Here is a 129,953-nt window from a genome sequence, read left to right as displayed (position 1 = left end):
AAAAAAAAAAAAAAAAAAAAACCAAAGCCCTGCTTAGCCAGACTGAGAGAGAGCTGTTCCGCTGAAATTTATTTCTGAAACATGCAAGGGTTGGAATATCTTCCAAGCCCGGGGCTCTGCCAGCCAGATTCAGCCATCACTCTGAATTCAAGCGAGCTAGAAGGAGGTGGGGGATGGCAAAGTGCAGGCTGATGGAAAACAACTCTTGCTTAAGAATCCAGACCAGAAGAGGAGGCATCTGCCTCAGTTCCTCTCTGTTCCCTCCCTCCATGTTCGCTGTCCTCCCATCTGGGCCTGGCGATTTGCTAGTATTTCGTCGTTACGGTAATAAGATTTGCTATTAAAAATAATACACTTTCAATTCCTCACTTTCGGTGTGAGCCTCAGTATTTGCAGTGGCATCAAAACAAAAGGAGATCTAATGCAAATGTATTGCATAGTTTTCAGTGAAGCTCAACCTTGGCCCACGGTACAGAAATGCATGATAAACGGCTCCTGCTTTGCCGGCTCTAAAAGTCAACTGGAAGCTGTTCCAGGCTCAGGATGAACACAGTGTGTTGAACAGAGAGGAGCAGGAGGAAGGGAAGGAAGAGGAGGAGGGGAGAAAGGTCCTCGTTAACTTTATATTAAAGTCACTTGAGATGAAAGGTGCCTGCTGGTTGATACCCTCTGGTTAGTTCTAATGGCAATGAGATTGCAGTCCACTTAGTATTTTGTAAAAACGGATTTGGCTTTGAAGCCTGGTTTAGCCACTTACTATGAGATGTTAGGCCAGTCAAGGCCTCTGAGCCTCCTTTTCCTCACTATGAGCTGGAGTTGCCCAGAGTGGCTGCCTGGAGGTATGCTCTGAGGATCTGATGAGAAAAATCCTGGAAGGAATTTACCGGGGGCTTGACACGTGGTGAGTGCCAGTCTCAACCCTGGTCCTCATGCATGCTGGCTTCAGGGAGTGATCACGGGAGGTGTGTGTGTGAAGGGGATGTTTATTGTGATAAAATATATATAACATAACCTTTACCGTTTCACCGCTTATAGGCGTACAATTCAGTGGCAATTAAGTACATGAACAAGGTTGTACAACCACAGTCCATCTCCAGAAGTTCTTCCCAAACAGAAACAACTCCGGCCCCGTTAAACAATAACGCTCACCTGGGGAGTTTCCAAATAAGGTCTGGGCCCCACCCCAGACCCACTGAAGCAGGGCCTCTGGGGGGAGGCCAGATTTTTTAAAAATCTGCAGCAGTATTTTTAAAAACTCATACCCACGATGTTGATCATTTTTTTTTAAAGAAATGTTATTTTTTAAAGATTTTATTTATTTATTTGACAGACAGAGATCACAAGTAGACAGTGAGGCAGGCAGAGAGAGGGGAGGAAGCAGGCTCCCGACCGAGCAGAGAGCCCGATGTGGGGCTTGATCCCAGGACCGTGGGATCCGAAGGCAGAGGCTTTAACCCACTGAGCCACCCAGGTGCCCCCACAATGTTGATCATTAAACAAAGAAGGTCCTACTCAGGTAGGTTTCCAGGTCCTCAACTTTTTTGGCCACCTCGACTCCCGGAACGTACTAAGAAGGCAGAGGATGAAGGGGATCGATCCTATAGTCATCAAATCTGGGACCAGGACATGGCTGCCAACACCCCCAGATCCTCCGGCCTGAACCCTAGGCTCCTTTGGCATGTCCTTTTCAGTTTTCCTAAAAAGAGTTTATTGCTGTTGTTCTCTGATCACAGAGGCAACATTTGCACTGGAGAGAAAAATCAGAATATATAGGTAAGCAAAAAAGAAAAACAGTTTCCACTTTAAAAACATTCTTCTTGCACTTCCTGATTCCTTTAGCCCATTGAGCCCTTTCTGCCAGTTGGCTGCCATTGCCCATATGTCTTGAGGTTAGATTTATTTTATTTTATTTTTTTTTTGGTAAGAGTTATATATTTGAGAGAGAGAGAGAAAGCACAACCAGGGGAAGAGGGCATAGGAGAGGGGAAGCAGGACTTCATCCCAGGACCCCGAGATCATGACCTGCACAGAAACCAAGAGTTGGACGCTTAACTGACTGAGCCACCCAGGCACCGCATAGACTTGATTCTAGTTAAGAAAGCCCTATGTAACTTTAAGCCTATGTTCACTATTTCTTGGAATGATTTTTGTAGAACTGAAGGGTTTCTTCCCCACTTCATTGAAGTCATCCACTACACCTTACTTTCCTGTCTTTAATATTTAGTTTCTGGGGGAAGGAAATTCAGTTCAGCAACGTGAATGTGGTGTCTGCATACCTACATGGGGAAAGGCACTGTCAACTTGAATCATATTATTATTTACCTGTTTTAACAAAGTTTGATTTGCTGAGATGTTTTTTATAAGGAATTTACTTTCTTGCAAAGGGCAGGTAAAAATCAGTAATGACCACAGATACTCAAGGAGTTTTGAGAACTGTGGGGGTACCTCCACTCAGTAGTGGTCGGATGTTGGGGAAGGTTGTTGTCTTTCAGGAAAACCAAAGCTCTGACTCCTCTTCTTGTGATGCAGGCTGAGGAAATGGAAGCAGAGCTGTACCTGGGCCTCAAAATACCTCCCCATACTTCCTATCCACAGAAGAGTTATTTGAGCCCACAAACTTCTGTTTTAAAATATGGCATCTCTCTATACATGAATAATGAAGTAGAAGAAAGAGAAATTAAGAAAACAATCCCATTTACAATTGCACCAAAATAGTTAGATACCTAGGAATAAACCTAACAAAGGAGGTAAAAGACTTGTACTCTGAAAACTATGAAACACAGATGAAAGAAATAGAAGACACAAATGAGTGGAAAGATACTCCATATGCTCACAGAGCAGAAAAACAATGTCCTCACTAACCAAAGCATTCTACACATTTAGTGCAATCTCTATCAAAATGCCAACAGCATTTTACACAGAACTAGCACAAATTACTAAAATCTGTATGGAACCACAAAGGACCTTGGATAGCCAAAGCAATTTTGAAAAAGAAGAACCAAAGTGGAGGTATCACAATCCCAGAGTTCAAGATATACTACAAAGCTATGTAATGAAAACGGTATGGTACTGGCACAAAACTAGATACAAAGATCAGTAGAACAGAACCCAGAAATAAACCCACAATTATATGGTCAATTAAACAATGCAAAAAGACAGTCTCTTCAACAAATGGTATTGGGAAAACTAGACAGCCATATGCAAAAGAATGAAACTGGGCAAAATAAATTCAAAAGGGATTAAAGACCTAAAACCATAAAAATCATAGAAGAGAACACAGGCAGTAGTCTTTCTGACACTTGGCTGTAGCAATATTTTTCTCGATATGTCTCCTGAGGCAAAGGAAGCAAAAGCAAAAATAAACTATTGGGACTACATCAAAATAAAAAGCTTCTGCACAGCAAAGGAAACAATCAACAAAACTAAAAGATAGCCTACTGAATGGGAGATGATGTTAACAAATGATGTATCCAACAAGGGATAGTATCCAAGATATATAAAGATCTGAACACCAGAAAAAAAAATCCAATTTAAAAATGGACAGAAGAAATGAACATTTTTCCAAAGAAGACAGCCAGATGGACAACAGACACATGAAAAGATGCTCATCACTCATCATCACAGAAATACAAACCAAAACTATAAGGAAATATCACCTCACACCTGTCAGAAAGGCTAAAATGTACAATACAAGAAATAGGGGTACATGGGTGGCCCAGTTGGTTAAGTGTCTGACTCTTGACTTTAGCTCAGGTTTTTCAGGGTGGTGAGATTGAGCCCAAACTTAGCAGGGAGTCTGCTCCGGATTCTTTCTCTCCCTTTCCATCTGCCCCTCCACCTCTCTGCTCTCTCTCTAAAAATAAATCAATAAATCCTAAACCCCCCTCACCCCCACACAAGAAACAAGAAGTGTTGGTGAGGATGTGGAGAAAAAGGAACACTTGTGCATTGTTGTAGGGATGCAAACTGGTGCAGCCACTGTGGAAGACAGTATGAAGTTTCCTCAAAAAATTAAAATTTGAGGGTGCCTGGGTGGCTCAGTGGGTTAAGCCACTGCCTTCGGCTCAGGTCATGATCTCAGGGTCCTGGGATCGAGTCCCGCATCGGGCTCTCTGCTCAGCGGGGAGCCTGCTTCCTTCTCTCTCTCTCTCTGCCTGCCTCTCAGTGTACTTGTAATTTCTCTCTGTCAAATAAATAAATAAAATCTTAAAAAAAAATTAAAATTTGAATTACCATGTGATCCAGTAATTCCACTGCTGGGTATTTACCTGAAAAAAACCCCTGAAAACACTAATTTGAAAAAATGTATGCACTCCTATGTTTATTGTAGCATTATTTACAATAGCCAGGATATGGAAGCAGCACAAGTGTCTGTTGATATAGAAATGGACAAAGAAGATGTGATTGATATATATATATATACACCTTATTATTCAGTCGTTAAAAAGAACGAACTCTTGCCATTTGCAACAACATGGATGGAGCTAGAGAGTATAGTGCTAAGCAAAATAAGTCAGTCTGAAAAAAATGAATTCATTCATTCATTCTTAAATTCCCGTAAGAAACAAAACCTATGAGGGCACCTGGATGGCTCAGTTGGTTGAGCATCCAGCTGTTAGTTTCAGCTCAGGTCATGACCTTGGGATCCTGGGATTGAGTCCCACGACAGGCTTTGTGCTCAGAGTAGAGTCTGCTTGTCCCTCTCCCCCCCCCCCCCCCCCCACTCCACCACTCCTCCGCTCTCTCTCTCTCTCTCTCAAATGAATGAATAAAAATCTAAAAAAAAAAAAAGAAGAAAGAAACAAAACGTATGAACGAAATAAAAAGGGACAAACCAAAAAACAGACTCTTAACTATAAGGAATAAACTGAGGGTTACCAAAGAGATGGGGATTAAAGAGTACACTTACCATGATGAACACAAGGTGATGTACAGAGTTGTGCACCTGAAACTAATCTAACACTGTATGTTAACTACAATGAAATTCTTTTAAAAAGCACCCCCCCCACGTAATGATCTCACAGGATCCTCACTTCAAACTCTTTGATATCAAACATCTCTTTCTAACACCAGCCTAACTATGGGGTTCCAACATGGCTGCAAGCACTGTGGGGGTCTCTCCCCAACAGCAGCCTTGAAGAAACTGAAAGCTGCTTTGGAACACGTGCCTGCAAAGAGGCCAGCAAAGACTACATCAGCTTCCATTTCCTTGCCTGCAAAATGGCGTGATATGAGAGGGCCAATGTGAAGATTTAAGGGAATTTGTATTTCTAAAGCCCTTTGCATGGCAATGGGCACATAGCAGACACAGAAAAGCAAGTACCTGTTACTATTGATATCATCAACATCATTGTCATCATCTCCTATGCCATCTCATTTGGCATAAGTGTGGTGGGTTACTGATGCTCAGTTTTGACTTATTTCTCCCCAGAAAAAGAGATAAATATGATAAATAAATAAATAAAAAAAAACTGACTAACTAACTAAAGAAAGAAAGAAATAAGATCTTTTGACAGAGCCCCCATGCATGCCCCAGTGTGGGGGAGTGGTAGAGGGAAAGGGAGAAGCAGACTCCCTGCTGAGCAGGGAACCCAACAAGTGTCTGGATCCCAGGACCTCAGAATCCTGACCTAAGCTGAAGGCAGATGCCTGACTGAGTCACCCAGGCGCCCCATCTTCAGTTTCTTGATACTATGGTTTTATGTATAAAAGCTTTTAATTTTTTTTAAGATTTTATTTATTTGACAGAGAGAGAGAGTATAAGCAGGGAGAATGAGCAGCAGGGAGAGGGAGAAGCAGGGTCCCACTGAGCTGAGAGCTTGGTGTGGGGCTGGATCCCAGGACCCTGAGATCATGACCTGAGCCAAAGGCAGATGTTTAGTTGGCTGACCCACCCAGGTGCTCCACTTTTAATTTTGATAAGGTCCAATTTATTAATTTTTTTCTTTCGTTGGTTGCGCTTTTGGTGTCATATCTAAGAAAGGTTACCAAATCTGAGGTCATGAAGATTTACACACATGTTTTCTTCTTAACATTTTATCATTTTAACTCTTAAATTTGAGTGGTGATCCATTTTGAGTTAAATTTTGCATATGGCGTGAGGTAGGGATTTACCTGTGACTATCCAGTTGTCCCAGCACCATTTGTTAAAAAGACTATTTTTCCTCCATTGAATTGCCTGGACAACCTTATCAAAAATCAATTGACCATAGAAGTATGGGTTTGTTTCTGGAATCTTAGTTCTATTGATTTATATGACATTTATATGCCAATATCATACCTCTTTGGTTTCCGTAGTTTTGTAGTAGGTTTTGAAATTGGGAAGTGTGAGTCTTCCAACTTTGTTTTTTCTTTTGAAGATTGTTTTATCTACTCTGATCCATTGAAATTTAAGGTTGGCTTGTCCATTTCCGTTAAAAAACTTTTGAATTCTGATAAGTATTACATTAAATCTATAGATAAATTTCAACAGTATTAAATTGTCCAATCCATGAACACAGACATATTTCCATTTATTTAGGTCTTCTTTAATTTCTTTCAACAATATTTTGTGCTTCTTGGTTAAATTTATTCCTAAATATTTCTGTCTCTTTGATTCTATTATAGATGAATTTTGTTCTTAATTTCATTTTCATATTAGTCATTGCTAGTGTACAGAAATGAAATCAATTTTTTTATATTGCTCTTGTATCCTTTTTCTTTGTTGAACTAATCTATTCAGACTAATAGTTTTATTCATATGTATTTTTAGGATAGTTTTTCTGTAAATGAAGATAATTTTATTTCTTCCTTTCTGATTTGGGTGTCTTTTATTGTTTTGTTTTTTTTTAATGCTCTTATCTTTGAAAGATAAGTATTGAAATATATATAGAAAAAAATGATATCTGGGATTTACTTCAGAATAATACAGAGGAGGGATACAAGAAAATAAAAAAGATGTGCCATGTTTTAAAGCTGGGTGATGAATATGTAGGGGTTCATCATATTAATCTCTTTATTTTTTTTTTTTAATTTATTTGACTGAGAGAGAGATCACAAGTAGGCAGAGAGGCAGGCAGAGAGAAGGGGAAGAAGGCTCCCTTGGCAGGGAGCCCAATAGGGCTCAATCCCAGGACCCTGAGACCATGACCTGAGCCAAAGGCAGAGGCTTAACCCACTGAGCCACCCAGCACCCCAATCTCCTTATTTTTGTAAATACTTAGAAATTTCCATAATAAAAAACAAAACGTGCCTGGAGTCATCACTTTGGATGGACTTTTGGACTCCAAATGTCTGGGTAAAGAGTGAACTTTTTTAATAATCTCCCCAGACGATACCTATAGGCAATATTGTTTGAGGGTTTCCATCCCAGTCTGTGAATTAAAAGTGAACAGAGCTTTCTTTATTCTGGCTCAGGATCCCCTTCAGGTTTTCACCATCTTGGTGCTTTGCCAAACTCAGGTCTGTGTTCGAGGAGCCATGATGAAAGATGCCTCTTTACTTTCACAAAACCCTGTGATTTGGCGGTGTCATTTATGTTGACTTAGTGAATACTTCAGTTGCTTGAAAATGTTAAGTTTCGTTAAATTGTCACTCAATTAGGCCACCTCCATAGAAAAGGGGGGAGGGCTGTGAGGCCATGCATACATAGTTGAACCCAGTTTTTAAATTAATACTCCACTTGTTTCCATCTTTCATCTTATCACGATCAAGTACCACAAGCTTAAGAATAAACTGCCTTCAAACCAAATGTCAGCCAACTGTGTAGCATCAAACAAACCATTTTTTTTGTTTTTTTTTTTACATGAGAATAACTAAGCAATTCAATCGAAATAGATTGTTTTATCTTAAAATTCAGTAAGAAAAAGATCTAATTCTGCCTTCTAGATTTTGAAGGTGAAATCATAGCTCTCTGAGCCTCATTTTTGGGTACTATTTAAAAGTTATGGACACCCTGCACAGCGGGGAACCTGCTTCTCCTTCTGACCTTTCCCCTCTCATGCGCTCTCATTCTCTCTTCCTCTCAAATAAATACATAAAAATAAAATCTTAAAAAAGAATCTCAAAAACAAAACTATGTTTCCAAGTCCACATACCTGTGTTTAGACCACACAGGCTGCCCCCCAGAGCTGCCCCTTCTGTACCTTGTTTGTTGCTTTCCTTAGGTGCACTCATCTGAACTTCAGACTCCAACTGAGCTCTGAATTTTGGTTTGATACCCTCTGAGTACTCAAGCCCTTGCTTTGTTAGTATATTACTTTGAACTTTTTACCTCTCTGTTGCGGCATAAAAACATGCCGTCATTATTTCTCTTGTACGTGGGTCTCTCTCCATCAGTCCTTTCTGGTCCTTCTCTTCTCAGTTCTTGGCACAGCAGTGCTCCATGGATGCTATTGGCTGATATCCAGTTCTATCCAACCTTACTAAATAGCACACCTACAGAAACTAAACATTACGCTATTATGGGATGCTGGGCACTTAGAAGAATATTGTAACATGCGCTGCCCAGATTTATGTTTAGCATTTAGCAGCGGAGCAATGAAGGCAACTGCAAATATGAAATTCATCTGCAGCTGAGCAGAGAAGTACTTGTTTTGCACACAAATGAAACTCCATACATGCATGTTTGTCAGTTGTGCTTTTTTGTAGAACTTACATGTAATGATTGCATCTTAAATTAACGTCCAGCACTGCCAGGGAATTTTCAGGGCTGAGCCCCTTGTACTGATGTTTGTCCTCGTTCAGCCCATTTGCTGCTTGAGATAATGCCCAGTAGATAGGAGAACGGTTTCCTGGAAGTGTAAGAGCAAATTCCTCTGAGCATTCCTCATGGTGTCAGGAATTGCTTCTCTTGAGGAAGGAATTGAAATCATTTGACCGTCTCTCTTTACGCATAGTCTCAATTTCCTGACATTCATCGTTCTCCAGTGACACATTCTGCTGGGCGTGTGAACTGCCCGAACAGGGTGTGGCCTCACAGAACATGCTGTGGTGAGTAGACTGCCTGACCTCCTGTTTCCAGCTGACGTGGGGCCCATGTTTGTGTGCATGTGTGAATGCGCATGTGTTAACAAAAGATAGGGTTTGACTTGGATCAATTCAAATAACTTTGTGATGAACATAAAAACAAACCTTCAAAAAAAGGTGGAGTCGCAACAGAGGATTATAGGCTATCAACGTGTTCAAAGTCATCTTCTTTTTATTTCCAGTCTAACCTGTAAATCCTATGTTTCTTCTCTTTGTCTAACAGCACCAGAGGAAAACTTGGGTTATCCCCGAATCAGAACCCCGAGTTTCAGAGATCCACCATAACACATAGCTCTCTTCTTGCCAAACAAAATACTTGTCAGGTCTTAAAATGGCTTAGAATTAATTCCACAGCTGGCAGTTATGATATTCGACTTGTGGCGTTCCTTCCTAAGGTTAGGGAAATTCCATTCAAAGTCCCCAAATTCTTTGGGTTTTTTTTTCCCCCAGCATGTACAGCATGTGGAGTTTAATATAGATAAATAGTTTTATAAAAAAAATTCAGTATCTACAGGATGTTGGTCACAACTGTGCCTTACTTCAAAATCATCATAAATGCCTTATTTAGGTTTTCTGTTCATGATTTCTAAGAAAGCACAGCTATGGGCTATAATTGGTAGCATATGGCGCTATTACTTTCTGTAGAAATACATTTCCCTCCCTGAATTTGATGTTAATAATTCATCAGGCTGAAAACTCACCGAAAGATTGTTGGCTTTATCCTCCCTTCTAGGATGCTCTTTTCACTCTTTTGAGATTTGGTAAGGTCCAGCTCTTCAAAATTTTTCCTGGGATAAAAAGTTTCTTTATTCCACAACCACCTATCATATGCCAGAGGCTTCACATACATTGTGTTATTTGCTCTTATGATACCGTGAGACAGATACGGATTCCTGCTTTATAAATGAAGAAACCAAGGCTCTCAAAAGTTTTGATGAAATTGGTCAAGATCTCACAACTAACCATATATGTTGGCTCCAAAGACTGGCTCTTCCCAGCACACTCAGCTGGGAATCCAGGATCAGGAAAGGTTTTGTGGAGGAGGTGGCAGGATGGGAGCTCTTTTAAATCAGGGTGATGGAAGCTTTGAGAGCAACGAGTGGGGAAAAAATACTAAAGATCAAAGCCAAGTGGAAAATAAATAGGAATGCAACATACACATGGCATTTCTGGGCACCTGAAATCACACCATTGAAAGTAGTTACTTTCAATTGTTCTGTCACATTTATGGATCACCTCCTAGGTGCCAGCCTTGTCCTAGGGTGCTGAGGATGAGCTAAGACTAAGAGAATCCACCATCATGGAGTTGACAGCAGGGTAAGGTTTCTCCTTCTTTTCCCCCTTCACTTAGTAATTCATTCATACCTTTCTTTTCTAGGAACTTCTGAAGTGCATCCAGGAGACAAGACGCAGAGAGAAGGCTGGGAGCAGTTTCTGGCTGGTGGAGCATCCCTGGGGCAGCAGAATTGCCCCTGGGCATCAGTTCCCGCAGAGTGTCTGTCTGTGTCCAGCCTGGGTCCCATCTCAGATGGGTGGGAAGTGCTACCGGGAAGGCAGAGGTACAGGGAGGCTGTTGGGAATAACCCACTTACTCTGAATGGCATCCTGGTAAACCTGTCTGGGCCTTTGTTCAGAGTCTTGTGGCCTTGGTCCACACTTCCAGCCTTCTTCACACACCTGCACCTGCCTGCATCTTTGTCTCCCCTACGAAAGGAGAACTCTTCATAGGCGAAGACGGGCTTCGTCTTCTCTCCCTTGGCTTCACGCAGGCCAGGGTGCAAGAAGGCTGAGTCAGGTTTGAGGGCGGGAGAGGTAGGCCTGGGGAACAAAGGAGGTCAGAGGGGATGGGGAAAGGAGCGCCAAGTCTCAATGCTGAAGGCCTTCGGGAGAGAAAGAAGGTGGGGTGCATGTGGTGTTGGTTACAGCCGGAGGTAGACAGGCAAGTCTGGAATTTAACAGATGTGAGGCTCCTCCTTTCTCCCTGTAAGCCGAACTGGACTTTACGCATCAACCTCATAAGTCAAGTGGGAGTTGTGAACAGTAAGTTAGCCTAAACTTGGTTTCGGACGTGTCCTGTTTCACCAGCCTTGTGTACTCACAAAAACTGACTTTGCCAACTTGTGTGTAAGCCATGCGTCTCCCCAAAGGCCCCGGTGTTCTTTATTTCTTACAGGGGTCCCAACACAGGGTTATTTTACTTACCTGGTTGGTCTGTAGGGGCTTTTGCATATCCTGAGCTCTATGGCAATATCTGGGGGAGGCACCCAAAAAGCAGCAGCTGCCGAATTCCCCTCTTTGTCAACCTCTATGTAACACAATGCCAAGTTTTGTCGATTTTGCCCCCATACCCCTCCAATTTTTCCTTGCCCTCTGCTGTGGCTCTGCGGTGACGGTTGGCAATCTTTCCCTGTAATAAGGCAGATGGCAAATATTTAGGCTTTACGGGCCATATGGTATCTGTCACAACTACTCAGCTCTAGTGTGGGGCAAAAGCAGCTATAGATAATACATAAATGAACGAGTTTAATGAATAAATTACTCGTAAATGAATGAGTGGTAGAGTTCCAATAAAGCTTTATTCACGGACACTGAACTACAGATTCACAAAATAGTCACGAATCATGAAATATTGTTATTTTTCTGACTTTTCCCCCCTATTTAAAGATATAAACACCATTCTTAGCTCAGGGGTCACTTAAAACAGGTAGTGGCCTAGACTTGGCCCATGGGCCATAGTTTGCTGACTCTTTTGTTATGGATTGAGTTGTGTCCTAACCCCCAGTACCTCTGGGATGTGACCTTATTCCAAGATAAAGTCTTTGTACTGGTAATCAAGTTGAAGTGAGGTGGTCAGGTTGGGCCCTAATCCAGTACGATTATATGTCTTTATAAAAAAGGGAAAATTGGGGGCACCTGGGTGGCTCAGTGGGTTAAGCCTCTGCCTTCAGCTCAGGTCATGATCTCAGAGTCCTGGGATCGAGCCCCGCATTGGGTGCTTTGCTAGGCAGGGAGTCTGCTTCCCTTCCTCTCTCTGCCTGCCTCTCTGCCAATTTGTGATCTCTGTCTGTCAAGTTAATAAATAAAATCTTTATGAAAAAGGGGGGAGATTTGAACACATACAGCAGAAGAACACGGGAGGACACAAGGAGAAAATGACTACCAGCAAGCCAAGGAACACCTGACTACAGAGGCTTGTAGGGGGGACTGGAGCAGATTCTCCCTCCTAGCCCTGGCTGGGAACCGGCTCTGCTAACATCTTGATCTCAGATTTCTACCCTCCCCGGCCTCGAGACAATACATTCCTGTAGTGTAAGGCGTCCCCCGCCCAGTTTGTGGTACTTTGTTAGGCAGCCTCAGAAAACCCCTATTGCCCTGCTCTGAGGAAGAGACCTCATCTCTCACGTGTGAGGCCGGTGACTGCTTAAGCTCCTTCCCGACCAGCCCCACAATCTGCTCTCTCCATTGTGACCAGAGTGATCTTTTCACAATCATGTGAGTCCTCCGCTTAGACCTTCTCAGTGACTGCCCATTGCTCCAAGGTGGATAAAGTCCCACATCCTTACCTTTCCCAGAAGTCTGGCCCTGCCTGCCCTCCAACCCCCACTTGTGCCCTTCTGCCACAGACACTTCCCATGACTGTGGCGTGAAGACTGCCTTCCTGGGCCCCTTCCTCCATAAAAATGAAAATTTTGTTTGTGACTGTGTATAAAGGCAAATATAATTGATAATTGATATGATATTCATATTTTTCTTTTGATCTTAAAAGATGTTAAAATTAAAACATTTTCGTGGGCCTGATAGGGAGGTTGCCCTGGCGGTTCCATCTGCCTCTTCGTGAGGGGGGACAGGAGAAGGACTTAGGTCACCAACATCTGCTTTAGCCCCTCCAAGTACACTTTGTGGCCCCTAAATCACTCCTATCAGTATCACCAAGATGGGGTTTGTTTACTGAAAAGAATAGGGTCCTTCCAGCAAGAGTAGACTGGCTACAATCTTCATAGGGCACTAGTTAGCACAGAACTCCCCTCCCTCCCTTTATGGAGATTATCAAGTCCCCAGGCCTGGGAAACTGCTCGCCCCCATCCCTACGGTTTGTCTGGTTACCTTCCACTCATTCTTCAAGCCTCCGATGTCATTCTTTCAGGAAGGGCAGCCCTGACTACCTCCTGTGCCCAGCAAGTTAGAGGAATCTGATGATATGACACTTAATACTGTTTCTTATCACACGTTTGTTTTTATGATGATGGATTTATAGCCACCTCCTTCTCCTCAGTCTGGTAATTTCTATGATGAGAGGGTCCTGTCTGAGTTTGCTCACCACCATTATGATCTCAATGCCTCACTGTGCCTGGAATTCAATATACATGTGATAAATGAATGAATGACAAAGTATTTCTAATTCTTGAAATTCCACCTAAAGAGATTCAGTCCTTTGAAACTTAAAGGCTTTACGTCTCCTGGGTTCCCTTTAAAATGCAAATATTTAGTGGTTATTTGTTAGGGAGGAAATGCAGCATCAGAATGGGCTCAGACATGGCAGCTACACTTGGGACCAGCACTATCTGGGGGACATGGTGATAGAGCATTGGTTACTGTCCATGAGGACTTCAAAGAATCTCCTCCCTTACTTTTGACCTCCTTTTTAGGATCCACTAATAAAAAGGACTGGTGGCTCAATCGGTTGTGCAGTTCAGAGTCTGCCTTCAGCTCAGGTCATAATCCTGGGATCCTGGGACCTAGCCAGCCCAGTGTTGGGCTCCCTGCTTAGCGAGAGCCTGCTTCTCCCTCTCACACTGCTCCAGCTTGTGCTCTCTCTCTCTCTCCCTCCCTCTCTGTCGAATAAATAAATAAAATCTTAACAAAAAAAAAAAAAAACAAAAAAAAAGGACTTGGGCTCAGGCAGTATTTCTAGTGCATTTAGTAACTAAAACTTACCTGTAGAGGAAAAATGAGAAATCTGCCAAGAATAATTCTACACTAATAGAATGGGCAACCACAATCCCACAGCCTTGTCCGTCCGAGAGCACCCATGTTTCTTGATTATTTTCCTGCTGGGAGCTCAGCCCCTTCCTCTTCACCTGCTTTGTCTCCTGAGTGTGCTTTCTCTCAGCTTCTGCTCTAGTTGTACCGCTTGGCTTCTGTTTTCCTGTCACTTCTTCCCCGTCCTAGTCAGATTTTATCTAAAATTCCTCTAGATTTCAGTATCTAACTATGTTCAGTATTTGAGTAGTTGCGTGTTTGCTACAGAGATCTTCAACGCATATTCATTTTGAAAAATATGTAGTATACTATCTGCTAAATAAAGGCATTCTGGGGGCTTAAAAGCTAGCGAGATCCTGGCCAAAACAAAATCCGTCATTTTGATCTCTCAATGTAAAATTAATCTCTTAGTTCAGCTCTGAGCTGTCATTTTTTTAGTGTGGCTTCCACTGTCCAGAAAAATATTTACCTTTTGACTACTTAGGTGTCTGGTTCTGGGATCTATTAAATTCATGAGCCTATTGTCAAGGGAGCAATCATCTCTAATATCTGAATCTTGCTTTTTGCTTTTATAGTGATTATTTGGACACTGTAGCTTCGTATCTTGGGATTTGTAGTAGTTTATAAATGTTCTGTCTGCTTTGCTATTATCATTATGGTGTTCGTTTGGTATAGATGGGCATGAACATGTCCTTTAATCTGGGGGAATTATTTTTAAACACATTTTTCTCTTTCTAAGTATAATTTATATTCACTATTGTATTCTTCCCTCTCTCATAATTCCATCCTGGAAAAGAAACTTTAAAATGTAGACTTAGTCCTTCATAAGTAAAGAAAATCCTGTTCGGTGTGAATACAACTGATTATCATCAGCAATATTAAAAAAAATTATACCTTGCTTGTCAGCAGCCATTTACAGGTAAACATGTCTCTTTATCCACTCTTACTTTTTATCAGTTCCCTGAAGTTCCAAGGTCTGCATCGGAGGAAAGGCATGAAATATAACAAATTGAAATTAATTATGGGAATAATATTTTCTGTTAACAGTCAATATTCAAATGGTTTGGGGCTACCAATGATAGTAAAGGAATGGCTTCAAATTTCAAAGTTAAGATAATTATATTTGCAATGAATCTTGGAACACTGACAAAATAAAGTTAAATTTAGAAAAAGTGATTATATCTAACATGAGGGAAAAAACAAGAGGAAGGGTACAGTATGGTTATTTTAAGTCTGCCATCTTTATAGGGATTTCCATTTGTTCCTTTATTTTGTAAAAACGAAACAAAGGAAAACAAAAACAATTTTTGAGAGGCTTCTAGGTACTAGGGCAAGGGGTTAAATACTGTGGTGGCTGCTATGTGCACCTTAATCCTGAATACTCACTCCCCTCAGGGAATTAGAAGTCTAACAGGAGAATTAGGAGAAGTCTGCAAATAACCAGGATACCAGACCATTTCTCATTAGGAGAAAAGTCCCCCACAGTGCTGCTGGGTATTCAAAAGAAAGGAAAGTGGTTATCTGTGACTAAGACCCTCAAGGACAGCTTCTTGGAGACAGTGAATTGGAAAGTGCCTAGGGAAGGAGAAACCCTATGAAGGAAGGTGGAGCAGCTTCCTTTTTCTTCCACAACAAATTCCACAAACTTAGTGGCTTAAAGCAACAAAAATGTCTTCTTTTACACTTCCGGAGGCCAGAAGTCCAACATGGAGCTCAATGGCTAACACCAAGATGTCGTCAGGGCTGAGTTCTTTCCTAGATATTCTAGGAGAGGGAGTCTATTTGCTGTTCATTTGGGTTGTTAGCAGAATTCCGTTTCCTGTGATTGTAGGACTGAGGTTCCTGGGTTTTTTGCTGGCTATAAATTGAGGGCTTTACAAAGTTTCTAGAGGCCACTGCATTCCTTGGATTATGGCCCTTCCTCTATCTCCAAAGCCAATTGCAGGTCAAATTCCTCCATATTGTAGCATCTAAACTTCCCTTCTGTTCTCTTCCACTTTTTTTTTAAAAAAATTATTTATTTATTTGACAGACAGAGATCACAAGTAGGCAGAGAAGCAGGCAAAGGGGTGAGGGGGAAGCAGGCTCCCCACTGAGCGGGGAGCCTGATGCAGGACTTGATCCTGGGACTCCAGTATCATGACCTGAGCCAAAGGCAATCACTTAACCAACTGAGCCACCCAGGCATCCCTCAATGTCTGTAACTTTAATCACATCTGCAATATCCCTTCTGCCATGTGGAGTAACATTCATGGGCCCCAGACATTAAGACATGGCTATTTTGGTGGGGAGGCAGCATTCTGCTACCTACCATATGGGAGTAGGATTTCAACCAGGAGAGAAAGTGGGGAGCAGATAGCCAAGCCTGGCAAGGCATGAGCAGGATATGGAGACAGATTCCAAGCAGGAAACAGCCATTTAGTGTGCATGGAAGTCTAGGGTACATGCACACAGAGTCAAAGACTGTAGAAGAAGCCCGGAAATACATTTTTTCCGCTTCATCATGGAAGGTTTGTCAACTATTGAAGTGTCTGGGCTTTGTTCGGTAGGCAGTGGGGAGCTCCTGGAGGTTTTTGAGTAGGCTGCACATTAGAAAAACTAATGTGGCTTCAGGTTATGAAGAATGGATGGGAAAAAGAAGAATCTGAAAGGAGGGGAGCCCATTTAGGGAACCATATTGGTCTAAAGGTGAAAGGGAATGGTCTTAGGGTCTCCCATCCCATTCTTCACCTGTGTTGCAGACCTACAAGGTGGTAAGGTAACAAATATGTGCTTCTACAAATCATTAATTTTGTGGTAATTTATTACAGTGGCAGAATTCTCCCATTTAAAACAAGTTCTCCCTTTGAGCCCGCATTGTCCTCCAGCCACTTTGGTATCCTTGTTTCTTTGTCACCTTTTCATCACACATGTTTCCCACCTAATGTCTCCTCTCCTCAACCTCCCAAGAGAGAGCTCTATGCTAAGGTTCCAATGACTGCCAGGTCTTTAAAGCCAACCAATGTTTTTCAGTTCTCATTTTACCTGACTTTTTAGGAGTATGCATCTTTGTTGATCCCTCCTTCCCTGAAACACTCTTCCCTTTGTTTCTATAAAATCACATTGACTTCCAGCTCTCCGGCAGCTTGTTGGTTTCCTGTGCAGGCTCAGCCTGCTCAACTCACCATGGAATGTTGCATTTCCTTAACATTCAAGTCCCCTCCCCCCCTCTCTCTACACTGTCCCTGTGGGCAAATTCCTCAACAACTTCAGCTTTGGTGGCCACCTGCAATATATGCAGGCAACTCACAAGGTTATTTCTTCTGAGCTACACATGGATGTCTACAACTGCCTTCATAACACCTCCATTTACTCCACTCCACCCCAAAAGAGAGCTCCAAAACCAAATGTAGGATCTCAGGGCAATGGATGGCACTATAGTTCACCAGTTTGAGAAGTTAGAAACCTAGGAGCCACTTCCTTCCCCCCGGTCCATACTGCTGATCCCACTGTTATTTCAAAATTTCACCTACTCTTTTCCTCATCCAAAGCTATTATCTTAGCCCAAGCTGTATCACTTCTTTCCTCGACTAGACTTTGCCTCCTTCCTCTCAGCTCCCACTCATCCTTCACTCAGCCCCCAGAGTGACCTTTTGGAAACACATCAGATCATGTCATTCCATCATGTCCCTTTCATGACCTCCCATTGTTCTAAGTATACAGACTAAATTCCTTAAAATGTCACACAAGGCCCCATGTAGCCTGACCCCTGCATACCTCTCTATCCTTACCTGTTATCCCCCTGTTTCTGCATACCAGTAAAATAGTCTCTTCTAGCATTTGAAGTTGTGCCTATGTTCCTTCCCCCACAGGGCCTTTGCACAGGTAGTTCTTTCTGTTAGAACGCTTTTCCTGTCTATCTTGTTAATTTCTTGGCATCTTTTACATTTCAGTAAAGTGCTTCCTGATTTCTTAGACCAGATCACATCCCCTCTTTTTTAAAATCTCATGGACAGTTTGTGTCTCCTTTATAGTACTAGCCACAGTCCAAAATTTCTATGTTTATAGCATTACCTCATTATTATAATGCTATAAGCTCCGTGAGAATGCCTGTGTTCAGGATTTTGTCCCTGGTGGCTAGCACATCTGGATGCCCAATGTGTTGAACAAATTAGATACTGCTGAAGACAGTGACAAGAGTAGCAAATTGTAAATGTACGATAAATATTTGAGTGAATATATGTGTTCTATTTTAGACCACTTTGACTTTGAAAGGTTGTCAAACTACACATGTGAAAATGTCTAGGATTGGCTGGGAGTGTGGAAATGAATATGTGGGACTTTCAAATGCACATTATAACTTTCTTACCCATGAACACACCCCAAATTCCCATGTATGCAAAATATCAGGGAGAAAAGGTAGGCAAACTCAAGCTCGTATTTTTCTTTGAGGTCACCTTTCAGTGTAGGCAAAAACATTGTTCTGTTCTTTAGTTGTATGAATGCTAAGCACTGTGATGCTTTCCACCAGAGTGTTGTCCTGGCATCTCCTCTCTCTGCCTGAGCTCAGTTTAACTTTCTCTCACCCCCTGTGGTATCTCCTCAATATTCTTTCAGCTCCTCTCTCCTCCCCAAGTATTAATTTGACAGTACATAAGCACAGAGCGATACCATCTGGTCTTCCCAACTTCTCTGTTTACTTCATGGCCTTATTTCTCTAACATTCTCCCTTTTCTCTCCATTCTATCCATTCTCCGCATGCCTGAAATGCCAGGCTTTTCCATGACTTTGCTGCTGCCCTTCTCCCCTTCCAAGTATCTTTACTCAAACTTTAGTTCTTTCTCTGTCTCTTCCTGAGGGGTATTAGCTCTGGGACATTTTTCAAGTTTCAACCCAAACCAAGAAACTCTTTTTGTTCTGAAGTTGCCAGCTATCAAATACAATCTGCATGACTGCTTCCTGACTTTTACAGATTTCCCTTTGCTCTTTGAAATTTGGCAGCCTGTCTGTCACTGGCCTCCTTCCACTTCTGCATGCGAAATCACCTTATCATCATCTCATCAGGGTTTTTATTATCAAAACCCATTTATCAAGCATCTGACCATAACACACTCGATTGTTTTTTTTTTTCAGATCTGATTAACAAAGCAAAATACATAGTCTTAAAAGCACTGTTTGAGAACAACCAAAACATTTAGTAGTTAATTTTAAAGTTAAATATAGACCATGAAAATATTTCTTTTACAATTACTAATTAAATATTTATTGTCAATATAGATGAGCTCAGATGTTTCCCTTTGAAAATGTTAATTTCGCTGTTGAAATTGATTTTGTGGAGAGGAGAGTTTGAGCCTTAGACTGTTAGCTTTTCCTAAAGCAAGAATTACCAATGTTTACTGCAAGAGGTTAAATTAAAAAATTGAGTGATGCCTGGGTGGCTCAGTCAGTTAAATGTCTGCCTTGGTTTAGATCATGATTCCAGGGTCCTGGGTTTGAGCCCCACATTAGGCTCCTTGTTCAGTGGGGAGTCTGCTTCTCACTCTGTCTGCTGCTCCCCATGTTTGTGCATTCTCTCTCTCTCTCTGACAAGTAAATAAATAAAATCTTTTAAAAAAGAAAAATAAATAAATAAAAATTTTGAATGGAATGTTTTAAAACATATAGGAGCATATAGACCTTTTCAGTGGGCTTTTTTATTTCAGTTACAGACATAGCAACATGCCGTTCATGTCTGTGAATAAAACAGAAATTGCACCCAACTATAAACGTAAGCTGGTGTTGCTGTCATAGTTCACTCAGCATAAAAAGTAAGCTAACGGAAGATGTGGTAAGAAAAGAAAATTTGTCTTAGCAATTCGTCTCTTAATAATGTAATGTGTCAACATAAGAATTCTCTAAATGCATAATGTGATTTTTATCTTGACAGTGTTTCTTTGAGGTCTTCTGGGAACAAATCTTCTTAAACTCTTGAGCAATTCTAACTTATGCAATCACATACTTTATTACTCATCTGAGAAGCAGAGCAGCTATGTGGAGAATGAAGCTGTGCTCCCAGGTTTTGGAGGGCTGGAAAGGCAGGTCTGCAGAGACTGGCCAGGTAGCCACTGTGGAAGTCTTGCTGGGACCCTGAGCCTTCTCCTAAGCATGCCCCAGAGACTTTTACCAAGTTTTCCACGTGGTCCTGTTTTCCAAAATGGTGAAAACAAATAGAAATAAACCAAAATCAGTGAAAATTTTGCTCTCTCATGATTTTAATATTAGAAAACACATGTAAGAATGAAAACTTAATACTGGGGATTTTCTCCTCTGGTATCAGAACTGTTTTCATTATTGTGAAACATAAGAGTTTGTACACTTAAAAATGGTTAAGATGGTAAATTGTAAGTTAGGTGTATTTTTCCAAAATTAAAAAAAAATTGGAAAGAAACCTTGAGGTGGAAACTATTAAATAGGTTCCTATTAAATAAAGGCTCTTTTAAAATTACAAAATATAAAACATTTCTGGTCACTCATCTGCTCTCTAGTAATTTATTCCTCTCTTAAAAACAATAATAATCTACTTATCTCTAAGTCTGACTTTCTACAATATATACCCTTTGGAAAATGTCCAGAAACTGAAGAAGTGAAAGGCCTTTTAACAGTTGAAATAGCCATCACAAAGTTCTAGTTCTTCCTTGAAGAAGCAAGCCCTTTATGAAGAAGTTCTATTAGCTCTTAGTTTACATACGGTTTTGATAAATTAAGTAATCTTTCTTACCCAAGAGCAGATTAAAAGCAAAAAATTAGTAAGGTATGGTATTTTACTAGAGACTGGAATCTTGATAGCAGAGGAGGGGAAAAAAAAAAAAAGAAGTTGACTACCTAACAGAAGCAAAACTAACTGCAAGGAAATCCCGCAAAAAGGCCCCCAAACAAACAAGAAGGTGAGGAGGAATGGGATTTGTTTAATGGGTGAGAGTCTCAGTTTGGGATGATGAAGTTCTGGAGATGGATGGTGGTGATGATTGTGATTGTACTTAATGGCACTGAACTGTACGCTTAAAATTAGTTAAAATGTTTAATTTTATATTTTATTTTATATTTTATCACAATTTCCAAAAAAAAAAAAAAAAAAGGTTAAAAAAAAAGAATTCATCATTGAAACAGAGCCCCCAGCTAATAGAACCAATATTGTTAATCTTTTCTCTGGATTCTTTTTTTTTCTTTTCTTTTCTCTGGAAGTTGCCACAAGTTTGCAGAACCCAAAACTCAGAACAACGAACCAGTAGATCTCTTTGGCGGACCCAGGGTCATTGGTTTCAAGAAAAATGTGGTATTACATTTTGATATTTAAGATATTTAAGTGCATTCAGTATATTCAAATTAGCAGGTAAGAAGTTCTTTATATGTAGTCTTGGGGGAAGAATATGGCTCCCGTTCTTGTGGAGTTTATAATCTAATCAAGGAAACAAAATATACAGGTATAAAACAAATTAAATCAGTGTCGCTCATCTTCTAGTTTTTTAGGGCTTTTAAGACGAGAGCCTACTTTTCAGGCATTAATGTATAAAAAGGATGAGCCATAATGAGGTTTCTTGCACTGTAAGTTTGAGGGACAGTGCAGGAAGTTTGTCCTAGGGCATATTCTTCAGGGGCCTCAGTGAGAGCTCGTAAAACATCCTGGCCTCACAACTGGAGGGGACTGGCCAGGGAGGATCCACAGCTTCTCTCTGCTCTGGCTGATGCTGGAGACACATCTTTGAGTTCCCCTCTTCCTCACTGCACAAAGCCCATTCCTCCTCCCTCAGACAAAGCATAAGGGAGTTATTTAATTTCAGTTTCCTTATTTATAAATGCATTCTAATCATGATTCTTGAGCTCTATGGCTTCAAGCTTTGGAGTCAGATCATTCAAGGTTTGAATCCCAGCTCTTGGATCTTGGGGTTACTGGGGCTATCTGTGTTTTAGGGTCTTTGTCCAGAAAAATGGGGTTAATAACATGGCTGTCTAGAGCATTAAGTGAGAACACACAGATTTAGGGCAACAGCTGGTGTAGAGTAAGGACACAAACACACACATATATATACATACTATGTTAATTAATTTATACATTGTAACGTTGCCACTGCTAGGCTTTGTGCTCAGCTGGACTTGTGTTCTCTCTTTTCTCCTCTTCTCAGCTGGAGAAGTTTGGATGTACTTATTTAGTTGATTATTTAATTAGATATAATTTTTGTTGTTAATTTTACCATTTAAAAGGATTAAGAACTATAAGGCAAAAATCACCCAGAAGGGTGAAATAGATGAAGGGGATTAAGAGTACACTTATCATGATGAGCACTGAGTAATATATATAATTGTTGAATTGCTATATTGTACACCTGAAACTAATGTAACACTGATGCTAACTATACTGGAATTGAAATTAAAAACTTAATTAAAAAATCAAGTACATAGGGACACTTGGGTGGCTCAGTAGGTTAAAGCCTCTGCCTTCAGCTCAGGTCATGATCTCAGGGTTCTGGAATCAAGCCCCACATAGGGCTCTCTGCTCAGCAGGGATCCTGCTTCCACCTCTCTGCCTACTTGTGATCTCTGTCTGTCAAATAAATAAATAAAAATCTTAAAAAAATAATCAAGTACCTATAAAAAATAATAAAGAAATAAAACAAAAAAATCACCCAGAATGACTACATCTAGAAACTACAACTTTTAACATTTGGCTGCATACCTTTCCGGACTTAAAAAAAAAAAAAAAAAAAAGATTTTATTTGTGAGAGAGAGCAGGGGAAAGGGCAGAGAGATAAGCAGACTCCCTGCTGAGTGTGGACCCAGAGGCAGGGCTTGATCCCACGATCCTGAGATCATGACCTGAGCCAAAGTCAGCTGCTTAACCAACTGAGCCACCCAGCTGCGCCCCCCATATGTATACTTTCGGAAAATTCTATATTATGTTATATATTTTTTGTATATATACTTTAAAATATAAACATAGATACTTATTTTATAAAATTGGATACCACTTGCTTTTTTTCGAACACATCTATAACACTGTCAGCTCCAGCAGGGGATAAATCATGTGGTTTTGCTCTCTATGGTATCCCCAGAGCCTGGTTTAGCCCATGGCTCCTGGCAGTGCTCAAAAAATAAAAACAAAACAAAACAAAACAAAACAAAAAACCCTAAGGAATGAATGACTCCATATCAATTAACACATATCCAGAATAATAATAAACACGACCATTACTCATAATATTCTCCTGTATAGGTGTGTCAATTTGTCCAAGCAAGATTTTTAAAAATATTTTATTTATTTATTTGATAGAGAGAGAGCACGCATGTACAAGCAGGAGGAGTGGCAGGCAGAGGAAGAGGGAGAAGCAGGCTCCCTACTGAGCAGAAAGCCCAGTGTGGGACTCATCCCAGGACCCTGGGATCATGACCTGAGCTGAAGGCAGACATTTAGCTAAGACATCCAGGCACCCCTCCAAGCAAGCTTCTTTTTTTTTTTTTTTAATTTTTTTTTTAAAGATTTTATTTATTTATTTGACAGAGAGATCACAAGTAGGCAGAGAGGCTGGCAGAGAGAGGAGGAAGCAGGCTCCCCGCTGAGCAGAGAGCCTGATGTGGGGCATGATCCCGGGACCCTGAGATCATGACCTGAGCTGAAGGCAGAGGCTTAACCCACTGAGCCACCCAGGCTCCCCTCCAAGCAAACTTCTATTTAGAAATGTACTTATTTCCAATTTGTTTCAGATATAGATATTTGAAAATTTTATTATTTTTTAAAGATTTTATATATTTGACAGACAGAGATCACAAATAGGCAGAGAGGCAGGCAGAGAGAGAGAAAGAGAGAGAGAGAAGTAAGCAGGCTCCCTGCTGAGCAGAGAGCCCTATGCGGGGCTCAATCCCAGGACCCTGAGATCATGACCTGAGCCAAAGGCAGAGGCTTTCACCCAGGCGCCCTGATATTTGAAAACTTTAAAAAAGATTTATTTTTTAAAGACACAAAGAATAACACAGCACAAATGATTGAACCTAATCACCCGGAATCAACAAATTTTAAGACTTTGACAGTTTTGCATTACTTTTTTAAATAAAAGAAATAACATATTGGAGGTAAAGTGGAAGTCCTCCTACTCTTCTATTTTCCCTCCTTCCTTCTACATAGGCAAGAGCCATCACGAATTTGGTGCATCTTTTTGCAGTCTCCATGTCTATACTTATAAAAGTATTGTTAGTATAGTTACTGTGGCATTTTATTTATGAATATGATATCATAGTGTAAATATTGTTCTGCAACTGGCTTTTTTTCCACTCTACAATTTGAATTCTATCATCTATCGTATGAAAAGTATAGAACTAGTTCATTCACTTAGCTTTTTCATCACTTGAATATCTATCTTTTATTTTCCTACTATTCCCTATTGCTGGATATTTTAGGTTCTTCTTGATTTTTCACTATTGCAAACAATGCTTTAATGGTCAGTATAATTACAAAATTTTATTAGGAGTTTATACATAATTTTTAAGTCACTAAATTCCTTTTATTTGCAAGATTTCCTTGACAAAAAAAAAAAGTTTTATTTAATTACGTTTACATCTTCGAATACAGCAAGGACAGGACCTTTAAATACATACAAAAAAGTCCCTGCAGTCCTGGGGCTCGGGAGGAGAGAGTAAGGTCAATGTATGAGTGAAAATGGACACAGGTGAGTGCAAGAGGGACTCAATTACAGAACATCCACTGGGGACTTACACTGTGCAAGATGCCTGGGTAGAGCACAGGAGAAGACTGAAAAATGAAATTGAACTCTAACTGCACAGTAATTGGTTTTATTACCAGAGCTCAAAGAGGAGAGAAAACAGGAGGGCGATCTAGGAAGATTCCTTGCCAGAGCTAAGACAGGACTGAAAGCCTGGGTAGGAATTAGAGGAAAGTGGACAGGATGGCAGACAAGGGACTGGGAAGGTTGTTAAAATGTCCAGAGATAATGACCTTCATTACCGTTTCTTTTCACATTAAAATTTAAGAACTTCACAAGAGTTTATTAGTTAAAAAGGAAATCGGACTGGCTTTTAAAACAAATTAGCCCTCAGCATCACCTGCCACAGACTGTAAGCGGTAGGAAGTATGATGTCAGGGAAGTCCAGAAGTAGATTAAGGATTTGGCTTCCAGGTTACTACTGTTTCTACTTAAATCTCTGCACAATCCCTGCATATGCCCTTGTATTGCACTCATAACCCACAAATGCAAATGCAAAACTCAGACTCTCACTTGTTGGTATATATTTCTATCTGGTTCTGCACATCATGAAACATTTCTCATAAAATATCCACAGCACTAGGGTTTGATTAAATTTAAACTAATTTTGGATATACAGTTTAACGTCCTTTACTACTTTATTCCACGGACTAAGCTGTCTGCCCTCTTCTGCCTTTACTTTAAACAGCTGACACCTATTTGATTACTTGGTGGCTCCTTCAGGCCTGTTAATTTACTTTCTTCACCAGGGCCGGTGTGAGATCCTTAAGAAAACAGTAGCTTTAACGACAGAGTTACCAACTTTTATACCAGTGCAGTCCATGGGGCAATAACTGCAGCTGGGGGCGGGTGACAAAGTGGCAAAAAGGTCCGCAACACTCGGCGGGGAGGCCGCGGGCAGGTGGCGGCGGGCGCGGGCGGGCCGCGACCGGGAGGGAGGAAACGGCGGCGGGGCGGAGCGGGCCGGCCGCCGAGCAGCCAGGGCCGCAGGCGCCCCGCCCGGGCTGGTATGCGGCCGAGAGTGACGCGGGAGGCGGGGTCACGTGACGCCCGTGGAATGCCAACAATGTAGCGAATGTCCCACTTGGGTCTGCGCGCTGGAACCTCGGCGTGAGCGCCCCGGGAAGATGGAGCAGCCGCCGCCCGCGCCGCCGCCGCCCGGGGCTCCCCCGTACCCGTGGGGCCAGCAGCAGCTCCAGCCACTGGCGCCCGGTCCCCCGGCGCGCGAGGCCCGGGAGCCACGGACGAGGACGCCCCGGAGGGTGTAGACCGCGCCCCAGGAGGTGAAGGGGCAGGGGCGGGGGGCGTGTGGCCAGGGGCCAAGGCAGGGCGGCTGGAAGTTTCCGAGGGCCGGCGGGGCCCCGGGGGCTCCCCGCGCCCACCCTCGGGCCCCTGCGGGCCGCGGCTCCGGGAGGGGCGCCCGACACGGCGGGGCGGCCCGGCAGAGGGGCGGGGAGCGGGGCGGCCGAGGAAGTTTGTCCCGAGCGGAGCCCTGCGCCCTGCCCCCACGGCCCCCGCCCGGCCCGGGCCGGGAGCCGCCTCCGCTGGCGGCGCGTCGTCGCGGGCCGTCCGGAGTCCGCCGAGCCGGGGAAGTTGAGAGCGAGAGCCCGGCCGCCGGGGCTCCGCCGCTTTGTTGTGCGTCGGGCAGCCGCGGCCGGGCTTCTGGCGGGGTTGGAGCGGCCCGGCCGGGGACGGCGAGAGGGGCGTCCCGGGAGGCCGTCCGCTCCAGGGGCACCCAGCCTCCACGGGCTTTTACCCCGAGACCCGGCCGGGCGACGTGCCGGCTGGGGGCCAGCAGCGTCCGGATCCAGCGCCCGCGGCGCCGCCGTCCACCGAGGCCGTACGGTCGTCCGCCACGGGCCGTGCCGCCGTCCCCCCCCACAGGCCGCGGCGTCGTGCCCCCGCTGCTCTTGCGGTCGTCCGCCCCGCCCGCCCCCCACGGGCAGTGCAGCCAACGGAGACCCCGGCGTTGCCAGGCCGGCGCTCGTTCCTAGCCCTCCAAGTTTGCCTCCCGGTCCTCGCGGGTCGCAGCCCGAGCTTCAGGGACACTTTCGCGGCCGTGAGAGCGGCGGCCGTTGCATAACACGCCTTTCCTGCGCCCTAATTTAGCCGACTTTCTGGAGCATGTCTTTTCTGATGCAACCTCACGTGCAGTTAGTTCCCTTGCCGGACTCCGGAGATGCGAATTCTGAGTTAATTCGCGTCTTGCCGATCATCTCTCCGCAAGCCTGCCTTCGGAACTTCGGGGAGAGCATCTCCCTCAGGGTGAAGTCTGGCTCCGGGGTTGGGCGGGAGTGCAAGCCTGGAGCCAGCCTATCGTTTGTTGATTCCCCGGTGCCCCAGGGGAAGGCGGGGAGGGTAGACCCCTAGAAGAAGGTGAAACTCACCTGAAGAGGGGGGGGGGGCGGGTGTCCTAGGCTGCTGCCTGGACGTTCTGAGCCCTTCGAATGAGAAACTATTTTTTTGTTGTTGTTGCAATCATAGTCGTGAAAGTTTATTTGTAGATTATGACAAAATCTTAAGAACTTTTACATTTTCACACGTATGTAGGATATAAGTGAGCGTGCTCTTAATAGTAATCTAGACTTAAAAATTGTTTAACGGTACTCTTAAACTAGAGGCTATACATTTGGCAGATGAAGATTCAGTGGCCAAACAGATCTCTTCCCAAAGTATTCGGCACATACGTTACATTTTTAAAGGAAAGTTGGCCCACATTTTACCAAGAAACTTAAGCTTACTGAAATTTGAACGGAAAGTCACAAAACGTGTGTTGTCTTTATACAGGTGTTCTGTTTAAATAAGAAGGTGAGGAGCCTTCCTTTAATAATGGAGAAAGCAGTTCGTGGCTTATTTTTAGGAAATTTGTACTAAGTAGATCTTGCTCTATATGGTTAGTTGAATCTCAGCATAAATCCCTCCATGATGGATCACCGTTTTTGAGTGCTTAATCAGGAGACTAAGCTGCCTTGTATCTTACTTTTTCCTTTAGCAGCTGTAGTAATAAGGTAGTAACAGAACAATCTTCCAAAATAAGAATGCAGAGACTGTTTAAAAAAAGTCTGTTTTAAATTACAATTAACGAGATGCTATGTTATTCAGTCTCTTATAAAATTTGGTCTCATTATCTAGGTATATAGAACATGTTTAATGAGTACACCAGCATTCCTTTGAAATAAAAATTGCCGAACATTTAATAAATCTCAAAATGTAAAGCTATTTAAAATGTATCTAAACAGAAGACCTCATGCAAAAGTATTAAGGGGAATTACTAAAATCATGGAATTTTAGAACTGCAAAGATTCAACTAGCCTCTCTGTCTAGTTGGAAATAGTTTTGACCTGAGTGTAAATTGGGACTGTACATATTTCTTTCCTTAGCAAATCACATGGTTGATGGGAGGGACTTTCCTTTGGTGGGAGGGGAATGTTTTTACAATAAGATGCCTTGTTATTTTAAATGCTGCGTTGTAAATAGCCAGCCCTAGGCTTCTAAATCCCACTGTGTGTTGGGGGGAGTTGGGGGGCAGGTGTTGAAGCTGATAAATTCACCATAAACACATAGGAAGGATTTGGGAAAGCTTTTGGAGGGGGAGGGTGTTCTGCTTTGCAGTAGGTAAACCAGACCAACACAGTTTTTGAAAAGCTGCTTTTATATTTTATTTCCTCATTATAATGTGAAACTCCTAAACAATATTCCCTACTGACTTTTAATTTTTTTATTTTTATTTATTTATTTTTAACGGCTCTGATTCTTTTTTTTTTTTTAAGATTTTATTTATTTGACAGAGATCACAAGTAGGCAGAGAGGCAGGCACAGAGAGAGGGGGAAGCAGGCTTCCCGCTGAGCTGATGAGGGGCTCCATCCCAGGACCCTGAGATCATGACCTGAGCGGAAGGCAGAGGTTTTAACCCACTGAGCCACCCAGGCGCCCCCCACTCCCCACCCCCACTGACTTTTAAAAAATGACTTGGAGAAATACAGAAGATAACTCAGTGCCTTTACTTTGTCTTAACTGTAAATCTGCTTTAAAAGGGAGCACAATATCCTGGTCAGCAGAATGAAGGGGTTGGGCTTGATAATCCCAAAAATGACTGACTTCTAGCTCAAAAAATTCTCTGAATCTCATTCTTTTTCTTCTTCTTCTTCTTTTTTTTTTTTTTTTTTTTTACAAAAGCCTATTGTTTAGTAATTCCTCTGGACAGAACTGGGCCTCGTGGCACAAGTTCGGAGGTCACCGTTCCCATTATGTGTTATGTGGATGCTGCTGTATGAGCCAGGGCTTTATTACACAGCACCTGTGAATGGCTCCTGGTGTTTGAAGGGAGCCCTCCTTGGGCCACCAGTTTCACTAAGTCAGCTGTTCTCTCAGTATTTTTTTTTATTTATTTATTTATTTATTTATTTATTTATTTTTAAAGATTTTATTTATTAATTTGACAGAGAGAAATCACAAGTAGACAGAGAGGCAGCCAGAGAGAGAGAGAGGGAAGCAGGCTCTCTGCCGAGCCGAGAGCCCGATGCGGGACTCGATCCCAGGACTCTGAGATCATCACCTGAGCCGAAGGCAGCGGCTTAACCCACTGAGCCACCCAGGCGCGCCTCTCTCAGTATTTTTAAAGCTAATGCTATTTGATCTATAGTTTCATTTCTGAAGTGTTAGTCAAACAAAGTAGTGTTGGAAATAAGGATAGTGGTTGTGATACTAAAATTAGGACAAATTTAACATTACTTAATGTTTACCGTTTACTATATGAAAACCTTATGTCGCTTACCATCTAGACCATGTCAACTTAATTGTGACAAACGGTTTCTTAAGTTAATTAAATAGTTTTTGCCTATGTACTAATCTTTAATATTCATAGGAATTTCTTGGAGGACAAGTGGAAAAAAATCTCATATTTTGTAGCTGTGCTTTATAGTTATTGTTAACTAATCTTTGCTCTTTTGTGGCACAGCATAGATCCTCTAACCTGTAAATTAGTAAGGATGGTAAAGATCTTATGAAGGTGAGCTGGCTCTTGACTGGGGTAGATCTCTGGAATATTGGCTTCCTTGCCTCCAAGCAGTTTTCCTGATCAGGAATGCTAAGAACCAGTGGGTTTCATTTCTAATTAATGTCATCCTACCTCAGAAGTCTCACTCTTGTGTTTTCATTAAATGTACCCAGACAATACCTGCCCCCTCCCCAAAATTATCTGCCTATTCATTTTTCTCTTCTATGTTTGAGCCTTTTCACAGGAAGTTCCAGACTCTAAGAATAGCTTCACACTTCCTTCATCAAATCATAGCCTTTTGCCTTTCTAGTTTTGCTGAAACAATCCTTTCTCTAGTAGATTTTCTCTAGAATCTACATGTACTGGAATTCTTTGGACAGTCACATTATTACCTCTGTCCATAGCAGGGACTTTCAGATGGGATGCGTGTTCTGACTCCCTCACTGGTCTGTGTCTGAAATTTGGAGGGAGAGGAAGCAACGCTTTCTTAAAGACTGAAAACCCACACTGGGGTATGGAGTTGAAGATAAGGAGACCCATCCCATACAGTTGCTTGCTGTTAGGAATGCTGCAAATAATGGGTAATAAATCTATCTATAACCTGATCGTTCTGTGTGGTAATCTTGAGGGCGAACTTCTGTGGCTTCATTTTTTTATGCCATTGTTCATAATGCATTCATATATATCCCACAGATATCAGGTATAGAGCTAATAGAGAACGTGATGGTTTGTTTTTCCTCTAGATTGTAAATTTATTTAGAGATGAGACCCTGTTCTTCCTGGGTGAGACCTCATAATATCCAGCAAAGTATTTGCTAGTATTTGCTTCCAAACCCACTGCAGCCTTGTGATTGCACTATTTATTGGAGAGTTTTCCTGGATCCCCAGAGGAATGTAAGCATTGATTTCCTCAAAGACCCTCATTATGAGGAGGGAGCCCCTGTCGTGGTTCCTGGCCTGGACGGTACTGAAGAGGTCCCTCAGCATGGTAGTTTGTGTTTCTGACATTCAGCGTCTGGCTGGAAGTCTGACCTGTCTGCCTGACTTAGTTTCAACTTTGCTAGTTAATTATAGTAAGGATATGATTTAAATAATAACTGGAATTTTAGTTCCAAGAAATACAGTTTTTAAAAATGCCAGTATTTGTCATTAGTGTGGGTCTCAGGAGACATGGGTTTGGTTGATTCTGTGGTTGGGGCTTGATGTGTTTAGCATCCAGTGTGGGTTCATGAAGCACTAACAGAAATTAGAATGAAAGTTTGTGAACATCTGATAGCACCTTCTAGGATTGGAATTGGGTTTGAGAGGGCCAAATTAAGGGATGCTTCAAGTACTGCTCTCACATTTTTACATGAGCTACCTATTCTAAGCAGTCGTTTCAGTTCCAGGTTTGAAAATGAGGTGTTTCTGTTTTGTGAGTTGTATTATAGTTTAAAAATTCTGCTGTCTTATGGTTTCTCTTTTAAAGTATATTTTAATTGATTGATGATGCCAAATGAATTTCCAAAATTAGACTTACTTTGCTTGATACTCTCTTTTTTTAAAAATCCACAATCATGAGGCCTTAGGGTCATATTTAGAAAATTTTTGATGAAAGAACTTATTAAAATGATATAATGGTGTGTCAGAGTACCTCATTTCCAGCTGCAATCTTTGGTGAGTATTCTCATGAAAAATTCTTTCTTAAGTTCATAATTTGGCCATGAAACCAACTGTCTTCAAACTAAAACCTAAAATACAACATCTCAAGCTGAGAAAATATCTTACATTCTTTGTGAGACTGAAGGAAAGTTTCATGCTTTCTAGATTGTTCAGGCAGGAACACAGTTTGCCCAGAGGTGCTATTTTACGCATTCGCTAACAGACACGGGGCAATGCCTGTGGTGGTCCTAGGACCAGCACTTTCTGTTCAGTGAGGGCGGGAGACGAGAAGAACATGAGACGAGTGGGTGGTGACCTCCCACTCCCACCCCACGAAGGAGCTTCCCCAGCAGTGTGTTAATGGGGTGTCACAGAATCATTCTTTCGATTTCTCTGTATGTTTGAAAATTTTTAGAATAAATTGTTGAGGGGGAAGCAGAACGAAAAGAAGCTGAGCCAAATTCTGTTTAAGGGCTCATCCACCTGGTATTTCTTGGCTTCTGCGTCAATTCAGATATCAACACAGAAATGTCTGGTCTCACCTGTGCCGGCTGGCTTTATAGCTGGAATGTTTGTGGGACACATGAGTGCTTAAAACTCCCAAGAATCTCTGGACCGCTGCTCTTGGGAAGCTGCTGCCTGGTGTGTTTTGGCCTCCTGGCTGTTGGGTGGCACATGCGTGGGAGGGCGTATGTGGCACCTGACAGGTTAGACTGCACTCTGTGCAGGGACTTTGCCCTCCTGCCAGCACCCTGTCCCAAGGTTCGGTCTCTGCACGTGTCACTATGTGTAGCAAGGGAACCAATGTTCAAATACCAGTTAGCTAAATGTGAATAGTTAGACGATTTTCCCCCATTTTTGTGTGAGTGTTAAATATACATAGTATTTATCATTTTAACCATTCATAAGTGTATAATTCAGCTGCCGTCATCGCCGTATCGCCGTAATCTATACTCAGAGCTTTTTTATCATCCGAAAAAAACCTGTCCATACTAAATAGCTCCCCAGTCCCCTGGCCCGTGGTCGTCTCCATTCTACTTTGTCTCTCTCGAGTTGCATATTCTAGGCCCCTCATGGAAGCAGAATTGTGCAGTATTTGTCCCTCTATGTGGCTTACTTGACTTAGCATAACATTTTCAAGGTCCATCCATGTTGTAGCCTGTGTCAAAGTTCCATTCCTTTTTCTGACTGAATAATCTACTGTGTTACGCAACTCTGTATAACAGTTACGTGTGAACATTACTGGGGAGCATTTCAGGTGGGCCCACATCTTACACTTCAGAGAAAGAGCACTGCTGTTTTGGAGTGCCTTCCGTGTGCTCAGCCTTGTGCCAGGCACTCTTCTCTCCCATCTTTAGCCCACTGGCAGGGTTTATCACCGGGGTTAGGATGGAGGGGACAGACCCAGAGTACTAGGTGACTTCATGTGTTCATTCAAGGCCCATTCTTGGGCCTTTGTGCAGGTCTGATAGGCACGCTCTTGCCCCATAGACCCTGCAGTTGAAGTGGCTCAAGATGGAAGCAGGCACATCAGTCATTTGTTATACACTGTGACAGGGCTGTTAGGGGACATCAGGGTTTCTGAGGTTGGGTGGGCAGGGAGGTCCTTCTGCAGGGGGAGGTTTTCAGCTGAGAATTGTAAGAGGTATAAGTGAACCAGACTGGGAGTGGTATTTGTTCCTAGCAGAGAGAATAGTCGTGCTAAGTTTCAGAGGTAAGGAAGAATTTGTTGCTGTTAACTTGCCCTAGGTCATCCAGGTTGAACCTGATGCTGGCTGGTTGGGGAGGAGTCAGCTTCTTGAAGCTCAGGTCCTGCTCAGAATTGGCCAACTCAGGCCCCGCTGCAGCCACATGTTTGAAACATTAAGTCTAATCACTTAAGTTTTTTCTCTCTTCATGCTTTCTTTTTTTAAAAAGGAAGATACTTTAACTTTTCAGGCATTGCTATCAAGTAGTCATTTAAAGAGGAGTTATTCACCTACATTTCTACGTTCAGTTTGGTTCCTTTTCCACTAAACCAATCTGGACTTTGCCCTGGTCTTGTCTCTTGACTTGATTAAAAGCTGTTTTTTGGGGGCGCCTGGGTGGCTCAGTGGGTTAAGCCACTGCCTTTGGCTCAGGTCATGATCCCAGGGTCCTGGGATCGAGTCCCGCATCCGGCTCTCTGCTCAGCAGGGAGCAGGGAGCCTGCTTCCTCCTCTCTCTCTCTCTCTGCCTGCCTCTCTGCCTACTTGTGATCTCTCTGTCAAATAAATAATTCTTTAAAAAAAAAAAAGCTGTTTTTTGTCTAACTGATTCTGAGTCCTGAATTTCTTAGTAATTCTGATAGTTGGGCAGTGTGTTGTGCATTACTGCTGAGAGTGATCTCACATGCAGTTTTACCTGTGATCTTCAGAGCAGCCCTGTCAAGTAGACAGAGAAAGGCTTGTTACCCAGCAGGAAATTGAAGCTCTGAGAGATGAAGTGCTTGCCCAGATAACATGGAGCTAAGTGCCAGAGCTGGGGGTGGAAGCCAGGCCTCTCACCTCCAGCTGCTTTTTCCTTTGCAGTGAAACAGCCATCTTTTGAATCCGTCTCCCCCAAACCTGTCCTCGCCTCCTGTTAAGTGCCCTTCTCCATCTCCACCAAGGCTTCTTTCTTGATGCTCATAGTCCAAGTGGTTGTCCTGGCCCAGAGAATGGTACTACCATTGGCTCTGGTTCCTAAACCAGAAACTTGGCCTCCCCCCGCCTTTTAAAAAAATATTTTATTTATTTGACAAAGAGAGAGAGAGAGATCACAAGTAGGCAGAGGCAGGCAGAGAGACAGAGAGGGGGAAGCAGGCTCCCTGCCGAGCAAAGAGCCTGTTGTGGGGCTCGATCCCAGGACGCTGGGATCATGACCTGAGCCGAAGGCAGAGGCTTTAACCCACTGAGCCACCCAGAGGCCCCTTGGCCTCCCTTTTCAAACCAGTCCTCTAGTGAACACCATTGACCCTTATGTGTTCTACTTCTTAAGCTGTTGAATCACCCACTTCTTTCTGTTTTCCAGCTACTATTCTATTTCGGATTCCCGTAATTCTTTGGGTAGACTTTTATTGTCACGTTATCTGAGTAATTGATCTTCTTGTCTGTCTCCCATCTTAAGCTGTGAACTTTTTAAAGTCAGAGGCTGGTCATTATTTTCTACTTCTCTAAGACTTAGTAACAAGGCCACCTTGTATGGGTGTTCGAGCTGTGCACTGTTCAAGGGCCTTACGTGTAAAAGGGTATACTTCACGTCATCCGAATGCTCACTTAAATAGGGCATGAGTAGCCAATGTGGAGACTCTGGGCCACTCACAGAATACCTGTGCAGTAGTAGAGAGTCACCTCTGTGCATAAAGCCACATGGCGTGCATGTTGTACACCCATTCCGAAGAACCCATTCCAAAGAGTACACACGATCACTCCTCTGTTACCTGCCTCAGAGGTCCAGTTCCCACCCTCCTTGTGATTCAGACTTTACCTGCCCCGCTCCCTGGGGGGTGTATGTTGTGTGTGTGTGTGTGTGTGTGTGTGTGCACGCGTGCACACATTGGTGTGATAGATTGTGACAGTGTGATAGATTGTGACATGTGGCATCGGTATGTTTCAGAGTGTGCCAGGCCACTGTCCACAGAGCTCTGGAAAGCTCCCCAGGGCAGGATTGCCTATGTTGTACAATAATATAGTAACAATTTACTTGAGGAAGGAGTACCTTTTTATAGTCCCACAAAGGTACCACATGAACCACTAGGGCTCTGCCAATAACTACACAGCAAGTATTGGTAGAATCAGTGTCTCAGAGCCAACCACTCCCTCCTCAGCCCCTCATAGTTCTGGGGCCGGAGCCATGTGGGCTCCAGCAGCCGTTCAGCAGCAGCACAATTTGCAAAAGCAAATTAGACTGGGAATAACCCAGATGTCCTTCAGTGGCAGAATGGATAAACAAGTACATTCATACAATGGAATATTACTCAGCCTTGAAGAATGGCAAACTCTTGCTACATATCACTGTATGAATAACCAGTGTCGACCAAAATAAGCTAGACATGAAGAGTACACCACGTTATTCCATGGATATAAAGTTCAAAAACCAGTCGGACTAATCCTTGGTGTTAGAAGTAGTGAAGGCAATTCCCCCTGGGGCATTGGTCTGTGGGGGCCCTGGACCTTCTGGATTGTAATGACACACTCCTTGATCTAGATAATATTTACAAGGGTGTGTTCTTTGGAAACATTCATTGATCTTATTATGATTTGTGCACCTTAAGAAATATATGTTCAACTTAAATGAAAACAGCCCTCCCCCTGACCTCCCCAAAAGACCGACTTCTTCCCCAGCTTTCAGCAACTTTGTGTTTTTACGGTAAATTCCAGACAGCTTTCAAGCCTTGACCCACCAGGGCCTCTTTCACCTGTGCCTGGCTCCCCTTCTCTCTGCTGATGTGTCTGGGCAGAAGGGACACCCCCCGCATCTTGGGTTGGGCATTCTCAAAGCTCTCTTTTCTTCAGTGTGGACTGTCTCCTGTGATCCTTGCCCTTCCTTAGCTGAGTGCAAAGCAGCTTTGTAGCTTCTCTTTAGTTTGCTAATATCACTTGACGGTAAAATGAGGCTTCTCTTCTGAGTCATGCCAGTTGGGAGGGATGTGAGCTCTCCACTCACCTACCTAACTGCTCCTTCTTGTGGCTGAGGAGAGCTAGGTAGGTAGAGTGTAGCTAGGCAGAGCTACCTAGCTAGGCGAGTGTTCCGTTTGAGAGCTGGTGGCTCTCACTGATGTCTTTGAGGCTAAACTAAGCCCAGCGTGTCTGGCCAAGGTGTAACTAGCTCCTGAAACCCCCCCGCTTCCCTCCCTGGTACTGCTGCCCCTTACCCAGGCTTTCCTCACGCACCTGGTATGCTGCAGTTGTCCCTTGTGGTCCACCTTCCAGTTGGCTTCCAGACTCCTCTTTAAGGGCACTTTTGGCCATGTCACTCCTTAGCTTAACCGCAGACAATGACTTGCCACCATCTGCAAGGAGTCCAGACAATTAACATGGCCTCGAAGGTCCTGCTGGGACCCTGGATGACACCCACCCTTTCATCCCTCCTCCCTCCCGAACTCTCCTGGAAAAGCGTTTGCCACCCAGACGTACATGTGAGGGGTGGGGCCTGTCCCTCTGCTCCTTTGCATATGCCTTTCCCCTTGGCTGGAATTCTATTGTTCCTACACTTAGATTCAGTTATCTACTTGGGAGCTTTTTCTGTCTTTCTCCTTTATTCTCCCACTTGTTAGATGATTTCCCCCCCTCTTCTCGGGCATCTCTTTTCCTTTGAAGCTTTTATTTGGCTACCTCACCCTCCCCTTGCTGAAGGTTGGATTTTGCTTTTATTTGTACTAGCGGTGCCTGAGACTTAGTAGGCTTCTGATGAATGTTTGCAAGGTGGGTAGGTGGGTAATAGAGGTAGGGTGAGTACATTTTGATGCAAAGAAACTCTCCCTGATGATTTATTGTGAAGGTAGGATGATTTATGTCTTTTGTATTTCACTTTTCAAAAAAAGGGGGGGGGAGACCCTAGAGATTAGAAACAATTTGTGTAAATTCCCACAGGAAAAGATAGAACTCTTCTGCCTGTTCTCAGACATAGCGAGTCACTCAGGATCCTCCATACATGCTTGGCAGCTCCTTGAGAATCTCTGTATTTTTGCTGGAATGGGAATTCATGGTTTTAGAAATTTAGGTATTTCAAAACAGATGCTTAGACCACGAAGTCACTGAAAATGAGTGTGGTTGCAATATGCCCCATTTTACACCAATTAAGCAGAGCTCTGGGCTTCTGGCCCCCTGCCAATACTCTGGTGCAGGCCCCAGGGAAATCTCAGCAGTTCTTGGATCTAATTGTTCACTGTCTGTATAGTCTTAAAACAGTCATTTCGGTGACTTTACTGTGTTAGATGTTGTATATTAAAATAGGGATTTCGGGCACCTGGGTGGCTCTGTGGGTTAAGCCACTGCCTTCGGCTCAGGTCATGATCTCAGGGTCCTGGGATCGAGTCCCGCATCGGGCTTTCTGCTCAGCCGGGAGCCTGCTTCTCTCTCTCTCTCTGCCTGCCTCTCTGTCTACTTGTGATCTCTGTCTGTCAAATAAGCAAATAAAATCTTTAAAAAAAATAAAATAAAATAGGGATTTCATGTTGAAAAATGTATTTAGTCTGCTTCTTTCTAAATAGAATCTTCCCTGTCATTGAGAACAATAGTTTGAACTTTTTAAGACCTTCCATCTTCCCACCTCTAAGAAAAGAATAGTAATTTTAATGTCATTTCTTCAAATTTACAGTCATATATGGTTTGAAATAGATATATATAAGTAAATTCACATAAAGCTTTTAGAGTATGGCACATAGTGGATACTAGACAAATATTAGCAATCATTTTTCCTTCTACATGATGAAGCCTGTGAAGCAGATTTCCATTTTACAGTTCTGAAATTCCTTACTGAAACAGAAAGTCCAGATCATCCCCTTCGCCCTGTGGTTTTAAAAGACTGCTCTTTTTTTAATTGGTTTTTCTTTGTTCATTAAAATACAAAATGCATCTCCTTTACAGTTTGTTCATTGTTCTGTGGGTAAAAAGGAGTGAAATGAGTGAGGGCAGAAGAGGAGAGACAGGGAGAGAGAGGGGCCCCTGGAGCTTCAGGTGTGAGCCCAGAGGCATTGCCACAGGTCTGTGCTTTTGCCACCAGTGGGCATCTGTGCTCTGGTGATGACAGCTAATTACACAAATAATAATAACAAGTAGTAGAAAACATTGTTTACCAAAGAGTTCCAGGTGCTACTGAGCCTGTTCCATGCATGGTCTTACTCCGTTCACCATTGCTCTCTCACTAAATGGTGTCATCTGTTTCACCCAGGGAGGGTGAGGGAAGTTAAAGGACTTGTCCAAGGTCACCCAGTCACCAAATGAGCTAGATCCTGCTTCCAGGAGAGCTGGCTACTAAGGGCAGTATTGTGTTGGGCTCCATTTTGTTTTCTGAATGCAAGAACAACAGAGTAGTCAGTGAATTAGGCCTGGGGTAGGTGTAATTCACTATCAAAAAATGGCTTTGTTGTCCCTGTTTCTACATGTAGAAGTTGTTTCCATGCCAAAGTCGTAGGTGATCTATATGAATAACTTACTGAAACAGCCCCTCGTTAGTATGGTCGTAGTGTACCCTGAGAAAGAAATCACCCACATGCTTTTACCAGTCCCCTTCATGTAAGTATCAGTTTCTACAATAAAGGTATTTAGGTCACAATGCTGATAAGAACTTGACCACTTTGTAAAAAAAAAAACAAGGGAGTAGTTACCTTCAGAATCTCATAACATGTTGTGTTAGAACTGCTTTTAGTTGCAATATTAGGACACCTTTAATATGATAAGTTTTGTGGTATTTTCCAGGAGGTTTGGGAGGGCTTTCTAAGGAATAATTTCTTTCTTTCTTTCTTTTTTTTTAAAAAGATTTTATTTGACAGACAGAGATCACAAGTAGGGCAGAGGCAGGCAAAGGGGTTGTGGGGGGGGGGGCGCGGGTGGAGCAGGCTCCCCTCTGAGCAGAGAGCCTGATGCGGGGCTCCATCCTAGGACCCTGAGATCATGACCTGAGCCGAAGGCAGAGGCTTAACTCACTGAGCCACCCAGCTGCCCCTCTAAGGAATAATTTTTAAAGATACGGAAGGACCACAGGTTTGGGTGGGAGAGTAGGTTAATGAAATCATGGAGATAAGAGACAAAGGTGTGGCTCATGAGTTGAGTGGTTGGTTATTAGGAACAAGCCAGAAATCCAAGACCTCATATAGAAAGTTTAACCCTACACACCCAAGCTGTGAATTTCAAAATGAAATTATATTATAGTAAATTATTTTAAATGAGCTATCAACTTTAATACTACTGTCTGCTCTGGCCTGAGTTAAATATTTCTAAGTCAGTATGAGCTTGTGGAGATTTACTTCATTGCAGATTACATATTACAGGAAGCATCCTGGCACAGCCCTAGATGTCATGTGTGCCAACCAAAGCTGAATACTTTTTTTAAAAAATCATTTCTGAGAGGTGATATGTTCGTTCTTAATCCTTCCAAGTGGAACAAGTGGAATTTTTTCAAGATCGTTGTCCGTTTCTGAAAAGTATTGTTAACAGTATGTGAAAGCCACAAATGACTATGTTCTTTCAATTTTCTTTTTCAGATAGCGATGATCTTCAAAATGAAGACTCTGGAAAATTTTAGGTTCTCTATAGGAACTACAGAAGTTGAAGGAAAGAAGATTTTCAAAAGGAAATTGTTTTGAAAGTATGTTTACAACTAACTGATACTGTTGACAGTTGTTTTTTTTTTTTTTTTAAATAATAAAACACTTTAAGAAAATTGTATTTATGGTAAAAGGAAACTGGACTAACAATGAGGCCAAAGACTTTTCCTGCCACAACTTATTCTGGAAATAGCCGCCAGCGACTGCAGGAGATTCGAGAGGGCTTAAAGCAGCCGTCCAAATCTTCCACTCAGGGGCTGCCTGTGGGACCAAACAGTGATGCTTCCCTGGCCACCAAAGTCGTGGGGGGCAAGGATGCTGCCAGGCAACAGCAGCAGATGAGAGCTACCCCAAAGTTCGGACCTTATCAGAAAGCTTTGAGAGAAATCAGATACTCCCTGTTGCCTTTTGCTAATGAATCCAGCACTTCCTCAGCAGCAGAAGTAAACCGACAGATGCTGCAGGAACTGGTGAACGCGGGATGTGACCAGGTGAGTGTAACCTCCCCAGGCTCCTGCCCTGGCATTTAACAGTAAGTAGTCCAGCTTGCAATGTGCAGGGGAGACAGCCAAGGATCCTGTGCTTGCACTTGAAGGCTCTGAATTGCTTCCGAAGAGAAGTGTTTCTGGGTCAAAACCAGAGGCCCTTCTGGTGTGCCATTGCATTTTTTTCCATCTTCTCCCCAGAATGGTCTTTTTGGCTACTTTTCCTTTACAGTAAAAATCTAGACATTTCTGAATTCTACTGAAATTGTACCATGTGTCTTTTCTGTTTTGTCCTTGTGAAGTTGAGAAGGGCTATCACACTTAGCCCTTTCTTTGTGGTTTATTTGGGCTTATTCTGAGCTGTGATGGGGAAGATAGTGGCTTCATTTGTTTTTAGTTTGTGCATTCGTTTGACTTAGTTAAGGGAAAGGTTGATTAACATGATTTGGCTCTTAGACTCTTTTTTCTTCTATTTTGAAAAACAGTATGTATACTGTTATAGGAGACATAACTATGTTAAGGAAATGATCAAGCAACGTAATCTGACTTCTCAATTGCTTTCAAGATAAGGGACACATTAATGGAGGTGACAATGATAATATATAAATACACAACTTTTCGCTATACATTTGTGATGCTGTGGGGACTCACATAGCCATGTAAAACCCAGGTTGAGGGGTTGGACCATTAAAATGGAACTGGTGTCCAACCACATAAAAATGAATTTAGTAAAATCTAACTGGTAAAAATGTAATTGTCTTACAAAAGGGCTTTGAAAGCTAATGCTGTGTTACCATCTGTCATCTTAAAAGTCTCAGTTGCATGAAAATGGAATTAAGCTAGGTATTTTTGTTCCTTGGAAAATTAGTAAGATTTCATGCTCAAAGCACATCAGGATGGCTTGAGCACTTGTAGTTTCTTAGGAAGAATCTAATTACCTACTCCTGGCCTCACAGTCACAGGAAAAGGCTAACAATACCCTCTTTTATTTTCAAAAGCTATCTCAACCTTCTTGTTGTAGTTGATTACCATAGAATTTAATAGAGAATTTATATTTCTCAGATGATATGTTTGTGAAACTAATCGTGCTATTTTGCAGGGCACTGCCTTGACACTTTGGGATATACTGGGATTAACTTGTGTGAAGCAAGCATTGTTGTGTTGAGAGTTGCTTTTCTAAAGCATAGGATCATGAATAATGTGGTGCAGAGTGTTTTAGCAGTGGAAGCTGACAGCAGAGGCATGACCTTTCTCATTGTGAAAATATGAAGTTAAATACACTGCCAAGTGCTATCCCTTGACAAACAGAACTTGATGGTTTTGAAAGTAGGAAGGAGCAGTCTGGGGGAAATACTAGAGTAAGATTGCAGAGACTTGAAAACCAACAGCAAAGCCTAAAATCTTCTATAAATCACTTGCAAACAAAAGAGGTAATCAGAGCAGGGTGTTCTTTGCAGTTGTGTTTCAGCTGTGATAAAAAGAAACAAGTGAAGCAAATAATCCAAAATACAGGTGGGATCTCATTATAGTGAAATCCATTAGTGATAATTACAGTGCAAGAAATAATGAAGCTGGTGCTGTATCCAAGAGAGTAAAATACAAATACAGTAAAATTAAGGATCATGACACCAGTGAAGTTCCCATCAACATTTAATTTATGTTAATTGATAGTAGGAAGGACTTCATTTGTCATACCTAATGCTCCTGAAGTGATTCAGTCGCTTTGGTGTATAGTGTTACTTTATAAAGCAAAAACCTCTGCCTTCAGCCTGACCCTCCAGTTTGGGTATGTATACAGGGTGCATTTGCTTTCAGAGAATCCTGGTCAGAACGTCATTATGAGAAGAACCTGAATAATTGGAGTGGAAATGATTAATCAATAGTACCTCTAGAGTTGTGTGGGTCTTCAATAAAGCAGATTATCAGATCCAGTATAATAGGTACAGAGTACCTAGTGTTGCAGCTTTTCAGTTTCCTTTGTCTCCTCCTCTATTGCCTTTTAATTTAGCTTCAGTTTTATTTTCTTGTACTTTGTCATTTTTTTTTTAAGATTTTATTTATTTATTTGACAGAGAGAGAGATCACAAGTAGGCAGAGAAGCAGGCAGAGAGTGGAGAAGCAGGCTCCCTGCGGAGCAGAGAGCCTGATGCGGGGCTCAATCCCAGGACCCCGCGATCATGACCTGGGCTGAAGGCAGAGGCTTTAACCCACTGAGCCACAAAGGCACCCCACACTTTGTCATTCTTAACCCTAATATTAATCAGAATAGTAGTAAACTCCATGTTTTCTCAAGGTCTTACCAGTGATACACACTTTTGTATGCCCTATTTTATCCATTGCATATACATGTTTATACATTTTTCCCCACTTTATTTGACTTGAGGCTTACTGAAAATATTTACTTGAATGTTTATGAGTGTTTTCTTTTAAACTTTTTATTAGAATAAAATTTACATAAGAGGGTGCCTGGGCGGGTCAGTTGGTAGAGTGACTGCCTTCGGCTCAGGTCACAATCCTGGAGTCCCAGTATTGAGTCCTGCATCCAGCTCCCTGATCTGCAGGGAGTCTGCTTCTCCCTCTGACTCTCCTCCTCTCTCATGCTCTCTCTCTCTCTCAAATAATAAATAAATCTAAATAAAGTAAAATTTCCATAAGAATAGTATATGATAGGATCCTAAGTGGACAGCTCAGTGAACTTCACCCAGTGAATCACACCCATGTAACTAGGATGGATGGGTGTATTTTTTTTTTTTAAGATTTTATTTATTTATTTGACAGAGATGACAAGTAGGCAGAGAAGGCAGGCAGAGAGAGGAAGGAAGCAGGCTCCCTGCTGAGTAGAGAGCACAAAGTGGGGCTTGATCTCAGGACCCTGGGATCACGACCTAAGCCAAAGGCAGAGGCTTAACCCACTGAGCCACACAGGCTATTTTTTATTATTTTTTAAATTTTTTAAAATTATTTTTTATTTATATTATTTTATTTTTATTTATTTTTTTAAAGATTTTATTGATTTATTTGTCAGAGAGAGAGTTCAGGCAGGCAGAGTAGCAGGCAGAGGCAGAGGGAGAAGCAGGCTCCCCACAGAGCAAGGAGCCTGATACGGGACTCGATCCTAAGATGCTGGGATCATGACCTGAGCTGAAGGCAGTCGCTTAACCGTCTGAGCCACCCAGGCATCCCTTATTATTTTTTAAATTTAAGTAATCTCTATACCCAACGTGGGGCTTGAACTTAACACTCTGAGTTCAGGAGTTGCATGCCCTGCCAACTGAGCCAGCCAGGCACCCCTGGGGTGTGTGTGTATATGTGTGTGTGTGTGTGTGTTAAGATTTACTTATTTATTTTTAGACAGCATGTGCATGAGAGAGAGCACAGAAGGGAGGGGCAAATGTTGAGGGAGAGAATCTCCAGCGGACTCCCCACTGAGCGTGAAGCCAACTCAGGGCTCAGTCTCACAATCATGACCTGAGCTGAAACCAAGAGTATGCCACTCACCTGACTGAGCCAGCCAGGTGCTCCAGCCCCCACCGGGGTATATTTTTAATTACTATATTTTTAATGTAAATTACTATATTTTTAATGGAAAAGTAAAAGACTAAGTATTTTCTGTGTAGTGATATAGTGTGTCAAATGATGCAGTGTCTAAAATATTTTCACATATATTTTACTAAAGACTTAATGAAAATTTCTACAGGAAAAAAAAGGCCAGTGGATTAATAATCCTTATGGAAGGAGCTATTCTTTAAACACAGATTAAAGGACTTGAAAGGATAAGTGTTTTGGTTATGAGTGTCATACTTTTTATCATTTGGATACTCTTCATACTGACATAGGTAATAATTTAAAGTTAGCTTTTACTTTATCTTATAAAACTTAGTTTCACTTTTTCTCTTAGTGGTTTCAAGTGATCATATTACCAGGTTTTCCCTCTTTTTCTTCCTGACAAAGTTTTAAAAACTACTAATTAGGGGTGCATGGGTGGCCTTTTTGGTTAAGTGTTTGTTTTGGTTCAGGTCATAATCTCAGATTCCTGGGGTCAGTTCCTACGTTGGGCTCCCTGCTCAGCAGGGGATCTGCTTCTTTCTTTCCTGCTCTCCCTGCTCTGCTCTCTCTCTCTGCCAAATAAATAAATAAACGTGCTAAAAAAAAACCATTAATTTGATTTTGCGATGACATTGTCTGCTTCTTGAAAGCATATGACTTGAGTCCTCTCACTGAATTGCATTGGTTAACAGGTGTAAGGGTGCTGTTGGGACAGGCTCACCATACTTGGGACTTCTCAGGGTGCAGGGATGGCTGGCTGGCATAGGGGTCTAGAGATGACAAGGGTCCTATTCAGCAGTACCTCCTGTAGTCTTCAGAATAGCTAAGCATTTTATCACTTTGTGCCTCTTAGAGGCCAACTTAGGTGAGAACTGCCTTTCAGATGTGAATACTGAGAAATGTTTTTTGCTTCTCTTGAGGAATTAGCATGTACTGTTTCTCTTTGGACAACCCATATCCTGACCTTCATGAGGCTCCCTCATTGATCTGCTGTGAGAGGTGCCAAATCTGTGGCAGCTTTAAGACTTCTTAGGGCTCTGGCCTGTCATAGCTACATTCTTTCAGTCCTGTATTAGCATAATTTACCTAATCCTGACTTAATCCAATTTTTCCTCACCTTATTGTGAATGTTTAAACGACTTAAATCATTATTGGAGTGAAGGTAGGAAGAAATGTAAACAAACAAATTGATTTATTACACCAAATTTGGCCTAAGGAAAAGCTGATGGTCAGGATGTATATTCAGAGACATGCTTCCTGAGAATAATGGTCAGAACAACAAATAAATTTCAGGTAGTCTGGTTAATGGGAAAGGGAGTGAATTTCTTGGCATTCTCAAATCAAAAAGTACAGAAAAATCAAGTTTCTCAACCCATCTTACAAGTTATTCTTCAATCCAGGTCCTTTTGCCAAAGGAAATAGCACTGCAGAGAGGGGAGGCCTGCTGGGGCCTGTGAATCTCACAGAGGAAGGACAGACCCTGGTGTTGGCAGCAACCTCTTGTGCCAAGTACTGTTCGAATAAGCACTTGCACCCGTAGCCTCATTATTGAAACTACACAGAAAGCATTTGAGATGGATTCCAGCCCTTACCTGAGTATTGCAGAGGAAACTATGGCTTGGGTGGCCAGGCAGGTGACTCAAGCTCTCCTCTGCACGCCCCTTCCCCCAACCCCCAGGTCTTCAGTGAGGGTTAGACCTACTTGTTACACATACTTGAGAGGAAAGACTTCAGTGCTCCCTTAATGGGCCATACAGATCTCTGTCTTTAACTTGCATCGTGTGGGTTGCTGGCCAGTTTCTGTGTTTGCTGATGTACACCCCGTCCTGGTGGGATTTTCTTCTCTGCGAGTTTGTCCTCTCCTTTCCCTCATGTCCTCTCGCTTGCATGGGCAGGTGGCACTTGCTCAGCACTTCCAGTCCCCAGGCCCCCTTGCCACAGGCCCTGCCTGGTCCTTTCCAGGGGTGTCCCACCCACTCCTCCCCTGTGCACCTGTCCCAGATGCATGGCACGGTCTCCTCCTGCTTGCATCTCTGCTTCATTTGTTCAGGGGGCTTCTTCAAACATTATTCTGTTGGCTGGCAGTGTCAGCATCCATCTTCCCCGGCGTGGATTTGGGCACATGTTATGGTTCAACTCCTTCTTTCTTACTGCAGGGTCTTGATTCTTACACCTGGATTTGAACTGTTCCTGTTCAGCCTTCCATTGTTCCGTATGTCTAGGGCACTGGACGCTTGAGGCCAGCCGTGTATGGACAGGTGGTCGTGCTGTCATCACACTTGCCCTGTGGCACTCAGGCCTCCTGGTGCTATGTCCACCGTGTGTCCAGGTGTGTCCTCATGAGCGCAGGGTCCTGGGTGTGGCTCACCTGCTGTGTGCACAGTGGGGATTGCACACCAGCTGTGCGTGCCCCTGGAAAACTTTGCCCAGGCGGTTCCCTGCGCTGGCCAATGTACATGCCATTGCTGATTTATCAGACTTTAGGAGAGAGACAGCACAAAGCCTCTTTGTATGTTTAGCTCAAGCAGTTGGCATCATCAGGAAAGCCCTAGACAGTGACCTAGAGAAATGTTAACCCTGAAGTGCTTTTCCTTTAACCTGGTGCCAGGATCCTGCCTCAGGATTCATTCTCTGGAATACAGGTAGTTTGCTAATGAAAAAAAGTAGAAAAGGTTAGATAACCAGTACATTTCCTCCTCCTCCCTTATTCTGGAAAGGGAACGACTTTTCAGTATTACCGAACACTGGGTATTGCCCTGAAATATTCATAAGAGGAGAAGGAAAAAAGAAACACTTAAGTTTAGGAATGCCAGTAATGTAACAGGAAACTGTATTACAATGGCTTTTGGGTGTAGCAGTTCCTTGTCTACCCCTGCCCCCCCCACCTTTTTTTTTTTTTTTTTAGCTTTTCAAATTAAATCTGGCCTTGCCAAAAGATAAAATGTATACTTTGTTAAAGTAGTATATTTAAAATTAATTTGAAAAGACACAGTCACATCATACCTTTGTGTCATACCCTCCCCCCACCCTGCGCTCCCTTCTAGTTATCAAAGGAATATGTGTTCATTGTGTAAGTTTGCAAAATTTAGAAACATATAAAAAAATAAAAATCGCCTATAATTCTGTCAGCTCAAATGAGACCACTCTGAACTTCTAGGATAAAAGTGGCCAGATTTTTTTCTAATTAAAGGAAATTAAGGAAAGTGAGGAGAGCTGGGCCAGGTAACAGGTAGAAAAGGCAGAATATGGGGTATGATCCCACCTCTTCCTTTATAAAAAAATATATATGTATAATATGGCCCTTCTCACTCTCCTTCTCTAGCATCAAGACCAATCCGTTCTCTTCCAGTGTACCTCTGAGTCCTGGTCCCCCCACCCACCAAGCCTCTGCCTTTGCTCACTGACATTGCCCTTCCTCCTGGCTCTTCTCCTGTGTTCCCTGCATAGAACATTCTGAGTGATCATTCTAAAAAGGAGAAGATCCTGTGATTTCCTTCTGGAAACCTTTCCACTGCACTTGGATGAAGCTCCTGACCTGAAGGCGAGGCCCATCCCGCAGCCTCAGGTGGCACCCCTTTTCCGGCAGTTGGTGCTCTGGCTCTACCTTCTTTACTGCCTTTCCTCTTCTCAGCACTGGCCCTTTCTTGCCTGGATAATGGCTACTCTTCTTGGAAGGCTTGTCTTGCTCTCCTGGATTCAGAAAAGCATTTTCTGACCCCCCTAGTCTAGACCACATGCCTCTGTTTTATTCTCTCTCATAGAAATGTCCTTTCATAGCATTTATCAGAATTTGTTACTAAGTGTTTAGTTGTGTATTTCTTATAATATCCATTTCTCTCTTTAGATTTAGTCCCCATTAGGGCAGTAGCTTTGTTCTGGTTATCGTTCTCTAGTACCTAAAACTTTGCAAATTCTCAAAATTCTCAAAAACATCTGATATATGAATGAAGGGATAAATGTTTTGCTATAAACATTTTCATTTTTAATGCCTATAATGTATTCCATTGTTCAAATAGTAGTTCTTTTTTTTTAGATTGATTTTATTTATTTGACAGAGAGAGATCACAAGCAGGCAGAGAGGCAGGCAGAGGGAGAGAGAGAGAGAGAGAAGCAGGCTCCCCGCTGAGCAGAGAGCCCGATGCGGGACTCGATCCCAGGACCCTGAGATCATGACCTGAGCCGAAGGCAGCGGCTTAACCCACTGAGCCACCCAGGCACCCCCAAATAGCAGTTCTATAACTTATTATACATATAATATGTAACTGGCGTTAAGAGGTAAACTGAAGCACATTTTAAAGTTTATCTGAGCAAAAATGATTCCAAACCAGAAGTGATTAGGAGCAGTCTACTGAAAGTCGCTCAGGGAAAGAATTTCAGAAAGCAGAGGCAGAAGCAAAGCGAGAAAATGATTCCAGTGTCTATACCTTAAGCGGTTACCTTATTTGGGAAAGCCTGGGTAGCTGTTTATGATTGGTTGTCCTTAGGTTTTGATTTTTAGCCTCCAGGCATTACAGACTTAGATTTGGTTTGTGTACATAGGCATTAAATCTTAGAATCACCTCAGTCTGATGGCTTTCTTGTTTAATTAAATACTGCGATGAACATCCCTCTACGTCTTTATAAATATCACTGATTTACTTAGAATAAATTTTAGAAATGGAATTACTAAGACAAACGATAAGAGCATTTTTACGGTTTTAATTCGCCAAGTTTCTTTCGAAAATTTTAAAATTGCCTCTATATTTCCAACCCTGCCAACAATGAATACTGCTGCTATGAAACAACACATCTGTTTGTCAGTTTGGTTGTTTGTTCTGTATTCCTAATTGTGGCAATAAGTATGTGGTAGTAAAAAAGTAGTGATAGTTGTTCAGTTTTAAGTAGCAGGAAACTCATATTTTGAGGGGAGCTCTAAGTGTCTGAGACTGGATCCATTTTCCTCTTAAAATGCAATGCAAATTCTAGTACATCAAGACCAAAATGCATCTTCTGAGGAACGTCTTTTCTCTCCTCCCTGAGTGGTTTACATTTGTGCCTGGTACATCTCTGGGCCAACATAGGATTTTGCAGTCCTAGAGGATTTGCAGGAGAGTCATTGGCAGACAGGTAGGCAAGGCCTGCCCTTTGGGGAGGACAAGCCATAATAGCCCCAGCAGCAGCACTGTCCGGACGTTCAGCTTGCTTTTGTTCCCTAGAATATTTGGTGTGCAGAACAGAGCGCCCTGGCTGGTGTTTAGGAATGATGGGTTACGAGTTGCTGAGGTGTTGGTTCTGGCTGCCCTTAGGAAGCCAGCTCTGGCCTCCTCTTTGAGCAACCTTCTGCCTTAATCCAAACATGCAGTACAACTATTGACATTTTCTGTATGTGCCATAATGTCGAAAATATTGGAGATCACAAATATTGTTTATTTAATACCTATTATTCACACTGAGCAGTTTTCTACCTAAATGATTATTTGCTCTTATATATATGGTTGTGGCCACTCGATGGCTCATGCTAGCCTCATAGGTGATTAATGAACATTTTTAATATATTCTATAGTGTAGTGCTTTCCCCCTTAGAAGTGCTGCATAGGCAGATACTGTAAGTGCTAGAGAAGGTTTTGGAACAATTATTTGTTCCTCCTTTTCTTGCACCCAGTGATTTTCCAACCCGGGATGTGTTGGAAAAATACTGCCACTGAAGCCAGCACCAGTGATTGAATTCATTTGGTGAGGAGTGGGCCCTGGGTACGAGCCCTTCCTAACAGGTCCCGGATGGTGACTGAGGGGCAGCCAGGGACCTCCGCTCTGCTCTGAACTTGATAGAGTCGGCTCTGAGAAATGCCTCTAAGATCTGAGCCTTATGTTTGCCTGCAGTTTCTTTCAGGGCTCCTTATACTGTTTATGTCATTGCCAACCCATTTATGGATGTAAAGAGAAGTGAAATACCCAACAAGGACATTGAGGGGTTTTTTGGTCCTTTATTTATTTTTTAAATTTTATTTGTTTATTTGAGTGAGAGCACACAAGCAGAGGGAGTGGTGGGCAGAGGCAGAAGCAGGCTCCCCGATGAGCAGGGAGCCCAGCGTGAGGCTGATCTCAGGTTTCTGGGATCATGACCTGAGCCAAAAACGGACGCTGAACCAACTGAGCCACCCGGGTGTGCCTACCTTTTATGTCCTTTAACAATAATCTCTTTTAAGCTACTCGTAATACAGTTGTTATAAATTTCAAACTTAACAACAAAAAAGCCACCTCCATTATCATAGTCACTACCCAGCTGCTTCTTATTTTGGCATTAAAATTCAGTTACAGGAAGCTCATGGTTCTCAAGTTTAATGTAAAATGAGTTTATCATGCAATTTTTTTATTATGATTTACTCATCTTGGATTTCTTTATTGTTTTTTAAAAAAAATTTATTTTACTTAAATTCAATTAATTAACATATAGTATAAAGAACCTAGATGTCCATCAACAGATGAATAGATAAAGAAGATGTGGTATATCTACACAATGGAATACTATGCAGCCATCAAAAGAAATGAAATCTTGCCATTTGCAACAACGTGGATGGAACTAGAGGATATTATGCTGAGCGAAATAAGTCAATCAGAGAAAGATAATTATATGATCTCTCTGATATGAGGAATTTGAGAGGCAAGGTGGGGTGTTTGGGGGTAGGAAGGAAAAAATGAAAAAAGATGAGATCGGAGGGAGACAAACCATAAGAGAATCTCACAAAACAAACGTAGGGTTGCCAGGGGGAGGGACGTTGGGAGAGGTTGATTGGGTTATGGACACAGGAGAGGGTATGTGCTATGGTGAGTGCTGTGAAGTGTGTAAGCCTGACAATTCACAGACCTGTATCGCTGGGGCTAATAATATACTATATGTTAATTTAAAAAATTTGTTAACTATATGTTAATTTTAAAAATTAACATATAGTATATATTATTAGCTTCAGAGGTAGAGTTTAGTGATTCATCAGTTGCAGATAACACTCAGTGCTCATCACATCACAGGCTCTCCTAAATGCCCATCACCCAATTACCCCATCCCTCCGCCTACCACTCCTCCAGAACCTTCAGTTTGTTTCCTAGAGTTCAGAGTTTCTTATGGTTTGTCTGCCTCTCTGATTTCATCTTATTTTATCTTTCTCTCCCTTCCCCTGTGATCCTTTGTTTTGTTTCTTAAATTCTGCATGAGTGAAATCATATGATAGTTCTCTTTCTCTGCTTGACTTATTTCACTTAGCGTAATACCTCTAGTACCATCCACATCACTGCAGATGGTAAGATTTCATTTTTTTGATGACTGAGTAATATTCCATTGTGTATGTATACCACATTTTTAAAAAAAGATTTTATTTATTTGAAAGAGAGACACAGCAAGAGAAGGAACACAAACAGGAGAAATACCACATCTTTATCCATTCATCTGCCGATGGACATCTGGGCTCTTTCCGTAGTTTGGCTATTGTGGACATTATTGCTATAAACTTGGTTGTGCATGTGCCCCTTTGAATCACTATGTTTGTATTCCTTGGGTAAATACCTAGTAGTGTAACCGCTGGGTTGTAGGGTAGCTCTCTTTTTACTTTTTGAGAAACCTCCACCAACAGTTTAAGAGGGTTCCCCTTTGTCCACATCCTCACCAACATCTGTTGTTTCCTGACTTGTTAATTTTAGCCGTTCTGACTGGTGTGAGGTGGTATCTCTTTGTGTTTCTTTGTTTTTGTTTTTTTAAGATTTTATTTTATTTTTTATTTGACAGAGAGAGAGAGAGAGAGAGCGTGCACACACAAGCAGGGAGAAGGGCAGAGAGAGAGGGAGAAGCAGGCTCCCCGGTGAGCAGGGAGCCTGATGTGGGACTCAATCCCAGCAGTCTTGGGTTCATGCCCTGAGCTGAAGGCAGGCACTTAACCAACTGAGCCACCCAGGCGCCCCCTCATTGTGGTTTTGATTTGTATTTCCTCTTTCTTGTCTTTAGTCTTTGGAAAGGAAACATTTTTCATAATTGTATTTTTCAAATTTGTGATGTATATATAATTGACTTTCAGTGCAACAATTTCAATTTTTATAAGTGTACTTGCTCTTTTTCCTGGAGTTGTGGAAAACCATAGGAAATTTCTCTTCCCTTTGTACCATTCTCCCATGTCCTCACCCTTACCCCGACCATCTAGCATAGTCCTGAATAAATAGTGAATGCTCAATAGATATCCCCAGCAGTTAGAATCAGATGGACTGTATTCCATTCTGACTGAAGTTGCTCTGAGTATGATTTGGGAATTGAATTAAGGTGCTGGTGACAGATTCCTGGCTACAGAGCTTAGTACGCATAGGTGGCCTAACAAAGGAAGGCTGGAGTTCGGCAGGATGTGGCCTGCATGGCGGTTCTGTAGTGTCATCAAGGCCCTGGGCTCCTCCTCTCTGTCAGTTCTGGCCTCCTTAATAAGAGGCTTCCGTTTCCAGGCGCCCAAGGTGGCACCTCTCTGAGAGTCAACAGTTTGTACAAGAAGCAGGAATATGGCAGCAGAAATGCTTCTCTACCTCACAGGCCCAAATGTAGTCACTTAGTCACCAGAGGTTAAAGCAGAACTGTGTACTTTAGCTGCGCATACGGCTGCCACGATAGAACTGGCCTTCTCTTAGTAAGGAAGACTGGATTTCACGAAGTCAGAAAGTAGATTTCATTAAGGAACCAGAGCATGACCACATGTTGTACTGGCTGTCACCATGGGCTACTAGTCTGCCTTTCTGAGCTTCATGATCCTTCATCTATACCCTGGGGGTAACAATTACTCCTACCCTATGGGTTGTGTTGCAGACCAGAAAGAATGTAAAGTGACCTGTCTTTGACTTTAATCTCTACTTTGGTCATTATATTAAGGCGCACTTTCCCCAGTACCTATTTCTTCTCCTGCAGAGCTTTCACATCTCTGTATCTTTTTAGTGCTAACACCCTGCTCTATACCTGGATTCTTCTAAGTAGTCTCCCTGACCCAGTATTTCTGCCAGTGAACTTTTCCTGAAAGGTGACAGTCAGCCACTCCCTTATATCCACTCCCCTCCTCTTCCTACCATGTGATCTCCACTTACCAAACTTGATTATTTCTCTCATTTCCAGCCCAGCTTGCTTGCCCCAGCTGTGTTTGCCTCTTTACACACCAGCTACTACCAAGCTGTGTGACTTTCTCCCACACTGGCTTTACTCATGCTGTTTACGCTACCTGGAATGCACTCCCCACCAGCCCAGCCATGCTCTGCCCACTCAAGTCCCACTTCTTCCATGATTCATCTTTGTGGCCTTTTCCAGCTATTCGTTCCTGCACATGTGGGGGCTCTCCCTTTCCTGAATTCCCATTTTTTATTGGTACCATCCAGAGTGCTCTGGTAGGTCTATATGGGGTCTTCGGGATTATCTAGGCCACATGGCTCTTTACACAGTTAAATTAACTGAGACCCAGAGAGGTAATGTGGTCAGTTTAAGACTATACAGCAAATGAAGGACAGACCCAGAGGTACAAGCCTCTCAGTTTCACCCATGAAACGTGAAAGAGAAAGAAAGAGAAATAGTCATCACCCTACCATTTATGAAAGTGAGATATTTCCACGTAGTAGAATTGGTCCAGGGGTAATTATTGTTATTTGGCTATTTTTATTTCCTTTATTGTTGCTTTGATTAACTTTTTATTTTGGAAAAAATTTAAAAGTACAATAGCATCTCTCTCTCTCCAGTAATTTTAGAGTAAGCATTTAATTCAAATATAACATCTAGAATTTTTTTTAAAAAGATTTTATTTATTTATTTGACAGAAAGAGAAAGATCACAAGTAGGCAGGGAGGCAGGCAGAGAGAAAGGGGGAAGCAGGCTCCCTGCCAAGCAGAGAGCGTGATGCGGGGCTCGATCCCAGGACCCTGAGATCATGACCCGAGCTGAAGGCAGAGGCTTACTTAACCCACAGAGGCTTACTTAACCCAGGTGCCCCAACATCTAGAATATTTTGAAAACAAATACTAGACATCATTTCATTCATCATTCATATACTCATATATTTAAATGTATCTGCAAAAGACAGAAAAAATAAAAACCACATAGAATAGGAACATAATCACAATACTGTTATCACACATTCAACAGAATAAACATTTTTTTAAAAGATTTTATTTATTTACTTGACAGACAGAGATCACAAGCAGGCAGAGAAGCAGGCAGAGAGAGAGGAGGAAGCAGGGTCCTTGCTGAGCAGAGAGCCCGATGCGGGACTCAATCCCAGGACCCTGGCATCAGGGATGGAAGGCAGAGGGCTTTAATCCACAGAGGCTTTAACCCACTGGGCCATCCAGGTGCCCCAACATTTTAAATTTAATATAATTTTTATGACTACATTGGTTAATATTTTAGAACTGCTTATTAATGAAATTAATATTCCTGAGAAATTACTATGTGAATATCACTTAATCCTCCCAACAAGCCCACAGCAAGATTTTATTATTGTCAACATTTACAGATGAAAAAACTGGATCACAGTTTTTACACAAGGTAAATAATGTGCCTACTAAGTAATGAAACCAGGAATCAAAAATGCAGATCTGGCTGTTCTTGTTTTATATCCTGAATTCTTTTCCCTCAACACTTACATACATAGCATCTCTTCATATCAGTAAAAACATTAAAACAGGGTGCCTGGGTGGCTCAGTGGGTTAAGCTGATGCCTTTGGCTCAGGTCATGATCTCAGGGTCCTGGGATCAAGTCCCGCATCGGGCTCTCTGCTCAGCGGGGAGCCTGCTTCCTCCTCTCTCTCTGCCTACTTCTCTGCTTACTTGTGATTTCTCTCTGTCAAATAAATAAATAAAATCTTTAAGAAAAAAAACATTAAAACATTTACATGCTATCATGGGAGTCTGCCAGAATTTAGCAATTCCTAGGTTTTTATTTTTTTTTTTTAATGTTTTGGTTTTTTTTTTTTTTTTTTAAGATTTTCTATATTTCTGGGTGCCTGGGTGGCTCAGTGGGTTAAAGCCTCTGCTTTCGACTCGGGTCATGATCTCAGGGTCCTGGGATCGATCCCCACATCGGGCTCTCTGCTCGACGGTGAGCCTGCTTCCCATTCCCCTCTCTCTGCCCGCCTCTCTGCCTACTTGTGATCTTTATCTGTCAAATAAATAAATAAAATCTTAAAAAAAAAAAAAGCTTTTATATATTTCTTTGACAGACAGCAAGAGAGGGAACATAATCAGGCTGAGTAAGAGCAGGGAGAAGTAGGCTCCCCACCAAGGTGGGAGCCCAATGCGGGGCTCTATCCCAGGACCCCAGGATCATGACCTGAGCCAAAGGCAGATGCTTAAGAATGGAGCCACCCAAGTGCCCCATTTCCCCTGTTTTTGGACAGTGAAATTGTTTCAAGTTTTTACTATTATAAATGATGCTACAGTGACATGTTTATTTGTAAATTTTAAAAGACATCTCTATGGCTTTCCTTAGGTTAGATTTTTTTAAGTGAAATTACTCCAGGAGCTTTCTTATATAATTGTTTCATGCAAGTTGGTTTTGCCTAGAGGCTGAGTAAATTCAGTAGTAGTAAATGACTGGCAGAACCAGGAGTAAACCCACATGTTTGCAGCCCTTCTTTGAGCGCATGTTGCTTGAGTGTCTATAAGGTGTTATGCACGGAGTTTGCCTATCCCTCTCCTTCTGCCTCCTCCCCACCATGTTTGTACACATTCCCTCTCTCTCTCTCTCTAATAAATGAATAAAATCTTTTTAAAAAAGGAAAGAAAAAAGCACAGAGGAAACAAAGGACCAATTTCAGGAATGAATGGCTACTGCTGTGGGTCCTAAAGACATTAAAAATTGTAAGGGAATATATAACCAATAAATTTATGATCCAATAAATGTGGCTTAGACAAATGGATAGACAAATTTGTTGGAAGACAAAAAACTACCAAAATTAACACAAAGAAATAGAAAAATCTGAATAGCCCAACTTCAATTCATAATTAAAATCCTTCCTACAAAGAGAACTATAGGTTCACATGCTTCACTGGTGCATTCTATCAAACAGTTAAAGAAGTAATAGTGATGCTAGCCAAACTCTTTCACAAAATAAAGGAGTAGGGAGTGGTTCCCAGCTAATCTCATGAGACCAGTGTTGCTCTGGTATCAAGACTTGACGAAGCCATTATAAGAAAACTACAGACCAATATTTCCAGTATCTTTTGTAAATGCTATATAAAGGCAAACATTCTAACCAAAGTATTAGCAAATGCCATTCAGTGAAAATATATTAAGGACAAATGAGATTTATCCTGGACATGCAGGGGTGGTTTAACATTAGAAAATTAATGTAATTCAACATGTCAACAAAGTGAAGAGTAAGGCCATGGGTAAAGCCATCTCCATAGATAGAAAAAAATCCCATCACAGAATCCAACAGCCATTCATAACAAAACTGTGCATAAAAGAGAACTCTTCACATTACTGAAGGACACCTGTATAAAATCTACAGCCAGCATCACATTTAATGGTGAAACTCTTCCTACTTACATTGCCTTTAAGATTGGTAAAAAAGCATGGATGTCTATTTTTCATCTTATATGGAGGTCCTGGGCAGTGCCTTAAGGAGGGTAAAAGAAATAAAAGCACACAGATTGGAAAATAAGTAAAGCTGTCTTTATTTACAATTGACATGATCCTTTTGTAGGAAATCATAAGGAATCTATTTTTAAAGGCTACCAGAACTAATAATTTCCTACATAATAATTTGGCATGGTACAGGACAAGGTTAATATGCAAAAATCAGTAGTTTTCTGTATTTTAGCAATTACCACTGGGAAATTAAAATTTTAAATGTGATTTCATGAGGCCCTTGGGTGGCTCAGTCAGTTAAGTGTCCTGACTCTTGATCTCAGCTCAGACCTCGATCTCAGGGTTGTGAATTCAAACCCCCATGTTGGGCTCCATGCTGGGCATGGAACCTATTTAAGAAAAAAAAAAGTGATTTCATTTATATTAGCATTTAGAAATATGAAATACTTAGGGATAAATTTAACAAAATATATATACAAGACCTGTAAAAAAAACAACACAGAACAATACTGAATGTGTTAAAGAAGATCAGAATAAATGGAGTGATATACCATGTTCATAGATTGAAAGACTTAATTTTGTTAATATGGCAGTTCTCCTCAAACTTATCTGCAGATTCATCACAATTCTGATAAAGCCAGAGCAGGCTTTTTTTTTTTTTTTTTTAATTGAAATTGACAAACTGATTCCAAATTCATATGTTCCGCAAAGAACCTCGAATAACAAAAGCTATATTAAAAAGAACATAGGTAGAATACTTAAACTATGTAATTTCAAGACTCATACTAGTTAAACTTCATAATAGATTCTAGAGCTATATAAGACAGTGTGGTACTGTCACAAGGATAGATCCACAGATGAGTGAAACAGAATTCAGAGTCCAGGGGCACCTGGGTGGCTCAGTTGATTAAGCTTCTGCATTTGGCTCAGGTCATGATCCCAGGGTTCTGGGGTGGAACCCACAGCGGGCTCCCTCTTCAGTGGGGAACCTGCTTCTCCCTGTGTCTCTGCTTGCTGCTCTGCCTACTTGTGCTCCTTCTCTTTCTGTGTCAAAAAAATCTTATTAAAAAATAATAAAGAATTCAGAGTGCAGAAACGAACCCACCTTTTTATAGTCACAAGGATACCAAGGAAAAGAAAAGAAGGAAAGGGTTTTTTTTTTGTTTGTTTGTTTGTTTGTTTTCAGCAAATTGTCCTGGGATAAAAGAATATCCTAGTGGACAAATACTAACACTTTTATACCAGTCACAATAATTAAAATGGATTATAGCCCTAAATACAAACTCTAAAAACTTTTGAAAGAAAACATAGGAGAGAATCTTTACAATCTTAAGAAAAGCAAAGATTTTTTTAGATCTAATATAAAAAGCATGGATCATAAAATAAAAATTGATAAATATGACTTTTCTGAAATTTTTAATTTCAGAATTAACTATAAATCATTATAATTATAAATTAATTATAAATTAAAAATCTATGCTCTTCAGAAGACATCATTGAAACAACAAAAAGTCAACCATGGGATAAGAAAAAATACTTCAAATACATACACTGGACAATAGATTTATTTCTGTAATATGTAAAGAATCCTTACAATTCAGTAATAAAATGACAAGCCCTTAAAAATGGGCAAAGATCAGGGGCACCTGGGTGACTCAGTTGGTTAAGCATCTGCTTTGGGCTCAGGTCATGATCTCAGGGTCCTGGGATCACATCAGGCTCTCTGCTCAGCGGGGAGTCTGCTTCTCCCCCTCCCTCTCCCTCTGTGCTCTCTCTCTCCATCTCGCTCTCTCTCAAATAACTTGAAAAAAAATTTTTTTTTAAAAAAGGGCAAAGATTTAAGCAAACAATTCACAAGAAAATATGCAAGAATGGCTAATAAGCCAATGAAAAATACTGAATATTATTAGAGGGAATATTGCAGGGAAATGCAAATGAAAACCACAATGAGATATCACTACATTAGAAAGGATAAAATTTTAAAGTCTGATAACACCAAGTGTTGATGGAATGTATAGCAGCTAGGATTTTCTTATGCTTCTGGTGGAAATGTAAAAAAGTTTGTTAAGCATATACCAACCATACATCTCAGTCATTCCCTTCATAATTATTTCTCAAAGAGAAATGAAAACCTGTATCTTCAAAAAGACTTGTGCATAAGTGTTCATAGCAGGTTTATTTGCAATAGCCAAAAACTATAAACAGCCCAATGTCCATCAGCAAGTGAATGGATAATAAATCCTGGCATGTCCATACAATGGAATACTATTGCTAAGTACAAAATAGAATCATATAGGATTTTCTTTTTATAATATTTTAGAGAATATAAACTAATTTTAGTGACAGAAAGTAGATAGTAGTTCACTAGGGTCGGAATGGAAGGAGGGAGTGCCAAGAAGGAGCACTCAGAAAATTTTAGGAGTGATGAAAACATTCTGTGTCTTTGTTGTGATGGTGGTTTTACTGTTGCATACATCATGTCACTCGTGGCTGTGCAGCCCCAGAGATGTAGCTTATCACAGTTGAAATATGTGAGTCTATAATAGACACCTGATTTGGAAAACTTTATGAGAAAAAGAGAATGTGAAATATCTCCATCTTTTTTTTTGTTTGTTTAAAGGTTTTATTTATTTATTTATTTGAAAGAGAATGAGAGCGAGCTTGAGGGGGGAAGGTCTGAGGGAGAATCAGACCCCCTGCTGAGCAGGGAGCCCGAAGGGGGACTCAATCCTGGGACTTCAGGATCATGACCTCAACTGAAGGCAGTCAGTCAACAAACTGAGCCACGCAGGCGTCCTGTCTCCATCTTTTTAATATTGGTTACATGCTGAAAAGATTTATTGCACTACAGAACACATGTTAACATTAATTCCACTTTTATCTCTGTTTTCTTAAATGTGGCTGTGAGAAAATTAGAAATAACCATATGTGGATGGGTAGCTAGTCAGTGGCAACAGTGGCGGTGAGGCCATCTTCAGTCACACCATTGCCTGGGGCAGCTCCCTGCACAGTGCTGTTGCTTTGGACATTTCTCTGCCCAGATCACTTGGTTGTAACTGTCTTCACTAAAAGTTCAGCTGACGTAGAAGAGGCAACTGTTACAATTTTGTTGTGATCATTTTATTACATCTAAAATGGTAATCTGTGCTCATTGTAGAAAACTTTGGGCACTGTAGTGAAGAGAACAAAAGCTGTTGAAAACCTTACCTCCGAAAGGCAACTACTGATAAAATTAAAATTTTTAACAATGTATTGATACGAATCGATCCTTTCAGTCTTTCTGGATGTTTGCATTTTACAAAACAAACATGGTTTAAGCCCATGCATGCTCTTTTTCAAATTGATGTTTTATTTTTCACAAGTAAACATTTAACTTTTCTCTGTTAGGGTCTATAAATTTGCTGTGGGAGCACCTCCCTCACAAGATGCCAGGAGGCCTGCTGTCTTTTTCCCCAAGTCCTGTTTTCTTTTAGCCAGTAGCACAAAATGTGTCATTAGTTGAACCTCCCTTCAGTACTTTTGGAATTTTAAGATCTTGTTTCATTGTTGATCCTCAACTTCAGAAGATTCGAGAAGCAAACGTTCCATCAAGAGTGGCAGTTCACTACATAAGATGTACTGGTTGTGCCATGCACATGGATTTTAGATAAATACAGGTTCACACCACAGGCAGGCGGAGGCTGGTCAGTGCGCTTGGCAGCTCAGCTTCCAGTTTGGATATAGCAGAGCTCACGGGCTTGAAGCCTAAGGATTTCTCTCTGTTTTCTTTTTTTAAATTTTATTTATTTATTTGAGAGAGTGAGTGAGAGAGAGAACATGAGCAGGGACAGAAGCAAAGGGGGAAAAAAACAGACTCCATGCTGATCAGGGAGCCTGATGCAGGACCTGATACCAGGACTCTGGGATCATGAACTGAGCCGAAGGCAGAGCCTTACCCCTTTGAGCCACCCAGGCACCCCCAAGGAGCTCTTTCTTTTAGCAGTGGTGTTTTTGTTCTACTGACACACAGTCTTACAGTTAAAAAAAAAAAAAAAATCAGTTTCCACCTTGTAAAGTATGTTCTCATGGAATCTTAACCCCAAGTCCCCAAGCAGCTGCTCATGTGAGACGGGGCCCACTGGCCCTGAGGACTGTGGGCTGTCCTGCCTCGGGCCCTGGTGCCAGGGATTGCAGCACCAGCTAGAGGAGCGGGCTAAGCTGAGCTGTCTTCCCCTCCAGTGACTCCCCACTCTCTCTAAGGGCTGGGATGCTCAAAATATGCTGCTCCTTGGCCTTCTATGTTTGCTCAAGAGGAAGATTAAAATGCCTGGTGAGGGGAATAGAAAGTACCAGCCATTGGCAAAGCACCCAGCTAAAGAATAAAAAGGGGAAACTATTATTTTTTAATTTATGTATGATCAAGGTAATAGATGTGCCCCAGAAAAGGTGATTCTTTCTTATAAAGCCAGGGTATTGTGGCTCCTCCCACCTCCCTGAAGAGTAGTTGGAAAATCCCTTTGTGAATATAATGAAGATCTTTTATTCTCTATCAGAGTGAATAACTCTTTATATCAACTTCAGTTTCTCAAAAACATGTAAATGAAACTCTCCACCTTCATATCTAAATTGATTGTTTCTGTAACATCCCTCATCTCTGACCCCAGCTTGCTTGAATATTCAATTTCTCTGATACAGGTAGTAAACAGGTGTCTGGAGGCACCTGACAAATAAAAAGTTTAATTTTGACTTTGGTCTAGCTCACTTTGTCTCTTCGAACACTTGGAAAGGGGACAAGATTTATTCTGTATGGTTTGAAGTAAGGCAGGTGAGAGCAAGGTCCGTGTGGTATATGCATGATACCAGGAGGAGCTTTCTAACACTGCAGGCTGAAGGTCGGGTGTTAAGGAGGTTAGCTCCACCACCAGTAGGAGAGAAAAGGTAAGGGGTGTGTTGGAGGAAGTCTAGAACCCCAAGGTACATGCATGACCTGGAGTGACAGGTCTCAGCCCTGAGCAGTTAGACTCACTGAGGAGCTCTGGGCACACATGTGAACCTACACTCTCTCTCCCTCTCACACTTTCATTCATGCTCACACACCTGGAACGCCTGGGCACCAACCCCAGAGGTTCTGATTTAATTGGTCTTGGATGGGTTCTGGGCCTTGGTATTTTTAAAAACTCAGCAAGTGTGAGAACCCACTGGGCTAGTCTTCTCAGCTTTCATCTTCCTATTTTCCCTTGGGCTCACTCCCCTTTACCCCAGTCACTTCAGTATCACAAGCAATATTAGCTCTTCTGATTTGGGGATGTACAGATTTTTATTATTTCAGTTTATGGAACTGAGAAGGTGCTGCTTTGTGACATAGCTGGTTTCTGGGGTGCTGTGGAAAGCACCCCTGAGCCCTGTCAGAGGCTATTGCGCAGGAGTGTGCCAGGTGTGCGCATGACCAGAGCAGGTGGTGCCCCCGCGTCAGGGGTTCTGTGACAGTTTTGGTTTTCTGTGTCAGTGCCTTATCACCTCCTAGTAGTAAGTCCCTTCATCATTGCAGAGCCCACACTTAACAAGTATCCTACGTTCCGAATCAGGAAGAAACTTGCCTTTGTTTATCTCCATAAACTGTATTTCTCCAATAAATCTTTACTCTTTCATTGAATTCTAAGTATTTGACATATGCCTGAGGGGATGTCTCAGGTTTTTTAGGCCATTCTGACCTGTGAGGCTGCAGAGCTGCTAAGCAACTAGCTGGTGCTCTCTGTGGAAATGAAATTGAGCCTGAGGAGTAGGAGCGGACCAGCTGGCAACTTTTGCTTCCCCGTGGCAGCTTGAATTGAGACCATATAAAGAGGATCATGGCACCTAACTGAAGGGATGGCATTTTGAGAAGTCTCACATTACTAGAATGAAGAAATGAGTGATCCTTTTGGGGAAAGGTGGGTGGCTGCTGACAGCACCCCAGCATTTTCAGTCAAGTGTCTGTCAGACTGCAGGATGAGATCCTTGAGATCCTTGAGCGGATCAAGCATTTTGTGGTCTATGAATAAGAACGCAGAGAATCACATCACATGTAAATAAGGGTAAGTCATTCTTATGAAATTGTGAGTCACTGTATAAACAAAACAACAATAACACAGTGCTATGTAGAATGTTAACTTTTACTGGATGGGAGACTGAAGGGACAGACTCTGTGCTTTTCAGCAACATCTAGCTGCTGTTCAGGTGCCAAGCACTCTGCTAAGGGTTTTTCTAATGGTCTGTCACCTCCTCCTTCAATGCTTCAGATTCCTTAGAACTCTGAGAGAGAAAGAAGCACTAACAATGAGGATGAATTTATTTCTGGATTTGCCATATTATGTGGAACATGTTTTTTTCCTCATGAGTAATTGGTCCCCTAACTAGCCTTCTGTCTTAGAATAAATGTATGGCCAAGGGTTGGGCATGGTGCTGTCCTTTGTCCTGGTGTCCCTCATTTCAAGGACTTGGATTTAACAGGAAATGAGGGAGGCAGTCTTGGACCCTGTCCACAGTAGTTACTTCAGGTTTTCTATGGGGTTTTATAAGCAAGGTGCTATCTGGCTAATTTCTCAGCTGTCAAATGCACAATCCAGTCACTTAATGTTGGAGTGAAGAAACACTTGTTTTTACTCAAGGTCCAGGAGAGGCTGTGCTTAGTATCTTAGTATTTATGGTAGAGTGCTAATATTTCCTGATTGTAGGATAAGGGCAAAATGTGAAGATATATATATTTGTGTGTGTGTGTGTGTGTGTGTGTGTGGCCATTTTTAAAGGAATGAACTCGTATAAAAAGGGAAACTGCTGATTATAGAAAATACTTTTTTTAAAAAAAGATTTTATTTTTAGGGGGTGCCTGGGTTAAGTATCCACCTTTCACTCAGGTTATGATCCCAAGGTCCTGGGATCCGGTCCCACACAGGGTTTCCTGCTTGGCGGGCCATCTGCTTCTCCCTCTGTTCTTCCTCTTGCTTGTGCTCTCAAAAATAAATAAATAAATAAATAATAATAAAGAAGATTTTTAATTTTAGGTAATCTCCACACCCAACATAGGCTTGAACTCACAACCCTGAGAGTAAGAGTTGCATACTGTACTGACTGAGCCAGCTGGCACCCTGAAAACTAATTCTTGACAGTCCCTTGAATTCTGTTTATAATACCTGCCTAGGAGAATTTTTAAAGTTGGACGTTAATGAAGCCAAAGGTATTTTGCTTGTCTTCTTACAGAAGTTTAAGAATAAGTTTTATTTGGGTTTTAGGTGAATCGATGTGTATAGTATGGATTACTGTGCAGTACTATTAGATGTCTCTAAGTGTAGAAATTGTGCACTAGAGAGTAACATGTTTCATCTCTGCCAGAGGCCAGGTCCTCGCTGTGTCTGAAACACGGGGCTTCTTCCAGGGCAGGATCCTAATGGTTGCAACAAACCAGCACAAAGTGAAACCCTGGCCAACACAAGCAGCAGCTGCACCCTGTCCTGGTCAGTCATCTAGCTGGCTGTCCCTTTATTTCTATGGCTGATCTGGACTTCTGCTGCCATCTGCTGAGTCTGAACCCCTTGGAGTGAGAGAGTTGATAGTGGGAGAAGAGTAGAGAAATGTGTTACCAAACCATTCTTGCCCAAGTGCAGTACAGGCCCTTTCACAGTAATCTAAATATTACTGGACCAAGAGAGCTCTACAGTTTTACCTAGAACACCATGCACCAGAAACTCAAAAGAAAATCCTAATGGTGCTGACTCAGTCCACATTGTGGAGTGCTTGCTGTGTGCCAGGCACTGTGTTAGGACCCCACAGGTGCTACAGCAAACATAATAGACGGGTGGCCCCTCCTGGAGTTTATGACCAGCCAACAAATACATTTTTAATACCTTTTTCCAAACTAAATTGTCCTAAAACAGACAAGATCTTAGAATAGCTTTGATTGCCCAGCTGATTGAAGAATGTTGTGTTATTTGTGAATTTCTGAATTTCTGAGAAAGGAGTGTTCAATGTGGTTGAGGCTCTAAAGTTAAACCATGCAACAAATTTTTTTTTTTTTTTAAGATTTTATTTATTTATTTGACAGACAGAAATCACAAGTAGGCAGAGAGGCAGGCAGAGAGAGAGGAGGAAGCAGACTCCCTGTGGAGCAGAGAGCCCGATGTGGGGCTCGATCCCAGGATCCTGGGATCATGACCTGAGCTGAAGGCAGAGGCGTTAACCCACTGAGCCACCCAGGCGCCCCCAAACTTTTTTTTTTTTTTAAGTGTCATATTCATTCTTTCGTTGGGCCTATGATGTTTATTTTTGTTGCTCAGATTGGACTTTAAGACTAATAGCAGCAGTGCTGCCTGCAGAAACAGATTAGTCAAGTTCAGTGAAATCAGAACTTGTGTTGGCGGATGGGCTGGTGGTGCCTTTCTGACTCGGTGGCTAAGGCATGCATTGCCAGCGAGGGGCGCTGCTTCACCATGCCGTCTCGACGTTTCCATGCTATCTGAAAGAGTTATTGTAGAACCTTCTGGCATACAATTTTTTAATACACATCAAGCATATACTTTTCATCCAAAAATACTTCCTTCATAGCAGTTCCTTAGCAAAGGTTATGCTTTATTCATACTTCAGCATTGAACTAAGCCAAACCGTACAGCAGGGCAAACTGGCTTTTTTGGTTTGTTTAATCTGACTCCGTTATTACTTTCTTTGGCTGGTGTGTTTTAGTTCTGGAATTTGTTTCAGATAGATCATTTGACCTGAGAGGATAGATGGTTGAATTGCTAATTGTCCTCTGTGGTTTGCTCTCATCTTTGAGAGAATTAGTAAGAAGGGAAGCTGCTGGATTCCCTGACGCCATGCCTTCCCATCCAGGGAGTGGGGACTAGCGTCACAGAGCTCATATTGTCCTGTTCTTGTTTTTTAGAATAATTTCCTTTTATCAGTTTTTTTCCCTTAAATTATTTAGCTTTTTAAATCTGCTTCCTTATTTCATTTTAAAACAAGCTATACAAATTTAATGGCAGGATAAGGAAAAGGACATTTAAGAGCACTCCAATATAAATGTGAAAGGCAGACCATTAAAATGGAACTCTGTTCCAGGGCCTTGAAACAAAGGTCAGGACTTTGTATCATTTACAGCCTTCCTGAGTGCAGCTTTTCAAACAACCTTATCTTTACCTTTCTTGCCATGTTAGGTCTTGTCTGCAGAAAGTTCGACTCTTTCCATGCATTTTGGAGTTAACACGCTGATTTTTGCTTTTATAAAGTATGATAATAAGTCTTGGCCCAAGCACATTGTTCACATCCTGAGGGTGAGCATATTACTCAGGCATCAAACCTGGGCACCTGTTCAGGTCCCTCTGGGGCTAACCTCAAGCTTCCATAACTCTAGTGAGTAGTTACTCGTAATCCTGAAAGCCCCGCTTTACCTGTAGCTACAGCTGGTTGGCTTAACTGGCCTAAATGAGCAAGGAATGAGAATTTTTAGGTATAGAAACATACCCTACCACGAGAATGGAACTCACATAAGCAGAGGGCCTTTGTTCTGTCACTGCTGCATCCCCAATACCTATAACAGGGCCCCTTACTGTTTGGTGATTTAATAATGGTTTTGAATGATCTCCTAGCAGTAGTGTGTAATCATCTTCCACAGAGAGTCACTTGCTACACAAAATAGCCATTTTCTCAGAAAAAAATGTAATGCTCTTGAGGAGTTGTACATTTTCTGATTTTTTTGTTTATTGGCTCTCTGCCACTTGTGGGTACTGTGACCTGTTTAAAAACGCCATCCTCCCTGAAATGAGCAGCATCACCTCCAGCCACATCTTCTGCAGCAGCGCCCAGGTGCGCATTTGATGAGTGGTGGGTGGAGAGGATGTGAAGAGGATGTATAGATTGTTTCCACCAGAAGTTGACACTCATTCACCATCTTTTTTTTTTAGGTTTTTTTTTTTGTTTTTTTTTTTTAAGATTTTATTTATCTGAGAGAGAGAGAGAGAGAGAGATCATAAGTAGGCAGAGAGGCAGGCAGAAAGAGATAGGAAGCAGGCTCCGTGCTGAGCAGAGAGCCCAGTGGGGGCTCAATCCCAGGACCCTGAGACTTTGACCTGAGCTGAAGGCAGAGGCTTAACCCACTGAGCCACCCAGGTGCCCCTCACATTCACCATCTTTAAAAGTCCATTTCAGTCTTTGAAGGAAGACAGATATTTCAGAAGAGTAGCCAAAGAAGGGAGAGGAAGTAGGAAGGGTGATGGGTCCTGTTATAAGGTATTTGGCATGCATTTCTGGAAAAATATGCTGCCACCACTACAGGTTAGCCACCAGTAGCCATTAATGTTGGTGTATACTCAGGTTTTTAAAAATTTTGCAAGATCAGGGTCATGTTGTGGGTACTCTTTAATTTGTGTTGACTTTCTGTTGGGAGACGTTCTCAAGTATCTAGTGATTTGGGGCTCTTCATATTTGGGGCAGTGCGCTAAAATGCTGATTGGAAGGACTGTGGGGTGAGGCCTGTTGATGGGGGCTTCACTGTAGGGTGATTGGGTGGAGAGCCGGTCCCACAAATATCAGTTTCTAGAGGCTTGTCTGAGGGGCCCTTGGGTTTTTCCAGGAGAGACCCTTAAGTCTGTGAGATGGCCAGTGGCTCTGGGAGATCTTTTCTCAGGATGGGAGTGTCTCAGTTCAGTGAGTAGGGCTCAATCCCCCCCCACCCCCGCTTTAATCCACTGCTTCCTGTCTGCTCCCTGCTGTGCTACAGGCTGTGATTCGGGTGCTTCTGGTTCAGTGTCTCCTGCACAGCGTGCGAACCCCAGGACTTGGGTTCACTGCAGATGGACCTCCAACAGAGCACCCTCTTTTCCACCCTCTCCTGCCCTGTGGGCTCCCATCACACACTTGGGTGTATGTGGAATCCATGGTTGCCCCTCCGTTTGGTTCTGAACTGAAATCCCTTCACTGTGATTGTTCACATAAGAGCTGTGATGGAAAACTAAGCAGAGTAAGTAGAGTTGTGGCTAATGCTCCAAGTCCTGTATATATTCTTGTTACCCAATTTTTTGGTTTGTTTTTACATAAAAATGTATTATAAACATTTTTCTATGTCATGAAATTTTACTCTCTAGCACTTTATTTTGATTCTTTTGAAGATTTTATTTATTTATTTGACAGAGAGAGAGACAGTAAGAAAGGGAACACAAGCAGGAGGGGTGGGAGAGGGAGAAGCAGGCTTCCCACTGAGCAGGGAGCCCAACATGGGGCTCAGTCCCAGGACCCGGGGATGGTGACCCGAGCTGAAGGCAGACATCTAAAGACTAAGCCACCCAGGGGCCCCTCTAGCACTTTAAAAAAAGTGTTGTATTTCACTAAGTGGGTGATAGACATTAATTTATATGGGAGCACTCCATTCGTTTGTAATTTTTCATCCTATTTGCAACACTCATGTGGATATACTTTTAATCAGCTATATCATTCCTAGACATGATTTGCTGGGCCAGTTGCCAACAGAGAATTTGAACCAATTTGCCAGAGGGATTTTCAGATACTTGCCTGAGAGGAGAAGGGGAGGAGACAGGAACAGGTGCAAAGGAAGTACGAGTTTTTTGACGCTGTGTAAAGGTCTTTGGGGCACTGAATCACAGTGAAACGGTGCTTGTTCCTGCCTCCTGGGACCTTGCAAGGTGGTAAGGTAACCAAGGCATGAAAGAGCTATGCTTTCGCACACTTATTCATTTGTTCATTACTTAACCAAACATTGAACAGTCCCTGTTTGCTAAGCCCAGTGGGTACAAACATGAATATGACTCAGTTTTTGGCCCTGAGAGCATGCAGGATAAGGAGGCAGGATTGTGAAGAAAGGCCGTGGGACAAAGAGAAGCTGGGTCTTGGTTTTATTGTTCAGTATGTTTGGTGATGATTGGTGATGATGTTATCTTCCAAACATTCATAAAAGGAGAATAAGAGAACATTTCTCCACATTTGTTTCCAAGACTTTTTTTTAGGTTTTTATTTTAATTCCATTTAGTCAACATACATTGTGGTATTAGTTTCAGGTGTACAGTATAGCAGTTCAACACGTCCATACATCAGCTGGTGCTCATCATGAACGTGCCCTTCGTAATCCCTATCACCTATTTTACCCACCCCCCACCCACCTCTCTTCTGGTAACCATCAGTCTGTTCTTTATAATTAAGCGTCTGTTGATATGTCCTTCTCCTCTTTGCTTCTTTGTTTTGTTTCTTAAATTCCACATATGAGTTAAATGATACTGTATTTGTCTTTCTCTCACTGATTTCACTTAGTGTTATACATAACCCTCTAACTCCATCCACGTCATTGCAAATGGCAAGGTTTCATTCTTTTTTGTGGCTTAATAATATTCCTCTGTGTGTGTGTGTGTGTGTGTGTGTGTGTGTGTGTGTGTGTGTCTCCTCTTCTTTATCCATTCATCCATTGGTGGACACTTGGGCTGCTTCCATAATTTGGCTATTGTAAATAATGCTGCTGTAAACTTACGGGAGCATGTACCCTTTGAATTAGTTTTTTTGTATTCTTTGAGTAAATAAGCAGTAGTGCAGTTACTGGATCACAGGGTAGTTCTGCTTCTAATTTTTTTTGAGGAACCTCCCTACTGTTTTCCATAGAAGCTGTAGCAATCTGCATTCCCACCAACAATGCACAAGGGTTCCTTTTTCTCCACATCCTTGCCAACACTTGCTGTTTCTTGTGTTGTTGATTTTAGCCACTCTGACAGGTTTGAGGTGGTAGCTCATTGTAGTTTTTTTTTTTAAGATTTTATTTATTTATTTGTCAGAGAGAGAGAGAGTACACATAAGCAGGTTATGTGGCAGGCAGAGGCAGAGAGAGAAGCAGGCTCCCCACTGAGCAAGGACCCCGATGCGGGACTTGATCCCAGGACCCTGGGATCATGACCTGAGCCGAAGGCAGCCACTTAACCAACTGAGCCACCCAGGCATCTCCTCATTGTAGTTTTGATTTGCATTCCCTGAGAATAAGTGATGATGAGCATCTTTTCATGTGTCTGTTGGCTATCTTCTTTGGAGAAATGTCTGTTTATATCTTCTGCCTATTTTCTGATTGGATTATTTGTTTTTTCAATATTGAGTTTTGGAAGTATTTTATATATTTTAGACACCAACCCTTTATCAGATAGGTCACTTGCAAATATCTTCTCCCATTCAATAGTTTGCCTTTTAATTTTTTTGATTGTCCCTTGCTTATGAGATGTATCTAGAAAAATGTTTCAATGGTTGATGTCAGAGACATTATTGCCTGAGCTCTCTTCTAGGATTTTTATGGTTTCAGGTCTCACATTTAGGTCTTTAATCCATTTTGAATTTATGTTTGTGTGTTTCTTACAGAATGTGGTCCAGTTTCATTTTTCTGCATGCATGTAGCTGTCCAGTTTTCCCAACACCTTTGATGAAGAGACTTTTTCCCATTGTATATTCTTTCCTGCTTTGTGGAAGGTTAATTGATCATGTAATTGTGGGCTTATTTCTGAGTTCTGTATTCTATTCCATTGATCTATGTGTCTGTTTCATGCATACAGTACTGTTTTGATGACTACAGCTGTAATATAACTTGGAGTCAGGAATCCTGGTGCTGCTTTAGAGACTGTATTACATACAGTGTGGGGCTTCTCTGGGCTCTTCCAGCCTTGATCGCTCCCCTCCCTCCCCAGCCTCTATCATACTGAGTTCATCTTTTTCCCATGCATCCTATAACCAATCCACAGGACTGTTTTACAAATTTGGGGAAAAAGCTCTGTACAGTATGATTTTGCAACTTACTTTTTTCATGCCCCATGTTTTTGAGATTTATCCTTGTTGACAGAAGAGGCTCTAATTCATTATAATTGCTCAGTTGTATTGCATTGTATAATTACATCATCACTTATCTATCCACTAGCCCATTGATGGACATTCAGATTGTTTCCAGTTTTCTTTTACCAACAGAAATGCAGTGAACATTCTTCTGTATGTCCTCTTGTGAACATGGCAGTTTCCCTAGAGTATATACTTAGAAGTAGGATTTCAGGGTCACAGGATTTGATCATCTTTAACTTTCCTAGATATTGTCAAAGTATTCTCTGTGGTTATACCAATTCCCATTCCTTTCCTTGGTTTATCAGGGCAGGTTTTCCTGTCCTTGCCAATAGCTGGTGGTGTCAGACATTTTAAATATGTCAACCTAAGAGGTGTGAAATAGTTTTTCAAAATGCAATTCCGGGGGGAGGCAAACCATAAGAGACTCTTAACTGTAGAGAACATTTGCTGGAGGGGAAGTTGGTGGAGGGAGGGGGTAACTGGGTGATGTGATGAGCACTGGGTGTTATGTGCAGCTGATGAATCACTAAATTCTACCCCTGAAACTAATAATATACTATGTTAACTAAATTGAATTTAAATTAAAAATGCAATTCTAGGTGCACGTGGGTGGCTCAGTCTCAGATAGCATCTGACTCTTGATTTTGGCTCAGGTCATGATCTCAGAGTTGTGAGACAGATCCCTACATTGGGCTCTCTGCTGGGCGTGTAGTCTGCTTGAGATTTTCTCTCTCTCTCTCTCCCCCTCTCCCTCCCCCGCCTCCACTTGCACGCTCTCTCTCTCTAAAAAAGAAAATGCAGTTCTCTGTTACTAATGACATTGTATTTTTTTTTGACTATTTGAGTTTGAACCGCTGATGACATGAACTTGCAATATGATTACTCATTCCAAGCCTCATCTCCTGATTTTCATAAAACATGAATACTGGTGTTTTAGAGTCATTTTGAAGATTGGAGACCATGTGCACAGTTTCTGACTCTGTTTCTGTCTGTCTCAAGTCTTTCTTCCAACAATACCCACAAGCCTGCCCCCTACACTGAGGAGATATCCCCCCCACCCAACCAAGGGTTGTGGTCTGCAGCAGCAGGAGATAGTAACAGAGGCCCCATTGGAGCTGGAAGGACCTTCCTGAGAGCCCAGCAGGAGTCCCAGGAGGGCCCTTCATGCAGTTGCTGGGCCACAGAGCTTGTGGAGTCAGTCAGGTCTGTTGTGTCAACTGATCTCCCTTCTCTCCCCTTGCACCTTTACAGTCCATTCTCACACCGTGGCCTGAGCAATCCTTCTATTTATTATTTTTAAGATTTTATTTATTTATTAGAGAGGCAGAGAGCACAAGCAGGGAGTATGGCAGGCAGAGGGAGAAGGAGACTCCCTGCTGAGCGAGGAGCCCAGTGTGTAGGACTCGATCCCAGGACCCCGGGATCATGACCTGAGCCAAAGGCAGACACTTAACCCACTGAGCTGCCCAGGTGTCCCCCAAGCAATCCTTTTTTTTTTTTTTTTAAAGATTTATTTATTTGATAGAGATCACAAGTAGGCAGAGGCAAGAAGAGGGGCTGGGGAAGCAGGCTCCCCACTAAGCAGAGAGCCCGATGCGGGGCTCGATCCCAGGACCCTGAGATCATGACCTGAGCCAAAGGCAGAGGCTTAACCCACTTAGCCACCCAGGCAGCTCCTGAGCAATCCTTTTAAAGCCAAAGGCAGATCTTGTGCTCTTGTGTGGCTTCTGGTCTCACTCAGGGTGAAAGCCAAAGTCCTTATCATGGCCTGTGTGTTGAGTTCCCACCCAGTGGTTTGTTGCCCATTTTCATCCTGAAATGAATCTGCAGGATCATGTCCAGCATTCCAAAGCCAGGAAGTAGAGGAGGGATGGAAGAGTGCAGCGCACAGCTGGTGTTGAATCACTTGGATCAGTTAGGTGCATGTGTAATGAGTTTTTGTGTAAAATGGACTGCTTCCTGTGGCCATAGTCAAAGTAGCATCGCAGCCTTGGGAGTCTCAGTGGGATGGGCACTCACGATCCTGGCCTTCCTTGCCTGCTGTGTTCCAGCCACACTGAGCCTGCCTTTTTTTTTTTTTAAGATTTTATTTATTTACTTGACAGACACAGAGAGAAAGGGAACACAGGCAGGGGGAATGGGAGAGGGAGAAGCAGGCTTCCCCTTGAGCAGGGAGCTCAGTGCGGTGCTCGATCCTAGGACACTTGGGATCATGACCTAAGGCAGATGCCTAATGACTAAGCCACCCAGGTGCCCCATCCCCTTTTTCTACAATTAGTCCCTTTCTCCATCTCTCCCTCTCTCATGTACGCATCTGCACCCACATCCACTGCTCTGTATCCTCCGCTGGTGGCTGTCCAGGTTGTTGGGCTGGGCCTGGTCTACCCCTGTTCCCTGAGTAGGAGAGAGCTTTGTGGTACCGTAGCTAACAGCAAAGGCTCTTCAGAGACCTGGGTTCACTCCTTGGTGTTCTAAGAAGTGTCATTGATAATTTCTTCCTTCCTAGGAAAAATTGGGTACTGAGAGACATGTTTGTCATCGGAACTTGGCAGAATATATCCTTGCCCTATTGGGCACAACAAGAATGTAAATGTAGCATTCTATTTAATATTTTTTATTTTAATCTATTAATATATATTTAATATTAAAAATATTAAAATGTTGGGGGACCTTGGTGGCTCATTCGGTTAAGTGTCTGCCTTGGGCTTGGGTCATGATCTCAAGGTCTTGGGATCAACTCCCACAGGGGGCTCCCTGCTCAGCGGGAAGTCTGCTTCTCTCCCTCTGCCCATCCCACCCCCCAGCCTGTGTAGGTGCCGTCTCTCTCTCTCTCTCTCAAATAAATAAAATCTTTTAAAAAATATTAAAATGTTATATACACATTTTTTAAATAATTGAGGTATGATTGATATGTGACATATTAACTTAGGGTATATAACATAATGATTCAATATCTGTATATATTGCAAAACGACTGTCACAATGAATCTAGTTAACATCCATTATCATGCATAGTTACAAAATTTTCTTTTTTGATGAAAACTTTTAGGATCTACTCTCCTAGCAGCTTTCAAATATGCAATACAGTATGTATTATTAAGTAGTCACCATGCTTATGTATTACATGCCCAGGACTTACTTATTTTGTAACTGGAAGTTTATGCCTTTTGACCCCTTTACCCGTTTCACCCATTCCCCACACTTCACCTCTGAAAACTGCCTGTATCTCCTCTGTAGCTATGAGCTTGCTTTGGGGTTTTTTTTAAGATTCTACATATAAGTGAGCTCATACAGTATTTGTCATTCTCTAGCTCCTTTTTTATGGCTGAATAATATTCGTGTGTGTGTGTGTGTGTGTGTGTGTAGATGTAGATATAGATACCACATTTTCTTTATCCATTCATCCATCAGTGGACACTTAAGCTTCCATGTCTTGGCTGTTGTAAATAATGCTGGAACAAACATGGGGATGGAAATATCTTTTCGAGTTAGTATTTTTATTTCCTTTGGATAAATACCCAGAAGTGGAATTGCTGGATCATACAGTATTCTTATTTTTCATTTTTTGAGGTAGCTCCATACTGTTTTCCAAAGTGGCTATATCAGTTTACATTCCCACCAACAGTGCATGAGGGTTCCCTTTTCTCCAGATTATTGCCAAACAGATATATTTTTTTAACATAAAATTTATACCACTATTTGGCAATGTTTGTCACCACTATTTTGGCAATGCAGTGTCTCACTGTCAGCAACATAGAATTAACAAAAAAATTATATCTGTTAGTCATAGCCAAGTTTGAAACAAAATGAGTGGATTTGAAAGCATTGATGGAGGAGTACCTGGCTGGCTTCGTCAGCAGAGCATGCAGTTCTTAATCTCAGCATTATGAGTTAATGCCCCACATTTGGTGTGAAGCCTACTTTAAATAAAAATAAAGCATTGTTGGAAAATGAAGATTGTTACAGAGCTTCCAAGTCTTCAGAGATGTGAATTAAAAGTTGACTGCCCAATATATATTCATCTCAAAGTTATACTGTAACTCTTTCTGAAAAATACATAAAAACTTAATAGTGAATTTCAGTTTTCACTACCATGTTTCATAACTAAGATACTTATACATTTTAATAAATTATACTATAATATGTTACCTGATTATCTTTGAAGAGTTCTTACAAAAGTAGCAGATTACTGTTTTCTTTGACCAGCCTATAGCTTTCTAGATATTCCCATTTACTTGATAACAAAAAAAAAAAATAAGTAACCATAGGGAAGAGAGCTCTGTGTACACTGCATCTAAATACCTGTTCCGCTTGATACTTACGGGCTGACCATCCCCAACAAAGTGAGACAGAGGTAGTACTGAGGGCCCAGAACACACAGAAAAACAAAAACAGTTACTCATTTAAAAAGCAAGGAAAACAAACTTCAAGTTCTGTGACAAAAGCATGGGCTAGTGAAGTAGGTCCATGTGCTGTTTTCAGGTAAGCATCTCATAGACAGGGGCAGAACTTGACAGGCAGCATTTGTCCGGAAGTGAAGAGCAGCCAGTCTTCCCACGTATTTGGTGGACTTAATTTCAAGAGTCAGGATTGGCTTGGAGCCCAGTAGGAGAAATCTGTTTGTCCAGAACTGTGTTTAAGCTGTTCATGCTTCAGCTTCGAGGACTCTGGTTTATCTTTTGGCTGGCTTGATGCCCAGTCCCGGCACAGGCTAGTCCTTCATAAACTCAAGCCCATCATAGTACGTATGCTTTGGTAGCAGACGATTCTTCATAGAGTTGAACCTGTCATCTACTTGCCCTTTTCAAAGGATGTATACAGTGGGTATTGGAGACCAGGGACGGGTACCAGTATCTTTGATAAAAGCATGCACATCTCAGGCACAGTTTTCTTTTGCTCATTAATAACATCCCCATGCCTTGCTTACTGACCACTGGCCCCATCACTGTCTTGCTATGATTTTTCTTCCTCAGGCATCAATGGGTTGAGGCAGACATTGAATCTTTTCCTTTATGGAGACTTTTTTTCCTCTAAAGGTAGAATTCCCATCAAGAGTGTGAATTAAAACTCAAAATTACCTCCTGTCCTAATTCTCCTTACCACTGGGTAATGCTCCTCTAGGAGCCAAAGACAAATGGCAGGTGGCCTTTTGCTTACCTTATCTTTAGTATCTATCTTACCAGTGTCCCTGTTAGACGTCAGTAGAAGTTCAGAGTTAAGTTTACAGTTGGACTCCCAAGCTTTGGCAAGTCCTTCTTCCTGGACTCTTGTCCTGACCTCTGAGCCTGTCTTAAAAGGAAGAGAAAGCCACAGAAGAAAGCCTGAGGTTGGTGCCATCCTGGCCAGCCTGAGCTCTCCCCAACAGAGGGAGCCAAGAAGGCTGGCTTTGGGTCTCTTAGTATCTATTCAATTATCTACTCTGTCAAGGTCAGGTTATGTTCTAAGTTTTCTCTGTATAATCTTGTCCTCTTAGCCAGAAACTTTGTTGATCTGTCTTCTGCCTGAGTTCAGCCCTACCCTCCCATCTGGCATTCTTCAGCTCATTCTTGAAAAGTGTGTGCTCTTAGTGATGATAGGCTTTCTTTTGTGCTGGGAAAACATGGACCTGTACGTACTCAAGAAGTCAAACCCATGGCTGATGGTTACCAGAATTTTCCCTAGAATTCTGTCTTCTGAGGGGCCAACATCATTGCTTCCTGTGGATCACACAATATTTGTGTTGCCAGAGGCTTCTTGCTTCCCTAAGCACTCAGAACACTGGAAGTGATGATCTGCATTTCCTTCAGCAGTAGAGGTTGTTTTAGAGACTTGATAAAAGTGAGGCATAGGATAACTCCGTGTGCATTGTGTGTATGCTTATTTTTTTTGCTGAATTTTACCAGCCACATTTTAGAGTACCTGTTGTCCGTCATAAGAGCAGGGATGTCTTGTGTGTGGGAGAGAAGGGGACAGAGCCGATTCTGGCTTGTGAAGCTCTTGCTCAATCTCTGTTGGGCTTTGGCTCTCACTCTTTGGATCAGGATGCTGCTGGATTATTCCCTGTGCTGCTGGAGCCAAAGGGCTTCCTGCCAGAGCACAGGGATGCCTGCAGATTGGAGACTGGGACTGGGAAGCTCAGTACAGTACTGATTTCCTAAGCCCAGACTGTGGGCTGTGGGCACTTGTAAGTGCATGCCCATGGAACCCAGGAGTTCTCCCTTGCAGACATGACATTGAACAGCATGTGTGCTGTTAAAGATTCATTTGCCCAGGGGCCCCTGGCTGGCTCAGTTGGTAGAGCATGCAACTCTTGATCTCAGCATTGTGAGTTTAAGCTCCATATTAGACATAGAGCTTACTTAAGAAAAAAAAAGATTCATTTTCCTATTCTTTCCTGAAGCACTTTAAAGTGGTTTTGTATATATATTTTTTTTATTACTTTCATTACTAAAAAAATAGTTTATTTTTATCAACAAGAGATTGGGTTTAATTACTGTAACAAGTCATACCCAAGGGTTAGGTACTCCTTTAAGAGAACAAAAACATTTAGAGATAAAATAATAATTTTGTAGTCAAATATTAACCCAACCAAGTATCTATTTGAGGGCCAACAGAGTTGCAAGACTGTGTAGAAAGGCAGTACTACTTACTGCTGAATATGCAGCCAAATTATGATAATGTAAAGTTTTAAGATAAATAGGTAATCATACTTTTTTCCCCAGATTATGTACTGCAGAAAAAGATGAGTCAGTTATCAATTGTCTATTGTTGTGTAACAAACCATCCCGGAACGTTTGGTGGCTGCAAAATCACAGTAATTTATTATTTGTGGTGATCCTCTGGATTGGCTGGCCTCTCCTGGACGGTTCTTCTGCTCCATGTGACATCTGCTGGGGTTCTTTATGACATATTCCACTGGGAGCTCAGCTGGGGGTTTAGCATCCAAGATGGCATCACCCACAAGCCAGAACTGCAGCGGGGCAGGCTGGAACTGCTGGGGCTGGCTGGGTTTCTCTTAAATCACACAGGGAGCCAAAGAGTAAAGATGGAAGCAGCCAGGCCTCTTGAAGGCTAGGCAAGGCGCAGAACGGGCACAGTTTCACTTGTGGTTCATTCCACTGGGGCAAGATCCCAGGCCAGCCATGACTGAAGGGGTGGGGCGATAGACTCCACCTTCCTCTGAGAGCTGCAGCCTGTGTACAAGGGATGGAGGAGTTGGTCCTCATTTTTGGACACAGGCACACATGAGTAGAAAGAGAGGATCTGGACCCCTGAAACCATATGTGTGTATGAAAACTAAGAGGGAATTTTGCTGTACTAAGTTTCCATGGAATGTGCATACCTCTCTTCACCTACCTTGACACTGGCAAAAGTAAAAATCTTTAGCAGTTTAGCAAATATCATGGTATTTTAGAGGGATTACCTTGTGAAATCTTGCTCTCTCATTGGACTCCATTGTGATCTGAATAGTTTATTACCTGCTCACAATGATGATGCTAGATAATACAGGTAGTTGTATTCTAATGGAATGCAGCATGTTCATCAATAAGTACTCTTACTGTGTTACTGTCTTTAACAAAAAGAAATCATGGGTAATTCAATATAAAATCAAATCAGATTCTTTTCTCGTGTTCTAATTAAGCTCTTGTTCACATATAATAATTAATTCGTACGTAGTTAAAGATACATAATGTTTTGTATGTAAGCATTTTTGCATGTGCTTACACTATTGCAAGTTGCATGTGTTGTTCACTACTGCATATTTAGTATTGAGAACAGAGGTAGGTGCTTAGTAAATTTTTGCCAAGTGAAATAATTGTGGCCATAGAAAGTATTTTTATGGCTGTATTAGTATGTTCTGGGCAATACATTAATTATAATTAACATAATCATTCTATCATTGGATATTTAAGCTCCTTCCAACTCCTGTTCCACCTCCTTCTATTTAAGGGGCTGATTTATTATACCTAATTTGGATACCTCTTTGTACAAATTGATTTTTAAAATACTTTTTAAGTATTATTTTAAATAGCCTGAAAGGGACACCTGGCTGGGCTCAGTCAGTAGAGCATGAGACTCTTTATCTGTCAGGACCATGAGTTTAAGCCCAATGTTGGTGGTAGAGATTTCTTTAAAAAAAAAAAAAAAAAAAGCCTTAGAATAAATTTCAAGAAGTAAAATTATTTAATCAGGGTACAAGCAAATTTTATAACTATTAATACTTAATAACAAACATTCATCTTAAAGGAGTATGATAGTTTATATTGCCACCAAAAGTCTGGGACTGTTGAAGAGTTTCAACAACCCATTTGTCTTTATACTGTTTTATTTTATTTCGGTGCTAATAGTGATTATAAAATATTATTTTATTAGTGTTTCTTTGATCATTGGCAAGGTTGAAAATTTTCATGTTTAGTTTTAGGCCAGATTTATTCTTCATTCTCTTATCTACAGGTTACTCTAAAAAGTGGTTTTTTCCCTCCAAAGTACTGGGCCGTTACTATACCTACTCACAGCCACTTGCTGGGTAAATAAGGTGTAGGTCCAGTGGCTTCATCCAGCAAACCTTTCGGAGGCCGCCACGAGCGGTTGAAGTTGCTGTGAGCCACTAATGTGCATTAGTAATTTTCTTTTCTTGCACACACCTTTAAAAGTCAGAGGTTGCTTCTGTTCATCCAAGCCATTTTTGGAGCACACACACAAGGAAGTGCCTACAAGCCCACGTAGAGAGCTCTTCCTTCTGTCTGGGAACTGCGTGCAGGGCAGAGAATGGCAGGAGGCTGGTCTGCTGGGCTGGCTGGTGATTCACATCCAGTCCGCCGAGGCCGGTGTTTCTGATTAAGGCTTGACAGACTGGCGGCAGGATGCACTGAAACACTGTGTTCCATTCTGTTTCCAAAAGAACTCCTGGAAGCATTTGGTTGAGGGAACGCAGGGCGGCGGCAGCCCTTGCGACATGTGTGGGCTATGCACACCGGGAGCAGCTATCTGGGCCGTAGCTTTCCATGCACCCGGGCACCTTTCCTCTCAGGGCTGCTGCTCACCGTGGGTGCCCTTCCCAAATACGCTGCTGTTTGTTTCTTTTCCATCTTGGTGTTCTCTTCAGGAAATCTAGTCTTCTGGATCAGATTCCTTTTTAAGGTGAAAAAGAGGAGTACCACCCAATTACAAAGCTAGCTGTGCTGTCTTCCTTTTCCTGGACAGGCTGAGGAAGTGCCCATTGATTTGGGGATAGAAGGGAGGTGTTTGAGTCCCAGGACAGCAGTGCTCAGGTGGCTGGGGGTCTTGACCAGAGATGGGGTCTTCATCAAGGGATGGCCAGAGATTCTTTTCCTCCATTCTGACTCTGAAATTAAGTTAATAGTGTCTATTGAGGACTGAGACATAGGCCCACATGGACCCAACAAGACCCGAGTTCTACATTTCTCATTTTGCAGCCAAAATTTGTAAGTGGAATGTTAAAATGTTGGGATATGGCTTTGCTGTATTTGAAAAAAATGCTTCCTTACCAGGAAGGACCTCCATAGAAAATTCCTTCCTTCATACATAATAACTCTCCGCTGACTTTCAGTTATCTTAATCCTGCATTGATGCCCATAAAATAATCGAGCCTTATAGAGTGTGTGAACCCAGCTTTTGTCCTCTTATGAGTTATGACTCAAAAACCGTAGGTGCATAACTAGGTTTGCTACAGCTCTGTACTGGAGGACCTGTGAGTGGTGGAGAAAATGTACCCATTTGAGGGTGATCATGTCAGGAGAGCAAAGGCAGGTGGGGCACATCCCTGGCCAGACCACAGCCTTTTCCCCAGGCTGGGTATTGTTGGCATCAAGAGCCCTCACACCTGGAGAAGTAGCACAGCTGATTGCTGGGCCTCCTCGAGCTGTTCGGTGGGCTTCCTGTCGTGTTTGGGCTGCAGGGCCGGCAGGGCAGGCTCTGGGAGCCGTGCAGCAGCTGGCAGGGCTGCTGGGTAGGAAGCTTACTGAGGGGCAGGATCCCGACTAGGCAGAGGGGATTGTTAGGTGAAATGGACCTACAGTGGAGGCTTGGCTGGTCTTGGTGAATGCTTTGAAATTGGGGTGTGGAGCAGCTCAAGTCTGCCAGAACAGACAGCGAGAGGGCAGTTTGGTTCCATGCCCTACACACCAGCCACTTGGCCATTTTGTTAAACTGCCTCACTGCAGTCCCTTTGATAGCAGACAAGATATGGGGAAATCCCATTTTCCAGAATTTATTTTAACAAGAACCAGTTTTAAGTTCTCAACAGTTTATTGATAAAATATAAAAGGAGAAATCTTTTGGGAGAAATACCTAAAGTGTAAGGCTCTTGCCTTCAGAGCATCAAGCATCTTCTACTACTCTAGTCTAGGTAAAGCTGAGAAAAAGTGCTTCTAGATTGGATGTGGGATGTGAAGGCAATCTCAGTCAGGATGCTTCCAAGGTTGGGAGAATGGCACTGTTGTTTACTAAATGGGAGGACTGGAACAGGTGGGTGGGTTTGCACAGGTGGAGTCATTGCCGTAGGTGGCACAGAGCAGTCACCAAGGAAGTGAGTTTGAACCCTGGAGGCAGCTTGTACAGACCTAGCACAGCTCATGCAGTAGCTTCAACCCCAGCACGCCGGGCTGTGTGAAAGAGAAGGCTGGCTTATAGACACGGTGCCTGAGTCCCTAGTGGATAAGCATAACTTTTGTATGAGCTATTAAACAATCCTAACTGAAGCTTTCTGAGTGCTTTAGGAGAATGAGTTGTACATAATATTTTCTTGGTGCATGTTGCTAGGTGGCATAAAGCTATCAAAGTCTTTTTAACCTATTGTATTGCTCAGTTTTAGACCGTTGATAATTAGTAAGTGGTAAGCAATATAGGAGACACATGGTAGGGTAGCTTGAAGATTTTGTGAACTTCTGTAGGAGAGGCTTTCCTGAAGAATGGCCCAGGTATGCAAATTAGGTACTAGAGGAAAACTTGGGGAAATAGTTTGATTTTTGTGAAATCATACTGAAGTATGCGTTTTACTTTTCCTTCAGCCTGTGGTTGGGTACAGCCCTTGTTTGTGCTTTATCTCCACCTTCCCACACAGCAGGAGGCCACCTGCGTGAGGACCCAGAGCACCTCATCCTGCCTCCCCACTTCCTGGACTCCCCAGAGGCACCCCTTTCCTCCTTTGTGGCTCTCCCGCCAGAGTCCCATTCAGTCATTCTGTCATTCAGCCGGCTCTTTCTAGTGTCAGATTCCTGACCATCCTTCTTAGGGCAACTTGTTCACTTCAGGGCACGGCCACCCAACCCTGTTCCCATTTTAGCACCCACGGAACAGAGTAATATTTATGGGGCAGCCCTAGGTGAACTGGAAGAGGTTGGAGGTGTCTGTTGAGACTTGGTGAAAAGAATTCCTTACCGTTCTAGTTATAATTATGGTAGGAAAAATGAAGTATAAAGTATTAGAAAGATTAAATACTGAATCTGTATCAAATCTGCAAACATAATCTTTATGTTTGTCACCAGAGACACTTGAAGTACCTCTGTGAACTATAAGAGCAAACCCTTAAATGGTGTTGAAACATGTCATTATCTCTTCTAATCTGTGGGGTGGCCCTCTTAGCTTCTTTCACAGGGAGGAAACAAATGCTCAAAGTAGGTAGATGCCTGGCTGGCTAAAGGTTACACAGCTGCTACGTGGCAGAGGGCAGGAGTAAAGCCAGGCCGCATGGCTCATGCTCCATGTCGAGGCTCTGTAGTGCTCTGCCACCCTGCTGCCTGCTCAAGAGCAGGTTTTAGCTCGGAATGGTCCTGCACAATTCTCGATCAGGACGTTGACGGTGGGTGAGCGCTTAAGAAAGGAGCGCCTCAGCTTGGCTCTAGGCCTCAATGCCCGGAATTAGCTTCATCCCCCCTCCATCTCCTGGTGCCAGCCTCTTGCCATCCCCCTGACTGTCTGTGCACTTGTCTCTTTGCCTGTGCACAGGCTTTTTGCCCAGCCAGAGGGCACCAGCCCCCTTTCCAGTTGTCCTTGTCCTGACATGGCTGTGAGCACCTTTGCCACTCTCTGCTCATGCCTGGCATGTGGTGTGCGGCCCGTGGTGGTCACTAGTGAGTGTAGGATTGTGGCTTCTTTCCTCTCTCTCAGTCTCTCATCCCTGGGGCAGCTTGTCCAGAAGAGGTGCCGCCAAATTGCCTGTGAGCTTTTGCTCCTTGGGGCCGACTAGGAAGCTGTGGGTGAACGTTGAAGTGTTTCCAGGGCCTTTGGTGGGATCTCTTTTTCAGGGAGCAGTCGCCTGTCTTGTCTCTGTCACCCTCTAGCCTTCTCTAATAGGAGGGAAACCTTGGAGCTGAGCCAGCTGCACCACAAGACATACTGTGTGGGGTCTGCAGAGAGTCTAGCAGACAGCAGTATGGGCTCCTATCCTGCAGCAGGTGGCAGGACAGCTTCCTACGAGTTGGGGAGAATGTGGCAGATGAAGCTTCAGTGACTTTCTGGGACAGGCTTAAGGTCATCATTTGTCAGCTCCCACATTAGGTTTCATTAGAAATTAGATAATTTACAATTGTTTCCGGTTTTACTTTTATTTTCATCAAAACCAAGTAGTTTCCATGGAAATTTTACAGTGAAGATTGCGTTCATGATTAGCTTTGACCATATCAGCTCCTGCTCATTTTTGTTTCCACGCTGTGAGCTATGAGCAGCCACTGTTTGGCCATGTCTGTATCTCTGAGCTTCCCAGGTTCGAATTTTGGATAGAAAGTCACCCTTCTGTTAAGTGCAAACCCCTGTAATAGGTACTTTTAGCTGTTGTTAATTGCATCTTGGGGTGTATTATTTTTTCCTCCCAGTCATTTTTATTATGGATTTGATAATGGGCTGATCAGTAGTTTCTGTTTCTTCATCAGTCCATTGAAAACTGAAGAGCAGTTTTGTGAAATGGGGATTTGAGATGAGACAGGGAGTAGGATGGAAGGCGCCAATGGACAGACAGACACAGTTGGGGTCTGGGGATGGATGTTGAAGTCTGGATCCCCTGACTGGTCTGGGGACTGGGGGCCCCTGTTCACTCCTGCTGCCATGCAGCTGCCCCTGGTTGGGGGCACCTCTGCCCTCCCAGGGCCTGGTTCATCCCTCATTGTTTCCCTTGAATTCCATGGAAGCCCTGTCCTGCAACAAAGGAGGGTGGGAGGGCCAGGTGGCCCACCAGATCTCAGAGCCCAGATTCCTCTCAGATCTGCCTTGGAGGGCAAGACTGCCCATGGAGCATTTCCATGGAAGGTATACACTGAAAAAAAGCTGTGTGGGAAGAATGATATTGTTAGTCAGGTCTCAGGAATGGTTGGAAGATGATCTCTTCGTTGTCACAGCTCCTGTGAATGAGGTGGTCCTTGTGGGGGGTGGGGGGCCTTGTCACCGCCTGGGCCCCACACATGCCACATCACTTTAACTTTGGCCTTATTAGGTCACCCCTTTTCTCCCTTGGTTTTTGTTTTGTTTTCCTTTTCTCTATTACAGTTGTGATAGGCCTTTTTAGTTTTATTCCAAAGACACTTATTACTGAAGGTACTAAGGAAATCAAAACTAGTGAGACATTGTTTCTGTGCTCATTGGGCTGCTACACTAGTAGGGCAGACTTTAGATGCCCCGGGACAGATCAGTAATAGATGGGAGCACGAGGTACAGAGGAGCATATGTGTGTGGGCGGTGGGGAGTGCAGGGGTGGTGTGGGGACGGGTAAGAGGAAGAGGCAGTCCTCAGGCAGACAGGACGTGACTGCTGGAGAAAGGGGCAGGGGGACTGTGTGTACTAGCCCGTGCAGCATGCATATAGATATGCCAGTGTCCAAGCACATACCATCCAGGAAAAGTACCTATGCTCTGGGGCAGAAGTTGGGCATTCTTGGGTACATTAGAAATACTGTGTATAATGACAGACTTGGCTCCACCATCATCACTGACCTGTGCCAGGAGGGGCATCTGACCTTTGGGAGCACCTGGACACCCTGTGGGGATGCTGGAGGCAGCGGCTGCTGCCCTTCCTCTCTTGGCACCTCTCCCCAAGCAGGTTCCAACCTACTTCCCGGGGTGACAGTCCAAGCTGCTGGCTTGGTGTCTGAGAGCCAGAGTTGTGTGGGGCTTTAGCGAGGTCACACGCAGCAGCCATGCAGGGAGCAGGGTATGCTGTTGGATGGGCTTAGCACTGGCTGACGCCTGCTTGGGTCTGTGCGCAGTCCACGGCAGATGGGGCGGGTGGATGAGAGGCAGCATGCGTGTTCCCGTGGATTTAGAAATGATCCTGGATTTCCTTCAGCTGTAAAACCCAGCTGCACATGTGTGTATATAGCATCTTCTGAGAGTTAACTTATACAAACCACTTATTTTCCAAATGAGGATGAGGAACACACAGGGGCAAGACTCTCCTGACCTGGATTATTTGATGGTTTTTAATAAACAGGTTGCCTCTTTAGCATTGGTTAGGTTTTATGATTTGAGGCGTTGCTATGAACAGTCATTATTTGTGGTCTCCTGTTCATTTTTCTTGGTTAAGTTCCTAGATTCAAAGCACAATAAACGTATAAACCTGAAATCATGGGTACCCAGTAAACTGAGAGAGTTTGAGAATGCGGTGGTCTGTCAGAGAGTCTACACTCTTCTGCCGTTTGGCAGGTGCTGAGGGAGTGAGCGTGTCTGGCAGTTCACCCTGAAGAAGACAGGAGCTGGTGGTCATGTTTCAGACAGAGCAGACAGCCGTGGTTAGGGTCAGCCCCCTCGGGCACACATTTTAAATGGGTGCCAAAAGCTCCAGGGTGATCCTGATAAGATGCGGCCTTATCCCGTGTTTTCCTCCGAGCTGTCGAGAGTTCTCTGCAGACATGATCTCATCGCATAACATAGCTGTGAAGTCGGGAGGTTGAAGCATGACCTCCCGTCTACAGGTGAGGCATCGCTGTGTTCACTTCTGCACTTTTCTCAACGGCCCCACCAGATTTGACACACTTGCCATTTCTGTCCGTCCAAGCTCTGCTTTCAAAACTCAGCTCTGTTCTTAACTACTGTTTCTCCCTCTGCCTCATCAGTGGCTCTCCATGTTCTCCTCACCCCCTGCCCCCGCCATGCCCTGCCTCCTGCACCTACCATGTCCGCACCCATCCATCTCAGGCCATCAGTGCCTGCCCCTACCCCAATCATCTTGTCACGTCTTGTCCTGCCACGAAGCGGGGATATGACCAGGAAAGGAAAACTGGATTTTAGTATTACGTAATCAGAGGGGTATTGGGCGCTGAATTTGTTCTACTTGCTGCATTAGGTGGGTGGATACAGCCACAAATGAGGTGGAATTCAGGCCCCACCAGGTTCTCCCAGTCCCAGAGAAGGACACATGGACAGACAGATTGGTCTGATGAAGGTCATTGGTAGGTGATGCCCTGTCCCAGGGCTGGCAGGAGCATAGTGGTCAGCTCTGAGTTAGCCTGGAAAAGCACTTGGTTGGGAAGCCAGGGAGATCGGTTCCTTCTCAGTGTGTGGGATGAGTTCTGATTCTCCAGAGTGGCCCTTAGCTAGCTAGCACAGCCACTGTCTTTCTGCCTGGAACAGCTCTGAGCTTCCTTCTCGTCATCCTGGGATCTTCCTGCACCCTCACTCCTGTTCTCCTCCTGTCTGAGCCACGGGATCTCCTTTGCATTGCTTTCCTACCCCTTATGCATTTGGGCCCCCTCTTGTCTCTTGTCACCACCCCTTCTGCCTTTTGTTGCTCCTCCCTGCTTGCCTGCCCCTCCACCTTCACAGTGCTCTGTGTTCCCTCCCACAAATTCCCCATTTGCTGCCTCAGCCTGTTCCATTATTGTCTCGAGGAGGCCAGCCTCTGCCATCCTTCCTGTGCGCCCACAGCTCTACTGAGCCAACCAACAGGCACCTTGTCCCTTCCTGTCTCCCATCCGCTCTGCCTGTGTGATCTCTCTGACCTCGGAATGCCTCCAGCTCTGCTTACCATCTCTCTGCCCAACCTGATCTTCTCATTGCCTCATGTCCCCGATTGGAAAGCCTCTGTACCTGGTACAGTCTGGCCCCAGCCTTAGCTCCCTCTCTGCTGTCTCTCATGTCCCTGTTTGCTGCCTGCCACTCAGCCCATCCTCTGTCCCCCTGGCCTCTGCTCTGGCTGTTCCCCCTGCCAAGAATACCCCCTGGACTCTCCATCTACCCAAATTCTGTGGGTCCTTGGGGAGCTAGCTGTGCCTTCATCTCTTCCACCAGCAGTGTCTGGGGCCCCTCCCCACCAGCAGGAGGAATCCGTCTCCTCTGACCCTTGTCCTTCATCCCTGACCTTTGTCCTCTGTGTCTCCTGTGGTTGTCCCCAGCTTATTTCTCTTGTTCATCCCACAAGCAGTTTTAGGGGGCTTGTCCTATGCTGGGCACTTCTCTGAGGGCTCCTTTAGGGCCTGGCTTCTCTTTCTCCCACAAGACCAGGAGCCCAAGTGCAAGTTCCAGCTACCATAGCCAGCTAGGGGCATTCAGCAAGCTCTTTTTAAATGTCTCTGGTGACCCTCCCCTCTTCCTCTTTCTCCAAGTTAACCTGGGGGTCAGAGCAGGTTAAAGACAAGGTCTCTGACTTCAGCCATTCTTCACATTAAACTGTTCTAGTTTTAGGTTTGCCCACAAAGCAGAATCAGTCCAATCACAGAATTCTTCTAAGGAGAAGCAGAACTTAAGATTCTTCCAGGTCCACCATCAAAATTCCAGTGTGTTTGTGACGTATCCTAAATAGCCTACGGTTTAGTGTGTGGGAGCTTTTGTCACAAGGCACCTGAGGACATGGAGCCAGTTGTGCTCATTCTGAGACTTGTCTGTGGCACGTTGCAGGGCCCCAGCAGGCACAGAGGGGCAGATGTCACAACAGTCCTGAGCATGGTGGCAACGCAAGTCCTCGCGTGGCTTTGTTTTAAGATGACAGGCATTGATACCACCCACTGAAGCAGCCTTGTGCTTTTCTCCCAGGAGATGGCAGGCAGGGCTCTGAAGCAGACCGGCAGCCGGAGCATTGAAGCTGCTCTGGAGTACATCAGCAAGATGGGCTACCTGGACCCGAGGAACGAGCAGATTGTGCGAGTCATTAAGCAGACCTCGCCAGGTGAGCTCAGACCTGCAGCACTGTGAGGGATCGAAAAACACAACTCCACTTACAAGAAGGGAGGTCCAGTATGGCCCCGGCCAGCAGATTATCTCTTGGCCCTTTGCCTCACTGCACTTCGTGGTGAGCTGGGCCTGCCTTGCTCTGCCTTCATGCCCTGTGAGGGGAGGCAGCAGGTGGCCAAATCACAGGACTTACCTGGGTCCTGAAATAGCCTGTGGTACTTCCTGTGGTGGGGGCGGGGGTTGCTTGTATATATGCTTTGTTCTGGGAAGATTAAAAAACCCACTGGATATTAAAGTTAGGCAACCCAGCAGAGTGAGATCTAAAATGTTCTATTTTCTCTTGGGCTTATGAGGGAGTCTTTGAAAAGGGAGGTTTATTTCATTGATCTTAGAACACATCTTTGCTCACACTCTTACCTCAGAGCAGGCTGGCAGGCAGCTCTCCGGACTGGCAGCCGTGGCAATGGCACTAGGACAGCCCCTGCAGTGTCCCCTGGGAGGGGCCAGACACACCAGCACACATGCTCTGCCTCACTGGATCTCAGTGAATGTTTCTCTCCGAGGATGTAGCAGATGAGAAGTTTTGGGTGGCTGAGTCCATGAGAATGATAAGGGATTTTTGGATATTTAGCAAAAAGAGTTTTCCTTATTTTGTAGAAGATCTTTGATAAAGCCCACTTCATCAATTTCTATTGAGTGGGAAGTTGTATCTTTTTTGTTAAGAGAACACAGACTCTTGTTTTCTTGTTGATAGAAGGTCCTTGAATGATTGCCTGCTGGCTCTCCAAATCAAGATTCTTAGAGTCCCAGGGTCTGTCTTAGAGCACAGCTCTAAGGGGAAATGCAGGCCTATGTCTGTAATGATTTTCTTCTACATTTGCCTTTGACATGTATTTGCTGATGCATCTTCTTAGCCCAGGAAAAGTAATTGTTTGGCTGTGCTTCTGCCCTAGATGATGTCTGTAGAGGTTCTCGGCTCTGCCAGGTGTCCCTGTGAGGGGCCTTTGATGGGTGGGGCAGAGCCTTTGACCCAGAAGGTCGTCCGGATCTGCCCACAGCAGAGTTTAACCTCTGTGGGAGGACCTTCCAGAGGGCCTGGGGTCATTTCAGAGCCTGTACAGCATTGTTGACCCCAAGGACATGGCCAGTGCGAGGCGCCAGCCTGAAAGAGCCAGAGTCAATGGAGCAGGTTCTCCTCTAATACCATGTCCCCATTCTTTCCTCTGCAGGAAAGGGCATCACACCAGCCCCCGTGCCAAGGAGGCCAAGCTTTGAAGGAACAGGCGAGCCTTTCCCACCCTACCATCAGATGAGTGGGGCAGTCTACGAGGGCAGCAGCACACTGGAGGAGGTACCTCGTCAGTATATGGACTTTCTTTTCGCCGGAAGCACTCACAGCGTGCCTGGTGGCCATCAGCACCAGCCCAAAGGCTATGCCGCAAACATGGAGGCTGCAGGGATGAACTTCCCAGTGGCCGGCCCCGGGGGCCAACCCCTCCCACTGCAAGGCCCCCACTACAGGCCACACGTGCTGGTACCTGGGGAGCCTCTGGGCTATGGCATCCAGCGTAGCCCCTCCTTCCAAAACAAGGAGGCAGGAGCATACGCAAACCTTGCTGCCAAGGGCCCAGCCGTGCAGCCGGGGGCTGGCCATGTATTTCCACCCACGGGAGGGGCCACAGGACTGTACATGCCCCATTCACACCACAAACAGGCCCACCAAATGCACATGATGGGCTCCCGGGGCCAGGTGTTCACAAGCGACAGCCCCCCGCAGAGTCTGATCACACCCTCCAGAAACAGCCTCAACGTGGACCTTTATGACCTGAGCAGCCCTCCTGTCCAGCAGTGGCAGTCCTCTACCCTGTCCCGCCGCGACTCTCTTCAGAAGCCGGGCCTGGAGGCACCCCCCCGCCAGCACGTGGCATTCCTGCCTGAAGGCCCCATCCCCAGCAGAACCAACTCTTTCAACAACCACCAGCAGCCAGTGGCCGTGCCCATCCGGGCAGGAGTGCCCAGCAAGACGGAGCCTTCCATGCCCTCCCCCAACACCATCACGGCTGTGACGGCCGCCCACATCCTGCACCCAGTGAAGAGTGTGAGGGTAATGCGGCCCGAGCCCCAGACAGCTGTGGGGCCCTCCCATCCAGCCTGGGTGCCTGCACCCAGCCCCGGGGTGGAGAGTCTGGACTCCAAGGATGAGCACCCTCTGCCCCTGGGGGGCGCCAATGCATACCCGCTGGACGTTGACTATGGCAGCCCAGACCTGAGGTGCCCGCCCCCACCGTACCCCAAGCATTTGCTGCTCCGGAGTAAGTCAGAGCAGTATGACATGGACAGCCTGTGTGTGGGCATGGAGCAGAGCCTCCGAGGCAGCCAGGCTGCCGAGCCTGCCGAGAGGAGTGACAAGAGCCACAAAAATGCCAAAGGGGAGAAAGTGGGGAAGGATAAAAAGCAGATTCAGACCTCTCCTGTTCCCGTTCGGAAAAACAGCAGAGATGAAGAGAAGAGGGAATCTCGCATCAAGAGCTACTCGCCGTATGCATTTAAGTTCTTCATGGAGCAGCACGTGGAAAATGTCATAAAAACCTACCAGCAGAAGGTCAACCGGAGGTTGCAGCTAGAACAGGAAATGGCTAAAGTAATTTCTAATTATGTTCTTATCATTTGGCCCTGGCTCTTTCCTATATTGGTAGTAGGAATTACAGCAGAATTCCTTTTTTGTTTCTGCTTTATGCATCTTTATCACAAATGATTCATCTCACAGGGCAATGATACGGTTACAGGGTGAACACCTTGGAGAAATGACACATATTTCAGGCTCCCTTGCCCGTTCACCCTGACTCTGCAGGGGAGCAGTGAATACTGAGTGTGATGCAGCCAACAGGCAGATTACCAGATCGATTTTTATGGTGTGTACTTATTCCTTAACAAAATTTGTTAGTAACTGGTATTTAAACATTTTGAAAGAGGAGAAACAAAGTCTGAGGTTCTACAAATTGAAATTGTGGGATTTATAAGGGAAAATATATCTGGTAATAATCTATGTATCCTTTAATTAGCAAATAATATATATTTTTGAAAGATTTTATTTATTTATTTATTTATTTATTTGAGAGAGAGAGAGAGAGAGACAGAAAGAACACAACCAGGGGGAGGGGCAGGGGCTAGAGGGAGAGGGACATCCCAGTACCCTGGGATCATGACCTGAGCCAAAATCAGATGCTTAACTGACTGAGCCACCCAGGTACCCCCGTAAATAATATTTTAAATGTACCTTAGTTGACACTAATCTGCTAGAGAAGGTGATTAATGAAATGATCTAAATTAAAATGTTACAATAGGGGCACCTGGGTGGCTCAGTGGGTTAAAGCCTCTGCCTTCGGCTCAGGTCATGATCCCAGGGTCCTGGGATTGAGCCCCACATCCGGCTCTCTGCTCAGCAGAGAGCCTGCTTCCACCTCTCTCTCTCTGCCTACTTGTGATCTCTGTTGTCAAATAAATAAATAAAATGTTACAGTAAATTTAAATCATACAAAGCCAGTCATTCCAGATTCTAAAAATCAAATCTCTGTCCTTTCTACTCTCCCATTTTCACTGACTTTTCCTTGTTCCCATTTTTCTTAAGCTATTAAATTATTAGATTGCTCTTAGAGTTCTAGGAACTTTGTGGTCCCTTCTTTTTATTTTTTTTTTTTTTTTTTGCAGATTTTTATTTATAGAAATTTCCTCTGGGGCCTAAAATCACCCGTTTTGTCTTCCTTTTAGATTCCAGACTTGTGTCTACATAAGCATATAAAGAACAGAATCAGTTGTTGTCTTGCTTGTAGTATACTGGACCCATTCAGTGTTCTTGTTTCTATAAATTAAGTTAGGACCCTTGTATCTCCTGTCCCATATGTTTCCTCCCACAGACTCCTCTAACATGACTTCCTTGTTTTCCTTCCCCACAGGCTGGACTCTGTGAAGCTGAGCAGGAACAGATGAGGAAGATCCTCTACCAGAAGGAGTCTAATTACAACAGGCTGAAGAGGGCCAAAATGGACAAGTCCATGTTCGTGAAAATCAAAACTCTGGGGATTGGTGCCTTTGGAGAAGTATGCCTTGCTTGTAAGGTGGACACTCATGCCCTGTATGCCATGAAGACGCTGAGGAAGAAGGATGTCCTGAACCGAAATCAGGTGGCTCATGTCAAGGCTGAGAGGGACATCCTGGCCGAGGCAGACAACGAGTGGGTGGTCAAACTCTACTACTCCTTCCAAGACAAGGACAGCCTGTACTTTGTGATGGACTATATCCCAGGGGGAGACATGATGAGCCTGCTGATCCGGATGGAGGTCTTCCCTGAGCACCTGGCCCGCTTCTACATCGCCGAGTTGACTCTGGCCATTGAGAGTGTCCACAAGATGGGCTTTATCCACCGAGACATTAAGCCAGACAACATTTTGATAGATCTTGATGGTCACATCAAACTGACAGATTTTGGCCTCTGCACTGGGTTCAGGTGGACTCACAATTCCAAATACTACCAGAAAGGTATTGTCTTAGATGTGCCACATCCACCTTCTACATCTAGACATATAACTAAACCATCTAAGGCAACTCTTTCCCATCTGGGTGGTTCCTGATCATTTGAAATTATCTGTTTTCCGTTATTTTATAATTCGTCATGACATCCTTTTCTCCCTGAAGCAATAGTATGATATGTGAAAAAAGTTTTTTAAATTAATGGATTCAAGTTTTACTATAGTATTTTTAGGACAATAGGCTATGGGGTATCATGGGACCTTTGTGGGGACCATCACTATGCCCTTATAAAATGAGCCTTAAAAAATAAGTCTCACAACCTCCCAAGAGTCCTCTCTTCTAGTTAATGTGACCCTCTCTATAGGTATCTGTAAGTACAGATATAGGTTAACTCCATCTTCTAAGCTAATGGCCAGCTTACTTATGACTCAGTTTCTTGAGATAGTTATTTTAATAACATGGCTCAGTCTTTTTTTTTTAGTAAGTTTTTTTTTTTTTAAGTAATCTTTACACATAATGGGCTTGAACTCACAACCCCAAGATCAAGAGTTGCATGCTTTATCAATTGAGCCTCATGCATTTATTTTTTAACTCAAAACTAATCCTAAATCATTTAATCTTTCCCATTTTTCTGGCATTAAAGCCACTTTTTTTTTTAATATTTTTAAGTCGTCTCATGCTTTTCCATGCTCATCTTGAAACATGTCTTGTCAGACAGGTAGTAGACTTTGACCAGAGTGCTATGTCTGGTATTCCCCTAGTTACCTGAGCTTTTCTCCTGGCACATCACACTGTCACCCTGCACAGCACCCAGCTCCTCTTATTGCCTCATCCATCTTTCTTAGTGTTTGTTACCTCTTGACTTGAATCTCACACCCAGGAATCATGGACCACCCCTGCAGAGCAGCTGGGGAGGATCCTTTCTTGTAATATGTCTGGAGCTGAACTGAATTACTTTCCCCCTTTGAAGCTGTGGATTTGTTGCATCATTGAATAGTGGAAATTCACTTTGTTTTTTATTCTGTTCTTTCACTGCCCCTGATTTCTGGGTGAAAGGGAGCCACATCAGACAGGACAGCATGGAACCCAGCGACCTCTGGGATGATGTGTCTAATTGTCGATGTGGAGACAGGCTGAAGACTCTGGAGCAGAGAGCCAGGAAGCAGCACCAGAGGTGTCTGGCACACTCCCTGGTTGGGACCCCAAATTACATTGCGCCAGAAGTGCTCCTCCGAAAAGGTTTGTGCTTCCGGCCACAGGCAGCTCCCCAACTGGCAGCCATCTTGACTTCAAACCTGTGGAGCCAGATGACCTCTGAGTCTCTCCAGCTCCAGTTTTCCAAGGCTGAATGTTCTCATTGTATTTTTTGTACTCGTGGAAGCCCGAGAGGAAATTATTTCCCTCACAGGCCTCCAGCATGTCTCACATCTGTTTTGCAGCTGCTTTGGCTTCTGGGGTGAAAGAGGACACACACCATTAGACCTGCCTCACTAGCTTTGGCTGGGATAGATTGGGTGTAGGGTGTGGACTTTCTGTCTAGAACCCAAGAGAATCTCCACAACTGGTTTTGACAGAAACAACTCTGAGGGCACAGGGACACTATTCAGTCTGTCCGAACCGTACATGCCCAGGTTCCTAGCTGCATATAGCCTATCCAGTTGGTTAGGAAGTATGACAGAACGCTAGTTTTGTTTTCCTCCCTTTCTCCCGTTAGTCCAGAAGTGCTGGCAGGTGAGATTTGGGGACAGTGGTATGCGTGAAATTACAAGCATTCAGTAAAATTGATCTGTGTGGCTATTCTATTAAATACTCATTTGACTGAGTACCAGAGGAACCTTTCAGTGATAGCTGTGGGGCTTGTAGTGACAATGCAGTAAATCCAAAGGGTGGTGGTCTGTCTTTTCACATGTGTTGTTTCGAGTCTTTGAAGTCTGTTCAAGTCAGTTTTCTTTGTTAGCTGTGGAAATCCAAGGCAAATCACTTAACCACTCAGAGCCACAGGCATAACAGTGACTACCTTGAGAGGTGGTTGTGAATACCGGCCTCACTGCCCCGGAAAGGTGTAGTTCTCTCCTTCCTCTCCCAGTGGGAGGTGGGAGGTGTCTCTGGCACCCTGACACGTGCCGCAGTCCAGGAAACAGGATGGTGTTACCCTACCGCCTCCAGCGCCACACCAGGGCAGGAGGAGATGGGATGTGGGGAGAACAGAGTTAGCAAGCACTGCCGGCAGGTCTTACGGCCCAGTTCAGGCTTGGCAGTGTTCAGGTGACATCAGGACCAGAGCATGGCTGGGACTGGGATACAGAGCTCTGAAGGAAAAGTGGGAGAAAATAAAAGAAAAATGGACCTGTTCCGCTGCCTTGATGAGGCCGGCCCTGCCTGCCCAAGCTGCAGGGTGCCCCGCCTCAGCTACTGTGTCTTGGGAGCTCGGTGAGGAAGGGCCTGGCTCCGTGAGTGTGTTACACTGTGTCTTAGGAGACAGTTGCCAAAGGGCCCCCTTTCCCTCTTCTGCTCCATATTCCTCAGCTTCTTCCAAAATCAACTTAGCAAGCCTCCCCAGGAAGCCCTTGAGGCTGGCAGGTGTAGCACTTGCTGTTTTTTAGTTAGTCCTATTTTAATTGATGTCTTTGTGCATTCTTTAAGGACTTAAAATCCTAGTTAGTAGTGTTGCTAATAATAACAATAGGCTTTTAAAATTAGAAAGTTCTATTACAAAAGCATCCTGTGTTTATCATAGATTAATGGTAGAAAAGAAGAGAATACATGAAGACTGGCACCATCCTGGCAGGTGTCCCATCCAGCCTTCTATTCCGAGCCACACGTGCAGGGAGGTGCATTTTGTGTAGGTTGGTTTTCTTTTACATAACATGTATGCTGCTTGAACATGCTTTCCCCCTTAACAGTCAGTTAGCATTTGAGGATTTCACAAAATGCTTCTCTGAGAAGAATACATGCCTGTGTTGGAATTGAGTGAGCCTCTGTCTTTCAGGATACACTCAGCTCTGTGACTGGTGGAGTGTCGGTGTGATTCTCTTTGAGATGCTGGTGGGGCAGCCCCCCTTTTTGGCCCCTACTCCCACAGAAACGCAACTGAAGGTAGGAACTAATGAGCCTGTGCATCCCCTTGCTGCAAACACACGTGCTTTTCTGATGAACCCATGCATCTCCACTCAGCATTTGACCTTTCATTCTGAATAGTGTTGGATTGTAAGTTGTGTATTTTAAAGTATTGTAATTATTATTACCTGTATAAAAATTTTCATTTTACTAATGCCACAAAGTTAGACCTGTGTTTGTTTGTTTGTTTGGTTGGTTTTGGCCAAATGTTAAGCTTTATTGGTTAGCAAGGTGTTTTTTTTTTTTTTTTTTAATTTATTTTTAGCATCACAGTATTCATTATTTTTGCACCACACCCAGTGCTCCATGTAATCGGTGCCCTCTATAATACCCACCACCTGGTTCCCCAACCTCCCACCCCGTCCCCGCCACTTCAAACCCCTCAGATTGTTTTTCAGAGTCCATAGTCTCTCATGATTCACCTCCCCTTCCAATTTCCCTCCACTCCCTTCTCCTCTCTAACTCCCCATGTCCTCCATGCTATTTGTTATGCTCCACAAATAAGTGAACCAAGATGCCCTTCAACGGACGAAAGGATAAGGAAAATGTGGTCCATATACACTATGGAGTATTATGCCTCCATCAGAAAGGATGAATACCCAACTCTTGTAGCAACATGGACGGGACTGGAAGAGATTATGCTGAGTGAAATAAGTCAAGCAGAGAGAGACCTGTGTTTTGATACATATGTGTATCTGAAGTTTTACTTGAACCAGTGGCCACCCACCATCTTGAACCATGAACAGTGAGATGCTTTAAAGGTGCACTGTATACATCCATTCTCTGCTGCCACCCATGCCTCCTTTGCAAAAAACACTGAAAACTCTATGAACTAGACCTAAAGAAACCAGTTATTTCTTTGAATTTTATACTGCATTATATGCTATATTACTGTTTGCAGACTATCAGCTGTGTGGTTGGGCTAGTTTTACATATTTCTAATATCAGTTGGAAAGAATATTTACTCTGTCAATCATTTAATACTAAATAACTAGTTTTAGAATGATAGAATGATAGCCATTCTCTGAAATAAATGATTTGATTATTTAAGGATTGAACAGAGAAGCTGATGAAATCTTTGAGACTTCCTTTAACAGTGCACTTAACCATAGGTGTTTACTAACAATTCTATGAAGTATCCATATGTCCCAGAGTCTATGTTAGGCCTTAAATTAATAATCCCTTACTTAGAAAAACCCTAAATGAAGGCTTAGTTTTCACTCCAGTAATAATAAAAATGCAATTTGACATTATCTGTATCCTAATTGAATTGCCGAACTGTTCACTAATTTGCCTGCATGATAATAACCCAATGTTTTTATTGTGATAAAATTTGACATTTTAACCATTTTTAATTTTACAGTTACATTGAGTGCATTCACAGTGTTGTACAACTGTAACCATTACCTGTTTTTGAATATTTTTATCATCCCCAACAGAAACTGTACCCATTAAACAATAACTCCCCTTCTTCCTTCCGCTAGACTCTATAACCTCTCTTCTACTTTCTGTGTCTATGAAGTTGCCCAGTCTAGATGCCTCACGAAAGTGTAATAACCGTATTTGTCTTTTCATGACTGGCTAAATTTGACTTACCATAATGTCTTTGGGGTCCATCCATGCTGTAGCACATATCAGAATTTCCTTTCTTTATAAGGCTGAAAAATATTCCACTGTATGTGTACAGCACATTTATCTATCCATCATGTGGTGATGGGTCACTTGGGCTTGTTCTACATTTTGGTGATTGAATAATGCTGCTGTCAACATGAGTACATATATAAGTACTGCTTTCTTTTGGGGGGTTACATACCCAGAAGTGAGATGGCCAGATCATGTGTTCATTCTGTGTTTAAACTTTTGAGGAACCACCAAACTATTGGCCCCAGTGGCTGCATGATTTTACATTCCCATCATCCATGCATGAAGGGTCCAGTTTCTTCACATGCTCATCAACACTTATTTTACTTGTTTTTTTAATCAGTCATCCTAGTTGGTGTGAGGTGGTATCTCATTGTGGTTTTGATTTGTATTTCCCTGATGATAGTGAGTGAGCCTCTCTTCGTGTGCTTAGTGGACATTTGCACATGCTTGGAGAATGTCTGTTCAAGTCTTTAGCTCTTTTTTAATCAGGTTATTATTGTTGAATTGTAGGAGATCTTTATATATTCTGGACATTAATCCCCAATCAGATATATGCTTTGCAGTTTTAGTCTCTCATTCTGGGGGTTACCTTTTCACTCTGTTAGTAGTGTCCTTTGGTACACAAAAGTTTTTAATTTTGATAAAGTCCATTTTATGTATTTTTTGTTTTGTTGCCTGTGCTTTTGGTATCATATCCAAGAAATTGTTGCCAAATATAATGTCATGAAGATTTTCCCCTATGTTTTCTTCTTTGACTTTTATAATTTTAGCTTTATTAAAACAACTACTCGAGTTCAAACCAGCCCTCCCACCCATACACCCAGCTGTCTCCATGCCTGTCTCCAGTGCCCTGTCACCCCTGCCTGTAGCCTGATAATTTGGCCTTGCTTTATCCTGATTCTAAGTATAAATAATAGAGACGTCCATTAGGTTTTCTCTTCATAGTAGATGAACTTTATGACAAATGTATTTACTAAACATCCTGATGGCTGGTCTGTGCAATTGACCGTCACAAGCACGAGGCCAAGACCATAGGTTCTGTCACCTTTATTCTCCTATGTGAAGTTGTCTTTTTTTTTTTTTAAACAAAATCCCAGTGGACCATCTCTTGGCCATAATAAGTACTGAATGCAAACCATGATGGTTCAATAGAAATCTCTTGCATAAGCTAAAGAAATGACTCCAGTGATCAGCCTCTTCATTTTTATAGAAATCACAAAATTCTTTTGCTTAACTGTATTTCTGATAGAAGAAAGTCCGTCTATTATGGTCTGTTTGGCTTACATACCCCCCGCCTCAGGCTGGGAGCCTGCTACTTACCCATGTTGACCTTTGATAGCTGCTCAGCTTTGCACCTGCTGCTCCTCGATCTATTCTAAATATCCTCCCATTGTCAAAGTCCAATTAGTTAAAAGCTATGTCATCACATACTATCTCAGAACTGCCGTAAGTGAAACTTAAAATGTGAAAAGAAAGGAAAACTTTAGTTTTGTTGTCTCTTCAGGTCATAAACTGGGAGAACACGCTCCACATTCCAGCCCAGGTCAAGCTGAGCCCCGAGGCCCGGGACCTCATCACCAAATTGTGCTGCGCAGCTGACCACCGGCTGGGGAGGAATGGGGCTGACGACCTGAAGGCTCATCCATTCTTCGGGGCCATTGATTTCTCGAGTGACATCCGGAAGCAGCCAGCCCCCTATGTCCCCAAGATCAGCCACCCTATGGACACCTCAAATTTTGACCCTGTTGATGAAGAAAGCCCTTGGAACGATGCTAGTGAAGATAGCACGAAGGCCTGGGACACACTCACCTCTCCAAATAACAAACACCCTGAGCATGCATTTTATGAGTTCACTTTCCGAAGGTTCTTTGATGACAATGGCTATCCCTTTAGGTGCCCAAAGCCTTCAGGAGCAGATGCTTCACAGGCTGAGGACTCTGATTTGGAAAATTCTGATATGGTGGATCAGACTGAAGGTTGCCAGCCAGTGTACGTGTAGACAGTGATTTGGAGTCCCTGACACTCTGCTTCTTCAGAGGTCCAGGGGGCCCAAAGCTGGTTTCTTAACAGGCCTGATTGAGAGTCGAGGTCTTCTTTGTTCAAGTTAGTCCATTGGTTACTTCACTTGAAGTTCTGGTCTTCATCAAAAACCCCCAAAACAAACAAAAAAGCTTTTTTATAAAGGACTCAAGTCTAGCAGATTCTGTTTGATGGGGGTGGGGGACAGGTGTCAACATTGCATTGAACTGAAATTGGCTTTTGAGGACCTTCACTGCATTAAAACAATATTTTTAAAAATTTAGTACAGTTTAGAAAGAGCACTTATTTTGTTTATAGCCATTTTTCTTACTAAATTATAGGGATTAACTTTGACAAATCATGCTGCTGTTATTTTCTACATTTGTATTTTATCCATAGCACTTACTCACATTTAGGAAAAGACATAAAAACTGAAGAACATGTGATAAGAAATCTCTGTGCAATAATGTGTAAAAAAAAAAAAGGTAACACTGTTCTGATATTACTGATACCATTTTATTCACACAGTGGTTTTTGTTTTATATTTTTTCCCACATTTCAAAATTGTGATATAATGTTAAAAGCTGCTTTTTCTTTCTTTTTTTTTTCTTTTTTTGCTTTTTGCATATGATAGTATACTAGGAAGTGTGAGCAAGGTGATTATGTGGGTGTGATTTCAGATGTCTGGTGTGTAGAGAGTACTGCATGAGCAGGGTTTTTCTATTATAAAATTACCATATCTTGCCATTCACAGCAGGTTCTGTGAATATGTTTTTACTGAGTATCTTTAAATGAGATGTTCTAGACAGTTTGCTGATAACGTATCGTGTGGGTGACTTCTTTGCTATGATTGTATCCCTTATTGTTTTGTCAAAGAAATGCAGATGTGTAACTGAGAAGTGATTTTTGTGTGTGCGTCTTGGGTATGATTGGATTCTTTGGGGGGTAAACTTAAATATTTGTCATATACTAAACTTGTATACATCAAAAGGGATTAATTTAGCTATGCCAAAAAATATTAAGTTAATCATCGAACTCTGTCCATTTTGCTAGTTAGTATACTCTCATTGGCATAGCTGATAAGTGGAACCCTGTGGCCATGGCCCGGATGCCAGGACATTGCCCGCACTGAACAGTTTGCGTGGTGTCATTCCTCCTGTCATTGTAGACAAGGGAGGTGTTATAACCATGATGAAATTTAATTCTTTCACTTTTTTTTGGTGTGCTTTGAAGCATCAATCTTAACTTGGTTTTAAAAATATACTTTTCTAATCTTTGTAAAACAGCAAGGATTATTCAAAGTGACATTGGAATAAAAAAATAAGCCATACGTATTTTCTTAGAAGTGTAGATGTATATATAACTACATAGATAAACACACAAAATTTTCCTTATTTCAAATTAGTATGATTCCTATTTAAAGTGATTTATTTCTCAGTAAAAAGTTCAATTCTTTTTTGCTTTTTAAAAATCTGATGTGTCATATTTTTCATTATGTTATTCCACATATTTTTCCTTGAATTTTTTAGCATAATGTATCCATTATTTAGTATATATCTAGGCAACAACACTTACAAGTTTATCAATGTCTAAACTAAGAAAAAACAAAAAAAAACAATTACTGTGTACTGGTTTACATTTGTATGAATGGCAAATTCTGAAGTCTGCTGTGCTTGTATCGTGACTGTCAGTATTTTCGCTATTTTATAGTAACGCCCTGTTATTTACAGCGCTCTGACATACTTTCATGTGGTAGGTTCTTTCTCAGGAACTCAATTTAACTATTATTTATTGATATATCATTGCCTTTGAAAAGCTTCTACTGGCACAATTTATTATTAAAAGTTTGAATCCAAATCCTTTGGTGTGATGTCGTACTGGAATCTGTAATTTCTTGCTCTTATCAATGTGTTTCTCAGTTATCCGTATGCAGCCAGGACTGCCAGCTGCTGATGGAGGCACTGTCATGAGAGGGAGGGAGAAGAGCCTCCCCAGACAGAGTTCTGGCTCAGGAAGGAAGGGTCAGGTATGGGAAAAATGGGTTTTCAGGTTATACACAGAAAGTCCAGGTCAGGGTATGGTTCTGTGACCTATCTTCTCTTCCGTAAGACGCTGACAAAATATACTTCACTAGGATCAGCAGGTGGATTAAGTGGGATATCAAATATGTATGGTGGGTGATAAAATAAATCCTGATCAGGAGCTGATTTCCCTTCGTGAGACACTTAAACTAAGAGGACTACGGTAACTCCCTGAACTTTGGTTTAAAATGGTTGGTTGGAATTTCAGAAAATATTATAGTTTGTGTTCTTTGTTAATCTTTTTGAATAGTTAAAATCGCATGGTTCAAAAATCAAAACGTGGGTGCCTGGATAGCTCAGTCTGTTAAGTGTCTGCCTTCCTTTCAGGTCATGATGCGGGTCCTGGGATCGAGCCCTGCATCAGGTTCCTTGTTCAGCAAAGAGCCTGCTTCTCCTTCTGCCCCTCACACTGCTTATGCTCTGTCTCTCTCTCTCTCAAATAAAATCTTTTAGAAATAAATAAAATAAAATAAAATGGTTGGTGGAATTTCAGAAGATAGTTTGTTTTCTTTCAGTTACTCCTTTGAGTAGTTATATAGTTTCAAAACCAAAACATGTAAAAGGATATACAAGAAAATGTCTCCTACTGCTTTTTCGAGCCATTCAGTTCACCTCTCACAGTTTATTGTGTGTCCTTAAAAAAAATGAAACTTAAGCATACACAGCACAAGAAAATGCATACATTTTACCTCTTTTACACAAATGGGAGAATGTTATGAATACTTTCTGCATCTGTTTTCTTCACTTGGCAGTCTAAGTTACCACTCATCATGTTTTATTATACTCTGTGGTATTTCATCACGAAGGTGTATTATAATTAATCAAGCAAAGTCCCATATCAACAGACATTTCAGTTTCTGATCTTTTTCTATTATAAATAATGCTGGAATAAATAACCTCTATAGCCATCATTTTGTGCATGTGCAAGTATATATATAAGATAGTTTCCTAGAGGTGGAATTGCTAGGTCAAAAGTTAAGTATATTTGTAATTTTTATTGCCAAATTGCCTAGCAGAGATCTTGGGAGAACTCTTCCATGGCTCTCTCCTATGCATTCTTGGGTATACCAAGAAGGCAAGGCCCTGACCACTTTCACATGGACTGTTTCTCAGGTTAGGGTTTGTAGCGAGGAACCCTGAGTGGGAGAGTAATGCCTCCCTCTAAGACAAAAAAAAAAAAAAAAAAAAAAAGCAAGCTTGCTTATTGCTTGCTATAAAAGGGGCAGGTTCCTCAGGCTCAGGGTACCTCAGCAGAATCCCTCTGGGTCTCTTGCTCTTCCCCTGTGGGACTTGGGGGCAAGGAGATCTGTGCAAACACACCAATGCTCATGTTGCTTAATGTTCGGTGAGTAATAAAGTCCTGTGTGTCTGATCCTGGAGTCCCTTGTCTTATTTCAGGATTCATGAAAGAGTGACAGGCTAACTTCTTAGCTTATAAGTAGGGTAAAATCAAATCTTAGACCTGACCACAGGTATTATGCCAATATATACCCCCAAGAGAAACATATGGGAGTATTCACTTACTGCTTTGCCAGCTTCAGAGTGTATTATCAACCTTTTTGATCTTCGTCCATTGACTAAGTTAAAGTATGTGTGTGTTGATGTACTTCTGACATTCCTCTCATTTTGAAAGAGGTTGAGCATTTTTGTGTATGCCTAGTATTCAAGTGCATATCCTTAAAAAGCAATGGTTCTAATTTTATGCATCATTTGAGTGTTGGTACTTAAGGGAATCCCAAAAGATTTCCATTCACTTCTTACTCTTGGTCTTCTCTTCCTGCTCAGCTCCAGTGAATTAACTGGGCTGAAGGCCAGATAACAGATTACTGAGAACAGACCCTTCAGTGTTTTGACAGATTCCACAGGAGGTGAATACTCCGCTCAGAATGTTGCAAGGATACAGCCAGACCGAACTTCAACATATCTGTGGTCATTGCTGGGTGTGACTAGAGTGTGTTGAGGGAAAAAATACTACATTCTTTAGAAGTTTCCTCCACACTTGGCATGTTATGTGTCCCTTGATAAATCTGAATGCAAATCTCAAAGAGAAAAACAGTAGCCAGCATGACTGGCTTCCTCTGAACCTCCTATGGTCTGAACCATTATTCAGTTGCAAAAAAAAAAAAAAAACACAAAAACTTTTTATTTGTTTGCAAGAGAGCGAGCGAGTGTAAGGGGGGAGGAGAGGCATAGGATGAGGGAGAAGCAGACACTCTGGCTGAGCAGGGAGCCCACTGTGGGACTGGATCCCAGGACCCTGGGATCATAACCTTAGCAGAGGGCAGATGCTTAACCAACTGAGCCACTCAGGTGCCCTTAGTTGCAAATTTTTTAAATGCAGTTTATCAAATTCATAATACTTCCTCCAGATTCTACTTATGGACCAACTTTAAAGCCCAGTACTTCATTAATATTTTACTTCCATTGGCAAAAATTCAACATAATAAAAGATCTTTGCTATTAAAATGCATATTTGTAAGTACTACTATGCTGGCATTATTAGCCATTAATTATTTTCCATCAATAAAGAACTTTTCCTCAGCAAGTGAATTTTCCATTTCCGAAAGTGACAGCTTAGTGGACAAAATGTGCTTATTCACTGTAGAAAGGAAGAAACATTTTATTGTTATTGAACACTGGGATGAAATACATATGGCCCACTGTTAAGGGGAGAAAACTAGCTTGAACGGCAGCTTTGGTTTTCTTTTGCAACTCACATCAAACTGTTCTAATTTTTATTTCCACCATCAAATATGCTTTAGAAAACTCAAGAGGGAAAGGGAATCCTACTGTATTTGTGGATAGTTTTGCTCACCATCTTCTTTCTTCCTGATACTGTTAGGATTTTTATCTTTTCCTATCTTTCTAGAAAATGTCCTTTACCCATTCTTTTAGGAAAGGTCAAGAGGTGACAAATTCTGTTAGGTTTCCTTCATCTGAGAATGTCTTCCTCTCCCCTTTTCTCCTGAAAGATATTTTAGGTGTACTTACTTTGGGTATAATTTCATTTGGGTGTAGGATTCTAGATTGATAGTTGTTCTTTCAGCACTTGAGAAATATGCCCCTTCTGTCCAGCCTCCATGGTCTCTGATGAGAATCTATTATTCTATTTTTCCTCTACAGACAAGGTCATTGTCTTTCTCTAACTCCAAAATGTTCTTTAATTGCTTTCCAGAAGTTTAGTTATGTTGTGTGCTGGCTTGGATTTCTTTAGATTTACCCTGTTTGTGGTTCACTCAGATTCCTGACTATGTAGGTTCACATCTCTTGCCAAATTTGAGAAGTTTTCAGCCATTATTTCATTGAGCACTTTTTCATCCCTGCCCTGTTTCTCTTCTCTGTCCAGTACTCTGAAGATGCAAGTATTACATCTTTTGTTATCCCTGAGACTCTGCTCATCTCTCCCCTGCGTTTTCACCCATTTTCTCTGTGCTGCTCAGGCTGGGTAATTTCTGTTGTTGTTTTAGTTCACAGATTCTTTACTCTGTCCCCTCTCTTCTACTCTTGAGCCCATCCACGGAGCTTTGTATTTCAGTTATTGTATTTTGGGGACCACAAAATAACATTTGATTCTTTATATCTTCTGCTGCTTTGCTGAAGCTTTCTACCCATTTTCTTTTCTTTTTAAAAAAGAACACAATTGCTCTTTGAAGCATACATTGTGATTTCAAATCTTAGGTAAGTCTAATATCTCAGCATTGTTGTCTAGTGATTTCTTTCAAAGATCTTCCTGATTCTTGGTGTGATCCTCAGTTGTGAACCTCACATTTTGCATTACATTCCGAGACTTTGGATCTTCTGTTTTAGCTGGCTGTCATGGGCATTGTTCCGGCAAGGAAAGAGGGACATAACTGCTTCATTATTGCCTGGTGCAGGCAGAAGTCAGCCTCTCAGCCTCTTTTTGATATGCAGGGACAGGGACGTTTCCTTGTTAACTGTTGAGCAGGGGTGATGTATCTGCTGTCCAAGTTGTGTCCACTGACATCTTGTTGGGGTGGCCTCATTATCACTGAGAAGTCCTGACTCTGTGCAAAGCCTCCTCTGACACCATCCTAGTGATGGGGGGAGAGAGATGCCTCATTATTGTCAGGTATCGGACACCAAAGTCCAGGTTCCCCATATTTTTCACTTAGACTGCCAAGTTGGGAAAGGCATCACCAGCCAACGGGGATGAATATCCCAGTCTCCTGCTTGAAGTTCTCTGAAATCACCCCAGCAGGAATGTTGAGGAGCCTCATTTCAGCCTTGCAAGAGTAGAATTGTAGGCTTCCACTTTGCCTTTGCTGGCATGGCATTTTAGGGTGAGCGTGTGGTGCCACAGTTTTCTCTGGCAGTTGGCTGGAGTAGAGAGCGATTATGGTCTAAAAGCTGTCTTGCTAGTCTACCCCACTAGCTAGAGAGAGCAGGCTTTTGTTGGGACTTTTTTTGCCTGTGCTTGTTGGCATTTCCAGGCTGTTGGCTTCTAGCTCCAAGTTTGGAACACTGAGGCAGAAAGAAAACCCAGAGAACTCACTACTATGTCATTCCTTGGAGACTGAGGTCCCTAACTGCTTGGCTACCACCTCTCTACCTTTCAGTGCTTTTTGTTTTATATGTAACGTCTAAGAGTTTTTGTTATATTTAACAGGAGGAATAGGGAAAAGTATGTATATGCCATCTGAAAGTGGAAGAGGGTTTCAATTTCAACTTCAGTTTTAACTAATTAAAACTCAAAATTCAGTTCCTCAGTCATGCCAGCCTCATTTCACATGCTCAGTAGCTACACATGGTTAATGGCTACCATACTGGATAGCTCAGATCTGAGACAATAGGTTCTCTAGTTTTGCATTAATCCTTGCACTGACAAACATCTTGCTGAATTATTTTTTAAGATTTTATTTATTTCAGAGACAGAATGGAAACAGGGGGAGGGGCAGAGGGAGAAGGAGAGAATCTCAAGCAGATTCCACCCTGAGCACAGAGCCCCAATGCAGATCTCCACCCTGAGATCATGGGCTGAGCTGAAATCAAGAGTTGGATGCCCAACTGACTGAGCCACGCAGGTAACCTCTTGCTGAATTTTAAGATAAGGATAAGCTAGCCTTCATCTCTTATGCATCATTTACACTTGGGCAATGGAGAGACCACACCCTCTCTCAAGGAGCAGAGTCAACTGAAGTGAAGATCTACGGTGCAACCAAAACTACCTTTGGTTCAGCAGCATCATTGACTATTCCTGCTACACTGCTTTGACCACATGGTGTTTCCTAAAATCACCAGTTTCCTTTTCTTTAAGCTGATGACTAATGTCTCCAAAAGGATCATGATAGCTTATAGCAATAAGTCAAGACTAGAAGACATGCAGCATGTCTACTACAGCAACCTCTCACTTGTCTTGTCAGACATCGCCAATCGATCAAGAAACCCATTCCGTCTGAACCCAGACCTGGCCTCAAAACCCAGCTCAGTGCTTGGAGAAGTTATTGATTGATCAAACCAGGCATCAAGATAATATCTTGTTAACACCCTTAGCACAGCAATGGCAACCTCTTGAATTCCCCTCTTTCTCCTTTGATCCTATTACATCTTTCCTCCTGTGAAAGCCTCGGTGCTCATTTATTCCTTCCACTGACCTCTAACTCTTACGTCAGTATGATCATAGGTGCTCACATTTTCCCTGTCCATAAAAATGAACCAGCTTCAGTGATGCCTCTGTCGCTTGTGTTTTTAAATTCTTGAAGCAGGGCCATATAAGAGAAAGAGTCCTGGGCAGGGAGTCCAGGGCCTTGATTCTAAGCCCAGCTTTGAATAACTTTGGGTAAGTTAGAACTTCTCTCAGATTTATTAGTTACACAGGTCAGAGAGAATCTGGCTTTTATGTTATTCTTAAAAGTCTTTTGCTTCTCTCATATACTAGTTGTGCTTGTATTTTGCATAGGTTTTCCCAAAAAAGCATTCTAACCAAAACAAGTTTTAAGACCACTAGTTTACATGATTGGTAAAATGTTTTCTTTGTTGTTAAAAGCTAATTTTAAGGTTTATAAACATAATAAATGTATATAGTTTTGAAGAGATTTCAAAAAAAGAAGTCTGTGTCCATCTCTTACCATTTCCCACTCCCCAAACACAACCAGCTATCATGTTTTTCTGTTATTTCTTCTAGTATTTCCTTTGTTGGTAATAAGCTTCTAATGCTATTTCTTGACTTACTTATTTCAAATATTTTTTATCAATAGCATATTATGTTCATTCTCTTACAGTCCCCTTCCCAACCTCTGTTTCCTACAGAGTTCTACTACAATTTTTTGTTAAATCAATTGTCAGTGTAAATACTACTGAGACTATGCTATGTACTCTTTGAGCCAAATACTATATTGTGATTATGTTTTTCTTTTTATATAATTTTTTTCCTCTTTGACCTAATTGCCTCACTTTTTCGTTTGCTCTGTTTTCTTTGAGCCTGCAGGTGGTTTTGTCTGTCCACACATCCTTTCCTCCTCCCTCCGTCTCCCCACCCCCGCTCACTCCCTTCCTCCTGCCTGTCCTTCCCTCCTTGCCTTCCAACTGTTGCAGTGGATCTGTCAAATGCCAGACTGTTTTCCAGGAGCACAAATGCTTTGTCCACCTCCTCCCAGTCCAGACTGGCCGCCCTCCAAACCTGACGAACAGCTCATCTTGGGGAGGAATTCTCTTTGTCACTTTTCTGTGTTGGATCCCATTTTTGCCAAAAGCTGTATCTTCCTTTTTCTTGATTTATACCTAGAAAACGTTTGGAGTCCTAGTTTGTCTGAAAATGTCTTTTTTCTACTTGATTGAAAATATGGGGAGGCATAAAATTCTAGGTTGAACATTCACATGCATTTGGAAGGCATTAATCCTTTGTTTACCTGCTTCTAGTCTTAGTGTCAGAAGTCTAATGCCGTTGGGATTCTCACTCCTGTGTAAGCGGCCTTTCCCCTCCCCACCTTTCTCTCCAAGCATTTAGGATCATCTCTGCATGCCCAGTGTTCTACATTTCATGATTATGTTCCTTGGTATACATTGTTTTTCATGTATTATCCTGAAAACCATGTAACTTTCAACCTAGAGGTTTGTATCCTTGAAAATTTCTGGGAAATTTTCTTTCATTGCTTTGAACGTTATTTGTTCTGTTTCTCTAACTCCGATATGTTGGATCTCCTCAATTGCTCCTCCAGTTTTCTTAAGTTTATATACTAACCTCCATGTCTTTTTTATTCCACTCTCTGGAAGATTTCATTGACTTTAGATTTTATATTAAACTCTTCAAGGGCTGGCAAGCAATATCTTTTTTAATTCCCAAGAGCTCATTCTTACTCTCTAAACAATCTATTCTTGTTTTATGTCTTCAATATTTGTGTTTATTAGCACTCTTATTATTTCAGGTTTTTTCTGCTGTTTGCCAAATTATCTCTGGGTATCTTTTTGCTATCATTTTTGATACTTGTGTCTTTGTTTTATTCTTTCTCTTTCATGTTGAAAGCTTTCCTCAAATGACTCTGGCCATCTTTTTTTTTTCAAAAAGTAGCTTTAGGGGCACCTGGCTTCCTAGTTGGTGGAACATGAGATTCTTGGTCTCAGGGTTGTGAGTTCAAGCCCCAAGCTGGGTGTAGAGATTACTTAAAAATAAATCTTTTCTTTAAAAAGGTAGTTTTAGGGATGCCTGGGTGGCTCAGTTGGTTAAGCAGCTGCCTTCGGCTCAGGTAATGATCCCAGCGTCCTGGGATCAAGTCCCACATCGGGCTCCTTGCTCAGCGGGGAGCCTGCTTCTCCCTCTATTCTGCCTGCCATTCTGTCTGCCTGTGCTCGTTCTCTCCCTCTCTCTCTCTCTGATAAATAAATAAAACTTTAAAAAAATAATAAAATAAAAATAAATAAAAAGGTAGCTTTAGGGGCGCCTGGTGGCTCAGTGGGTTAAAGCCTCTGCCTTCGGCTCAGGTCATGATCCCAGGGTCCTGGGATCGAGTTCCACACCGGGCTTTCTGCTCAGCAGGGAGCCTGCTTCTCCATCTCTCTCTGCCTGTCTCTCTGCCTACTTGTGATTTCTGTCAAATAAATAAATAAATAAAAAGGTAGCTTTAATGAAATATAATTGACACAAATACATAAAGTTCACCCATTCAGAGTGTAAAATTAAACAGTTTTCAGGATATTCAGAGTTGCACAAAAATCCCAACAACTTCGTTTGATTTTTTAAAAGATTTTATTTATTAATTTGAGAGAGTGTGTGCAAGAGAGAGAGAGAGAGAAAGAGAGCATGAGCAGGGAAACCAGGAGGGGCAAAGGGAGAGAGGGAAGCAGACTCCCCACCAAGGAGGGAGCCCAGTGTGGCGCTCGATTGCAGGACCCTAGGATCATGACCTGAGCCAAAGGCAGATGCTTAATCAACTAAACCACCCAGGTGCCCCCAGACATCATCACAATTTTAGAACATTTTAATTTTCACTCCAAGAGAAACTCTGTTCCCTTTGGTGATCACTCCCATTTTTTTTTTTTAAACCCCCCTCCCAGTTGCCAACCTGAGGCCTGCTTCCTCCTCTCTCTCTCTGCCTGCCTCTCGGCCTACTTGTAATCTCTGCCTGTCAAATAAATAAATAAATAATCTTAAAAATTTTTTTTTTAATTTAACCCTTACATTTAGCTCTATGATTTATTTTTAGTTTATCTTTGTGAGTGGCAAGATGCAGGAGTATGATTTCATTAGTGTGCTTGTGAATATTGACCATTTGCTGAAAAAACTATTCTTTTCCCAATGGATTGTCTTAACATTCTTGCCAAAAATTAACTGACCATAAATTTAAGGATTTATTTCTGGACTCTCCATTGTATTTAATTGAACTATGCATCTATCCTTTTGTTATCCATTCTTGTTTAAAGTATCAAGCACTGACAGCTGAATAGGAGCCCCACCTGGCGGGGTCGGGGTGTGTTTTATTTATGACTGAGGTCTTTCTGTATTTGCAGGAAAGACTGCACTTGCTGACTGGTGGTCATACAACCAACTGCAGGCATTCTGTGGACTTAGGTCCCAGCAGAGATGGGCTCATAATGTGCACCCCTTTCTCTACCTTGAGATCTCTGCCTCTGTTGCTTGTACATTGGCCATGATCTCCCTCGTGAGTCAGGAATCTTCTGCAGTGTGAGAAGCTTGAAGTCTACCTAAAAATGGTTCCCCATTACTCAGCAGCTGGCACTGCCAGGATATTTATGATTCTTAAATAAACCATTGAACCCTCTTTACTCAGTGCCCATTCCTTTGCTTTCAGTTCGCACCAGGAGCACTAATTATTTCCTCAGGACCAAAAGTAACCAGCTTCTTCTAGTGTTCTTCACCAACCATAGACTTTAACACACTACTCTATTTCAATGTATTACACTGATTTAAACATCTAAGATGTCTGGATGTATCTACATTTTCTTTCTCCCCTAATACCACTAAAATGACAGAAAAGAGATTTTTTTAGGTTTATCTTTTTAGGGCACCTTTAGGTTCACAGCAAAATGGAATGGAAAGTACAGAGGTTTCCCATGCACCCTTGCCTCTACACAGGCATAGCCTCTCACATTATCAACATCCCCCACCAGAGTCCTTTTGTTACAATCAATGAATCCACATTGACACATCAGTATCATTCAAAGTCCATAGTTTACAGTAAGATTTGACTTGGTGTCATACATTCTATGGGTTTTGACAAAGGTATAATGACAGGTTTCCACTATTATGTTATACAGAATAGTTTCATGCCCTAAGAATCCTTCGCCTGAGTGACTCATCCTCCCTCCCCATAACCTCTAGCAGCCACTGATTTTTTTTTTTTTACTGTCTCCACAGTTTTGTTTTTTCCAGAATGCTATATAGTTGAATATAGATAGATTAGCTTCTTTCCCTTACTAGTATGCATTTAAAGTTCCTTCTGGGCTTTTCATGGCTCATTCCTTTTTTGTGCTGAATAATATTCCATCGTCTGAATTTACCATGGTTTATTCATCTACTCACCTACTGAAGGACATTTTGGTTGCCTCCAAGTGTGGGCAATTATTAATAAAACTGTTTTAAACACCCATGTATGGATTCTTGTGTGGACATACAGTAGTCTCCCCTTATCCATGGGGGACGTGCTCCAAGATCCCCAGTGGATGCCTGAAACCACAGACAGTGTATGAGTCCTAGATACGCTATGTTCTTTCCTGTACATCCACAGCCGTGATCATGTTTAATTTATCAAAGAGGCATTGTAAGAGATGAACAATAATAACTAACATTAAAATACAATACACATAACAATACACTGTAATAAAAGTTATGTGAACATGGTCTCTTTCTCAAAATATCTTTGTGTACTATATTCATCCTCCTTGTGTTGGTGTGAGATGATAAAAGGCCTATATAATAATATATAATATACATAATAAGACAAAGCGAGGTGAATGATGGAGGCATTCTGATAGAGAATTAGGTGACCGCTGACCCTCTGAGAGTATGTCGGAAGGAGGATTGTCTGCTTTAAGACCACGGTTGATGGGGGGTAACTGAAGCCACAGATGAGGGTAGACCACTGTACTTTTCAACTCTGGGTAAATTCCAAGGAGCACAATTGCTGAATCGTATGCTGGGAGGATGTTTAGTTTTGCAAGAAACTACCAAACTGTCTTCCAACGTGGCTGTATCACTCTGCATTCCCACCCGCAATGAATGCATTTCTGTTGCTCCACATTCTCACCAGCATTTGCTATTGTCAGTGTTTGGAATTTTGACCATTCTAATAGGTATGTAGTGTGGTATCTCAGTATTGTTTTAGTTAGCAATTCCCTGATGACATATAATATTGAACCTCTTTCCGTATGCTTACTGGCCATCTATATATCTTATTTGGTGAGGCTTCTTTTCAGACTGTCTATTTTAAAATCAGATTGCTTGTTTTATTATTGCTGAAATTTTAAGAGTTCTTTGTGTATTGTGAATAACAGTCCTTTAGCAGATGTGTCTATAGCGAGTAATTTCTTCCAGTCTGTGGCTTATTGTCTCATTTTCTTGAGAGAATCTTATTGTCTTGCACAGTGAAGAAATTTTTAATTGTAACAAAATTCCACTAACCAATTCTTTCTTCCATGGATCATGCCTTCAATGTTCTATCTAAAATGTCATTGCCAGGGGCATCTGTGTGGCTCAGTGGGTTAAAGCCTCTGCTTTCGGCTCGGGTCGTGATCACAGGTCCTGGGATCGAGCCCCACATCGGGCTCTCTGCTCGGCGGGGAGCCTGCTTCCCCCTCTCTCTCTGCCTGCCTCTCTGCCTACTTGTGATCTCTCTCTGCCAAATAAATAAATAAAATCTTTTAAAAAAATAAAAATAAAAATAAAATGTCATTGCCAGTCTATGACCCCACACCTCTGTGAACATGAGAACATGACTCTAGAAGCAGTGAGGAACTTGGGGGCTGGGGTACCGGGGGGCTGAGGACTGGCACCATCTGGAAGCTGTGCACATGCTCCACTCTGCTCTCTGTGCCTGCATTCACAGACAAACGTGACTGGATGACAACAGAAAATGGTATTGGACCAGTGGGAATCGGCAGCTTTGCACAGGAAGCTTTGGGAGATGTTTATTGCAATCTGCCTGAAGTTGGACCAGATTGAGCAAGGTAAGTTTGGTGCTTTGGAAAGTGTGAAAGCTATTAGTGAACTCTATTCTCCTCTGGTCAGAAATAACTGAAATGAATGAAGCTCTTGCAGAAAATCCAAGACTTGTCAACAAATATGTTATGAAAATGGTTGGCTGATCAAGATAATACTCAGTAATCCTTCAGAACTGGGTGAATTAATGAGTGAAAAAACATATGGAAAATACATAAAATCTACTGAGGAGTGAAAATGGAACCCCTAAATAAACTAGCATAAAGCGACTTAATCTAGTAGAGTTGTCTTGAATTAGTTGTGCATAGAGGTTTTAAAATAGCAACTTAACAATACGTGAAACTATATTAAAGGAGGAAACCACCCCTTAAATTTCTAATGATTGCATATAAACATGACGTGCATCTTTTTTGCAACACCCTATGATTTTTAGGCTAGACTCCAGTTATAACATTCAGAATCCTAAAATTATCTGTGTTTAAAAACTAGTTATAAAAATTACATAAATCAAGAACAACATTGTAATCTTAAACCTTAGGGAATATAGTCATTTGCTTATATCCTGGATTGCTTACCCCAGATTGAGGTGGAAATGCTCAAATTATCTTCCCATTAGAAATGCTAGCACTGGAGAAAGGTTTGTGAGTTGTGTAGTGTCAGATAAAGAGCAATACTGTCTTTAATTTTGCAATATACCGCCCTTGCTGGTGCTGTTTTTATGCAAAGAAGCAACAGGCTTGTAAGAAGAGAATTAGTTTAATCATAAACATTCAACTTCCTCATTAATTATGGTTTTTGTTTTGCTGTTACTATTTCATTCCGTGCTAGTATTTGTGACAATAATAATTTTAACTTAGGGGAAGTTAATTTTGTTTTTGTTTTTTAAAGTAGGCTCCACACCCACGGTGGAGCCCAACTCAGGGCTTGCACTCACCACCCTTAGATCAAGCCCTGAGCTGAGATCAAGAGTTAGACACTTAATCATCTGAGCCACCCAGGTGCCCCTGGAAAGTTATTTTTTAAGAAGAAATTTAAACCATAATAATGAAAATTTCCAAGAGAATATTTTTAAAAAGTAAATAAAATGTCACTGCTATACCCAAGCTCATCTAGATTTTCTCCTATTATATTCTATGACTTCCCTAATTTCATGTTTTATATTTAGGTTCATGATTTTTTTGGCAAAAAAAATTTTTTTTGTGAAGAGTGTAAGGTATCTAGATTTTTTTTTTGTATGAAGATGTCTAATTGTTCCAGCACCACTTACTGAAAAGACTGTCTTTGCTCGTTTCATCTTTGTCAAATATCAGTTGGTGGGCAATATATATGTGGATTTATATCTGTGGTCTCAATCTCATTACACTGATTTATTTGTCCATTCTTGTGCCAATAGGATACTGCTTTGATTACTGTAGCTTTATAGTAAGTCTTGAACTTAGGTAGTGTCAGTCCTCCAACTTTGTTCTTCCCCTTCAGTACTGAGTTGGCTATTCTGGGTCTTTTGCCTCTCCATATCAACTTTAGAATCAGCTTATTAATATCTGTAAAATGATGTGCTAGGATTTAGATTTGGATTTGGATTGTATAGGATCTATGGATTAAGTTGGGAAGAACTGACACCTTGACCACAATTGTCCTATTCATGAATATGAAATATCTTTCCATGTATTAACTTCTTCGTTATTTTCATCAAATTTTGTAGTTTTCCTCTGTAGATCTTGTATATGTTGTGTTAGATTTATACTGGAGTATTTCATAGTTTTGTGCTTCTATTGTAAATGGCAATATATTTTTAAGTTACAAATTACAAGTTTCACATTATGCTTGTTCATTGCTGATATATAAGAAAGCCATTGTTTTGTGAAATATAATTGACATATATGCATATATATAATTGACATTTATACATTGTATTCATTTTAGGTATACAACATAATGATTTGATATATGTATATACTGGGAAATGATTATCACAATAAGTTTAACTAATATTCATCACCACACATAGTTACAAGCTTTCTTCCTTGTGATGAGAACTTTTAAGATCTATTATCTTAACAATTTTCAAATATGCAATACATTATTGTTAACTATCATCATCATGAGATACATTACATCCCCAAGACTTATATATCTTACAACTGGGACATTTTTATATGTTGACCGGTTTTACCCCTTACTTTTGTATATTAACCTTGTATCCTGCAAACTTCTATAATTGCTATTGGTTTCAGGAGTATCTGTATAGATTTTTTCAGATTTTCTACATAGACATGTCATCTGTAAACAAAGACCAGTTTGATTTCCTTCTTCCCAATCAGTATAAATGTATTTCTTTTTTTTTTAATTTTTTAAAAGATTTTATTTATTTATTTGACAGAGACACAACGAGAAGAAACACAAGCACAGGGTGATTGGGCTTTCTGCAGAGCAGGGAGCCTGATGCGGGGATCGTTCCCAGGACCCTGGGATCATGGACCTGACCCGAAGGCAGATGCTTAACAACTGACCCACCCAGGTGCTCCAATGTATTTCTTTTTCTTATGTCAACTGAATTAGCTAGAACTTTCAGTATGACATTGATAAGCAATAGTGAGGGATATCCTTGACTTGTTCCTGATCTTAGCAGGAAAGCTTTGAGTTTCTTACCATTAATTATGATGTTAATTGTATGTTTTTATAGATGTTCTTTATCAAGTTGAGGAAGTTCCCCTCTATTCCGATTTTGCTGAGGTGTTGTTGTTTTTTTTAAATTTTTTAAATTGTTATCATGGATGGGTCTTGGATTTTGTCAAGTGAGTTTTTTCTTTTTTGTATCTCTTGATTATGAGCATGTGATTTTTCTTAAGCCTGTCGATGTGATGGACTACCTTAATTAATTTTTGAATGTTGAACCAGCCTCATCTACCTGGGATAAATCATACTTGGTTGTGATGTATAATTCTTTTTATACGTTGTTGGATTTGATTTGCTAATATTTGTTGAGGATTTTTACATCTATGTTCATGAGCGATATTGGTCTGTGCTTTCTTCTCTTTTTCTGTGCTGTCTTTGGTTTTGGTGTCAGGGTAATGCTGGCCTCATAGAATAAATTAGGAAATATTCCCTTGGCTTCTATCTTTTGGAAGAGATTGTAGAGAATTACTATAATTTCTTCCTTAAATGTTTGGCGAAATGCACCAGTGAACTCCTGTGGCCTGGTGCTTTCTGTTTTGGAAAATTAACATTGATTTGATTTCTTTAATGGATATAGGCCTATTCAGATTTTCAATTACTTCTTGCGTGAGTTCTGACAGATTGTGTCTTTCAAGGAAATGGTCCATGTCAACTAGACCAAATATATTCTTTTTCTTAAAAGATATTTATTTATTTCTTTGCTTATTTACTTAATTTAGAGGAGTATGTGGAGGGGCAAAGGGAGAGGGAGAGAATCTCAAGCAGACTTCCCACTCAGTGCAGAGCCCACCACAGGGCTTGATTCCACCACCCTGAGATTATGACCCAAGCCAAAATCAAGACTGACTGAGCCACCACCCAGGCACCCCCCCAAAATGGATTCTTTTAATGTCCATGCTCTATTGATGTCCCTCTTGCATTTCTGATATTGGCAACTTATGTTCACTCTCTTTTTTTCTTAATTAGTTTGGCTGGAAACATACTGATTTGATCAATTCTTTCTAAGAACCAGCTTTTGGTTTTGTTGATTTTCTCTTCTGATTTCCTATTTTCAATTTCATTGATTTCTACTCGAATATTTATCATTTATTTCCCTCTTCTTCCTCCTTCCCCTTCCTCTTCTCCTCCTCCTCCTCCTTCTTCTTTCTTCTTCTTCTCCTTCTCCTTCTTTCCTAAGGTAGAAGGTTAATGCTTTCAATAGTATACATTTCCCTCTTATCACTGCTTTTGCAGCATCCCACAAATTTTGGTAAATTGTATTTTCATTTTAATTGGCTTCAAATATGTTTATATTTCTACTGAGCTTTCTTCTTTGACCTATGTGTTATTTAGAAGTGTGTTGGTTAATCTCCAAGTATTTTGGCATTTTCCAGCTCTTTCTGTTACTGATTTCTAGTTTATTCTATTTCTGTTCTCTTAAATGTATAAAAATATGTTTTATAGCCTAGATTATTGTCTATTTTGATGAATGTTTCATGCAAAAATAAAGAGGATTTGGCTGAAAGTTTGTGTTAGAAACTACTCAAATCATCTCCCCAACTGCCCTTCTCCCAACTGAAAAAGCCAGGAAATTATTCTCTGAGTACGATAAACTAGAGGGCTGTGATGTTACAAGGCATGGTTTCAGACAGAGCTATAGGACTGTCCACAGTGGGATGAAATGGATGTATGTTCTGTTCTCACTCAATTTTCAGAATACTGGCCACAAGGCCATCATCCTCTGGGCAGGAGATTGGTGTTCTTCTCCAGGCCCTCTCAATAGTCTAGAAGGAGTGACATGAATATACTGATACTGAGATTCCCCAAGTAGGGGGTCAAGCCAGATTACTTTACACTGAAGCTTTACCACACACTCAGAGCTTTTGTCGGCATTTTAGTGCTTAACTCTTATGTATGAACCTTTGAAGAATAATGTGAACCTGAGGAAAGCTTCTAACTTGGAAGATGCAGACAGAAACACACAGACAAAAAAGCAACCAAAAAGAGAGAAAGAGAGATTGTGTGAGAAGAAATTTTCAACAAATTATCACTAATATTTTCAAAATGATAAGAAAAGATATTGCAACCCTGAAAAGGAACAGGAGGCTGTATATTATTTTTTAAGATTTATTTATTTATCCTAAAGAGAGCGTGCTAGGGGATGGGGGGCAGAGAAAGAAAGAGAGAGAGAATCTCAAGCAGATTCCCCACTGAATGCAGAGCCTGATCACATGATCCTGACATCATGACCTGAGCTGAAAATAAGAGTCATATGCTCAACTGATTAAGCCACCCAGGTGCCCCCAGGATACTGTATATACTTCTTTTAATTTCAGAGAATAAAAGAGAGATCTTTGATACTAATAAATAAACAAACAAACAAACAAATAAATAACAATCATAGCAAAAATGTATAACTCAGGAGAAAGTTTGAATAATAAAGTCAAGGAACTCTTCCAGAAAAAAAAAGATCCCAAAGATGAAGACATGGAAAATAAGAGAGAAACATAAAGAATTAGAAGATATGCCCATGTCTAATTTCTGAATCACAGGAGTTCAGAAAGAGAAAAAAATAATAATGGAGTTGAGGAAATACTCAATGCCATAATTCAGAAAAATTCCCTAGAGCTAAACAATATGCTTCTAGATTTAAAGGAAATGAAGTGCCCAGAAAAACGGATAAAAAATAGGCCCATACATGGGATGCCTGGGTGGCTCGGTTGAATGTCTGCCTTTTGCTCAGGTCATGATCCCAGGGTCCTGGGATGGAGTCCCACATCAGACTCCTTGCTCAGTGGGGAGCCTGCTTCTCCCTCTGCCTGCAGCTCCCCCTGCTTATGCTCTCTCTGACAAATAAATTTTTAAAAAATAGACCCATACAAATGTATATCATCACAATATTTAGAATATTTGGAACAAAGAGAAAATTCAACAAGCTTCTAGAGAGAGAGAAAACAGTTACTATACAAAAGATCAAGAATCAGAATGGCTTTGAATTTAACACCAATTCTAGACATTAGAGAATAATGGAACAAGGTCTTCAAAATTTGTAAAAAATAATTGTTTCCAACCTTTTTAAATGTTTATTTATTTATTTGTTTGAGGGGTGCCTGGGTGGTGCAGTCAGTTAAGCATCTGACTCTTAGATCCAGCTCAGGTCATGATCTCAGGGTCATGAGATGGAAGCCAACATCAGGCTTTGTGCTAGGCAGTGGAGCCTGTTTGGGATTCACTCTCTTTCTGTCTCTCTGCCCCCACAACCACCCCTGCTCTCTTTCTCTCTCTCTCTCAAAAACAAAAAAAAAGACATTTCAGATATTGAAAAATTCAAAATATTTTCTTCCCATACAATCTTTCTCAGGAAGTTACTAGAAGGTGCACTTCACTGAAAGAAGAGATTAAACAAAGCTAGAAGAAGACATACGGTCCAAGAAGTAGATCCAATAGAGGGAAAAAGGAAAGGGGATAATTGGGATGATGTTAAAACAATCCAGAATGACAGCCATGCACCATGTGCAGATGACAAGTCATTCATGTGGGATAGCTCAGAAGGCTCTAGTACAGACTTCTGTGGGAGAAGTTCTTTCACCCATCTGGAAAGGAGATTGTGATACTTGGTGAATAGTACAGGATTGGATTTTGGTTAAGTATGTAGAAAGCTAAGCAAGTATTAATTCTAGGGAAAACTAAGGGTTGTGCATAAAAGTAAAAATACAGCGGTTCATTTGAAGATAATACTTACATAGATATAATAATGACATGTTAAATGTTGATTGTGATAATACTGTATTAGGAAGATAAGGGAATGGGAAGAACATGCGTGGATAGCAGGAGAAAAACATTTTTATCTTCCATAATGGGAAATATTTGCATCATACCTAAGATGGCAAAGAGATGCTGCCTTACAAGGACGCAATTTGGAAATAAGTCCACTGTCAGATGTATGTATTGAGAATATTTTATCCTATTTTCTTAAAGGTGTCTTTTAAAGAGCAGGTTTTAGTTTTGATGAAGCCAAATCTCTTATTTTTTTTTTCTCTAATAATGCTTTTGTTGTTCTATTTGAGAAATCTTTTCCTTGTCCAAGATCATTCACCTGTGCTTTCTTCTACAGTCTTTTAGCTTTAGCTTTAGCACTGGGATATGTCAAAGTATTTTTTGTGTTTAGTGGTTTTTAAAAATATTTTATTTATTTATTTATATGAGAGAGAGTGTGTGGAGGGGAGAGACAGAGAGAGAGAGAGTGAGAGAGCACACATGGGGGTGAAGGGGCAGATGGAGAGGGACAAACAGACTCTCTACTGGGCAGGGATCCTGAAGTGTGTGGGACTCAGTGTGGGGCTCAATCCTAGGATCCTGGGATCATGATCCAAGCCCAAAGCAGACACTTAACCAATTGAACCACCCAGGCATCCCCTGTTTAGTGATTTTTGTTAAAGTGAACATGTCTTCCTCCCCCATTGACTTCCTGTGCCTAGCACATAGTGGGCACTCATATTTTTTGTTAAATTCACATATTCATCTACAAGCTCTTTCAGAGCAGGCCCTGTATGTGACAGGGTTGGTTTCTCCACCCCCCCCCCCGGTCCATCAAGACCCAGTGCCAAACACAATGCTATACACAATATAACCCTCAATACATAAGTTCTTAAAGAAGCCAAGGGCAGAGGCCATACCTATGTTTCTCTTGTGTCTGTGAAGCCAGGACAAGTCTCTGTTCTACCCCAGGACCTCAGGATGTGGTAGGTGGGTTTCCATAGATGAAGATAAGAGTCTCATCCTGGATATACTGCATATGGCTGGAGCAATGAACATGGGGTGGAAGTTGGCCCTAGGGTCAATCTTCTAGTCTTATCTTCCTGGGACTTCATATGCTGTTCAGATGCTCATTGCTGGTCTTTGGTTTGCATGCTCTGAATTTTAAGGACAGCTTAGCCTGTAAGCTGAGACCATTTCTTTTCTCTCTGGTAAACTTTGATCTTGAACTTTATCTCACAGTAGCTTGGAGTCTCTTTTCAAAATAAACACCACGTGGGAGTACAAACAAAGTCAATATTAGTAAATCGTTAATGGTTGGACACAAATTTTTTACTTTCATCAGCTAAAATACAAGGTAGAAAATCAACCACAATCATATGATACAGCCACCAGCTTCCTGCTAAGAAAAACTAAATCTCCACTGGCTCTAGTCACGGTCAAGCAAGGTCAGGAATTGGAGGAATACTGAAGGTAGAACCAGGAAGACACAAGTTCTACCATCCCAGATTTCCTTGTGACACTTGGCAGCTTTGGATTTAAGCAGGGCTTTCAGACCACAGTATGTTCTTGTTTTTGTTTTCATGGAAGAAGGAATGATATGAGAAACATAAGAAATGAGAGCTGTGGGAAGTCATCACTGTCAATCAGCAAGCCAGGACTTGCTTTTTGCTGGTGGCTTATATTTGCCTATATTCTGCCTTCTTCCCTCAGCGCTATCTGGTGTGGCCCTTTTTGGGGCCATTGACCAGAAGTCAACTGCATTTTAATTCCTTCTGGAAACAGTCCCAGTTTGACACCTTCCATGATTTCACATTGTCCAAAGATAAGATTCAACATTGGTCCAGCACCAGAGACCTTTAGAATCCCACTCCAAATACTGCATTGTGGTGATGCAATGGAATAATCAGAAGCTCTGGCTTCAGGTGGACCTGAGTGTAAGTTGCTGGTCTGTCTGAAGCTGCATGATCCTGGGTGATTTTTTAAACCTGAAAGAGTTGCTTAACACTTCTGAGGCTCAACCTCCTTAATATAAAAATAAAGATAATAGTACCAATGGGAGAATTAAATGAAAAGCATAAGCAAAGTGCCCAAGACATAACAGATGCTACCTAACAAGGAGTCAGACCCCTTCCTTTCATCTCTGAACCCTCTTCCAAACACCTGTGCTGTAACGATACCAAAATCTTTTATGAATCTTTAAATACACATGTTCCTTCAGACTTCCATTATGTTTGCATACATTTCCTTTACCTGAAATGCTGTTTTTTCTAAATTTTCATTCTGAGAACTACTGCATGCACATGAACACCCATCTCAAGTTCTAGCTCCAAGATGAGGTCTTCCCCATGCATGCCTCAGATGCATGTTCTCTTTTCAAGGCTCTGTAGCAGTTGTGTTCCAAGTGGGAAGTTTATAGCAAGACAGGCCTACCTCAAGAAACAAGAAAAAAATCTCAAATAAGTATTCTAACATTACACGTGATTAAAAAAATTTCTAAAAAATGAAACTAAGAGCTTTGAAAAGACAAGCAAAATTGATAAACCTTTATCTAGACTCATCAAGAAAAAAAAGAGTGAGGACACAAATAAAGGAAATCAGACATGAAAGAGATGTGACAACTGACACCACATAAATACAAAGGATTATAAGAGAATACTATGACAAATTATATGCCAACCCAGAGGAAATGGATAAATTCATAGAAACATATAGTTCTCCAAGACTGAAACAGGAAGAAATATAAAATCTGAATGGATCAGTTACTAGTAATGAAATTAACTCATTATAAAGAAGAACTCCCAACAAAATTCTGGGACCAGATGGCTTCACAAGGGAATTCTACCAAACATTTAAGGATGAGTTAACACCTACTCTTCTCAAACTGTTCCAAAAAATATAACAGAAAGGAATGCTTCCATATTCATTCTATATGGCCAACATTACCCTCATACCAAAATCAGACAAAGCTAGTACAAAAAATAAAATTCCAGGCCAATAGCCCTGATGAATATAGAAACAAAAATTCTCAACAATATTAGCAAACTGAATTCAACAATAAATTAAAAGGATCATTTGTCATGACCAAGTGGGGTTTAGTCCAAGGATTCAAGGATGGCTCAACATCCAAAAATCAATCAGCATTATACACCACACTAAAAATCATATTCATCACAATAGATGCAGAGAAAGCATCTGACAAAATTAAAAATCCATTCCTGGTAAAAACTCTCAACAAAGTGGATATACAGGGAACATATCTCAGCTGAATAAAGACTATGAAAAACTCGCAGCTAATATTGTATTCGACAGTGAAAAGCCAAAAGCTCTTCCTCTAAAACCAGGATCAAGATAAGGATGCCCATTCTCACCACTATATTAAACATAGAACTGGAAGCTAGCCACCACAATCAGACAAGAAAAAGAAATAAAAGGCATTCAAATTGGTGAGGAAGAAGAGAAAACTCACTATTCACAGATGACATGATATTACATCAGAAAACCCTAAAGACTCTACTACTGCTAGAACTGATAAATGAATTCAGTAAAGTTGCAGGATACAAAGTCAATATAGAGAAATCCACTGCATTTCTGTATACTAATAATGAAGAAGCAGAGGAGAAATTAAGAAACAATCCCATTTACAATTGCACCAAAAATAATAAACTTAAACAAGGAGACCTGTCCTCTGAAAACTGTAAGACATTGTAGTAGAAAGAAATTGAAGATGACACTAATAAATGTAAAGATAAACCATGATCATGGATTGGAAGAATTAATATTGTTATAAGGGCCCATATTTGGGTCCATACTACCCAAAGCAATCCATGGATTCACTACAGTCCCTATCAAATTATCAGTAGCATTTTTCACAGAACTAGAATAAAGGATCCTAAAATTTGTATGGAATCACAAAAGACTTCAAACAGCCAAAACTGTCTTAAGAAAGAATGAATCTGGAGGCATCACACCCCCAGGTTTCAAACTGTGCTACAAAGCTACAGTAATCAAAGTAGTAAGGAATTGACAGAAAAATAGACATAGAGGTCAATAGAACCGAATAGAAAGCCCAGAAATAAACCTGCATTTATGTAGTCAATCAATATATGACAAAGGAGGCAAGAATATACAATGTGGAAAAGACAGTCTCTTCAATAAATGGTGCTGGGAAAATTAGTCAGCCACATACGAAGGAATAAAACTTGACCACCTTAACACGCCATATACAAAAATAAACTCAAAATGGTTTCAAGACCTAAATGTAAAACCCAAAACCATAAAACTCCTAAAAGAAAACATTGGCAATAACTCTTTTTTTTTTTTCTTAAGACTTTATTTATTTGACAAACCGAGATCACAAGTAGGCAGAGAGGCAGGCAGAGAGAGAGGGGAAAGCAGGCTCCCCATCAACAGAAAGCCCAATTCGGGGCTCGATCCCAGGACCTGGGATCACGACCTGAGCCGAAGGCAGAGGCCTTACCCCACTGAGCCACCCAGGCACCCCAGCAATAACTCTTGAACATGGGTCTTAGCAATATTTTTTTGGATCTGTCTCCTCAAGCAAGGACAATTAATGCAAAAATAAACAACTGGGACTACATTAAATTAAAAAACTTTCACACATCAAAGGAAACCATCAACAAAATGAAAAGGCAACCTACTAAATAGGAAAGATATTGGCAAATGATATATCTGATACTGGGTTGATATCCAAAATATATATAAAGAACTCACATGACTCAACAACAAAAAACAAACAATCCAATTTTTAAAAAATGAGCAGAGGGACTATATAGACATTTCTCCAAAGAAGACATGCAGATGACCAACAGATACATGGAAAGATGCTCAACATCATTAATCATCAGAGAAATCAAAATCACAACAAGATAGCACCTCACAGCTCTCAGAATGGCTTGTATCAAAAAGACAAAATGTAGTAAGTGTTGACAAGGAGAGCGCCTGGGTAGCTCAGTCAGTTAAGTGTCTGCCTTCATCTGAATTCATGATCCCAGGGTCCTGGAACTGAGTCGAGTGTCAGGCTCTCTGCTCAGTGGGAGTCTGCTTCTCCCTCTCCCTCTGACACTCCCCTGGCTTGTATTCCCTCACTCTCTTTCTCTGCCAAATAAATAAAATCTTTTTAAAAAAAGATGGAGGTAATCGATTGATTAATGAATGAAGAAGATGTAGTAGACTTATATAATGAAATATTACTCAGGTCGTAAAAAGGAAAGAAATCTGACACATGCTATTAAACAAATGAAATTTGAACACATTATGCTAAATGAAATAAGCCAATCACAAAAAGACAAATACTGTATGAGTCCACTGATACGAGGTACCTATCGTAGTCAAAATCATAGAAACAGAAATTAGAAGGGGTTGGTTGCCAGGAACTGGAAGGAGGGGGAATGGGGACCTGTCCCTTCCTGGGTACAGAGTTTCAGTTCAGGAAGATAAACAATTCCGAAGATGGATGGTGAAAATCCTTAACAGGATTGAACTGTACACTTAAAAATAACTAAGGTGGTGAATTTTATAGTGTGTGTGTTTTACTACACTTAGAAATAAAATAAATCAATAATCCTCCAGGGGACACAGGTGTGTGGAGGAGGAGTTGTGGTCACCTTCTTATGGGCCACAGTCATCATGAGCCTTCAGTGGGGTCAGATCAGCTACCCAGAATCCCGTGTCAGCGTTGCTGGTTTCTGGTGTCTGATACCGAAGGGTCAGGCCCCTTCAGAAACTCAGACCACTTTTGTGCCAGAGGCGTACCTGGGAAGTGTCTCATGCCACTGTGCACAATTGGGGACCCAGCTGCTGTGACCTCACAAGGCAAGAAAAGCGAGAATGAGCAAACAGAATATGTAGATGGGCCAGAGTGTGTTTTTTGTGGGCAGAGGATATCTTAGTCTGTTTATCTTCTTGTCTCTTCTAATAAGACAATGCCTTTTCTGACTATGCTGTTGGAAAAGTCTCCCCACCTGCTCACTATGATCTTAGAATCCAATTACTCAGTCATTGTTCCTCAGTCTCTCCTTGTTTTATTTCCTCTTTCCTTGGGGTTGAATCTGTGCTTAACTGTGTGTCCTGAGAGTCAATGATTAAGACTGCCTGTGTGAAGAAGGAAATGTTTTCCTTCTCTTGACAAAATTATCATGAAAGATGTTGGAACAAGGATATTTTGGTTCAAGTCTCAGATCTGCCACTTTTTAGTTCTGGGATGCTGAGCAAGTCACCCCATTATCAAAATTAGGCCAGTATCTTTTTTCATTTTACTGGGTTTTGAATATCCTGTTAAGCATATTAGTGTTTTTGGTTCAGTTTAACAAGTGCTTATTGATCACCTACTATGTGACTGGGATCATCCAAAGGAAGTTGTCCTCCCTTGGTTTCTTCACTCATTTGATAAATATGTTCTTACACACCTTCTATGTACCAGAAAGCATTCTAGGTGTTGAGGATACCCATGAAGAAGGCAGACATGTTTCTTGCCTCCCGCAACTCCCAGTGGAGTAAAGCATTTAGAAAATGATAATGCAACAGTCTAAAAAGTGTGCCAGGGTGCTGTTGGGAGCACAAGAGATACCTGGTACCTGAGCCAGACTGGAGAAGTGAGAGAAGGCAGGTCAGCAGAAGTGATGTCTGCACTGAGACCTAATGACAACTAGGAGATGACCAGCTAAGGGGGTATGATGTGGGATGGTAGTGTTATGTCACATTATGGCTGGAGCTTTGTAAGGCCAACAGAGATTTAAGGCCAGAGACACAGGCAGGGGCCAGACCTTATGAGTCTCGTTAAGGAAACTGAGCAGGGTTAGTCAACGTTGATTTCTATTGCAACTCAAGAACTCTACCAGATTCCAATTGAACCACAGATCCATACATCTCAATGCCAGCGAGCAGCTCCAGAGATAATTGATTTGGAACCAAACCTTTGGGCAAGTGAAGTATTATTAGCCCTATTTTGTGAATGGAGTGGATCGCTCAGGCTGAAGAAGCATAAGAAACCCATCCAGTGTCACAGTGAGAGAAGACGAGAACTCAGGACCAGTGAGTCACTCAATGGACCAGTGAGTCACTCTGTTAGGGTCCGTGATCAAAGGAACGAGACTGATACAAAGCGAAGGTCAAACAAAACTTTATTTCACGCCAAGCATCAAGAATCAAACTGACTGGTCAGGGCTATCTCTTACGAAAAGGCGAGGACGATGTTCCTGACAAGGTCACTCCCAAGAAGGCCGCTCCGGACGAGGCTGCTCCAGATGAGGCTGCTCCGCAGATGAGGCCGCTCCATGATCGGAGCCGCTCCCAAGAAGAGGCCACTCCCAAGATGAGGTCGCTGCTCCATGAGGTTGCTCCCCAGACAGGGCCGCTCCCAAGAAGAGGCCATTCTGGACAAGGCCGCTTCCCGGACGAGGCCGCTCCCAACGTCAAAGAGGCAACGATGACAGCGATGATGACAAGGAGGACAACCCGGATGACACAAACCCTGCTCCCCACGATACCACTCTGACAAGGCTGCCACCCAGAGGAAGCCACCGCTGCAGACAAGGCCGCTCATGGCTCGGGGTGGTGAGGCATTTTGCGGCAAGGCTGCTGGCGGCTAGGGGCCATTGGCATCTCTGGACCACTGGCGTCTTGGGACCGCTGGCATCCAGGGGCTGCAGGTGTCAGGATCGCTGACCACTGGGCCGCTGGACTACTGGTGTCTCGGCACTGCTGACGTCTAGGGGCTGCAGGCGTGGGGACCACTGACCACTGGACTGCTGGACCACTGGTATCTCGGGACCGCTGACCGCTGGGCCGCTGGACCACTGGAGTCTCAGGGCTGCAGGCGTCAAGGGACCGCTGACAGCTGGGCCGCTAATGTCTGGGCAGCTCGGGCGGCTGCTCGGGACCCCCGGTGGCTGGAGGCTGCAGGGGGCGGCTTTCGGGGCCACTGGAGGCAGGACCGCCGGAGGCAGGGCCTCAGGCGGCTGGAAGCTACAGGCCGGCTGGAGACTGCAGGCGGCAGCTGGGGACCCCGGGAGAATGGAGGCTGCAGGCCCCGGCTCGCGGCGCCGGAGGCTGGACCGCCAGAGGCGGTTATAGCTCTTACAAGAGCTGTTACAGCTCTACTACTCTACTATTCACTGTTGACTCCCCTGCTCTCCGCCGACTCTCTGCGGACCCTCCTGCAGCAGCAGCCCCCTGACAGCCCGGCGGAGTAACCTTTATGGGGGTGGTTGAGCCCCGCCCCTACATAGGCGGCCAATTGAATTCCAATTTCCCCAGTAGATATACATACGCCTCACTGATTGGATGTCTCCACTCAGTCGGCCCCACCCTTATATCCAGGGTCCACAAGCAAGTTCCTCTGGGAGGGGCAGACCCTTACAACTCCACTGCCACCGTTTAGTTATCCCATGTGTTTTTCAGTATAATACCTCACTTTGATAACAGAATCATTTTAGTAGAGATAGTAATACAGAATTTAAGCCTATGAGTTGAAAATAATGAGAGAAGAAAGCCATGTTCACTGATAAGAGAGGGAAAGTGCCAAATAGTACTTCTTCCAATATTTAGAACAACCCTTTGGAATTTTCTACATTATTCTCCCCACCTCCCCACCAGGTCAGAAAATAGTTCTCACCTTTCTCAAGAAACAAACAAAGGAGCATAGGGAAAGGGAAGGAAAAATAAATAAGATAAAAACAGAAAAAAATGCAATTCTGGAGGAAGACAACCATGAGAGACTCTTGACTGCAGGAAAAGAACAAGGGTTGCTGGAAGGGAGGAGGGCGGAAGGATGGGGTAACTGGATGCTGGGGATTAAGGAGGGCATGTGATGTGATGAGCACTGGGTGTTACATGCAACTAATGAATCACCGAACTTTACTCTAAAACTGGTAATATACTATATGTTAACTAAATTGAATTTAAATAAAAAATTAGAACTAAATAATTCTGATCTTTCTTAACTTCCCTTTTCTTACAATTCCTCCTCATACCCAACAGATGCTTCTCTAGTGTTGAACCATCCAAAGAAAGTTACCCTCAGGGACTTCAGCAGCTCAAACCAGGAACTGAGGGCCCTGGGATGGGTGCTTCTAGAAAAGCCTGGGTTGGGAGCCACCTTGTGGTCAGGGCGCTGCAGAGCATAGCTATTTAATGAGGCAAATGCTTTTGGTTTAAAAAAGGAACAAGCTGTATAGCTAAAACATTTCCCAAAGTGATAAAAATGTTCAGAGGAGTTGTGTGGTTTACAGCAACTCCCAAGAAACCCTTTTTCAAACAGAATTTATCTCTGGTCTCTGTGGAAGGCAAACAGTCTGGGTTTCTGCTAGAGCACTGTTGCTATGATTGAAGAAATCATGACTTAGGCCAGACTAACAGTTCTCAAAGTGTGGTCTATGGGAGCAGGGAGGCCCAGGAGGTCCCCTTTTCCAACTACATATCTGGGGGAGGCTGAACTTTTCCATCCACGTCAACCAAAACAACATAGCACAACAGATTGAATGTGGGGGCAGAAATAAGAATCCAGCTGTCTTCTCTTAAACCAGATATTCAAGAGATTTGCAAAATATGAAACAATGATATTCACCCCATCACCATAACTTCCCCCCCCCCTTGGAAAAGATAGGTATTTTGCAGAAAGCATGTTGTTTATGTTAACATGTAATGATTTTTTAATTTTTTCAATTAATATTTTTAAAATTTCTAAATTTTAATTTCTACATGATAAATATTGATAGATACAACGCTTTTCCACTCCCTCACTCGACCACACACAAAGTTCTGCAGGGTTCTCGCTAATTTTTTAGAGTGCTTAGGGGTCCTGAGCACAAAAAATGTGAGACCAGCTGGACTAAAGCAACATCTTGTCATCCTGAGCATTCAAAACACCTCAGAACACGGAGGTTCCGAGTGAGTGGTTCTGCACTTTTTGAGGCCCTGGCCCAAAACCACATAAACGTGGAGCATCAGGTTAATCTGCTGTGGTCTTTCCACCAACCTATGCTTTGAAGGCCCAACATTTGACGTTTGGGTTGTTCCCTGTGAGACACTGCCCGTGTCCCTAGAGATGTTTGCCCCTCCCCGTCCCTGGTCCTGTTGGGCACATGCTCCCACTTCACTGCTCCAGGAGACCAGCTGTGTGTGGACTCCATGGCCTCACGTGGTACTAGTGGGCCTTGCCTCACACCAGCATCCTGGGACTTCCGGCCCCCACGCCGCACGACCCAAAAGAACAGGGAAGTCAAACGCCTGGAGGGAGGCCTTTGATCAATGAGATTTAGGAGCAAGCAGACGCCATTTCCTTCCTCCCTACCTGCGGTGGATGTGCTGAGTAACGTAAGGGGCTTTCTAGAGACTGCCCCGGAGCTGGAGTAGTGGGGTGTGGTGGGTGCCAGTGGTCCCAGCTCCTCGGCCACCACAGTCAAGCCTCCACTCAAAACTCTAGTTCTGTGAAGCCAGGCTGAGGCCGAGTTTACTATTTCACATTCTCAACATTCTCCATGTCCACCAAATGCAAATGACCCACAAAAGAGAGCCGCATTTTCCTTAGTTTGCCATTTTTTGACCCCAAGTGACAAAAATTAAAGCAGCAGCTTCTAACACTACTATCACCTGAGAACAAAGGTTTAAATTTCCCAAAGTGACATTCTTTTTTATTATGCAAAATATTATTGTTTACTGAGCTGGGTATCCAGGTTCTCTCAAAGCTCTCAAAATGGAATGTCTTTATCCTTAAAGGAAATTTTTTTAAAAGATTTTATTTATTTATTTATTTGAGAAAGAGAGCATGCACGCACAAGCAGGTGGGGGGAGGGGCAGAGGAAGAGGGAGAAGCAGGCTCCCTGCTGAACAGTGAGCCCAACTCCAGACTCAAAAACCCAGGACCCTGGGATCATGACCTGAGCTGAAGGCTGCCGCTTAACCTGAGCCACCCGGCAACTTCAGGAATTCCCTCTTTTTTAAGTTTTTATTTATCCCATTTACATTTTTTTAAAGATTTTATTTATTTATTTATTTATTTATTTGTCAGATAGAGAGAGAGAACACAAGTAGGCAGAGTGGCAGGCAGAGGCAGAGAGAGAAACAGGCTCCCTGCTGAGGAAGGAGCCTGATGTGGGACTCGATCCCAGGAACCTGGGATCACGAGCTGAGCTGAAGGCAGTGGTTTAACCGACAGCCACCCAGGCATCCCACATTTACATTTTTTTAAAACCTTGAGGTATAACATATAATTGTCATGTCACAAAAACTCACCCTTACAATATCCCATTCACTGCTTTTAAGAAGTTTTTCTAGTTGTGCAACCATTACCGTAATCCAGCTTTAGGATATTTCCATCACCCTAATAAATTCCTTCACACCCATTCACCATCATCCAACACCTACACAATAGTTCTGTTC

The 129,953-nt window shown here is 42.3% G+C and overlaps 1 protein-coding gene and 1 long non-coding RNA gene across 2 annotated transcripts; one reads left to right on the top strand and one right to left on the bottom strand.

Annotated features, from left to right (window-relative positions):
- Positions 1-25,672: 25,672 nt before the first annotated feature.
- On the top strand, positions 25,673-100,289 carry LATS2 (large tumor suppressor kinase 2). Its single transcript, XM_059378229.1, has 8 exons — positions 25,673-25,996; positions 39,555-40,108; positions 86,988-87,120; positions 88,355-89,766; positions 91,079-91,661; positions 92,709-92,891; positions 94,642-94,748; positions 97,918-100,289. The coding sequence occupies exons 2-8, from the start codon at positions 39,767-39,769 to the stop codon at positions 98,410-98,412; spliced, it is 3,255 nt and encodes a 1,084-aa protein (XP_059234212.1). The 5' UTR covers positions 25,673-25,996; positions 39,555-39,766; the 3' UTR covers positions 98,413-100,289.
- Positions 100,290-115,930: 15,641 nt separating this feature from the next.
- On the bottom strand, positions 115,931-119,764 carry LOC132002561 (uncharacterized). Its single transcript, XR_009399946.1, has 2 exons — positions 119,474-119,764; positions 115,931-115,990 (listed from the first exon to the last, which is right to left on the bottom strand). It is a non-coding gene; the product is annotated as an uncharacterized LOC132002561 (long non-coding RNA).
- Positions 119,765-129,953: the final 10,189 nt, after the last annotated feature.

The sequence above is a fragment of the Mustela nigripes genome, chromosome 15 (genome assembly GCF_022355385.1).
Source record: "Mustela nigripes isolate SB6536 chromosome 15, MUSNIG.SB6536, whole genome shotgun sequence".
NCBI lineage: Eukaryota > Metazoa > Chordata > Mammalia > Carnivora > Mustelidae > Mustela > Mustela nigripes.
This window is presented reverse-complemented; position numbering and strand designations above follow the sequence as displayed.

What these genes read in the sequence shown, in the direction of transcription:
- LATS2 (XM_059378229.1), top strand. Translation starts at nt 39,767, where the DNA reads ATGAGGCCAAAGACTTTTCCTGCCACAACTTATTCTGGAAATAGCCGC. An exon ending in TGAACGCGGGATGTGACCAG is followed by an intron (nt 40,109 to 86,987) that starts GTGAGTGTAACC and finishes CTTTTCTCCCAG; the next exon opens with GAGATGGCAGGCAGGGCTCT. An exon ending in CCACAGAAACGCAACTGAAG is followed by an intron (nt 94,749 to 97,917) that starts GTAGGAACTAAT and finishes TTGTCTCTTCAG; the next exon opens with GTCATAAACTGGGAGAACAC.